The sequence below is a fragment of the Dysidea avara genome, chromosome 3 (genome assembly GCF_963678975.1).
Source record: "Dysidea avara chromosome 3, odDysAvar1.4, whole genome shotgun sequence".
NCBI lineage: Eukaryota > Metazoa > Porifera > Demospongiae > Dictyoceratida > Dysideidae > Dysidea > Dysidea avara.
Window position 1 is genome coordinate 46,676,202 of NC_089274.1, and position 110,388 is coordinate 46,786,589.

The 110,388-nt window shown below is 38.4% G+C and overlaps 3 protein-coding genes, 1 long non-coding RNA gene and 1 pseudogene across 8 annotated transcripts in view; 2 read left to right on the forward strand and 3 right to left on the reverse strand.

Moving 5' to 3' along the window:
• Nucleotides 1-15,013: 15,013 nt before the first annotated feature.
• On the reverse strand, nucleotides 15,014-95,967 carry LOC136251274 (uncharacterized; annotated as a pseudogene).
• LOC136251283 (uncharacterized) lies at nucleotides 51,587-55,890 on the forward strand. 3 transcript variants are annotated; one of them, XM_066043726.1, is made up of 10 exons: nucleotides 51,587-51,659; nucleotides 51,982-52,032; nucleotides 52,080-52,142; nucleotides 52,203-52,283; nucleotides 52,347-52,409; nucleotides 52,458-52,577; nucleotides 52,626-52,730; nucleotides 52,779-52,968; nucleotides 53,020-53,510; nucleotides 53,643-53,775. In XM_066043726.1, the coding sequence occupies exons 1-10, from the start codon at nucleotides 51,626-51,628 to the stop codon at nucleotides 53,648-53,650; spliced, it is 1,206 nt and encodes a 401-aa protein (XP_065899798.1). In that variant the 5' UTR covers nucleotides 51,587-51,625; the 3' UTR covers nucleotides 53,651-53,775. The 3 variants fall into 3 exon arrangements, with proteins under 3 accessions (XP_065899798.1, XP_065899797.1, XP_065899796.1); XM_066043725.1 differs by having other exon boundaries at nucleotides 53,020-53,779; XM_066043724.1 differs by lacking the exons at nucleotides 51,587-51,659; nucleotides 51,982-52,032; nucleotides 52,080-52,142; ... (3 more) ...; nucleotides 52,626-52,730; nucleotides 52,779-52,968 and having other exon boundaries at nucleotides 53,372-53,510; nucleotides 53,643-55,890.
• Nucleotides 55,712-58,242, reverse strand: LOC136251285 (uncharacterized). The gene is made up of 3 exons (XM_066043727.1): nucleotides 58,158-58,242; nucleotides 57,786-57,836; nucleotides 55,712-57,738 (listed from the first exon to the last, which is right to left on the reverse strand). Exons 1-3 carry the CDS (start codon nucleotides 58,189-58,191, stop codon nucleotides 55,991-55,993), a joined length of 1,833 nt encoding a protein of 610 aa, XP_065899799.1. The 5' UTR covers nucleotides 58,192-58,242; the 3' UTR covers nucleotides 55,712-55,990.
• On the forward strand, nucleotides 63,300-64,155 carry LOC136251304 (uncharacterized). 2 transcript variants are annotated; one of them, XR_010698994.1, is made up of 6 exons: nucleotides 63,300-63,423; nucleotides 63,472-63,582; nucleotides 63,632-63,679; nucleotides 63,734-63,784; nucleotides 63,834-63,918; nucleotides 63,973-64,155. It is a non-coding gene; the product is annotated as an uncharacterized lncRNA (long non-coding RNA). The 2 variants fall into 2 exon arrangements; XR_010698995.1 differs by having other exon boundaries at nucleotides 63,306-63,428.
• Nucleotides 95,968-104,296: 8,329 nt separating the features above from the next.
• The window catches only part of LOC136251272 (uncharacterized), a 21,094-nt gene continuing 15,002 nt past the window's right edge, over nucleotides 104,297-110,388 (reverse strand). Inside the window, exons 7-15 of one of the 2 annotated variants that reach the window (XM_066043700.1) lie at nucleotides 109,958-110,149; nucleotides 109,098-109,174; nucleotides 107,569-107,882; nucleotides 106,748-107,029; nucleotides 105,616-105,769; nucleotides 105,464-105,556; nucleotides 105,291-105,404; nucleotides 105,153-105,238; nucleotides 104,297-104,590 (exon numbers count right to left, since the gene is read on the reverse strand). In XM_066043700.1, the coding sequence (XP_065899772.1) occupies nucleotides 104,398-104,590; nucleotides 105,153-105,238; nucleotides 105,291-105,404; nucleotides 105,464-105,556; nucleotides 105,616-105,769; nucleotides 106,748-107,029; nucleotides 107,569-107,882; nucleotides 109,098-109,174; nucleotides 109,958-110,149 (1,505 nt within the window). In that variant the 3' untranslated portion in view covers nucleotides 104,297-104,397. Of the gene's footprint in view, nucleotides 104,591-105,152; nucleotides 105,239-105,290; nucleotides 105,405-105,463; nucleotides 105,557-105,615; nucleotides 105,770-106,747; nucleotides 107,030-107,568; nucleotides 107,883-109,097; nucleotides 109,178-109,957; nucleotides 110,150-110,388 lie in introns of both variants that reach the window. The other variant, XM_066043699.1, reaches the window with a different exon arrangement.

Consider the following 110,388-nt stretch of genomic DNA (forward strand, 5'->3'; position numbering starts at 1 on the left):
CTGCATCCATACTATAGATATTATCAGCTTCATGGTGACTCTCCCACTATACTATTCTGGATACATATCTTTGTAAACATGAATAGCAGATTCCATTGTAAACAATGCATCACGATTATGTGGTGCAGCCATCACAGTAACACACTTGAAAAAAATGTGAATCTGCATCTGGTTTAAGTGCATTAGTACTGGTAGGGTTTCCAATAAAAAATCGACGTTCACCAAATAATTTCTTTACCACTGCAGGGTGTTTATCTTGCTTGAACTACTATAAAGCTGGACACATGATCATTTTACTTTAAGAAATAACCACCATAATTTTTTGCATGTTGCAGTATTTGCATTAAAAACATGGTATTGTAAACACACCTTTTTCCACAGGACAGGATAGAATGTTCTCATTAACTAAAATGTTATCTAGGGTTGCTGTGCTCAACAAAATTAATGTGTATAGTGGTGGGTAAAGGTCTGTATATGCTGCACAGAGGCTTGCTTTAATTCAGTCCATATTGCAAGTTTGAAATTAATCCAAGATTGTTTGCTATCTGGCTGGTGGCAATGAAATCAGGGCCGGCCTAAGAGATTCTGGGGCCCTAGGCAAGGTAAACTGGGTGCCCCCAGAGGAAGTGGTCTTAACCTTATTCCTACGCAAAAACGTTTAACCCATATAGGGCTATGCATATCATACATTTATATGCTTGTTGTGTAAAGAATATGGGCTGTTGTGATACTAGCTAAACTGCGCTCCACGTGTATGCATACTACTGTTTCTGGAGTGTATTCTATCTCCAACTAGCTATGCTATATGTGATTGTGTAAAATCATAACTTATGATTATACGCTATTTATTGTATATACTTTTATGATAATCTTCAATCTTGCTATTACTTAAAGTAGTTATCAAACCACAACCTGCACACGGAGTAGCCCATCTGGTGATGCCTGATCTCGTGATCACTCCATTCAGCAGCCCCCACTTCACATTATAGATATTAATGGAATCCATCCAACAGATCTCCAACTTTACATTCCTGGTTAAGTACAAAGCTCAAACAAAGTAGCCAACACTATTGCCATACACTCCACTCTAGCACAAAGTATCCATGATTATTACATGTGCCACTGTGCGCCCCAGAAAATCAGTGTGCGCATTCAACTCACATGTGTACAAAGTGACTACTAACACCCATCAGCAATTGAAAGCAAACAACCTCACCGCCACTCAAGACCCGACTTCCATTTTGCAATTTAAATCAACACAATTACGTGATTTCTTGCACTGTAGTAGCTAATGACATTTGATAAATTCCTAATGTGTATGGCTGTATCCTAGTGCACAGTGCAATATACATTACTATAGAATATCATGTGATTCATACTTATCGATGATGCGTACCTCGAGCAATGAGTTGTAAAGGTAAGAGATACCCAGTGTTATATACTGAATTTGTAGTTTGAGAACTGGGGCCCTAGTTTTAGGGGGCCCCCTTAGCCCCGGGGCCCTAGGCAGCTGCCTACCTTGCCTACCCTTAAGGCCGGCCCTGAATGAAATAGCTGTACCCACATATTTATCGTGGCACATAAATTTCATTGCCACCAGCCAGATAGCAAACAATCTCAGATTCATTTCAAACTTGCAATACAGACTGAGTGAACATCCACTTTGATCACCTGCTGTGAGGAAGATCTAGCCATTCTCTTCTCAGATGGCATGGCAGTCCAAACATAAATTATTATTTTCATTGAAGCGACAATTTCATCGCCACCAGCGGCTGAGCTAGATAACAAACAATCACTCAAACTTGAAGTACAGATTGAGTGAACAACCATTTTCATTACCATGTTGTGAGGAAGAGCTGGCTATTCTCTTGCCAGATGGCATGGGCAGCCCAAACATAAAGGGATTGCATTTTATAGACATGACAATTTCATTACCACCAGTGGCCAGCCAGATAGCAAACAACTTCAATCAGATTAATTTCAAAACTACTGTATCTACTGAGTGAACATCCACTTTCATCACCATGCTGCATAGAGTTAACTATAGCTCTTCACCTAAACTTTTGTAGCTAGTTATGTATTTCAATTACTGAATGCAATCTGAAGGCATCCAACTATACCATTGCCCCTAACTGTACTATGGATGTTTATTGAACTTTTTATCTGGCTGGTGGCAATGGAATTATCATGCCAATGAAAATCATGCTTGGGATGTCCTGCCATCTTAGCAGAGAGAAGCCAGCTCTACCTCATAGCAAGATTGGATTCTCACCAAATCCATACCACATGCAAGTTTGAAATTATTCTGGTACAGTTTGCTATATTGCTGGTGGTGATGAAATGAGCATAAGTAGCTAATCCTATTGTCTTTTGCAATTGTAAATGATATCGTGCTGTAGCTAGCTACTGCAAAGCTTCTATTACTGTTACTAAAGTTAGTGTCATACTGATAAAAATTTGAGAAAAGAATATCCAGCACTTTCTCTCAGCATGGTGATTGTGGATGTTCATTCAGTCTGTACTGCAAGTTTGAAATTAATCTGAGACTGTTTGCTATCTGGCTGGTGATGATGAAATTTTCAAATCAATAAAATACAAATTTTATGTTTGGGCTGCCATGCCATCTGAGAACAGAATAGCCACATCTTTCTCATGCATAGTGATGAAGGAGGATGTTCACTCAGCAATTTTGAAATCAATGTGAGATTGTTTGCTCTCTGGCCAGTTGCAATAAAATTGTCGTGTTGATAAAAACATGAATTTCTACAAATGGGCTGCAGAGCCATTTAAGAAGAGAGAACCCATCTCTTCATCACAGCATGGTGATGCAATTGGATGTTCACTCAGTTCCTACACCTGTACATGATGTTGTCCAAGCATCATTTTTTGACAGTGGCTTTCTGAAGTCACTGTAGTTTCACAATAATTATAACCAAATCTTTTCACATGGAGGTTATTGACATAGGTCTTCATACTAGTGCCATAGATGATCAAGTCACATTACTCTTCTAGCAAATATTATATCTGATAATTTATGTTGGTCTATAATACCTGAGCTGCTCTATGTCTAAAGGTTGGATTGTAAGGCAATTGTTAATCTGGCAAGTTGTGGAGGAATTTAAGATTGGATCTAGAAGTACTATCAGTCAAATCCCTGTAAAAAGACTTAAGTTGCACACATACATATACGTAACTTTGACTTTATACTGTTCTGAGGTGCGGTCTGCTATTCAGTCTGACTTTTATACTACACCAAAGTTTACAACTAGCCAAACGGCACTTACAACTATAGCCTTTTGGCCACAACTACCCTATCAGTTTAGCCTTAATTATAGTATTCCTCTGGCTGAATTGGTCCAACAATAACACAATGTCAGGGTCTGTAATCCAAAAACTCAACTTCTACAAATCAATCCCCCTACCATTGTGGGATGTTCATCACATTGTTAGAGCCACCATGAAACCAGCGACATGATTGTTGTACTCACAAAAATATCACTTTTAGTATACGTATATCTCATGATATGCAAAATTTTATTCATGCTTCACACAAAGGACTAAATGAAATTTTCTACTTAGCCCATTTAGTGTTGTTGAAGTTAATAAGTAAACACAGCAATAAGCAAATGATTTGTTGGATTCCTTGTACAGACAGACTAGATGATAACATAGACAGACAAGCAATAGACAGACAGATAAGTAACAAGTATAAACTTTTCATTTTTCATTACACAGGATGCTTTCAATAACTCTATAATGTCCTTTCCAGCACTTCTGATGCCACACCGGTCATCTTAATTTGTTTAGAATGATAAGAAATGATGTTCTAAAATGTTTGGCAGTGGTAACAGTCGGTGTTTCTGTGATTTGATATGATGCATTAATTAAACCAGTAACTCCCCAGGAGCTTTACCTAGTTAGCTTGATTTGAAAACGCAAGATTATGTGCTTTTTGATTTATTTTAGTGGATGTTTTGATGGTTTATAGGATGATCTAGCATACATTTGAAGCTGTCTGGAGCATGTCAAAGTGAAGTCAAATTTGGATGACGCAGTTTCCTCCAGTGGCATAGAGTTTTAAACGACGTGTGGAAACTATGGATGAAAATGATAATTGACAAACACTGGTGCCAAACATCCAGCTTCATCTTTTGCCATCATTCTAATTAATGACTACTGTAGCTGCTGAAGTACTGGAAATGACTACATAACTCCTCAATGCTGCAGAAAATTTTACTCAGATGGTGAGAACTCAGGTGAGAAGTCTCAGTAGACTAACAACCTAGATAGACTGTGCATCAAACTGTATCACAACACTATAAGGAAGTGTTGGCTTCCGGCTCAGTCAGACTGATCAACTTGATCCTATTCCCAATGGTAGGGTAGCTTGAATTTTAAAAATTGTGTTTCTTTCTTGTCTGCTTTATTTCAACAAAAAAAAAGCAGCCCAGTGCAGGAAATCCAGCAAGTTGTTTGTTTATAACTGTGTGTACTTTTTAACTACTAGTAAGCATTCCAGTATGAGATTTTTTAAATTAAAAAATCTCCATAATATATTTGCCAATAGAACCCTGGCACAAAATAACAACGCACATTTAGCTCATCATGCAAGCTCCTATGGGAATGAAAATCGATATGGTATTTGTACATACTTGGAAATCTTAGTTTTATCATGCACATTATATCTAAGTAAGTGTTTTGTGTCGTTTTGTGATCTTATAAAGCCTTGTAAAATAGGTAAAATAGTTTGAAACTTCAAACATGTATTGTCAGATGGAAGGTATTCACTAGTACTCACTTAAAGTGCGTTTAGTTAATGTGCTCAAGTTGGCACCAGATTTCAGCTACACAACAATTTTCTGATGGTTGTGGCACCAACTCAAAAGTATAAACCACTTTAAAGTCGATGTAATGAATGCCATAATTGAAACCACAACTCCACCTTAGGTATATATTGTTGCATCATTGTGACACCTCCATTTTAGTTGTTCACTTTTATAAGTTGCTAACATTTTACTTTCTAGAGATAGCCGCCTGCCTATGGATATACACCATGGTAATGTAGTAGGTGAAACACACTTGCTCACCACAAAGTAAGTTCAAAGTTCATGTATCAGAACATTCGTACCCCTGGTACAAAATGTGGTGTCTTGATATATCTCGCGTATGGTAATTTCATAAAGCTCTGTGCAGTGGAAGGGTGGTTTGTGTAGAAACGCATGCCGTAATATGCTGTGGTACTGCATGTATTTGCTCATACACTGTAGTAGCATGTTAAACCATGAAGTTAATCTCTAGTCTCGCATAGCCAGACCCTTTTCCTTCTTTTGTGTGGGGACGGGGAAAGAAAAGGGTCTGGTGAACATAGTATAGCATTGTCGTTGGGCTATCCTGAGATTGTGGGGATTCTACTGCTCAGCTTCTGGATTGTTGATTGGCATGAATGACATGATTTGCTAATATTTGTGTAATTTGCATCCTGTTACCATAGCTACTACTGAAATATCTATGGTAACAGGATGCAAATGCAACAGATCACGTCATTTGCACCAAACAACAATCTGGAAGCTGCACAGTAGAATCCCCACAATCTTGGGATAGCCCAATGACGATGCTATACTATGTTCACCAGACCCTTTTCTTTCCTACCCCCACACAAAAGAAAGAAAAGAGTCTGGCTACGCGAGACTAGTTAATCTTATTACATGTACAACTTGCAGCTACAAGCAGCTGCAGTTTCAAGACAGTCCGAGTTACTAGATGGCTTCCTAATTCAGTTGTGCCATTAAAATTTAAGGGAAGCCACAGAGAAAAAAAATAAAATTTTCAGTTTTAAAGCACTGTGCATACCTGAGCCAATTCCAATCCAACAAACTAGTCAGTATAGCTATTTCTAAGATTGGCAATCGATGGTTTATTAGGCCACTATAATTGGTAATTATGTTTCTGGTCCACCGCCCGCATCCTTTTTACAGAAAGTGAAATTTCAGAAATACATGGGGAATATGCCCACATCAGATTTTTGAAAAGGCTGGATTTCAGAAACAAATATTGGGCTGCTACAAACATGCTAAATCTAACTGCTTACGTGTCACTATATGTCTTTTATCAGTGAAACCCTGCAAGAAATGAGCATAGTGCATAGTACAGATCGATATACTCTAATAAAACAGTCAGAAAATCACAAAATACTCTAATTGAGCAGTCACATCATTGTTGCTTTGTTGCTGAATTCCGCCCGCCCGCACCTAAAACCAAACTTCAGATGACCAGAAACATAAAAACAAATTGGAGTGGCCTTAGCTGTATTGAGCATATAAAAGTATATTTTACAATTTTATTACTGGGACTACTAGATAAGGTCTGGTTAAGTAGAAAGTTTTATCCAGACCTTTGTGTGCAGCACGAATTTTTTTAAAAGAGCTCTGGCTATAGATAATTAATTTTGTGTCTGGTGAGGTACAATATTCGATATCTCTGTAGACAACAATTATTCCTCCAGTTTCACGGTGGATCTATAGCAATCAATCAATCATCAATTGGATATTACGATGAATATCTTACATTCCGGCAAAACAATGATTATATATCCACAATGTTAGGGGGGATCGATTTGAAAACTTGATTTTCGGATTGCACATATAGCTAGCTACGTTTAACTCATACCTTACTTTGCACTTCACTGACTTGACCCTCTTGCTGTTCCACTGACACGAACAGATCACGGCCGGAAAATCTGTTCAGTCTGGTCCTGATGTCACGCGTGATTCTATAATTAAGTTAGCTATTTAATAATAGTGTGTGGTACAAACAAAGACAAAAGCGTATACAGGCAGGGCAGGGTGTAGCCTATCAAGTAAACAAGACATGCAAGCACACGTGCACACAAGTTACGATGTAGCTATAAACGGTGTGATGAATATGGTATCATATTCTCAATAGTTTTATAATTTTTATTGAATACCTATATAGCTATAGGCCAAGGATGTGGGAGAATGTTCCAGTAATTGGTATAGCATCCATCAAATTTAAATTAGCTACTTAGTATCATTCATTAACAACTTTGACAGTTATCTTTTGTACTTCGTATACCATTATCTCTGTCCCTGTTCCAAGTGTATAGCTACAGTATATACTAAAATCTCTGCTCCATGCCTCCATCTACTTAGCTATACCTTTAGCTATCTGAAATTTTATAGGTAACTTATTTATTTATGACTATAGATACTGATAAATTTTTGTTGTGACTTGCAACTGATTTCAGTAGTTTCTCATGATACTGAAAAGCATTGCCGAGGAACTGTCCAATGGAATTGGCTTCCTAGAACATATTTGTTGGCCTATTTTGTACTCTGTATCACTCAGTACAGTCTTTTCTTTAATATTTCAGTCGAGTCAGATCAATAGTTAGCTAGATATTCATTTAAAAAAAAAGAATAACTTTAATCATTATATATTTTAATTGAACTGAGCACCATGAATAGCTATGTATATAATTGCAGATTGCAACAAAGCTAAGAAAGAAAACCATCATTAATAATGAAAATTTTTACAAGTAAGTAGCAAAAAAAAATAACAAGCTAGCTATACATATATTATATCAGAATTTAATTCACAGAACATACCCACCCCATCATATAATTGTATGCGTAGTTTGTCATTTGGGTGTATATGTAAATAGCAATGTTTGAATGCATTAATTTTGTTGTCGACACAACTGCTTCAGCTAGATAACATGTAGCCACTGTATAATTTTTATTCATGCCAGATATATGAAATACGTATTTGTGACTGGAATTGTGAAAAGGTGTCTTCCACTCATATCAATTTTACCAATTCGTAATGTCAGATTGGGAAAAGCTATTGATTAGAAATTTAGTCAGTAGTGAGCAGCAACATGGCTGAATGAATGGGAAAATATTTCCATTTATATACTACTTTGACACCTCAGATCAAAGGAAACTATGAGGCTATATTTCATGTATTGCCCTGACTACAGGGCGGTATCACGATATAGCTCTGACCACAACTGCCTTTGATGTTGAGGCAGTTACAAAGCACCAGTTCCCATTGATTATTTATACAGTATAGAGCTGCTTAAAGTTTGCATTGTGGGTTTGAATAAAGCTGCTTAAAGTTTTGCATTGTGGGTTTTAATAAAGCTTTGCATTGTGGATATGAGTTTAACATGTTGGTTCAGTTAGGCTAGGCATTGTTTATTATGATTAAAGTATTTGGTAAAGGCAGAGCCTGTATACCAGAAGGCCTTATAAAGGCCTGTGGGACACATGGTCCCACTAAAGATGTTTATATTAACTTCACTGAGTTTTGAAGGAAATAGAATTGAGTGAGTCAGCATTGCATAGTTCAGTTACTAGGTATCACTAAATAATCGTTTTTGCAATGTGGGAATTGTTTTTCTACACAGTACATATCAGCCCGGCCTGTGTCAATTATGCCAGCATAATAAAAAGCATAATTAATAGGCTGGAGTGTTATGACAGCATAATGCTAGCATAACACATTTTGATATAACCCATGCATTGCAGCTATGGGAGGATACCTAATAGAGGATTATTTGCAACACCTGTCATACAATGAAGTCGTACAATGCGGCCTGAAGGATTCAAACTCATTGTTTACACAAACTGGCAAATCCCTACTTGATTATGATATTCCACTACCAGAAGAGCAATTCTCTGAATGTGATGCACAACAGGAATATGACATTCATCAAGCTGTGATCTTGGGTGAAATGTTGAATGCACAACAGATCTAGAGTTGTATTGCAAATGCTGTGTTAGAATCAGTCATGTCATCTAATGGGTTTAAGTCAACACTGTTTTATTTAGATGGATCATGATAAGGGGGTAGTGGAAAGATCTTTGCGTACAATTAGTCAAGGATACAAAGTTGCTACTGCTGCATGGACTGGCATTGCAGCCACCATGTCGATTGGAGGACAGACTATATATATAGATAGTTTAATTTGTTCAAGTTGTCTGTACTAGTTCACAAAACATTTCACCAACATCGAACCATGCTGCTATGCTTAGAGGAGTGTCCTTATTCATTGTGGATGAATCATACATGGTACCAGTGCATGATTTTGATGCAATTGATCGATTATTTAGAGAGATCACCAGGACCTCCCAGAGAAATTAAGGGGCCCAGGGCAAAGAGTTAAAGTGGGGCCCCAGGGGCAAGGAGGTTTCCATTTTGAATCACAACTTCACCCAAGCTGTAAGTTGAAGACAAAAAAAAAGTCATTACATGCATCGATCTTTGAAGCAGGTATTCAAGGGGCCCTTCATGGGGCCTCCTGGGGCCCCTTTCAGGCTGGGGCCCGGGACAAAATGCTCTAGTTTCCCCCCCTGTGGGCGGCCCTGGACATCACTAGATGTGATACTACTTTTGGTGGCAAAGTTTTTTTTTTGTGGGGCAACGACTTTCATCAAGTCACATCCTTCCAGTTGTGCGTCATTGACACCCATCCGCCATTATTGAACAATGCATTAAAAGTTCCAGACATTGGTCATGTGTTACCAAGTACCAACTCACAACTAACATGAGAATAAATACCAATGAAATTGAATTTGGTAAATGGCTACTGAATCTGGATGATGTGATGATTTTGTCCAACATGCTCATGTAGACCGAGTAATATGGTGTCTAACAAATGAGGAATCACTCAAATTTAATGAGACAATATTGAATCTCCTTCCAGTTCGGCAATGCACATATTTCAGTTCAGATGATATTGTGTCAGATGATAATGAAGAACGTGCACAATATCCAATTGAATTCCTCAACAACTTGACACCATTGGGAATGCCTCCACATAGACTTAAAGTTGGTGCAGTTGTAAAGCTGCTCAGAAATCTAAATAATTATTGGTAAAGGTCTGTGCAATGGAACATGCTTACGAATATCACATTTGCATGACAACTGCATTGATTCAGAGGTGTTGACAGGGAAGTGCAGAGTATTGATACCCCTATCACCATCTAACATCAACATGCCATGCCATTTGTCCTATATATCACGGTGTCAATTCCCCTTACGACTAGCATATTCAATGACCATAAACAAAGCCCAGGGGCAAACATTTGCCAAAGTTGGTTTGTACATGGAGAGACTATGCTTTTCTCATGGACAGCTGTACGTTGCTCGTGACCAACCACCAGCCTGATTACTAAATGTACCATCATTCAATTAAACTCTAATATTTCAATAAGTTGCTTACAGCTCAATGTCTATCAAATTGTGGTCATAAAATTGATGTACCATGTGTTGTTTCTTTCTCTAAATTTGGCAAGCTGTTGAAAAGGTCAACTGAGGTGCTTTTCTAATGACAGAAAACAGAATGAGCTTGATTTTTTTTATATCACTGCATATCCAAGTCTTAGTTAGACCTTAATAATCAAACTGTATTTCCTCTAAAAACCATCATAGAAATGTTATATGCAACAAAAATCACATTTGTGACTGGATTTGTGAAAAGTCTTCCACGCACATCCAATTCCGTGAAGTTGGAGTACCATGACTCAGTGCTCAAGTATCATACGAAACTGAAATTTCTCCATCCATTAAGCTATGTTGGTGCTCACTACTCACCAGATTTCAACGCAGTAGCATCTGCTAATCTGGCACTGTGAAAAATGAGGGATATACGATGGTATTTCTAGTGGCTTATTGAATGCAAAAAAGCTTGATATAACCTGTAGTATACTAACAATCACATGTAAGGCTTTAGTTAATGCGTTAAACGTACTGAAACCATATATGTGATGGTATAGTGTGGGAATTATATTTGATATAAGCTATTTTAGGTAATGTGGTAAATAAACTGTAACCATATAATAGTATAGTATGCATTATACTAAAGTATAACATGAGTATAATACAGAGTTTATATTAAGGCTTATTTGTATTCAATAAGCCACTGGAAATACCATATTATATCCCACCTTTTTCACAGTGTGAGTTTGTGAATTTTCAAAGAACTACTAATTAAGTGTTTTGGCTATAAATGATCTCAGTCATTCAGAATGGGACAAATAACTATAACAAATGAAAACAATATCGTCTGTATGTAATTTACAAGATTTCTACTTGAGCAACAACCATCCTGGTCTGACCATATGATAATTTATAGCCAAAACACTTAGTAGTTTTGTTAAACACATAAAGAGCAGCAGCTATAACAGACAGTATAATTAACATATATACACAAAATGCAATAAAAAATTTAAGGGAATAGAATCGACCTCAAAAGATTGTTCATACTCTTAGTTCCTCCTTGCAACTACAGTGGAACCTCAGCTATCTGGACCACACTTATCCAGATTCTTAATATTTAGAAAATGACTGCTCTATTAGAGTAGTGACTGTTCTATTAGAGTAGTTGAAATACTTTTTAAAAAATTCTTTAAGGTTTTTTATACAGTTTCAGAGATATGGACATTTTCAGACTTATGGACCACCCTAAAGGGTTCGAATAACTGATCATGAGGTTCCACTGTATATAAAATGAATTTTCACTTTCATCATCAAGACACACGATAGTGTGTCGTGCGGCCCAAGAAGCAGGCGCGCCACACCGTGAGTATATTAACAGGAAGAAAGAAAACGCAATTTTCACACCTATGTAGCTCTGTGATCCCTTATCCGATTGGAACCAAATTTGCTGGAGACGTGCCGCCCAGTTAGGGGAGTCTACATACCAAATTTGAAGAAAATCGCTCCAGCCTTTTCCGAGATACGAGCGAACAAAATTTCGTTTTAATTTCTTCGTTTTTTTCTTCTTCATCTTCTTCATTTCGCACACTTCGCAAAATTCGCCATAAAACACGAATGCGTGCTCGGATTGGGCTGAAATTTGGCACACTTAAAGGGCTCATTAAGGCGGATCGCCGTACCAACTTTGGTAGGAATCCGATTAACATTCACGGAGTTATGACCGATTATTTGCGTAAAATAAGGTCGAAGGTCTGTCACGCCTACAGGGTAAACCCCTTGGAGGAAGCAGTTGAAAATTGATATGTAGATGGAGCAACCATCGTAGGAGTGCCTTTTTGTGGTTTGAAAGGAATCGGGATAAAGACCATGGAGATATGACACAAAACCCAACCTGTGTCAAAATTACGCGATCGATTTTTATGAATAAAAAAACTATTAGTTTTCGTGTCTACCAGGAAAACCACTTAGAGCAACGAGCTGAAAATCAGTATGTAGCTGGAATAATCATCATAGAAAGTTCTTGCAGTAGTACAGAAGAATCGGATTACAAATCACTGAGTTATGATTCGAAAGGCAACTACGTGCAGCAAATGCGAGATCGAGATACTCTAATAGAACAGTCACCCTAATAAAGCATTCAGCTGCATGTATAATTTACTCAGTTATATTACATTGCAAATTATTCTGTAGGGAATTCAGCTACAAACAAGTCACCCTGCAGTCAGATCAGCTAGAAGAAGGTACCTAATAGAGAGTTCAGCTACAAAGAAGCCATCATGTAGAGAGTTCAGCTCAAATAAATAACCCTGTAGAGAATTCAGCTACAAACAAATTACCCTGTAGAGAGATCAGCTAGAAGAAGTTACCTTGTAGAGAGTTCAGTTACAAAGAAACAATCACGCAAAGAGTTTAGCTGCAAACAAATCACCCAGTAGAAAGTTCCACTATGAACAGATCACACTGTAGAGAGTTCAGTTAGAAACAAGTCATCCTGTAGATAGATCAGCTAGAAGAAGTCACTTTGTAGAGAGTTCAGCTACAAAGAAACCACCATGTAAGAGAGTTCAGCTGCAAACAAATCACCCTGTAGAGAGTTCAGCTAGGAACAAGTCACCCTGTACAGAGATCAGCTAGAAACAAGTCATCCTATAGAGAGTTCAGCTAGAAGAAGTTACATTGTAGAGAGTTAAGTTACAAATAAACTACCATGTAGAGAGTTCAGCTGCAAACAAATCGCCCTGTAGAGAATTCAGCTGCAAACAAATCACCCTGTAGAAAGATCAGCTAGAAGAAGTTACCTTGTAGAGAGTTCAGCTAGAAACAAATCACCCTGTAGAGAGTTCAGCTAGAAACAAGTTACCCTGTAGAGAGATCAGCTAGAAACAAGTCATCCTGTAGAGAGTTCAGCTAGAAGAAGTTACATTGTAGAGAGTTCAGCTACAAAGAAACTACCATGTACAGAGTTCAGTTGCAAACAAATTTCCCTGTAGAGAATTCAGCTAGAAACAAATCACCCTGTAGAAAGATCAGCTAGAAGAAGTTACCTTGTAGAGAGTTCAGCTAGAAACAAATCACCCTGTAGAGAGTTCAGCTAGAAACAAGTCACCCTGTAGAGAGTTCAGCTAGAAGAAGTTACATTGTAGAGAGTTCAGCTACAGAGAAACTACCATGTACAGAGTTCAGCTGCAAACAAATTGCCCTGTAGAGAATTCAGCTACAAACAAATCACCCTGTAGAAAGATCAGCTAGAAGAAGTTACCTTGTAGAGAGTTCAGCTAGAAACAAATCACCCTGTAGAGAGTTCAGCTAGAAACAAATCACCCTGTAGAGAGTTCAGCTAGAAACAAGTCACCCTGTAGAGAGTTCAGCTAGAAGAAGTTACATTGTAGAGAGTTCAGCTACAAAGAAACTACCATGTACAGAGTTCAGCTGCAAATAAATTGCCCTGTAGAGACAAACAAATCACCCTGTAGAAAGATCAGCTAGAAGAAGTTACCTTGTAGAGAGTTCAGCTATAAACAAATCACCCTGTAGAGGGTTCAACTACAAACAAGTCACCCTGTAGAGAGTTCAGCTAGAAGAAGTTACATTGTAGAGAGCTCAGCTACAAACAAATCACCCTGTAGAGAGTTCAGCTAGAAACAAGTTATACTATAGAGAGATCAGCTAGAAACAAGTCACCCTGTAGAGAATTCTGCTAGAAGAAGTCACATTGTAGAGAGTTCAGCTACAAAGAAACTACCATGTACAGAGTTCAGCTGCAATCAAATTGCCCTGTAGAGAATTCAGCTAGAAACAAATCACCCTGTAGAAAGATCAGCTAGAAGAAGTTACCTAGTAGAGAGTTCAGCTAGAAACAAATCACCCTGTAGAGAGTTCAGCTAGAAACAAGTCACCCTGTAGAGAGATCAGCTAGAAACAAGCCACCCGTAGAGAGTTCAGCTAGAAGAAGTTACATTGTAGAGAGTTCAGCAGTTTAGCTGCAAACAAATCGCCCTGTAGAGAATTCAGCTACAAACAAATCACCCTGTAGAAAGATCAGCTAGAAGAAGTTACCTTGTAGAGAGTTCAGCTACAAATAAATCACCCTGTAGAGAGTTCAGCTACAAACAAGTCATCCGGTACAGAGATCAGCTAGAAGGATCACCTTGCAGAGAGATCAGCTACAAAGAAATCACCCTGCTTCATCTTTTCTTCTTCCTTTAGTAAAGAAAAAATGACAGGTTAAAAAGCCCTAAAGCCGGCCATAGGCCGGCTTTATGGCCGACTTTGGGGTATACAAATACAAAAAGAAGTGAAATCTAATCCAAAACAGCCAAGCTGTAAAAAAAGAGTGCGGCCCTGAGAAAGGCTATGGTGAAAAAAGATGTGAAATCCAAGGTGGCGGCCAAGAAATGGCTGTGATGGTAGGTTAATGGTAAAAATTTTAATAACAACAATTCACATGAATTTGGTGCCGCTTGGTCTTGGCACAAAATTCAGCTGAATTGTTGTTATTAAAATTTTTACCATTAACCTACCATCACAGCCATTTCTTGGCTGCCACCTTGGATTTCACATCTTTTTTCACCATAGCCTTTCTCAGGGCCGCACTCTTTTTTTACAGCTTGGCTGTTTTGGATTAGATACTATTGTCTATCATGAACAGTGTTTTACTACCATTTGGGCATGAGTGAAAATTTTCTATTGCCCAGCCCTTGCAATTGTGCACACATACAAATGTTGTTTCATCAGAACAAGTTTTAACATACAAAGTACTGCACCATTAAATAGCACTTAATATGTAAATGGTTGGAACTTAACACTTACAAAGTATAAGGCAATAAGTAGTAAATAATAACTAAACACTAGCAAACGCCATTGTGTGAATAAATAATATGTAATAAATGTGCAGGTTGAGAAAGATAAGAAGTTTTGAATACACACATTCACTTGTCTATGCTACAATCAATCAACCTATTGTTGCCTGTATTCAAATTGCAAGTCGTAATACAAGCTCTTAGCACATTCTAAAGGAGAACCCAGTTTGGTAGTATCTTCACCAACAACTTGTTTATCTTCATCAGACCAACCCAAGAGGTAGTCGCCATTACCAGCTAGTAACTTTGTGATCTGTCCAAACTGTGGTCTTGATCTTGGATCAGGATGCCTACAAAAGAAATGATGCACTATTGTTATGCAAAATTCAGAGTGATGACCACTGTACTATAATAATTGTTTATAACTGTATCTAGACCTAATAATAACAACTTGAATTAGCTTCCAGCTTTTAGTACAATCCTTTACCAAGCTTTTTGTTATGTTTTAATAGCATGGATGTGACCAAAACTGTATGCATACCTCACAGTTTGTAACCAAAAAGATAGTAATTAAATTTGTAGTGACCAAATTACATAAATTGCTTCTCTGCATCACAAATCGCTTCTCCCGAGCATTAATGAGTTGAACACCTCTAAAAATAATTAACAATTTTGCTATTATGACTTCTACAATTCTTTGATAAGGTATCATGTAGAGTAGTAAGATTTAACCGTGAAACCATTTGTTAGGGTGGTTTGTATTAATTTTATGTTTAGCTGCAATTAAAATGCCTCAGAATGGACTCCACCCTTGATGGTCTTTTCTGCCTTTGAGTTGGAAATCAGTGAGCAAATTTTCTAGAAGCTCCCCTGTTTGGCACCATTCTGTGGCCATGGCTTTTCTGAAATGGTGTGTAGTGAGCTGGGAAGTGTCAAAGAATTCACCATTTGTGTGGTCTCCTTCATTTGGAAGTGATTTATGTGGAACTAGGATCTACAATTGGACCTCTGAATTCCACTCATCTTCTTGCTCCATTTTATACTCCTATATTAAGCCCACCCACTTCCCCCATCCTCTACCTCTATTACTACCACCCGCGATATTATTACCTACACAAAAAAGCTGTCCAAAACAGGTCAAATTTTGAGCATCAAAAACTTACAATGATAGCTAACAAACAGATGGATAATTGGTGCAAAGTTTGTGAAAAAGTTGTGAAATCAAAGGTGGCAGCCATGAAAGGCTGCAATGATGTTGATGATACATAAACTTTATTAATTCACAGCCATTGTTAAAATTTATTATCATCCACGTCATTGAAGCCATTTCATAGCTGCAACCTTAGCTTTCACAACTTTTTTCACCCAGTCTTTTTAGAAGGCCGCACCCTTTTCATACATCTTAGCTGTTTCATGTGGATTTAACTTCTTTTTACATTTTAAATATATATACCCAAAGCCAACCATAAACTGGCTTTGAGGTTTTTTACACAAATCATTGTTCTTCTTATCTACAAAAGTAATGAAGATGATATAAGAAACTAGTGCTGTACCAATACAGAAAAATACCTACTGATCCAATGTTAAAGCCAATATAAACTGATATAATTTTGTGCTTGCTTGTTCATGGCTATATATAAAAACTGTAATACCATACGGTACAGTAGTACTGTATTTTAGGGATCATGGAGATTTTTTCAGGCCAAAAATATCACCTAAAACCAGCTTCACAATACCATCCTGGTGTCTTGGCAGTATTGGTTAGGTATAACCAAGTCCAAAAGTGTCTTCAGTACAATCCTAAAGGATTCCAATAGATTACTACGAAATTAAAAAAAAATTATTCAGTGGAATTTTTTACTGACTAACTGCCTGCCTGCCTGACGCCTTCAGCCAACTGTAACTTGATAACAGCTAAGGCTCACTGTTTGACGTCACTTCGTCTCGAGACGTGCCTTTTGGCACACCACAGTACATACAATGCACGCATCATGGACCTACCTTTGTCCTCTTTTGTGTCCCATTTCTTGTTGCTGACAGCTCAAGGTGTCGAATTGCGGTAGCGTGATGCATGGCTTCCCAACAGTACATTTGTAAACAGGAATTGTCTGTATTTTTCCGTGGTGACTGGATTGATTGCAGAATGCATAGGTACTTCTAATACTGTTATAACGCTGTGTAACGGGCTGAACATAGCTGAAAGTGAAGCATATTGGCCACTGCACTTTTGAGGCAGTAATTGATAGTTGGGGCATGTGAATCACCGTATTTTTAGTGGTGACTGGATTGATAGCAGAGGCGCTTCTTCTACTGTTTTTTCATTTGTAGTGCTGTGCGACTGGCTGAACATAGCTGAAAGTAAAGCGTAATGGCCACTGCACTTTCGAAACAGTCATTGATAGCTGGGGCACCCATTCAGATAAAAACATTAATTCCATTCTATTGATGCAGTGTGCGTGGGTTCACCAGTCATAATAATGTTACACAAAAAGTAAACAAACAAATATAAGGAAAAAATCTAAGTTCGATTAGGAATCACAGAAAAAGTGGGAATCACAGAAAAAAGAGAGAGGTCGTCTACACCTGCAGATATACTAGTGGATATTTAATCCCCAACTCAGTCATGTGTGTAGACTGAATTAGGGATTAAATGTTCACTAGTATATCCGCAGGTGTAGGCGACCTCCATTGTTTTTCCTATGATCCCTAATTGAACTGAAAATTCCTAATTTTTCCTTTTACTTGTATATATAGTGCCTGTATTTATTTTGCAATAGTGCTTTATAACAAGTAAATTCCTTCCAAGTTAGGTATACTATTTGTCTATTAAGATTTGTAGTGCCTGTTCTATTAGAGTATCTCAAATTTTCATGCAAAACGTGATGAGTTGCAGTTTCTCAATTTTTACAAAGCAAATTCTGCACCTTTTATGCTAGAATACAATACAGTCTGTTGTCACAAGTTTTATTAGCATAGCACTTATTATGATGATTATGATGACGATTGGCGCGAGTAGGTCTTAATAATAATGTACTACCCTGCCGATCTGTAGCAAAATGGCTATAATATCAGCTTTGATTTGATGGAATGCTAAGAAAAGGTATTAGTATTGTAATACAGAGTTTATTTGATTACTTTTGTAATGCTCCAATAGAACGCACATTTTTTTTGAAGATTTTTAATAGAGCACATATAGAATTTTCTAGATTTTCCATTGGTAGATCCATGAAATTATGAACGTTTACTATTGAGTAGATGTAGCTAGAATTTTCATTTATAAAGTAGAAATAAAGTGAAATGACCAGCCATAATAGCAGCAGATCAGTGGTTAAGGATTTGGGTGTCCAGTATGGAGGTCCCTGGTTCGAATGCTGGTAGCAAATTTTTTTTGACATTTTCATGCACCTTTTTTATCCAGTGGTGACTATTAGAGTATTTCAACCCCGTGATTTACAATTGTTTGGTTTTTGCCTTGTAGCCTTATAGTTGTCAATGCAATTTCTTTTAAACCACAAAAAGTTTGAGCAATGATGGTTGACCTATATGCATACCAATTATTAAAGTTATTCCCATAAGTGGTTTATCCTGAAGTCGTGACAACAAGTCGGTCTTTTTTAATGCAAATAATCATCCATACCTCTATGACTATAGTATTAATCAGATTTGCACCACACTTGGTATGTAATTGTGCTGCAATACATTCTTAAAGTGTACCGAAGCTCAAGAAATTGGGCTATGCATTTGCATTCTATAATGGTTTTTGTAAAGTGTGTGAAAAGAATAATCTAAACCCTCTGAGCCCCCTAAACGAAGAATAAAAAATGAAGAAATGTATCCGAATTTTGAAGGCTTATATTTCACGATTGTGTTAGGCAATCTTGCTCAAATTTGGTATGTGGGGTTCTGAAGGTACAGGGAATTTGCAGTACAAAAATACTTCCAATTTGATAAGGGAGCACGGAACTACGTATGGGTGAAAATTGTGTTTTATTTCTTCCTGTAAATACATTCATGGTGTGGCACGCTAGCTTTCTTGGCCACATACACACTACCACGTGTCTTGATACCCAATTTCAACTAATTCTCAATGTATATAGTGAAGCAAATCTCAAACTGATGAAACCTATACCATTTAGTTTGTCTGCTCATGAAGAGTTTGTTTTTGTAACCCTTCATGTCATGTGCATTTGTTTAGTAAATACATACAGTGTGGCAATAAATGATATCATCATAATTTCTTTATTGAATCATCTTATAAGTACAGTGAATATAGAAAAACTAAATCTTGCAATAATTCATGATTTACTTTTGTAGCAAACACAGAAACATGATAGCACTTGCACACACTATTATGCATCATTTTGCAAACGATTGATTATTAAAAAGATGATTCTGGTGACCCTTACATACCAACACTTTATCATCATTCTGTAGAGAGATCTAGGACACCCAGGAGAAGGTGGAAGTCTATAACCGGTATCAACTTTTTGCAGTGCCTAGAATGAACATATAAAAGACATGTAATAAGGCATTAATCAACCTCAAGATTAGTTAGATCTTCAAACGGTTTATACCCCAAACTCCATATCTCATACAATACACATCCATAACTCCACACATCACTTTTAACTGAATATTTCCTGTAGTGGAGTGCCTGAAAGGATAAAGAACATCTCAACACTCAATAATACAATAGGATGGATACCTCAGGAGCTGTCCATTTTACTGGTATTTTTCCACCTTTCGTAATATAGTAATTTTCATCCAGTAAATTACGAGACATTCCAAAATCAGCAATCTGACAATTACCACAGTTACACAATGGTTTATATGATCATTTAGTTGGATGCATGTATACCTTGCATGCACATTTTTCAGACACCAGAACATTTCTTGCTGCTAAATCTCTGTGCACAAATTTTTTACCACAAAGGTACATCATTCCTGCTGCAATTTCATTGCAGAATTTAAGCAACATCAGCGGTAACTTCGTATGGGAAGTAATCTCAGTTCTGTGAAAAGATACAGTATAGTACATGATATTACTTGTACTACTGGGAAGATGAAAAAGTTATAATTCTGTAAGCAATATAGTATGTTTCTTTATTGTGATTACTCATAACAAGAGTAAATAATGGAAGAGAGAGTATCCAACTGCCATATACTGCATCAAAAATGAGCACGTCAAGTAGAGAAGCCATCCTGTAGTGCTTTCAAAGGCAGTGTTGAATGAAGTAATAAACACCTGCTAGCTCTGACTGTTTGAAGTGTCCAGGCATGATTTGAAGTCAAACAGTCTGAGCTAGGAGGTGTTTATTACTTCATTCAACACTGCCTTTGAAAGCACTACAGGATGGCTTCTCTACTTGACGTGCTCATTTTTGATGCAGTATATGGCAGTTGGATACTCTCTCTTCCATTATTTACTCTTGCTCATAATGAAAAAGCTACAGTATAGCTGACAATGCTAACAGGACTAAAAGTTTTTGAATCATTTACTTACAAAGAACGAAGTTCTATCAACAAATTTTTCAGATCTCCACGAGACATGTACTCCAACACAATCATTGCAGGATCTTATGTCACTACACCATAAAGCTTGATCACATTCTTATGATTAAACTGGCACATTATGGCAGCTTCCTGGAGGAACCGTAGCTTGTCATTTTCATTAGCACCCGTGTTTAAACTTTTCACTGCCACTTCTGTTTCTTGGTCAGCTACTGATGGTTTCCACATGGCACGTGTGACTACTCCAAACTGTCCTTCACCCAACTGTCCTAAGTTCCTGCAATTACTCATGCAATTAAAAACACACTCAATATCTGTGAAAGTGTATTGAAATCTGTACAGCATAGATTTCAGACCATTTTGTTGCATATTAGATGTATATACATCAGCCAGCTATGGTAAAATATGTAATAAATGGTTTGCAAATAACATGGGAACACACCTTTGAAATACCTACGTACATATACACAAAATTACAAATACATGCTTCGTAATTTTACATACTACACAAAACAGTCAAGTTGTGAAAGACGGTGTGGCCTTTGAGATAAGCTGTGCAATCAAAGGTGGTGGCCAAGAAATGGCTGCAATGATGTCATTGCTAATAAATTACTGTACATTATTAACATCACTGTTGCTATTTTTCACAACTTTTCCACCCAGGCTTTTGAAGGCCATGCACACTTTTTCACAGCTTGGCTGTTTCATGTGGAATTACTCTTTATACTCTAAGACCAGCTTTGGGGTTTGTTTATACCAACATTTCTTTTTATCCACAGACACACAATGATGAAAGATAGAAGTTACTAGCATATTAAAAATTATTAATTTAAAAATGAAGTAGGAATCCAAGCAATAAAAAGTAGTGAAACAAGAGATGAATGATGGTATTACAGCATAGCTTGGTAGGAAAATCCCTACATTTTCATATTATAACAATCATTTTGTTCAATGCCAAAGTAGGGATTTTCCCACCAAGCTATGCTGTAACACCATCATTTATCTCTTGTTTCACTACTTTTTATCACTTGAATATCCACTTCATTTTTAAATTAATAATTTTTATATTGTTTGGTTTTTTGTTATAGCATACAGCTATACTTGTGTGACTGTTCTATTAGGGTGACTGTTCTATTAGGGTGATATCTGCCTTAGAGTATCTCGAGTCAGCTAGGATGTGTGCCAGTATTTCATATTTTTGTTCTGCTAGCATCATGAAATACAGCTAGGCCAATAATAATGGTGTGTGTCATTGTGATAGATTGTTAAGAGATGTGGTCTCGGGTGCTCAATCGCTATTAATCAACCAAGATCGCGTTAACTAATTATTAGGCGTGGCGTTGAACCTCCTATCATGAAGTTACAGGTATCTACCGAGTGTAAGCGCTTAAATAAGTTTGCGGCATCTAAATATGCTACTCAAGGAAAGTGTTGATAGGGAAAATTAACGCTTTGATATGGTTTCATTGCAACAACAAGAAGACGATGAGCCTGATTGAAGATAAAAGGAAAGACAAGGCACACAGGGCACAAACTTGTTGGAACCCCAAAAGGCACATCCCACTGGTGAGTTTGTTATTGTAGTGTAAAATGGTGGCCGTGGGTTGCTTTGTTTGGTCTCTAGGCTTGCAACTGTGGTCAGGAAGGCAGGCTGGCAGCATTAAAAAAAAAAAATTCTATATCCAGCCGCCTATTAGTGTTGTCTTGTTTTTAATGCAGTATTTGATGTTAGATGGACTAATATTATTCCGTAAAGGTGATGCTCATTGCATAAGATGTCTTTAGGATGAGTTTTGAAGGCGGCATTTTAGGAAGTTCGCATCATTTTTGGGGAATCCATGCTTAAATGGTATTACCGTACCGTTTGATAATTGTATTGTATTGCCTGTTTCATTTGACTATTAGTTACCTGCTACTGTAATACTTCTAAAAGATTGCACACTTTTGAGGACTGCTAGTATAGAATATTCTAGAATTTCCATTGGTAGATCTCCGAAATTATAAACTTTACTACTAAGCTACTGTAGAATTTTCATCTATAAAGTAGAAACCAAGTGAGGTGTACAGCCATGATAGCAGTGACTCAGTGGTTTAAAGATGTGGGAATTAAGCGTGGAGGTCTCTAGTCCCAACCTTTCGCAACATTTTCCATGCACTATTTACCCCACAGTGACTGTTTTATTACAATACACTGTACCTCAACCCTACAATTTTTGATTTTTGTTTATAACTCTGTAACTGTTTTTCCTATGCTTTTCAACCATCAAAAATTACTGCAATGATACTGTAATTTTCCATACATGGTTTACCCTGTAGTTATTAAAAAAATTTGATCATCCTTTACATGATTAAACTTTCATAACACTGTGAATATTACATTCATATTAAACTTAGTATGTGAATTCACCTTTATGAGCTCTACATCTGCACTAAATTGTAAGGGAATTGATTATGTGTTTGAATTTTATAATAATTTTTTGCAAAGTGTGTGAAAAGAAGGAAACTCTCATAAAAAGAAAAAAATGTCAAAACTGTGGCTGCCATATCTTGTGAATGGCTATCATACAGTACAGTAGTACTGTATACTAGGGATCACGGAGATTTGGGTTTTCCTAGCCAAAAAATCTACTCAAAAACCAGCTTCACAACTCCATCCTGACACCTTGGCAGTATTGGTTAGGTATAACCAAGACCAAAAGTGCCTTCAGTATGACCCTGAAGGCTTCCAATAAATTGCTACAAAATTTAAAACAAAATTTATTCAATGGAATTTTCTACTGCCTGCCTGCCTGCCTGCCTACCTGCCTTCAGGCAAGCGTAACTCAATAACGGCTAAGGCTATGGGCTTGATTTTTTCACTGTTCAACGTTGCTTCGTCCCAAGACATGCCTTTTGGCATACCATAGTACGTACTATGCATACATCATGGACTTACCTTTGTCCTCCGCTGTGTTCCATTTCTTTTCGCTGACAACCCAAGGTGTCGATTCACAGTAGCGCGATGCGTGGCTTCCCTATAGTACGTTTGTAAATGGGAATCGTTCATATTTTCCATGGTGACTGGACTGATTGTATAGACAATTCTAACACTGTTCTTCGCTTGTAACGCTGTGTAACGGGTTGAACATAGCTGAAAGTGAAGCGTAATGGCCACTGCACTTTTGACACAGTATTTGATAGCTGGGGCACGCGTTCAGATAAAAACATTTATTCTGGCGCCATCTTTTCTTTTGATGTGGTATGCGTGGGTTCACTAGTCATAATAATGTTACAAAAAAAAGTAAACGAACAAGTTTAAGGAAAAATTAAAAAAATTAAGTTCAATTAGGGATCATAGAAAAAAGTAGGGAAACAAGGGAGGTTGCCTACACCTGCAGATATACTAGTGAACATTTAATCCCTAATTCAGTCTTGGTCTTGAGGTATAGACTGAATTAGGGATTAAATGTTCACTAGTATAGCTGCAGGTGTAGGTGACTTCCCTTGTTTCCCTATTTTTTTTCTATGATCCTTAATTGAACTTAAAATTTTAATTTTTTTAAAACTTGTATTTAGTTTAATCAAATATGCTGTGTAGCCTACCCTACCTGACAGACAGCTACAAAACATGTGCTTTGGAGAAGGAGCCATGGAGCTATCATGCATAAAAATCATGTTTTTTCAAATATATATATATATATATATATATATATATATTAAGTGTGGCATGCTGGCTTTCTTAGCTGCAGTAGTGTGTCTTGATGTTGGCTTTACAATCTGAGCACATGAAAATCAGAAGCACAAGTATTTACTGCATACAGCAAGTTACTGTCACAAGCAGTTACGGTACCGCCCAAGCACAACGTCGCACTCGCTTGCACACGCAACTTTGCTTGAGATTTAAAAAATTGCTAATTGAGGGGTGTGACAATGTGGCAGCTGTTTCGCTCATGAAAATCGCAAGCAAAACAGTTGCCATGCCCCTTAATTAGCGATTTTTAAAATCTCGAGCAAAGTTGCGTGTGCGAGCGAGTGCGAAGTTGCGCTTGGGCGGTACCGTATGTTGGTATTACAATCAATGCATTCATTTCATGTGATGCAGTGATTCATTAGAATCAGTAATGTAGTGATGAGAGATTAACTTTTTATATATCACGACTGATACAGATAACCAATCCAATTTTAAAGTTCTTTTTTATGCAATATTGCTTGTAATGCTATCCCTCAAATTTTGTCTTTAACTGGAAGGCCGTGTACTGTATAGTCTGTCTCATTTGACCCTGAACAATAGTAGCCATAGACGTTTGTTCTAAGACTTAGGTTCCAGATTTCTGCTTCATGCTTTCAAAGTAATTGTTAATTGCATGAGTGAGTGGAAATCTAATATCAAACCTGATCTCACGATGATAAAGTTTACGAAATCTTTTCCCTTCAAATTCTTCATAAATCTTTTGTAAGTTAGAGGGTGGCTCATAGTAGATAGGTCCATAACTGTCTTCATCTTCAAAAGGTGTCTCATAAATTTGTTTTTCAGCATCCAGTGAGTTGGCAATTGCATATGGTGAAATATCAGACATTTCATATGCTGACACTGGTAGTGTGTATTGTGTAGTAGCCATTTCATATATTCCCTCGATACTAGATAATGCTACCTCCAACATTTCATATGTAGTGTTTTCATAGTCTGGCTAGATAGTGAACACATTATTTAAACTGTATTGTACTTAATTATTCATAATACTTAGCCTGGTGTGCATGCTAAATGTCAAAATCAAATGAGCAAGTGCCCTCTTTGGCTGGTTGCACCAAAATATTTTGCAGTAAAATCATGTCTTGATTACATGCATGTTGGTCCTCACTCATGCGAACATAATATTAATGTTTTGTGTTAAACTTAACAGCAGCCATTGTGTGAGAAATGAAGTACTGTGCAAGATGGTTAAGAATGTTAGTTCAAAATATGGGTAAAAATGGGTTCTGAACACATTATGGTAGTCAGATCTATGAGCATTTTATCCACTGAACAAATACAGAGTACACCACCAGAAATGGTGCATGCATTCAAAGGTATGTCCCTTTTGTATACATAAACAAATATGAAGAGTCAACAGAGGCTTTGTCTAGAGAATTTTTGAAAGCACAAAGTACAGAACCACTACAAAAGAAACTACTTCTGTGTATTAATAATATGACTTAAAGCAGTTTGTTCAACCACAGGGAGTCACAATACCAAGTTATGAATTTGTCCAATACATCAAGCTGATGTGTCGTTCTGGGATGAATATCCACAGCTTCAGTACTTATCTGAATGAATAAATGGGAGGCAGTACAACTGCTGGATTGAGTTATTTCATATACCATGGGATTAAGCTCACAAAGATTATTATATCACTCAGTAATAAATGTCAACTGTTACATGTCTATATAAGTGTAAAGCAGTACAATTGCTGGAATAATTGGTAGTGATACACTGACCATGAGTTGTTTCATGGGAAACATGCTACCAATGAATAAACTGTATAGCTACCAAAAAATTAACTAACCATCAAGACAGTAATTAGAGTAAAATCATTCCTTGGGCACAGTACAGTAGCTACTAAGTGATAGCCCATAATAAAGCCTGGCTTGTCTGTTTCTTTTGCATTACAAACAATCTGCACACGCCCATGACACAAATCAGATATACCTCATTCATTTGGATTGTATCTTATTTGTAAACAAGACATCCAAGGGCCTGTGGCCCTTAGGTGTCATGTTTATAAATCAGATGCAAAAACATCATGAGTGTGTTACAACATACGTATAATGTTAGTACTTGTATATAATATAGACCATGTGCGCACTAAGGCGTGGCACTTTATTACATCATCAAAATAACGTATCCGCCATTTTTTGAGGGCAAAAAACGTACACATTCTATGCCTACAAATTTTTTCAATACTAATACGAAGGAATCGTGTTAAAAGATAGAGTAGCACTGGTATAAAGTAAGTTACTGGGTAAAAGTATATAACATATTTGCTGCATGGCAAGTTATTCCACCTAGGGAAGGTCTTTGCAATAGAACGTTTGATACTTTTGCCCTCACTTTTCTCATAAACTATCGTGAAACTTGAAGCTGTAGCACCTTTTTTCCGGTTTTTGCCAGACCACGCCTTGGCACGCACAAGGTCTATACAAACTACAACTGACTTTGCAATGATGTATACAATATTATTATTACTAACACTTTACAGTGACCAGCACTAAAGGTCTGACAGCAGGCCTACTTTATTCCATGGACTGGACTCACGGACTGGACTGGACTTACAGACTAGACTGGACTCACGGACTGGACTGGACTCACAGACTAGACTGGACTCACGGACTGGACTGGACTTGCAGATTGAGCTGGAAACTGACTTTCTAGAAGTAAAATAGCTCTTGCAATGCTGGAGAGACCCTATCTTTGAGCTACGCGTATGACTGCTGATAATCTCAGTTCTCTTGTTGATGAAACGGGGTGAAAATAACTCATGCACTAATTAATTAGACTATAGCCCAAATGCTGAACTGTATAGGTTAGTCTTGCATGCCGTATACACCCACCATAGCTAGCACAACACTGCGGACTATATCTTTCACGGAGGGCAAACGCGGGCCATATCTAGTAGCTCGTAAAGTTCAAGTTAGGTGTGAGTATTGTACCTATTTGTTCAAATAGCTACAGCAGATGCGAATCACATCAACAGGTGTGGGCCATTCTCTCTTCCCTAGTCCCAGTACTGATCCTTCCATATTGTGGTATAGCAGCTAAGGCATTCACTGCATGCTTAGATCTGTGACGGCATTCACACTCTATGTTATACAGACTACCCATGCACGTACCCATACTTGAGTGGTCTGCTTTTCCTAAAGCCCTGTAGCAGGGCCCTGTAGGCCGCCTCAATTAAAACGTGACTGTTTACATGATTCTCGTCTGCTGTATTTGAACAAATTGGTACAATGTTTGCTCCTAACTTGAGCGGTCGTATGCGTAGCTCAAAGATAGGCATCTCTCCAGCATTGAAATAGACAGTTTACTTCTAGAAAGCCAGTTTCCAACTCAATCTGCAAGTGCAGTCCAGTCCAGTCCGTGAGCCCAGTCCGCGAGTCCAGTCTGCGGAATAAAGTCGGCCCTTACAGCAACAAGTGCTGCAGCCTTAGGATTACCTAACCTAATTTCAAGGACTTAGACTTATTGACTTGACATAGTGACTGACTTAATGATTGATAAGGTGTAACACAATAGAGGCCAAAATAAGGAAAATATCACTCCAACCCCAGGATTTGAACTGCAGGTCACCCAATGTCTAGTTGAGGCCACTCTCAGTCTTCCTCCAGGAGGGATGAATTTCTTCCTTAAACCTAAAGTATTTATTATTAACAACTTTACAGTGGCCAGCACTGAAGGTATGACAGCAACATGTGCTACAGCCTTAGGATTACCTAACCTAATTTCAAGGACTTAGACTATAAATGATTGTTAAGCCAGATCAATGGAAATCATGAACTAACATAGTTGACTTTGCATGCATGGTTAATTTAATCTCTTTAAGGATAACTCCATGAACATGATGTTGAAGGTGAAACTAATAGTTCAACTACATAGTGAAGCTGATCCTCCTGTAATTGATATATCCTTGCTTGGTCTTGGGAAATTTGCTGGTTCAGTGTGATGAAAGCCTTCAAATGTTCTCAAACATTCTTCACCATGTGGCTAAAATAATTGTGGTAAGACCACAAACATAGAAGTCTGTACAGGATTCCATGCAATCACTTCCTCCATATTTAGCTCCTGTTCATTATCACTACTTTATTTGAATGTTTAAAATAATTAACAAACTTTTATTTTTTTATTGTGATTGTTATCTCAATTGTCACGAGTATTTCCACATTACCACATAAATGCAACAGTGTGAATAGCTACATACATGTACCTTAGCACTTGTTGATATTGTGGAATCATATATAGCATTTTCAGCGGTGTCAGTTCTCTTTGAGTATTTCAAGTTTTTGGTATCTACCAAGAACAGTAAAACAGAATTGTATACTGCAACATATAGCATCATATTGCCAATTATGTCTACAACACAAATATTTCTTACAAATACGGCCTTCAAAAAGCCTGGGTGAAAAAGTTGTGAAATCAAAGGTGTTTCATGGCTGCAATGATGTGGATGATAATAAAATAAATTTTAATAATGACTTTCATCCATATCATTGCAGCCATTTAACGGCTGCCACCTTTCATTTCACAACTTTTTCACCCAGAGGGCTGCACCCTTTTTATAGAACTTGGCTGCTTTTGCATGGATTACACTTCTTTTTATTTTCTAAATCTATACCTAAAGCCAACTATAAACTGGCTTTGAGGTTTGTTTTTACACAAATTATTGTTCTTATCTACGGATGCAATGAAGATGATATAAGACAAACTATTGCTCTACCAATACAGCAAAATACCTACCAAACTGATACCAAAGCTAATTGCTACTAATACAAGTACACAATTTTCAACTAGAGTAGGGACCATAACACATCGATAAAAAGTACAGATACAAGCTGCAGTAGTCAACGATATTAAATCACAGTTAAACAATAAGAAGTGCTTTATCCCTACTGTGCATTTCCATTATGGATATCTTGAGCACAGTAGGGATATAACACTTCTTATTGTTTTAGTGTGATTTAATATTGTGCACTACTCCAGCTTGTTTTTCAATGTGTTATGGTCTAGGTGGAAATTCAAAATTTTTTTGTGTGCTTGTTCGTTAACTTTTTTTGTAAATTATTATGACTGGTGAACCCACGCACACCGTATTAAGAGAAAGAAATAGCACTGCATGCCCCAGCTATCAATTATCATCAGAAAAGTGAAGTATCCATTACGCTTCATTGTCAGCCATGTTCAACCCGTTACACAGCATTACAAATCAAGAACTATTTGAAGAGTATCTCTGCAATCAAAGTAGCCACTATGAAAAATATAGCCGATTTCCATTATGAAAGGAAACCATCAAGTGTTACCATCAAGTGTTACCATCAAATCGACACTTTTTGCTGTCAGCAAAGAAGAATGTGACACAAAGGAGGACACCGGTATGTAAGTCCATGAAGAGTGCATTGTACGTACTGCGGTATGCCAAAAGGCACCTCTCGGGCCGAAGTGATGTCGAACAGTAAAAAAATGAAACCCATAGCCTTATCCGTTATCAAGTTACACCTGTTTGAAGGCATCGGTCAGTCAGTCAGTCAGGCAGTCAGTCAATTAGTAGAAAATTCTATTTAATAATTTATTTTTAAAATTCTGTAGCAACTTGTTGAAAACCTTTCGGGTTGATCTGAAGGCTTATTTGGGTTCAGTTTTACCTAACCAATACTGCCTCACCATCGTCAGGGAAAAGTGAGGCTGGTTTTGGGTGACATTTTCATTGGCCATGCCCACTCCTTTGTGGTCCCTACTTACAGTACTATCATACTGTACAATAATTTTGTGCTTGGCCATAAAAAGTTGTAATGTATATGTAATGCCTGTATTTATTTGCAATAGTGTTTTATAACAAAGTATATTCCTTCCAAGTTAGGTATACATGATGTACTATTTGTCTATCAAGATTTTTCAGTGACTATTCTATTAATTTTTCAAGATGAGCAACTCCACCACTAAATTCCTTTTATTCAGACAAGGGATCACAGAGCTATGTATGCATGAGAATTGCATTTTCTTTCTTCTTGTCATAAACACAGTGTGGCACGCCAGTTTTTGTGCTCACAACACACACTATCTTGTGCCTTGATTGCTTTTCTCATTGTATTCCATTGAATCAAAGCTGATATTATAGCCATTTTGGTATAGATCAGTGGGGTAGTACACTACTAAGACCTACTCACACCAATCGTCATCATAATATTCATAATAAGTGCTATGCTAATAAAACTTGTGACAACAGGCTGTAAATTGTATTTTAGCATAACAGGTGCAGGATTTGTTTTGTGAAAATTGAGCAACTGCAACTTATCATGTTTTGCAAATGAGGCAGTACACATACCTAATTTGAAGAAAAGTTGCCCAGTAATTCCTGAAATATAAGCAATAGTTTTTTTTCTTGATTTTCTTCCTTTCTTTCTTTGTCTAATAATTGCACACTTTACAAAAATCACTATGAACACAAAATGAGCTATCTGATCAAGTTGAAATTTGGAGCTAAAGGCAAATTAGTACCAAGTTTGGTGTGAATGCGATGAACACTTTGAGAGTTATAACCATTTATTCACATATATAAAGAAGATTGGTTTGCTGTTATGCTTAGAGGGTAACAAATACTGTAAATTGAAAATCAGTTTGTAGATACGTAGATTAACCAATGTAGGAGTGCCTTTTGGTGGTTTGAAAGGGATTGAGACAAGGACCATGGAGATTTAACACGTAGTTTAAGATGTTTAACAATTGTGCAGTTGAGTTTCGTGCATTAGTTGTCATGCCTACCAAGCAAATTGCATAAGGTAATGAGCTAAAAAACCAGTACGTTAATTTCACGGATTAATTACCATAGAAAGGATTTTTAGTAGCATATAGAAGAACTGGATTTAAAGTCACTGCAAAAATCAACTCTGTGTAGCAAATTACGATCTAAATACTCTAAAAGTACAGTCACTCTATTAGATAATTCAACAATATCAAGACACACGGTAGTGTGTCGTGCGGCCCAAGTAGCCGGCGCGCCACACCGTGAGTATATTTACAGGAAGAAAGTAAACGCGATTTTCACACCTTTGTAGCTCCGTGATTCCTTATCCTATTAAAACCAAAGTTGCTACAGAAATGCCGGCGAGGTAGGGGAGTCCACATACCAAATTTGAAGAAAATCGCTCCAGCCATTTCCGAGATACGAGCGGCCAAAGTTTGGGGTTTTTTTCTTCGTTTTTTTCTTCTTCTTTTCGCACACTTTGCAAAATCCGCAATAAAACACGAATGCGTGCTTGGATCGGGCTGAAATTTGGCACACTTAAAGGGCTCATTAAGGCGAATCTCAGTACCAAGTTTGATAGGAATCCGATGAACATTCACGGAGTTATGACCGATTATCTGCGTAAAATAAGGTCGAAGGTCTGTCACGCCCACAGGGTAAACCGCTTGAAGGAATGAGCTGAAAATTGCTATGTAGATGGAGTAACTATCGTAGGAGTGCCTTTTTGTGGTTTGAAAGGAATCCAGTTAAAGGCCATCGAGATATGACACAAAACCCAACCTATGTCACAATTACGCGATCGACTTTTATGAATAGAAAAACTATTAGTTTTCATGCCTACCAGCCAAACCGCTTAGAACAGTGAGCTGAAAATCGGTGTGTAGCTGGAATAATTATCATAGAAAGTCCTTGCAGTAGTACAGAAGAATCGGATTACAAACCACTGAGTTATGATTCCAAAGCCAACTACGTGTAGCATATGCGAGATCGAGATACTCTAATAGAACAGTCACCCTAATAAAGCATTCAGCTACGTTTATAACTTACTCCATTATAGAATTTCTTTGGCATTGCAAGTTATTCTGTAGGGAGTTCAGCTACAAACAGTTAATCTTATAGACAATTCAGCTACAAGCAAGTCATCCTGTAGAGAGTTCAGCTAACAATATGTTGCTGTAGAGATTCAGAACATTATAAGTCACACTGAAGAGAATTCAGCTATAAACAAGTCACCTTGTAGAGAATTCAGCTACAAACAAGTCACTGCGTAAAGGGTTCAGCTACAAAAAAAGCTACCTAGTAGAGAGTTCATCTAGATCAGCTACAAACAAGTTACTTTATGCAATGTTCAGCTACAAGTAAGTCACTCTGTAGAGAGTTCAGCTACAAACAAGTCACTCTGTAGTACAAACAAGTCACCGTGGAGAGAGAGTTCAGCAACCAATCAAAAAACCACCATGTAAAACAGTTCAGCTATACAAACAAGATATAACTCTATAGAGAGATCAGGTAGAAACTTAACAGATCACACTGTAGAGAGTTCAGCTAGAAACAAATCATCCAGACTGAGTAGAGAGATCAACTAGAAAACATCACCTTGTAGAGAGTTCAAATCACCCTGCAGATAGTTCAGCTACAAACAAATCACCCTATAGAGAGATCAGCTAGAAGAAGTCACCTTGTAAAGAGTTTAGCTACAAAGAAACTACCATGTAGAGAATTCAGCTATGAACAGATCATCCTGTTGAGAGTTCAGCTAGAAACAAGTCATCCTGTATAGAGATCAACTAGAAGATGTTACCTTGTAGAGAGTTCAGCTACAAAGAAACAACCATGTAGAAAGTTCAACTGCAAACAAATCAAACTGTACAGAGTTCAGCTACAAACAAATCACCCTGTAGAGAGATCAGCTAGAAACAAGTCACCCTGTAGAGAAATCAACTAGAAGAAGTTACCTTGTAGAGAGTTCAGCTGCAAACAAACCATCATGTAGAGACTTCAGCTGCAAACAAATCACCCTGTAGAGAGTTCAGCTACGAAAGGATCACCCTATAGAGAGTTCAGCTAGAAACAAGTCATCCTGTAGAGAGATCAGCTAGAAGAAGCTACCTTGTAGAGAGTTCAGCTACAAAGAAACCACCATGTAGAGAGTTCAGCTGCAAACAAATCGAATTGTAGAGAGCTTAGCTACCAACAAATCACCATGTAGAGAGTTCAGCTACAAACAAGTTATCCTGTAAAGAGATAAGCTAGAAGAGGTTACCTTGTAGAGTGTTCAGTTATGAACAAACCATCATGTAGAAAGTTCAGCTGCAAACGAATCACCCTGCAGAGAGTTCAGCTACGAGAAGATCACCCTATAGAGTTCAGCTAGAAGAAGTCACCTTGTAGAGAATTCAGCTGCAAAGAAACCACCATGTAGATAGTTCAGCTGTAAACAAATCATCCTGTAGAGAGTTCAGCTATGAACAGGTCACCCGGTAGAGTTCAACTAGAAACAAGTCATCCTGTAGAGAGACCAGCTAGAGCAAGTCACTTTGTATGTAGAAAGTTCAGCTACAAAAAAAAATCACCCTGTAGAGAGTTCAGCTACAAACAAATCTCCCTGTAGAAAGGTCAGCTAGAAGAAGTCACCTTGTAGAGAGTTCAGCTACAAAGAACCATCATGTAGAGAGTTCAGCTGCAAACAAATCACCTGTATAGAGTTCAGCTACAAACAAATCTCCCTGTAGAGAGATCAGCTAGAAGAAGTTACCATGTAGAGAGTTTAGCTACAAAGAAACCACCATGTAAAGAGTTCAGCTGCAAACAAATCACCTGTATAGAGTTCAGCTACAAACAAATCTCCCTGTAGAGAGATCAGCTAGAAGAAATTACCTTGTAGAGAGTTCAGTTACAAAGAAACCACCATGTAGAGAGTTCAGCTGCAAAGAAATCACCCTGTAGAAAATTCAGCCACAAGCAAATTGCCCTGTAGAAAGATCAGTTAGAAGAAGTTACCTTGTAGAGAGTTCAGCTACAAAGAAACCATTCTGTAAAGAGCTCAGCTGCAAACAAATCACCTGCACAGAATTCAGCTACCAACAAACCACCCTGTAGAGAGATCAACTAGAAGAAGTTACTTGTATATTGTTCAGCTACAAACAATTCACCCAATAGAGAGAGCAGCAAGAAGAAGTCACTTTGTAGAGTATTCAGTCACAAAGAAACCACCATGGAGAGTTCTGTAATAAATATATATAATTTGTACATTTACTGATAAAATCAGAAATATTTAAAGTACATCTGCTTCATCTTTTCTTCTTCCTGTGGAAAAGAAAAAAAGACAGGTTAAAAAAGTCCCAAAGCCGGCCTATGGCCGGATAGGCCGGCTTTGGGGTATACAAATACAAAAAGAAGTGAAATCTAATCCAAAACAGCCAGCTGTAAAAAGTGTGCGGCCCTCAAAAAGGCTATGGTGAAAAAAGATGTGAAATCCAAGGTGGCGGCCAAGAAATGGCTGTGATGGTAGGTTAATGGTAAAAATTTTAATAACGGCAATTTAGATGAATTTTTTTGCCAAGACCAAGCGGCACAAAAATTCACCTGAATTGTTGTTATTAAAATTTTTACCATTAACCTACCATCACAGCCATTTCTTGGCCGCCACCTTTGATTTCACATCTTTTTTCACCATAGCCTTTTTGAGGGCCGCACACTTTTTTTACAGCTGGCTGTTTTGGATTAGATTATTTAGTTTATGATGTTATCAGTCACCCTGTAGAGACATCTGCTATGCAACACATCATCTTGTAAAGATTTCAGCTACAAACAAGTTACCCTGTAAAGAACATTTTGTAGGAATTCCAGGGGCATATGCAGGAATTTTGAAAAGGGTTTCCACTACAGCTAAGTGACTGTTATATTAGAGTAGTAACTGACTGCTTTATTAGAGTATCTCGATCTTTTCGCCAAAATCATAATTCAGAACAATTGCTATAAGTGTTGCTATCATGTTAGAAACTACTATTTAGCGAATCAAGATAAAAGTTTAAAATGTGTCCTGTTCCATAATAGGTTTCAGATTTTGGAAACCCGAAGTTTCGATTTCTTGATGTTTCAAGTAGTGTGTATAATATAAAGGGGTTTCCTGAAACTCCCGGAAACCTCGGTATGACCCAGAGTTCAGCTACAAAACAGTTCACCCTGTACAGTTTGGCTATGTTGCAAGTCACCCTGTAGAGAATTATCAGTCACCCTGTAGAAAATTCAGCTATGTTACCAGTGACCTGGTAAAGAGTTCAGTTGTGTAACTAGTCACCTTATAGAGAGTTCAGCTCCCACAACAATTTGGGTGAAAAAGTTGTGAAATCAAAAGTGGCAGTCAAGAAATGGATGCAATGATTGTAATGTTAATCAATTTCAAGACACATGACAGTGTGCTGTGTCCAAGGCCAGCCAGTACAGACATGTGACAGATAAGTGTATATTTTACAGGAACCAAGAAATGCCATTTTCATGCACCTGCAGGTCGATAGTCCCTAAATAAAATTCATCATTTTTGCTGTTGAAACTCCCTCAGAATTTGGGCACCTCCTATTCCAAACTTCCATCAAATCCTTCCTGCCATGTGCCTTCAAAGTTAATTTCATGTTCTTCATATAATCTTCTTCTTAATCTTTTTGTACACTTTAAAAAAAATAGCATTAACTCTGTAGACTATTTGAAAGAAATTGGGATGATGGTCACAAAGTTATAACTAAAATGCCAACCATCTATAACAGGTATGCAGTCTAGTAGGGATGCAACAATACAGGTAAATACCATATTGCGTATTGCCTTAAAAATATTGCAATATATTGCTGTATTGCAATATTTGGATTAAGGCCTTTGGTGATGTTGAAGTGTTATACTTCTGTAAATAACTCATGGATTTAAGCTTCATAAGATACAGCAGATAGCATTAGTGTCATGTGGTGTACACCCACCAGTCAAAAGCTGCTTATGATGGCCAACAGTTATTAAATAGGTATTACAGTACAAGTAGGCAGTACTACAACCAGTACTGTTTGTTTAGGATATGTGGCTTCTAAAACATCAATAATAACATTCTGGTGGCTTTGATGCCCGCCCTCCAGGAGGGTGGCAGCTGAATAGGCTAATTATCCACAAGCCACTGCCCATTACAACCCTGCAATATTACACTATATATTGCAATACGCAATATATTGATATTTTTCATCACACATATTGTATTGTATTGTGATAGAAAATATTGCAATATATCGATATATCGATATATTGTTGCACCCCTACAATCTAGTATCATGAATAAAAAACAATTTGTTGTCATGTCTACTAGACAAACCAATGAAGGTAAAATGAGTTGAAATTGGAGTGCAAGTAGATTAATAACTGTAGAAGATAACCATCATAGCTCAAGCCTTTTGTGGTTTAAAACAAATTGCAACGACAGCTGCACAGTTACAAGGAGAAAACCAACCTGGTGTAAAATCATATGGTCAAAACACTCTAATAGAACAGTCACCAAGAATTAAGAATGTCATAAGATTGTCCAGGGTTCAAACCAGGGACCATACCCATCTCTCAAACCCTTCATCACTAAACCACTGTTGTCAGCTAGTCAGCTTACTTAATTTCTATGTTATAATGAAATTTAAATCAACTCAATGGCAAAAATTTTATCATTTCGTATATGTTAAAGCATAGCCGCGAGTGCTATATGAAAAATAAAGTACTCAGCGCTTGGCCTCAATGCTAATATAGCACTTGGCTTCACCTCATGCTTTATTAGTATCTCGGCCGCGTGCCTCGTACTTTAGTTGTCATATAGCACGAGTAAGGCAATGCTTTAAATGATTTATGGAACTTTCTAGTCGTGTAGCTTCACCATACAATAGGACTCGCAATTAACACGTGTTGCACGAATTATTAGCAGCCTGAACGCACACAAACTAGTTTAACAAAGTAAATCACACATATTTCACCATAGTTTGGCATGGTAGATGTTCATCATGTATTTTGGCAGGTTTTGCTCGCAACCCACAATCGATTCTATTGTGAGTCACATGGTGAAATATTTCCGTGATATCTCCAGGACTTGTCCATTTACATTAACAAATGTAACAGCAACGTTACCTTCTCCCACCCATCATTGAAGCATTTAGGTACGTCTATAAAAGCAATCCAGTGGTAGAACTCGTATTGGCTGGGGTGATTGATCACTCAGCGCAGCGAGGCTATCAGCCTTCACTGGCTTGGGTGATTAGTCATACTGGCGTGAGCCCCGGAGGCTATTAGCCTGCACTAGAGCACATGGGCAACTGTGTTTTATTGTCCACAAAGAGTGCTTTATTGCACTGCAAAGAGTGCTTTATTGAACAAATAAAGCACTCTTTGTGATCAATGAAACACTGTTGGCCAGCTAAGAGTGTACTTTATGAAATTTAAAGTACACTTTTCCTTTGATCTTGCCCACGTAAAGTTCTATAAATAGATCTTATTCTAGCAATGATTAATCTAGAATATTCTATGTGTGTTCTTTAGAAGTCCTCGAGAAAAATATGTGCATTCTATTAGAGTATTTTAACAGATATGATGTTATTGTTACAGTAACTTCTGTCCTGTACCAAAAACAGCCCAGCTGTAATAAAAGGTAAGGCCAAGAATGCACAAGTAGATGTTCATGGAGTAACTACAACCAAAAGACATGATATCAAAATCTGGCCAAGAAAGCATTTACAGTATAGGCACTTTTATGCATTCGTTTTCTATATGCTTCACATTATCACATCCAGCTAGCTGTACATGTGTGCTTGCAATATAAACAATACTACTGAGACGATAAAAGATGATTACACTGCATTGTTACCAAAATTAATTTAACTAAAAATTTACAATTGGTTTCTACTTGGCCATCTTTTTATTTATATCATGTCTTTTGGTTGTAGTTACTCCATGAACATGTACTTGTGCATTCTTGGCCTCGCCTTTTATTACAGCTGGGATGTTTTTGACACAGGATATCACTACTTTTTGTTGATTGGAGAACATACAGTTAATGAAGATTGGCTATTGCCAGGGCTCCATACTTTTTAGTAAAAACTTGGTAACCCTGAGACTAGACTCCTGACCTCTTGTAATTATTTGTTCATGTAATTGTCAATTATTATGACATTTATCCCTCTTACACTGAATAGGAGACACTGCATGAATGCATAATAACAGCTTCAGTATCAGATTAACTAGCTAAATCAGTAGCAAAAGCTTCAAGTTCAGTGTTTAGAAGCGCTACTAAAAGTGACTTGCTAAGAGAAAACTCGTCCCTCAAGGACTCACGTGATATTAATTTTTGTGTGATGTATCACATGAAAATAAGAACCGGGGATAGTGACAAAGTCGAGGCTACCATCTTAATGGTTCTTCCTGAAGCGGTGGGTTGGTGATATAACTAGTCTCTGTGCGTAACAAGTGGAGGCGAATCGGCTGCGAGTTGTTGCTGAATGTATGCCTCGGAATGGACATGAAGGTGCTGAATGCGTCACACTATTCTCCCAGCGAATTGCCGAGTAAGTTCATGTATAAGTCATTGTAAATGGATATATAACTACCGTCGTAATTTTAGACAGGAATCCCCCACACCATAGTAGCTTCCTGGGATTATATATCTATGCTTTTGTAGGCCAGATCCTTGCAGCTGGCTTGTTCTAGCAGCTGTGTGGGTCAGACCGCAAACAAGTTGACCTGAACCCTAGTGACAGCTAAAAATGAAAGAAGATTTTTCTCAACATTTCAACCAACCAGATGGTTGGTGATGACAGCGAAGTTGTCAAGAGCAGACAAATGCTTCCATCAACAGTTCAGGAAAGGCTATAAGGCTATATACTTTTATGGCTTCCTCTAATGTATGGTGAAATCTTTGGCTATAAATAATGTGTCAGGCATTTGAATGATTCAGTACTACAAAACTAATAAGTTAATATTTTTGAGGGCTCAGCTCAATGCGTACATACAGTATACCATAATTACTATGCATCAATCGATTGATGTGACGATAATATGTGGAGATCTGAGACAACCATGGACCCTACTATATAGTAACTGGGAAGATATATAGAGTTATGTGTATACTCTGATATAATTGTTGAGTGTTGTAGTTTGCCAATGGTGGAAGCTAAATTAACCATATTAGATAGCTTTTTGTGTGTTGAAGGTGTCAGGCAAACTCCAGTTAGGGCCAGGCAATAAAAGATTATTTTTCAAAACAGGAGAGGAACATGCTTAGGCCCGCAAGGTACAGGCTTAATCTATTTACCCCTGTAATGCATCTATCAATGTATTGCCCCACTACCCCTCCCTTCGAACATATATGGGGCTATAGTGGGCACAACCGAATGTTAAATGCCCCATGGTAGGGCAAACCTATGGTGTCAAATCCCCACCCAAATTGGTTCCAGTTGCAACGTGGGGATTTACTCAGGATTTGACATAGCGTAGGAAAAATACTTGGGTGCTTAATGAATGATTGTGCCCCATAGTGGGGCAGCAGTTTCATGTCAATTCCCCTTGTAAAACCCCACTTACATCCAAGGGGGGTGGTGGGGCAGGTGCATAATGAGTTTGCATCATAAACCTTGTGTTAAAATTTAGGCTGTCTTACTTTTGTTGTGCTTATAGCAGCTAATGTGCTTATTCTCAAACAAGGACTGGAGAAACCACAAATTGTCTTCTACCTTTATCTATCAACTAGATCACTAAAATTTCCTTTGCTGTTGTAACTTGTTTACCATTACGCTATAACCGTTAGTCCCTCCTAGTTTATATGTCTCCTAGCAACGAAAATTGTTATGTCAATAATGTAGCATAGGTGAGAACCACAAAACAAGTCAAGTAATATATTACAAAATTGGTCATCAATTGCTACCACCTTCAGTATGCTGAATAATACATCTTGGGAATGGCTATGTGGGATGCCCACTTTAATGTATATAAAATGATGCAATGCTCATGTTGTATAGGTGTTAGTCACACTGTTTTACTCCTCCCATACAAGACCTGCCTCAATCTGATCAACCAAAGGAACCTACGTAGGACCTCCTGACCATAAAGACTTTTGTAAAGTACACTGGTTGAAGTCCAACTACAACATGCGGTGAGTATTATTGGAATGTTGGTGTATGTGTGTAGTGCATATTAGTTGTGGGACAATGGCAGGGTCCTGGATTTGAAGAACTGGCCCAGACACATACTCAGCTTGAATAACAATATGTACACACATATGCTATACACACACTATACATATTGACATATTAAGTCTGACTATGTGATTACATGTTTTTAGTTAGCTGTGCCTTACCATATACCGTATCCCTTTCTGTATGTGCAGGGTGGATACTGATGTTGTGACTGTTGGTGGGTGAACTTATGGTCAATGGAAAAATCATGCAAATGGTGAAGAAAAATTAATATGTGGTACCAGTGTTGTAAGTGGGCCGGGTCATCCAGATTATCTGGGTCATTTGGGTCACATTTTGTCCAGGTCAAGTGGGTCTTATCCACTTCACTGAATATCTGGGTCTGACACGGATGAGATCACGTGTGACTAAAAGTTAACGAGCTTGATTGTATTGATGGAAATGCAGTTGTAAACACTCAAGAAACTTACGTGGAGCCACACCCACTATTCAGGAATATGCTTTGCTGTCTGTGTGGTATGTAGAGCCACGCCTACTTATGAGAATTGTACCAGCTGTGCTCCGTGGGCATGCATGCATCACCATATCCGTGTTGCTACTTGAAAATGTAGGTAACTGCATGTAAACTCACATGGTGCCACCTCCACTTGATAATACCTACGTGGAGCCACACCCACTTGATAATACGTAGCTACTCACTTCTTGCAGACAATTTTCTATAGTTTAAAAATATGTAGAGCTGACTAGTGGAACTTGTGGACTTTTAACCTAGCTCTTGGGGCACGCCTCTATTTTAATTAAGACCTGCCTCGATTTTCGATTACTATTCGGCTCAGTGGGTCAAACAGGTCAACAGTACTGACCCACTTACAATGCTGGGTACCAAGACCCCACTACTATATTATGAACTCTTGGTGGACTTCATAACCAAACACTAGTGTATCTGGCTTCTTGTGCTATTGTAGTCATTGTTTTTTTTATTTTATGGGATCATCATAATGTAAACGTTTACTATTACAGTATATTCATGCTATCATTAAAGAGTTTCTATAATTGTGGGTGGTTGCATGAGGGTCTAACAAGTGCTGAGACTGAAAGGTGATGCGCTGATGCTGGCTTTTAGTGAACACTGAAGTTTCATCGGCACTGAATGGATGGGGTGGGATTAGAGACGTGCACGGGTAATGTAGCAGTAAATTACTTCAACTGTATCACAACACTACAGCGGGTATGAAACAGCTATATGCTGGTATGGCCCTACATGGGGGAGTAACGCTATAACGAGTCAGTGGAGGCATACCGTGGCGAATTTAAAACAAATCAGTGACTGGACTCACAATTAAACCCGGAGTTGACAGCACGGTGTCCATCAAATCAGCCAGCTCGCTATGGCTAATGACCTTACCCACTTCCACGCTGTTTGGGAGTTGAGGTGGGTGCCTCACACCTCGACGTCATGGCGGAAAGTTTGAATCTTCAAAGAGCACAAAAGCGATCTCATAAACTAACAAACAACTTTTAGCGAAATTAAATGTACAGATAGATTGTGTAAAAATCCCCTGATAGCCGCAGCCATTTTACAATACGACTTCATGGTTGAAAGAAAATCGCCCCAATGGGATGCGATGCTGAAGAAAATGAAAAAAAGAACAATGCACATTTGAATAAATAATTTAATTAATGCATTGTAAATGGGTGGGCGATGGAAGAAACTAATCCAACAATTTGCCTGAATTTCGTGTGGTAGTTACTCATTATACAAAGGTTACATTCCCACTGGTTTCGAGGTGGAATCTTTTAGTAAGGCTGAGATTTCACCATGTGGATTTTAAAAGATTGCATAATCGATCTCTCATGTAAATGACTCACAGTAGTGGTCGCATGTTTATTATTGTGGACACACGTTTTGTGCTTCTTGGCCTCGCATCTCACTACCGTGAGTCTTGATTTTGAAAAATCATTATTGTGTTTGAAGATAAGAAATTGGGTAAAAACAAGCCTTAAAACCAATTTATGACTGGCTATGGGGCATTTAATACACAAAAAGAAGGTATCAGTCAAGAAATGGTTGCAGTGGTATTTAAATTTTAATACATGATTAAAATTTATTAGCACTAACATTGTTGCAGTTATTTCTTGGCAACTACCTTTGATTTCACAACTTTTTCATCCAAAACAGCTTGGCGGTTTTTGCATGGAAGTACATATTAATTTTCCCAGTCCCCCTACTCACAATAGCACCACCTTGTTTTACACTGTAGTACATACCTTCAGGTGGTGCTTGGTTGTTGGCCATAGGATAATTCTCCCTCAACTGTGATCTTCTCACACAAAATATCACTAATAGTACAATTGCAAGAATAGCTATAATGAATGTAACTGCTGCTACCACTCCACCAATGATTGCACCACCAGAAGATCTTGACCCTCCATCACCACCAATTAAAGATGCTGTTGGAGTAATAACATATTAAGCTGGTAGTGATATAGACAACTGTAATTTAATGACAATGTTAATTAACCAACATAAAAAGGTACATTTTCATATACTGAATTTCCCATCCAAAAATTATATAGTTATAGATAAAATTTTAATGTAGCTGAACAGCATATATAATATGGGGTATACACATAGCTCAATAGGTCCCACCACTTTGAACAGGTCTGTGATTGGATGCACGTAGTATGAAAATTTTCCTGCTTTTCTTATCAAGCTATTAATGTATTATGTATGCTTTGCCAGTGTAAGAGTCATCAGTTTTAAGTCATCAAGTTAGCCACCTACAGCACATTTAGTAATGGGTTGTATAGGATGGTTTTGATTTGATCGTGCACACCAACAATTGACATTTATCCAGAAAACAAGTGCTTGAAAAGAAGGTTCTATTTAGTACATGCCTCTGCACTATATTAATGGTCACATTGGCTAAAATTTAGGTCTGAACCTAGATTAATTTCTATCTGGGTTAGTCAATAGTGGGTCATCCAGGTAAGTAAAGTTGACCCCAGTTTCAAGCACTTTTGATATGCATATTGAATATTAATACTAAACCTTTTCTTGTCAAAAAAATATTAACCAGTAACCAACTGATTTACCTTTTACAAGTCATATAGTACAGATAGAGTTCATTATGAGCTAAAAACAAGTCACTCTATAGTGAGTTCTGCAGGAACTATAACTACAATTTGTTGGGGTGAAAAACAGCCTAGTTGTGAAAAAGAGTGTGGCCCCCAAAAAACCAGGGTAAAAAAGTTATGATTTCAAAGGTGGTGGCCAAGAAATAACTGTAACAATGCTAAAGCCAATCATTTTTAATGATGATAAAAATGATTGGCATTAGCATCATTGCAGGTTGCCACCTTTGATTTCATAATTTTTTCACCCTGATGGCCACACCCTTTTTTACAGCTAGCATGTTTTTGGATTCCTGTATCACACCTGTTGCAATTGAAGTGGCCATCCTTCATGTACTTCTTCATATGTAAGGCTGAACAATAGACGCTTTGCAAAACCACGCCCTCTTCGTAACAACCATGGAGACCACTTGGCCGCCATTTTGATTGGGGCCTACGAGCGAGTAATAATTATTGTGAATAATTGCGGTTATGGCTTCCGAGTTGACGGATGTTGATATTCCTGGTGCTTCCTTAGAAGGACGATCCCCAGAAGCTCTTAAGATAGCTGAGTTGAAGTTTTGGTTGCGTTGTCGCGGGGCTATGGGGCTGTCCAAGTTGAAGACAAAGAGTGATTACGTGCAACGGTTAGTGGTAGAGATAGCTTACAGCTACCGAACTGCATCATTAGCTACTGCATGTTGCCGTGTAAAGTGCAAGTTGTGGACTTGTCCTTGTACTATGTCTTGTATTGAATGTAGTTGTCGATGTACTTAGCTAGCTACGGGCTATCTAATCAATTTGCTAGCTATCACAATCTACACTGATGGAACAGTTTTTACTTATGTCTGTAGGGTCAAAGCTTTTATTGACAATGGGTGGGACAAGAAAATAGTAGATCCTGATCCTAGTAAGAAATACACTCAGGCTCATCAAGCTGCTGTCACCACTGATTCTTCACACTCTGACCTGCAGTCTGTGGCACAATCCAGTGCTGATCATTCATGCTCATGGCCAAAAGGTCCCTACACACAGCAGATACAAGGAGTACTACCTCCAATGCTCGCTGATGACATTATCCTTACACATCTACAGGCCTCAGGGAAGCAATTCAGGCCTACGAAGAAGGCAAGCAGTCAACCAGCAAATATAGATTATTCCACTTTGCAGAGAGGCCATCAGTATTTTATGGAGGGCTATATTCCTGGAAAATATGTCATGTTTTGTTTGAAAGATGAAGTTGTGTGGATAAAAGCTCGGTGTTACCATAGTCAGAAGAAACATGCTACAATGCATGATGTTAAAGTTGCTATTACAACTCAGCATCTGTGTCATGTGACTAGGGCTTTTTGTACGTGTGTGGCTGGGAAAGCTGGCATGTTATTGGCTTGTTAAAGCAAATTATTCATTATGCAATGATGAAGTGCAAGTCTGTCCCAGAAGATCTGTGCTGCACACAAATGCAGCAGACATGGCACAAGCCTCGGCCCATCCACATTGAAGCAGAGCCTGTGATGAATGTCACATTTTGTAAGGCAAAGCAAGGTGTGGCGATGGATAGCAAGCAGAATACAGCTGTTTGTAGCCTGTATGAGGCAAGGGCCTCTGCAGTGCAAGAATATAGTCATGCACAACAACTGAGACTCAAAGAAGGCTTAATCAAATACAAGCCAACCAGTGCTTTTGCTCAGATTCTTTCACAAAATTCTGCTGAGCATATGATAGCAACATTTTTTGGAGCTGCTCCAAAAGGGAGTATTCTCTCATACCAGAGTTTGGAGTATGAGACAGAAAAGAAAGACAGACAGAAACACACAGCTACACCTTCACTGCCATCTCTACCAACAGTTATGTTGGATGATGTACCATGTGTATTTGAGATTAGCGATGATCAACAAAAGCTAGTATTGGACAAACTGAGGGTCACACTGGAGGAAGCTCATAGTTTAGAGCAAAGTACCCGACAACAATCTTCGTCAACTAGGTGGCAAGCTGCTAGAAGAGGAAGAGTGACAGCATCCCGTTTTGGTGATGTTTTGCTGAGGCACTCACTTCCTACAGAATCATTTATAAAGTCGTTTTTTGAAGTTAAAGATTATGCCTCTCTGCCTACCCAGCTGAGCCATGGATGCCACAATGAAGGAAAGGCTCGTAACATTTATGCCGCACAGACAGGGTTCACTACACAAATTTGTGGATTAGTTGTTAATCCTTCACTTCCATGGCTTGGTGCTTCACCAGATGCTGTAGTAATTGATCCATCAGAATCTTCAGTTGGACTGCTGGAAATCAAGTGCCCATACACTCATCGATTATCCACAGTAGAGGAAGCCACTAGTGATCCAAAATTTTTTGCAGAGATGCATAATGGTAGAGTAACTCTGAAACATAGTCATAAGCATTTTTATCAAGTACAAGGACAAATGGCTTTGGCCAAAGTTCAGTGGTGTGATTTCATGATATACACATTTAAAAACCACACAGTGGAAAGAATACAGTTTGATTATGAATTTTGGGACACAGCCCAGACCAAGTTGACTGAAATCAGCTATATCCTACCTAAGGCATGTGATAGTGTGGATTCAACTGATACTGTGTAACTATTATATTATTAGTAGTAGTAGAAATTCACATTAGTTAATTTAAAATCAATTATTTGTAACAAATTATTAATCAACTACTGAACATCTGTACCATTTGTAGTTCTCACAGATTCAATAAACATACAAATAATTTAATACCTAACAAGATATCAAAGGGTTTTGAAAATTAGTCAGAAGGCTACACACTGTCCAAATCTGATTAGCTGAGGAGGCAACTGAGGCAGGCATTACACTAGAGAGAATATCAATCTCTTTGACTCGACGGATTGCTCTTTCAATGTGAATGCGAAGAGATGCAATTTGCTGAGTTTCGACCACCTCACCTGCTTCCATTTGGTCTCTTTCACCTAAAAATGGTGGAATATTCAACTTGACACCAAGTGGCAGCAACAAGTCTTCAATAGTGAAACCACGATCTGCCATCACTTCGTCACCTTTCTGCAGCAAACTCAGAAATCCAGATCGCTCAACTAACTGAGTATCAGAGATACATCCAGTGTAGAGTGAAGAAACAAAGATGACATGTCCAGCTGGGCTAATAGCAATGAGTGCTTTTAATGTATTAGCAGATTTGTAATTGCTGTAGGTTTGGGATTGCAATAGCAATGAGGAAGGAATGTTCACTCTAATTTCTGTTGCATCCAATATTGCTGTTGTGTGAGGATACAGCTCTTTAAATGAAGCTGGCATTGTGCTTTGAATTGTAGATCGGCCTGGCCAGCAAGGTAGTAAACCCAAACGAAGATAACAAAAATTTATCCAGGTTATAAACACTCGAGAAACTGTTGATGCTGAAATTTCAAAGCGATTTGCCAAATCTTGCTCCTTCAGATTTAATCGTAAGCGGACCAACATTAAAAATAATTCATCAACTTGGTTTAAAGCACTCGGACGCCCTATAGCTGCTGAGTCTGCATGGTCCCTCCACTTTGCTTGGCTAGGTTCCATTTCTTTCAGTTCATCATTTGTCCATTGCTGAGCAGTACCACGGTAAACAATATTTGATCGCTTTCTTCCTGGACTTAAATAATCCAACAGCTCATACAATACACTGGCTGATGGTAATCCTGTGTAAAAATGAACATCCTTGTCAGACTTCTCAATGTTTGAAAAACAAAATTTTCGCTTCTCAGCTAGCTGCTGGTATTTGGTGGATTCTGCTCTTGCTTCATTCAGGCACTGGCTCAACTTAGTTATATTATCTTGTGCTTCTTTAACATGCTTTTGTGTTTCCTCAAGTTGCTCTTTTAACTTTCTAATTTCTTCATTAGCTTCAGTAACTTCTCTCTTTAGGTACTGGACTTGTACATGCTGATTGCAATTGCACACTTCATATACATCATCCTGCTGTATGCCACTGCCTGCAGCTTCACTGCTTGTGCACTGAACTCTCATCTCTTCACTACTAGAATCAGACTCTGAGTCAGTTGCCTCTGTATCAGGATTATGGTGACCAACTTCTCCACGGGAAACTCTTGTTGTTCTTCCTTGCTTGGTTTTGACTGCCGTGACTGGCTCAAATGGGAAAATGGATGGCACAGTATCTTCCCTCAAAGTTCTGTATTGGCTCCAAAAGTTATAAAAATCTTTGGGCTCAAAATGCAGAGAACATACCTTGGTCCACTGTCCTGGCTGAAAATCCTTACCTATCCAGGACAAATAGCTATATAATAACTAGCTGGAACAAGCAACAACAATGTGCAGATTAGCTCTAAACAGACTGGACTTAGCCAGCTACCCGCTACGTATGTACTAACCAATGTCACGGCGAATAGCTACAATCCAGCGTTTTCTTAGATCAGTCTTTGTGGCGTCCGGTAAGTTGTGAAACGATACCTTTGTTTCTTTACCATCAACTATACATCTTCTGTAACCTTTCTTACGACAGAGAGGAACGCAGCAGTTATGAGGCATTGGAGTAAAGCGCAATCGCTAGCTGCGTTGCACTGTTGTCAATTAGTCCCTGTACTTTTAACTTTTGCGTAAGCCCCAATCATAATGGCGGATAAGTGGTTTCCATAGTTTTTTACGAAGAGGGCGTGGTTTTGCAAAGCGTCTATTGGCAGAACATAGATAAAATGGTACTTCATTTGGTAAAAATTAGTAACTTTAAACTAGTGTAGGGACAATGTAGTACCACAATAAAACAAGCTGGAGTGCATAGCACACAGTAGGGATATTTGCTTCTTATTGTTTTACAGTTAGCTATGCAATACTCCAATCCAGCTTGTTTTGTTGGGGTGCTACAATAGGCCCTACTCTAGTTTAAAATTCCTAACTCTCACATATACTTGTTTGTGAACTTCATTTGTAAATTCGTGACCACTATCTAATACTCTGGAATATACATCTAAATATATATGCACATTTCTAATTTTAATCATATTCATGAGTGAGGTCATGATCTGAATCTAATAATGCAGTTATATTCATAGAATCACAATGGCTGTCCACTTACACTACAGCTGCACCTACTACTGACGCAGACCAGGGTCTGGTGGCTATGCCAGATTTACCCGTACATGCAAGATTGCAATGTCCTTGTTGACAGTGGTCCACTTTGTACATACACTTTGCACATACCATTCTACAATGGAGAACAACTCACATAATAAAATTTGAGAGCATGTGTATTCCAACAATATTGTGTAACTACGTGCATGTCTGGAGATGGAAGCCATACTGTGGTTGACTGATGGCTGCTTTGGTAATTAAAAGGATAAAAGTAAGACAATAATAGCACATGTATTGTATGGCTATCAATATGCAAAAGGTTTCTTCTCAGAGCATATATATTTAAAATGCATTCAAGATGTGTGTTGTCTTGCTAACAAATGAAAAGAGTGATAATATCAGAATATATACGCATGACCCACAGTGATGTCTGATTAGACATTACAAGTTGTACGGATATGTTGAAATGTCCAAGAGAACGTCCTCATAATGTATTCTATTTGTAGCCACTAATTAACCCTGAGCACACCAGCAGGGCTGACTGCTCAGTAAACAATAATAATAATAACCCAACTAGTTTTCTAAGACACAATTTCTTACAGAAAACGGTACCAAACCTTTAAAAGATGGAAATTTTATGAACCACTTAAAGAGCTTTATACCAATGCAACATGTCTCTCAGACGTTGATAACACAGAGAACAAAGCATTCAAGTACAGTTTTATGGATATACAAACATATTGGTGAAATACTAAAGTCTGTGACTTCAGATGGCCTTAATAAGTCCATGTCTATAACAACAACAACAAAAAGAAGTGGACAACACATATACTTTCAACATCAAATACATCTACTTTGAACTGCAGCACATGTTGTTGCAGACCTTCAGTGCTGGTCACTGTAAAGCATTAATACAATACAATACAATACAACTTTGCTGAAGCTTAAAATAATTATCGTGAATAACATCAATTACAATTACTAATTTTACTGTTTTGTGGAAAAATTTAACATTTTTCTTATACATGTGTATTACTGTATTTAGGAACATTAACTGTGATCAGGACAGCATTTAAACCGGGTCAGGTCATCTGGGTCAACCGGGTCGGGTCATCTGGGTCAACCGGGTCGGGTCATCTGGGTCAACCAGGTCACATTTTCTCCAGGTCATCCGGGTCAGGTCCAGTTTACAAATTATCCAGGTCTGACCTGGATTGGATCACGTGAGAAACAACATTGTTCGTTTGACCACACGGAAACTTATAAACGCTATTTGTGTAGCTATTTCATGAGCCATGCCCATTTATTGCATTACAAACATATGCTCAGCTACACCCATTTATTAGTAAGTGGAGTCTGTAACACGAAACTGTGTCCATTGCTGTCTGAAAATTTACGTGGAGCCACTCCCACTAATCAATTACTGTACGAGTTGTATATAGTCTAGTCTTGCAGCAGGATAAGTACTTTTATGAGCCACACCCACTTTAATAAGTCGGGAAGTTGTATTATTAGGTATCCATGAAGCCACATCCAATTGCTTTCTGTAAACTCACAGTAGCTACGTGGAACCAAACTCACTGACTGATTTTAAATTATAAGCTTACCGGCTTAGTTATCACATAACTACTCGTTTACTCAACACAAATCGAACGCTCAAAACGTAGTCTCGCTTGCTCGAGACTACCCGAAACATAGCTCTTATCGCACGCCTTGGCTTTAAACCCGCATAATCCAGAAAACTGGATTTGATGAAAAACGAATTGAAAACGCACAATACTTTTGCCAATCTACATAGGCGGTTACAAACAAGCATATCTCATGAAGCGTTTATCTGATCGCTTCGAAAAACAATTTTTATTAATTGGCAAAGAGTAAGCTATCTGCCAATATATAAACTTTACATACAAACAAGGAACTCACCCACTACGATGTGCTGAATCATTTTCAGTCCTTCCACGTTCGTATTGCAACTGTGCTCGTCCTACAGTGACGTTATCACGTGATCCCTATATATAAACGGAATCGCCATCACGTAAGGAGTAAAATGAGACCAAGCAAAAGTCGATGTGACAAGGTACGGCCAAGTTATGGCCTTTTGTACATCGTTATGTGAAGAAGGAAGATGGAGGGATAGTTCTTTTACTCTTTCAAAGTGAAGCGAGTATCTCTGGGTTGGATGAACGTGACAAAGTATGGGATCATTTAAACCACAATTTAATGGTGAGTAAGATGGTGTATGTCATTTTTAGATAGCTTTAACAGGTTTTGTGTTATAGAGTTTAGTTTTACAAGGCATGCATGCGATCCAGTTTACTGGATTATGCGTTTTCAGTGCTTGCGTTTTATAAAACAGCTGCGGGTTTAAAGGTTAATTAATCCGGGTCACATCCAGGTCAAATCCAGGTCTGATCCGGATTGCTATCCGGGTCAGTGGGTCATTGGGTCAGCAGTAGTGACCTGGTTTCAACGCTGGATCAGGACATGATAGTCAACGTTGAAACCGGGTCACTACTGCTGACCCGGATGACCCACTGCGCTATCCGGGTCAGACCCGGATGTGACCCGGATTGACCCGGATGTGACCCGGATTAATTAAAGCTGAGACGTGTTTCGGCTAGTCTCGGGCGAGCGAACGAGTCTACATTTTGAGCGTTTGATTCGGGTTGAGTAAATATTGCAACTTCAGCCTAGCTGTAGGTTGAAGACCAAAAAAAAAAAAAAAAAAGGTCTTCACCTACTGACAATAGCTACCCCTCACCATAGATACCCTCAGTTTCGTGCTACATACTGCACTTACTAACAAATAGGCGTGGCTGAGCATATGTTGGTAATGCGATAAGTGGGCGTGGCTCACGAAAGAGCTACGCGATAGCGTTTATAAGTTCCACGTCGTCAAACGAACAATTTCGTTTCTCACGTGATCCAATCCGGGTCAGACCCGGATAAATTGTAAACCGGGTCAGACCCGGATGACCCGGAGAAAATGTGACCCGGATGACCCGACCCGGTTTCAACGCTGATGATAATGCGTCATGTGGCCAAGTACAGCTGGTGCAAACACGTGACAGACAAGTGTGTATTTACAGGAACTAAGAAAATGCCTCCATAGTCCTATGGACGATATCCACAATGACGTATACTTACGCGTGCATGACGTTTTATTGCGTCACCATCGTTATGGCTTCCGATATGTGAGGACTTTGTACAGGAATGAATGGCGAACGTGGCTGTTTGTGATGAATGACTCAGTAGATCTGAAGGAACTTGCTGGTGAGCGATATTAACAATATTGCGATATGAGTAATTACTTTTGCGCACCGTTAGCGAGTCCCTGTGGTCGATTTCTGGCTAGTGGGCATTAAATGTGAGACGAGCTATCTTTAGAAAACACAGCGTGCACACGTTAAATAAGTTTATCCTTGTCTTCCAAGGACCACCTAGCTGGTCAAGCCCCGGAACCTAGCTACTAAGCATGTTTTCATGTGTATGGCTGGGTCCTTGAAATGTTTTTGCCCTATAAAGGCATACACCCCAAGCAGCAGGGCATGATATGATCCAGACAGAGTTTTAATGTGTGTTACTAATATTGTAGGGTGTGAAGGCAACACTGCTGCGTCCTGCGCTGGCCAGGATACCATTCCAGGTGAGATTTTTCAGTGTACACACATGCAACCAAGTAGTCTTCTGCAGATGGTGAACACAGTAGTGCTAACAGCAGTCCAGCAGCAGAGAATGGCAGGGATAGGATCCTTGGTAAGAACAACTTTGTGCTATATATCTACCTTTTATTCATATTGTATCAACAATTTATAGGTTATGGCAACCACAGTGGCTGCTTATCGCATGATGACTTGGTAGCTTTCACAGCAGACAGTGGCATGGATGGGCTTGCTGGTATGACCATTTTAACAGACATAGATGTCAGAAAATTTTGACTATAGTGTTTGTTTTATTTAGACTGTAGTACCTATGTTTTGCATGATGGTGCATATTCTGATGCAGCGGAGACTAGTCCAGTCGGTAAGATGGTTTGTGTAATTCATATGAAGTTATCAAGCACCATCTCAGGCTCTGAAGATCTTGATAATATTATTGATGATGATCCTGATGATGATACTGACAATGATGGTATTTTATTGACGGAAGCTGATATACCTCGTGCGAAGAGTAGTAGGGATAAGGCCCTTGGTAAGACGATTTGTGTAATTCACATGAAGTTATCAAGCACCATCTCAGGCTCTGACTATCTCGATAAGATCACTGATGACGATCCTGATGATGGTATTTTATTGACAGAAGCCGATATACCTCGTGTGAAGAGCAGTGGGGATAAGGCCCTAGGTAAGATGATTTTTGTAATTCATATGAAGTTATCAATCACCATGTCAGGCTCTGAAGATCTCGATGATGATCCTGATGACGATCCTGATGATGATGCTATTTTATTGACGGAAGCTGATATACCTGGTGCATCACTAGATGGCAAGCATCCTTCAGAGCTGAATGTTACAGAGCTGAAGAGGTGGCTCAACTGTCGCGGTGGGCCTGTGAGTGGAAGAAAGCCAGAGCTGATTGATCGGTAAGAATATGCATTTTGTTATTATTGACCTTTCATGGCCATGATTTGTAGAGTATGTAATTATATCAAGTATGGCTGGGACATTTACCTTGTTGATCCTGATGGTGGTGCTAATGTACAGAATAAGCTACAAGTGGCACAGTTGAATAAGAATCCTGAAGATGTTACTTTACTGCGGACCATTCCTGACATTAAGGACAGCCTCTGGACCAAGGAGATTTACAAAGCCCCCAGTGTTACTTTCGGCACGATTTATCAGTTTTTAGTTGAACGTAAAGTTTTAATCAAGAAAGCCAACCATTTAGAGAGTGTGATTGATAGGAGAGACGGTTCTGATCTTGGGGTTCATGTTCAAGGCAATGTCAATCTGAGCCCTGGTATATCTGAATCGGTTAGCTACTCGCACGTTGGACAAAGCTTATTGCTTTTTTCAGGATGGCCATGTTCAGAAGGTTCGATACCATCCAATGCCAAGTCTCCCAGAGTATGTTTGCATCGGAGCATCAGTACTACCATCAATGAAGAAGAACAAAATGTACAATGTACGTGTAGTATTGTCTAACAACACTGCACATGTGTGCAAAGCCATCTGTGATTGCCCAGCTGGATTATCTGGCTGCTGCAATCACATTACAGCTACGCTATACTGTGTTTAAGAATAATTTCATTTAAAGATCAATGAAGAGGATGAGAAGAGTTGTACTGAAAAGCGGCAATCCTGGAATGTTCCAAAGAAGAAGAAGGTAGATGCACAACCAACTAAGTTGGTCACATTGACTAAAAAAGTTTACGGGGTAGAAAAACGACCAAAACTCTGTAGAGTTAATCAGTGGGATTGTCGACCTATGTCCAGAAGGACTGCACATCCGGAAAGAAGAACAAGTTTGGTGAACAGATTGAGTCAGATACACCAAATGAAAACGGAAGCTGCATCCCACGCTGTTTCTTCAGCTGTCAGTGATGGTGACAAGAAGAAAGCATCTAAGACACAGTCTATGTTATTTAGCTATGGAACATCTTGTTTTTTACAGCTGTTGGATGAGGAACCAGCTCCATCAGAAAACAGACTTGACCAAATTAGAAAAGAACGAATTGCCAGAGCAGAAGCCAAGAAACTTCAATTTCAGCTGAGTTTATTGTGCCTCACCAAAATAGTAAATCATGACCATGATTACTGTACAACTACTTCATTGATCCAGCGTAAAATTGATGGTGTGCCTGCTCCACACCATTTGGTCAGGAATCTTTATGAAGAGCACGTATGTATCAGTCCAACAGAGGCAGCAGATTTGGAAATCAAAACTCGAACTCAAGCTCAGTCGAGTCTTTGGCATGAAGAGCGAAAGTTCCGAATTACTACTTCAATAATGAAGACTGTGTGTCATAGAAAGCCAAAAACAGATATGATTCCTTTTATCAACAGCAAGTTAGCTCCAAAACCTATCACCACACCTGCAATTGACTATGGAAAAAGAAATGAAGATGTTGCAATTGGATGTTACATTGACCATCAGAGGAAGAAGGGAGTTATTGTGAAGGTGTGTAAATGTGGCTTGTGGATTGATTCAGCCATACCATGGTTAGCTGCAACTCCAGACTCCATACTTGAAGTGGGTGAGGACAGAGGATGCTTGGAGGTGAAGTGTCCTTATGTATGTGCCAATATGTCACTTGCTCAGGCTTCAATGAAATCATTCTCTTTTTGTTTACAAAATGGTAACAGAACTTTGCAATTAAAAAGAAACCACCAGTATTTTTATCAGATTCAAGTACAGCTTCATGTTACCCATCTGTTATGGTGTGACTTTGTAGTATGGACTCCTAATGAAATTTACATCGAGAAGATTGATTATGACCAAAGATTTATTGAAAAGGCTATTTCAAAGGCTCGGACTTTCTATTTCACTGTGTTTTTGCCAGCTATAGTTCCATATGTCCTCATTCATGATGATAACATGCCGATTGTTGATCTGCCTTCTGCTCCTGTTGTGACAAAAACTGCGAGTACTGTGTACGAAGAAATTGAACCATTAGATTTTGTGAGTCCAGCAGAAACTTTCACCATACCTGAAGCTGTAGAAAATGCTGTCTGCAAAGATGTCATGAGTGAATATGTTCCTGCAATAAGCAAGTCACAGCAATCGCCATGTGTACTTCCATCGGTTATTCATGACAAGAGCTCACAAGTTGTCAACCCTTTTACTATGACAAAAACTGTGAAGCAGAGTACTCAATCTGTTTGTGCAACAAAAACCTCTATTACAAAACCACCACTGAAAGTGGATGACAATTGTGAGGAGGTTTCAATTATGGGTGTCTCTGCCATCAGCCACTCACCTCGACAGTTATCTATTGTATTGCAGCAACTGCATTACGCACAGCATAAAGTTTATGGTGATGGCAATTGCTTATATCATGCAATAGCTCACCAAGCTGGGTTTATTGAGCAAAAGTCTTCTGGAGACGTATTTGTTGCTCAACAGCTAAGAATTCTAGCATTGCATTGTATGAATAAATACCCAGAAGTACGTAGAGAGGATGGCATTACACAGCTTCAGTGGGAGGAAAAAAAAGCCGCATTTTGCAGTTGAGTGAATGGGGAAGTGATTTGGAAGTTCGTCTACTTGCTATAACAATTGGAAGAGAAATAGTGGTTGTGACTGGATGCAGAGGAATGTTTACATCAGTACGGAAATTTCCATGTAAAACACCTCCTGTGCCAAAAATGAGAGGGGGCATTTTTATTCCTATTGAAATTGCAGAGTTGTGTGTGCAGTGGAATAACTATGAACCAATACCATTTCTTATTGTATACAATGGTGTTAATCATTACGATTCTACTGTTTGTATAAGTTAGTCTATGTATGTATACATTAACATGTTAATATTGTTTACAATGATTATTGGCATCAACACACTAATGGCGACCCAAAATTAGTCTGCATGCAACAAACGTATATTATGTCACTGATAGAATCCCACATGGAAGCAGGCAAGGTCTCTCGTAAAATACGATAGTCCTTCACACGCCAATTGCCCTTTCCACATGTACTCTTAAGCGAGCAATTTTTTTGGTTACAAATACATCATTGGCTGGCATTTGTGAATTAGACTGAAGGAATGGCGGCATATTAAGGCGGACACCATATGGGACTAACATGTCTTGTATTGTAAATCCTTTGTCAGCCATTATTTCAACATCGGGTTCTAATTTTGCTAATAATCCACTAACTTCTACCAGTTTACGATCAGATATTGAACCTTCGTATGCTTCAGAAACAAATGATATTGCCCCACTTGGTGTTACTCCAATCAAAATTTTAACTGTGTTTCGGCTTTTGTACGCTGAATATGTGCAAGCTTGAGAAAGCAAAGAAGATGGTCGCTCAACTGAAAACTCAGTAGCATCAATTATAACTCTAGTGTTAGGATAATCTTTCTTGAAAGTCTCGGGCATATATTTTTTGACTACGTGCCAAGCTGGAAATGTTTCAATTGACTTAAAACTGTGGAACATCAAGTTGATCCAAGTGTTTGTGATTCGCGACACAGATGGCTGTGAAATATCAAATCTGTAGGCGATGTCATGTTCAAGTAAGCCTAGTCGTAGCTGAACTAATGTCAAAAAAAATTGCTCTTGTAATGGAAGCTTGAAGGTACGTCCAACTTTCACATCACTGTAGTCACATTCACTTCTATGGCCACTCCATTGCCGCATCACTTTAGCATCAGATTCTAAAATCTCCTCATAAAATGCCACCAGTGTTTCATAGTCATTGAAACCAGTGTAAAATTTTACTAAAGTGTCATTGCCCTTGATGTTTTCCAACCTAAACAAAGACTTTTTAAGCATATTCTCTGAATCTGCAAGCTTTCTTTCCATATCTGCTAGCTTACATTGCATTTGCAATAGTTTACTCTGGGTATCAGTTAGATTACTCTGTACATTGGCGAACTGTCTTTCATTATCTGCAAGCTTGCTCTGCATATCGGCCAACTGCTTTTCAGTCTCTGCAAGCTTGCTCTGTGCAACTGCCAACTGTCTTTCCATCTCTACAAGCTTGCTCTGTGTAACTGCCAACTGTCTTTCAGTTTCTGCAAGCTTACTCGATGTACCAGTAGGAATGCACCCCAAATCTGCTACTTGATTTTGAAGCTTTATAGTCTCTCTTTCAAAATCTGTTATAGAATTAGGAGAATCGGTACCTTCACAATCAGTATTAAAATGTTGCAGTTCTCCATCATATGTATCCATATCAACATCAAGTGCAGAAATATCCTTCACACCACAGCTATCAACTGTTAATGGCTGCAATGCCTTCATTGAAGTTATCGACATACGTTTCTTTTTCTGATTCCATGGAAATACAGAAGGATCGGCGGAAAGTTTAAGACATCGCTTTTTACCTCCAGACTTATAATCATCAAGTACAAAATGCTCCGAACAAATTTTAGTATTCTGTGTAATAGCAAAGTGCTTTCCAGGATCACGGCAAATTAAAGCAATCCACTTTTTTCCTTTAGCTGAATTTGCAACAGGAAAAGTGTGAAATGATATTTTTGGCAGACGTAATATTTCCTGCTCTTTCCTGTGACCAGCAGAATTGTGACAATCTGGTGCGCAACAATAGTGCCCTTGCCAAGACTTTTTCTTGCTACTGACAGATTTGGCTGCACCTTCACTATGAAAGTGATCATCCTTCGATTCATCTCCAACATTCTCTGCTGCAGGTAGATCAGTTCTGCTGTTAGCACTACTGTGTTCACCATCTGCAGAAGACTACTTGGTTGCATGTGTGTACACTGAAAAATCTCACCTGGAATGGTATCCTGGCCAGCGCAGGATGCAGCAGTGTTGCCTTCACACCCTGCAATATTAGTAACACACATTAAAACTCTGTCTGGATCATATCATGCCCTGCTGCTTGGGGTGTATGCCTTTATTGGGCAAAAACATTTCAAGGACCCAGCCATACACATGAAAACATGCTTAGTAGCTAGGTTCCGGGGCTTGACCAGCTAGGTGGTCCTTGGAAGACAAGGGTAAACTTATTTAACGTTGCACGCTGTGTTTTCTAAAGATAGCTCGTCTCACATTTAATGCCCACTAGCCAGAAATCGACCACAGGGACTCGCTAACAGCGCGCAAAAGTAATTACTCATATCGCAATATTGTTAATATCGCTCACCAGCAAGTTCCTTCAGATCTACTGAGTCATTCATCACAAACAGCCACGTTCGCCATTCATTCCTGTACAAAGTCCCCACATATCGGAAGCCATAACGATGGTGATGCAATAAAACGTCACGCACGCGTAAGTATACGTCATTGCGGATATCGTCCATAGTCCCTGACCAAAATTATTGAATGCTGCTGTAGTGGATTATCCTTTGGAGTAGGGTACCTCAATTCCAAATTTGAGCTGAATCCACTCAGCTGTCACTGAGATATGTGCCTTTGAAGTTTGTTTTATTTTCTTTGTATTTTTCACCACTTCGACAAATTGCTGTAACTCACACATGTTTCAGTATTTTTTTCTTAAATTCAGAGGGCAGTAGAAGCATCATACAGCACATTTACAATTCAACTGTTATACAGATTGGAGAAAAACAACAAAGAAGTTATACCCAATCATAAAAGAAGGTTAAAGCAATATTTTATCATGGCAACCACTTCGAGAAATAGATTAAAATTGGTTTGTAGATAGATTAACCATTGTAGGAGTGCCCTTTAGTGGTCTGAAAAGAATCGAGATAAAGACCATTGAGTTATTAACAAAAATGCAAACCATGTGTATCAGACATGCAATCTAGTTTTGTGAATTAATTTATTGTGATGCTTACCACACAATGTGCTTAATAAGAAATGTAAGTAGATTAATCAGAAAGGCCTTTCAGTAGAATAAAGCAATCAGGGTTTAAAACCTGTACGTTATTATACAACAATCAACTACCTGTAACAAAAGCACAACTGAAATACTCTAATAGTGCAGTCACCCTGTTAGGGCAGTAAGCTACGGTCCACCTATTTTAATCATTTTGGTATGCAGTAAAACAAAGCTCAAATCACTAATACATATTCACTATCGGATTCGCCTATTCATGGAGAGTAAGAAAATCTTTGCTTCATGTTTGTAAAACAACTAGCACATGTGCTATGAACTGCTCAGCCAGTCACATATTAAGGTGTGACTTACTTGGTTTAGATAGAAGAATTGTTTATCTCTAGTCTTAAGTAAGGACTTAAATTGTCATAAGGCCTGGTACTGGAGTGTGAAAATTCCTAAAGATTATAAGAGTTGTTGTGAGGATTGTAAAACCATAAATAGATCAGTTGTTTGTATGTGGCTTGTGTATGTGGCTTTCTTGGCCACATGACTCACTATCATGAGTCCTAATTGTTATGATAAAATGGTTTCCATTATTGGAACTTAAAATTTTAAATTTTTGCAATATTGAACAGCCCTACAACTTAGTGATTTTGTAAATGATATGTAAAATACACAGGGATTTGCTTCCAAAATTTTTGTAGGTAAGTCGGTTCGTGTTCAACTGAGCCAACTCTCCTATCAAAGTAGTCAACATATGTTCAGTCTTATCATAGATACTAGACTTATAATAAGGATTGGCAATGCACTATAAAATTATTATTTTTGTAATCAATGTGTATTTTGTTGTTTTGCTGGTGAAGTCCCCCTTTGACTGACTGACACTCGAGCAGATGTGCCCAGCACGTATTCTTCATGCGTTAAGACTGAATATGAAGTAAATTGGATAGGTGAATTTCTTATTCGTGTGTTTTAGCATTCAATTAATTTGTTGTTTATTGTGAGCTTGACGCTATTTATTATTCTGTAGTTCTTTTTGAAGTGACACAACATTCCTAAATGGTGTTAACATTTCCCAGACTCAAATTTTGACCTTGGGAGTGCAAATGGGTCTGAATTTCTAACAATAGAGGTATTTTTTGAAGGGGAATGCTTATTTACAGGGCATTTCAGAGTGGTATATTTGTACAATTTACTGAGCTTTGTGAAGTACTGGCTGAAGGGTTTTCATGGTTCAGTACAAGTGTTAACTTTGGAGAATGTAACACCATAGCTATCAAACACTACGGTAGTACTGTTTAAGTAGGAATCCCTCCTAAATGATGTGCGCCGCCAAAAATATTGCCTTTTAAAAACCTTAGAAACTTCTTACGCAACGAAAATCACCCTCATGGAATAATATTAATCCATCTAGCATCAATGTAGCATTAAAAACAACAAAACACTTACAGGTGGCTGGATATAAAATTTTAAAAATCACCCAAAACTCCAATTTTAGTCTCACTGCCTCACTCACTGCCTGACCACAGTTGCAAGCCTAGAGCCCAAACGAAGCAACACACAGTTACCATTTTACGCCACAACAACAAACTCACCGGTGGGATGTGCCTTTTGGAGTTCCGACAAGTGTACGCCCTATGCGCCTTGTCTTTTTTATCTCCAATCAGGCTGCTTGTCTTTTTCTTCATCCAATGAAACCATATCAAGGCATTAATTTTCCGTATCAACCCTTTTTTAAGTAGCATAATCGGGCATAAAAGACACCACAAAATTATTTAAGGTGCTTAGACTATGCCACTGTACGGAGGTACTAGTACTCCACAATAGGTCACAACATCACGCCCATTCTTTATTCTACATATTATCGATGTATCGATCGATGACCACGCCCCTTTTACGCTAGCTGTATTTGTGACCACACACCTTTAAGTTGGTAGGCTGATTCAAAATACTCTAGTATAACACTATGGATCGATCGAAACCATGATGACCACACCCCTTTTGGGGCAAGCACACACCTTTGCAGGCTGACTCAAGATACTCTAATACAGCAGTCACCCTAATAGAACAGTCACATGTTTATAGCTAGCTGTATGCTTTATCAAAAAAAGCTATAAAAACTAGTATATTAAAAATTATAAATTTAAAATGAAGTAGGAATCCAAGTAGTGAACAAGAGATGAACAATGGTAGCTATTACAGTCTAGCTCAGTGGGAAATCCCTACTTTGGCATGGTATAACAATAATTTTGTGTTCAGGACCAAAGTAGGGATTTCCCACTGAGCTATACTGTTATACCATAGTTCATTTCTTGTTTTACTACTTTTTATCGCTTGGATTCCTATAAATTTATAATTTTTAATATACTAGTAGTTTATGAGTTCTTACTGTAACTTTGTGTATGAAATGAGCAACAGAAAATTTCACACATGGCTTTGGCATAAGAACTGAAAGACAAATTGCAAGAAACTCAAGGTTGGAAGACCACCTAAGAACTAGAGGAAGAATACGACACATGATGAACCAATGTGTGCTCTTTAGCAAAGGTGGTTCTTTACTCACAATGGGTTTTCAGAATCGTGTTGCTGCTATTGCTGAAAGCTTTGCTTTAATGTGTGTGCATGTGTGTGTGTGTGCGTGCATGTGTGTGGCTGCTACTATCACTGCTTTAGTGAATGTGTGTGTGTTATGCGTGTGTACATACATGTGTTTGTGACTTCGCAGTGCAAAAGTGTGCTTTTGCACATGTGCATGTACTTTTGGTATGTGCTGCATTACCAACATATTTGTGTAGTAATGAGAAAACAATGTTTCTAACTTGTGAAATTATCTGGAGGAGATTGGTTTATCAAAACCTCAAACAAATTACTCTTCATGAATATATACAGTACTATGCACATTATAATATGGCTTTTACCAGCTCCCTCAGTAAATAATCTAAACCTTGAATATGAAATTGCATATTGCACAAAGGTGACACTTGGTGTTAGTCTTACACAAGGTGCCAGATGGGACTGCAAATAAATAGCCTGGTCACTGTTCTCTATATTCCATGACCACAGCCAGAGTGTTGACAGGGCCAATCAAACCACTCTGAACTCTGTGTGGTGAACCAGTTATTCACATTCTTTGCACAGCATACGGTTAATTGTGGATTACAGCCATTTTTTGCAAAAGTTTGAAAATAATATGGGCTTAGGCTCTTGACTTCCCTAATACAGAGTATGGAATGTGGTCACTACAGATGTGTTACTTTATCACCTTTAGTGCAAAACAATACACTGATGTAATTTATTCAAAAGTGTGCAACAGTGTCTGTGAGCAGAAGTCTTTCTTGCTGCCCACGCAAAATGTCTGGCAGATGAAACTACTCTGGTGCAATGATTTATTGGCGATCTGTTTGTGCAGTAGTCTTAATTTGTTCTTTGATTGATTGTAATACTCAGTTAGTCAAGAGTTATGTTTGTTCATGATGACTCTACAGAGCAAGCTGGAAACTAACAGCAAAACAAGACATGATGGAATTATCAGAGCTGTTAACATCTCAGTAAACAGTTGCAGAACCAACTGACCTGCCAGCAAACCAGACTGAATCAGAAGTACACTGTTAAAACAGGGGAGTAACAGTAACTAGGGGAGTGAAATATTTTACTCTGAAAGGGGAGTTTGGATTACTAGGAGAGTAACAGTAACCCACTAAGGGTAAAGAGAACTCCAAGTAAGTGAAGGCACCAAACTGAAGAGTTTCCATTACCAGCTAGCTAGTAGCTAAGGTGAACTCAGTGAGCCAGTATGGCTGAGGCCACATATGAATGAGCCACTTGCAGGTTATAGCTGTCACAATGTTATTTTCTCCATTAACTAACCAGTTCAATTCTAGCCACTCAATGTAAAAAAGGAAAGTAATTATTCAGGCTTCCTTTTCAATGGCAGCCATTTACTCATGTTTTATTTTACAGGCTAACCAAGACATAGTGAAGGAAACAGAGTACGAAAACAGGAGGATGAATTGTTAATCAAGAATATTTTGAAATACGTATGTATAATTATTAAATACCATTTCTATTACAAGCGCATTATTTAGAGTGAAGAGTATTACCATAGAAACGGCTTCTTTAACAACAGAGCCGTGTTGAGTAGTTGAAAGCGGTTTGCTTCTCTGAGGAATTGTAGTGCTTAAAAGGTGATACTAAATTGTTTGCTTGTTCGTGAATAATTACTGGACGTTCACTAGAGTCTATCTCGTTCATTGTTTCTTCAGGTACGTTTGAGCTCATATCTGAGTCGTCTCGTGTGACACACCGGTTTAATAAACTGGCTCCAACAGAAGTCACCACTGCTCATGAGGGTTTAGGCGCCTTATAGTGATACGGCAGAAATAGTTCAAGACTCAGCTGCCGGGAAAGAGAATAAAATTCGGCGGACTCAGTCGTATCCGCACTGACTGGTACGTACAGTATTCACTATTCAGCCCATTCAGGCTCACCGCTAGCTAGTAGTAGTCAGTGTGTAAGAAGTTGAAGACTTGAGGGAGGAGAGGAAAGCCACCTAGCTTAAACATGGCGTACATATCATGTACGTCTGCCTTCAGTTGACGTTAGCAGCCGGACACAATGATATTGCCTGGTAAGGTCAGTAGCCTGTATCATTGTCTTTTTACATAATTACATGCAGATTCACTGGAATTAACTAGTAAGATGTATCGTCTGCAGTTAACAAGAATCTTTGATACAATGTACATTGTGTGTCTTCAACTTCATCAACTTTCCAAGTTATTCTTGACCTGTAAGGAGATAATGTTTATAGTTACGTATTTACATATTTACTTTTTTAGCATGGATGTCTCAATGTCACTGAGAACATAGAATTTTTACAACATCCAGTAAGTGTGTTAACATACAGTGACTGTGCATCAATTTGTAAACATATATTACAGGTGCCACAAGAAATCAGTGAACAAATAGACAAACAAAATGATGAACTCCAGGTAGCAAAAAAGTGCTGTTTTGCATGATAGCAACTGTTTGCCTTTTTAGTTTACACTACCAATGCTGCTGGTCTGGAAGAATTGTTTTTACAACTTTGTTGGCAACTGTGTGTGACGTACCTTCAGCCATAAAGGTAACAAGTATATGATTGTTGAATATTTCATTACTATACTGCTATTTACTACAGCTGATAACATGTCATGTGGCAGGAAGTAACTCCAGTGAAGTGGCAGTGAAGCATCGTTTGCTGATGATGAAGCCTTGCTACTGGTCTCTTTTTTTCAGAGACTTTCCAATATTATAAAGCTGGATATTGTAAATATTTTGTTACAGTTTTGCTGTATGTCCTTAACATCATTTGAAATTTTATACGGAGTTATTTGAAGAATTTCATGGAGTAAAGGAAACGCCTTGCATGCTTATGTGAACTCTCCTAGAGTAACTAGAACTCCCTACAATAGATTTTTCAAAGGGTTTCTGTTACTCCTTTGTGGGGTGTTAGTTACTCTCCACAAAAATATAGGGGTGTTAAATCCTCCCTACACTGGGAATTCCCCTAGGGGAGTAACAGTTACTCCTTATTTTAAACAGTGTATAACACAAAACAAGCTGCAATGTAGGCCCAGTAGAGCAAGAACCAACCTCCTAGTGGGATGATTATATAATTGCAATGTTTACACCACGTAGTTTCATATGACATGTAATAATAGCCTGGAAAAGTGTTGTTATTTGTAACTTTGAGTTGTGTGTCACATGAATCAAATTTGTATAATTATGGTGCATTAACTGTGCTATGTTTGATCCTTGGCAATCGTAGTACATGACAGTCAAACCACACTGCTACATGGATATGAGATATCCCTCATTGTTGAGACCATGGATGATGCCTCATTGATTTTATATTTAGTTTACAGTCTGGTGTACATAATAGCTCTTACTGCTAGTAGAGTCCAGGGCTGTGAAAGGAGGGACACAGCCAGTTTGCTATCTCATTTGAAGTGGTCTAGTGACTTCAGCAGTAGTTAGACTTTTCAGATATAGCAGTCAATAACTTTAACAAAACAGTTAATGCTTGAATGTAAATAATTTGTGGTTCTACATGGGTAAGCCACAGAGAGAGATGTGAGGATGCCCTACACCCCCTTTTTATGCTAGTTAACAGATTACAGCTTCTTGGCATAGCAACTTTTGTCTAGGTACAAGGTGGGAAGAGGGGGGAGATGAGGGGAAAAATTGTTCTGTCCCAGATCCGCCATTAGAAAGACAGCAAGAGATAGTTATTGATCTTGGCTGATAACTCTCAGCTATTTTAGTCAGTTTTCACACAGACACAAGAGATAAAGACGCGTTCACTTCCATTTTAAATTCCATCATGCATGCTAGCTATGTAAGTAGACAAGGTTTAAACACAATCCTTAATGGAGCTACATACCTTTACAGACTAAATCTTTGTGGTAGCATCCTGGATGACTTTAAAGTTTATTAACAGTACTATGGGAAAGCAAAACATGGATTATTTCCATTTACACTTCTGTTGCCAATCCCTATTATAAGTCTAGTATCTATGCTGCTATCAAGGAGGTGAACGTGTGTTTACTCCCAATGGTTTTGTACTGGAAATAATCATGTTTTCATGGGCATGTAGATTCAGTGGAATGGAATGGTGGACTGGAATGGTGGAATGGACTGGAATGGTGGAATGGAACAGTTATTAGATGATTTCACCCAGTGGTCACCTCATTATAAAGACCACCTCGTTACAAATACCACCTGTTTATAAAGACCATATTACTTTAATGTTTGAGTATATCCCCAACATATTGATCAGTTGTGTGCCACATGCCTAGAAAAGTCAGAGTGATATCTAATTTGTGATACAGCTATATCCCATTCAAAAACAGCTTGACTGTACAAAAACGACGTTTCCATGAAACTAAAAATAACTGATGACCAAAGGAGCTAATATCTGGTGAGGCCAAGAACTGAATGTTAACCGGCAAAAGTGGATAGTATATCACTCTAAAGCAACAAGATAGCAGCATTTTAAACATTAAAGTAAAATGGTCTTTATAAACAGGTGGTCTTTGTTAGGAGGTGGCCTTATAAAGAGGTGGCTACTGGGTGAAATTATCTAATTACTGTTCCATTCCACCATTCCATTCCAGTCTACCATTCCATTCCACTGAATCCACACCCTGTTTTCATGTTGTAAACATGTTTGTGCACTTGAATGGTCCATACTAAATCTATGGGATATTTTCAAAGCCTCATAATTCACCTGTTCTTGTGCGCACTTTTTTTGATAAACAGTTCTGGTGTTTAAATAACTTTACAGTGCCACTAAATGTTTGGGCAGCTGGCTTACATAACAAGAGTTATTAACAAGTAATAGGGCTCAGCTGAACATAAACTGACTATTAAGCTTTTGGTGCACTTGTCTTAATTGCTACAATGTATAATGCACTTTAGTACATCAATACATATTATATACCACTTTCACACCTCAGATCAAAGGAAAGCCAGTGCATATATATATACACATAATGCACTGACTCAAAATGTTAACGAGATTTAAACCCCAGTGCGTGGGAGTATCAAAGCGCCGCGCTGGGCTATAACTACCATACAGCTAGACAGAGTGGCGCTGCTACTGTACGATATATTAGTTATCACCCAGTGATAACTAACTTATCACCCTGTTGCGGAGCCACTCAGTCTCTTTCGTGACATCATAATAACCGCGAAATGGCATTGTTTACCAATAGAACAAAGAGCCAAATAAGGAAATATTGATACAAAACACACCAATACAGCACTTAAAACTACCTAAATCTTACAAGAAAACTGTTAATCCTTTACATAATAAGACTACAAGTTACCAATACCGTGATAGTTTAACAAATGTCAAGAATAGTCCGTGACGATTTTCGCTCCAGCAATCACTCCCAACGGTCACTATGGTGAAGAACTAACTTCTTCTAGCTTCATCGTTCTATCTTGGACTATGGTAGCCACTTGTTGGTCTTTATTTTTCTCTTGCACACCACGCGACACCACCATACCAATTTCTGACGAAGGCGAATCGTACCTGGAACCGCTGCTTCATAACACCGCCCTTCGCTACAGTTTGTAGGCAGTATGTAAGGTCTCTCTTGTAGCTACGAAGTAGAATCTCCACAAAATTCGAAATCTTGAGCACAGTGACAGGAACTCAAACCGGAACTTAATTTACTATCCGTAAACTTCTGCACACTCCGATATAAAACAGTTATATCCCATATACTCGTATGATATCATTGTTATTACACTCGTCATCGGCTCCGCCTCGGACTCGTGTAATAACAATGATATCACCCTCGTACCGGGATATAACTATAACATATGCACTGCTACCAGTGTGTATATCTCGTTACACACTGCCTTAACGAGATATACGCACTGCCACCAGTGCGTATATCTCGTTAACCTAAGACATTGCATACCTAATAGGTATGCACACTATATCCAGAAATCATCAGATTTATTTGATGTTACACTGTTATCCTCTCTCTTATATAGGGCATCAAGTAAGCTGTGATTGTGGGATTGAATTCTGCTAAACAACCTGTGATTGTGGTATTCAATTTTAATACATTAACAGTAGGTTGTTTTTACTTTTGTAAATGTAGCAATTAAAGTAACATAATTAACACTAGTCTCTTAAAATTGCTATATTAGCAATAATATAATCAAACTACCGTTTGATGTATTTAAATTGAATCCCACAATCACAGTTTGTTTGGCAAAATTCAATCCCATAATCATAGCTTACTTGGTTCCCTATATAAGAGAAGGATATAGCAACTAAAGATTTTTCCAATTAGGTGAGTCTACATGCTAAAGTAGAACATATTAGTTATACCACGGGCACTCGTGCTTTGCCTGTATATACGCACTCGCCTTTGGGCCTGCGGCCCTCGGGCTTGTGCATATATATCAGGCAAAGCACTTGTGCCCGTGGTATAACTATTACACACATATATATATATGTGTGTGTGTGTGTGTATATATATATCAAGACACACGGTAGTGTGTCATGTGGCCCAAGAAGCCAGCGCAACATCCGTGAGTATATTGACAGGAAGAACAAAAATGCAATTTTCGCACCTCCGTAGCTCTGTGCTTCCTTGATGAAACAAGATGATTTGTGCTGTGGACACTCCCTCCAACTTCAGTACTCCACATTCCATATTTGAGTGAAATCGCTTCAAGTGTTGTCGTAAAGGTCGAGGAACCAACTAAGGTAGATCCAGCCAACCCCTCCAGGGGATTACTTGTTCTGATTAAAGAGTATCGGAAGGATTATAAGATGCCACGTTGTCCCCATCAACACTTTGCACGTGATACTTATAATAATTATTTTCTCACACGCAATACAATTTATCTAACACTCCCCCACAGTTGGTCACCCAGAAAGGTGAACCAACTACACAACATACTATTACAAAAATGAGCCTAATCGTAAATACAGAAAAATCCTAATAGATGTTGTTACACAAAAGAGTTCAGTTACTTGGAAGTTGATTGAACTTCGAGTGGGTAGAGATGTTTGACACTTCTTCTCAACAAGCTAGTTTTTCCTTGTAAGCTGGACACTTTGACTACTGCAGCTCTTGCCTGATTATCGTTTCCTCGAATCACCTCTGTCACAACTGCGAGCTTCCAAAAAAGTCTCTTTGTGGCATCATCTTTGACAATCACCACATCTCCTGTCTTCACAACTGGTTGCTTGCTTCGCCTCATCCTTACAGTGTGATTCTCACGCAAATTGAGCAGGTAATCATGTTTCCACTGTTTGGTAAATTGGGATAGCAGATGCCGATGATGCTTGGCTTTCTTGGTCAAGTATTCGTAAGTACTCAAAATCTCAAAGTGGTGGTCATTCGGCATAGTAGTAATTCGCCTACCATTGATGAGATGAGATGGGGATAGAACACTACTGATGCCACCTTGATCATCTGCCACATGTGTAAGTGGACGTGAATTGATCACAGTCTCAACCTCCGTTAAATAGTACACAACTCCTCATAACTAACTTTGCTCTTCCCCATAGCCTTCTTTAAACTACGCTTCACACTTCGAACAAGCTTCTCCCAGAAGCCCCCCCCCCCATCAGGGGGCCTTCTCCACAATGAACTTCCAAGATACTCGGTGACTATTCAAGAACTTAATCACTTCAGTAGATCGGGCGATCTTCACAATGTCCTTTGAACAAGCTTTGAAAGTTTTCGCATTGTCACTAATCAAAGTCACTGGTAGCCCATGCCGACTAGCAAATCTGTGAAAAGTAAAATAAATGAGGAGGCTGACAAATCAGGGGTTAATTCTAAATGTATAGCTCGAGTGGAGCAACAGGTGAAGAGACAAACATAAGCCTTTGACATGGTTGATCCTTCAGAAGATGTTTCATGGACATAAAGAGGACCAGCATAGTCAATACCTGTGTGTGAAAATGGTGGGTCCCCGGAAAGTTGGAAGATCTGGTGAACTTACAGTTGCATATGGCATGCCTTCAACTTTATTGCAAATCACACATTTTCTAATCACCTTCTTCACTACTTGTCTTCCTCGAAGGATCCAATATTTTTCCCTCACAGTTGATAGTGTGTCCGCAGTTCCACTATGCTGCACCTTCTCATGAATATGCATTACAAGCAATTGACCCAGTGGTGGTTATTAGGAAGCAGGATGGGATTCTTGGCATTCTGTTCCAAAGTAGAATTGTTCACCCTTCCCCGACAACGAAGTATGCCATTAGGGTCTAGAAACAACCCAAACTGATGAACTTGAATTGGCGGTGACTGTCTATTACTTGCCTTAAGGAACGTAGTTTCTGCCTGGAATAACCTGGCCTGTAAGTGCAGTATCCACATCCTTTCAGCATTGTCGATCTCTTCTACAGTGAGGTGGTTGGTACTGTTGCATGTGGTGCATCGACTTCTCTGCTCCTTGCTACGTCTACGAAGTGCACTGACAAATCTGAGTGCATATGCTGTTACACTGAGTACCTTGTCCCACTTACTGTACTTGGAACAGTCTATGATGTTGTCTAGAAGTGGTGGATCTTCACAACTCTGGAATGTGACTAAAATGTGAGTACTAAGCGTAGGTTTCTTGGTGAGTTCAGCATCAGTTATGTCATTGCTAGGAATGGATTTAACATCGGGACATTGATTCTGTGGCTGGAAAAGAAAGGTGGGACCCTTCCACCATAATTCACTTTTTGACAGCTTTGCTCCATTCATTCCCCTTGAAGGGATATCTGCAGGGTTGAGGTTCCCTGGACAATGACGCCATTGCTGACAGTCAGTAAGCTGACAGATCTCAGTCACTCTGTGTTCAATGTACTGCTTCCATGGTTGGTCGTTACGAATCCAGTGAAGCGCAGCAGTTGAATCAGTCCAGAAATAGGATGGTACTTGTTCAGGCAATGATCTAGCGATGGTTGCAAGAAGTCAACTCACTATAAGAGCTCCTAACAGTTCTAGACGAGGGATGCTTTGCTTTTTCAATGGTGCCACTCTGGTTTTGGATGCAATCAGTACTGTTTGAATGCTGCTATCACTGTACGTTGTTCGTAGATAGACTACGGCAGCATATGCATGGTCACAAGCATCACAAAATCCGTGAAGCTGGGTGGATAAACTTTGATGACCCCCTCTAAAGTAACACCTAGGTACCTTGACACCATTCAAGCAACTGAACTCAGACAATATGGTTCTCCAACTAGATAACAGATCGCCTGATAACGATTCATCCCAATCCACTTGTTGAACACACAGGACTTGAAACAAGATTTTCAATTGTATTACAAACGGACTAATCAGGCCTAATGGATCGAATATTTTAGCGGATAATTTCAACACTGAACGCCTGCTTGCTGCCAAGGAGTTGGCATAATCAACCAATCCATCCACTTCAAAGGTTAACACATCAAGTACAGAGTTCCAGAGTACCCCGAGCACCTTGGTCAGTCCTCGAGATGGTGTAGAAACATTGGGACCAATTACAGTTTTCGTGTAAGTGTCATCCTCTTCTACTAATTGAAATGGAGCTGGAACACATCTCAGGTCAGTTTCCGGTGAATTGGAGTTTATTCTTTCCAACAGTTCCAGTGAATTAGAGTGCCACTTCCTCAAATTCATTCCACCCGCTGCCATTACCCTCTTACACTCTACATAGAATTCGTAAGCACTATCGACATCAGGGGTACTGGTTACAAGATCATCTACATACAGGGCATTCAGCAACTTCTCTGCTAAAGTAGGATTGGGAGTTTGATATTGACTAACGTGATGATTTATCACTGATCCCAACACTGCTGGGGAGGGACGTAGCCCAAAAACTAAGCAAGTAAAACGCAAATGAACCACTTCAGAATTCTGCTTACTGGGATCTTCAATCCACAAAAACCTTAGATACTTGGCTTGATACTCACCATCAAAAAGGCCTTCTCAATATCGGCGGTAACAGCAATCAAATTCCATCTAAATTGGACAAGGATGTTAAATAACTTTGGAATACAAGTAGGTCCAGTCAACAAGCAATCATTTAGGGAGTAGTCATCACCAACTGCCTTAGCCGACTCATTATAAACAATTCTCAGCTTAGTGGTTTCACTTTCTTGACGGACTACACCATGGTGTGGTAAATAGTGGAACTCACCTTCAAACACATTGGGCTTCTCGGACTCTTTGACATATTCCACTATCCCTTGGCTTATTTGATCTCTTATTATCTTGTCATATTCACTCAGCATTTCCAGGTTCAATCGAAGTCGCTTAAGTAAAGATTTTAAGCGAGCTTCACACAGGGTCAGGTGATTCGGAACTATACAGTCCCCTTCCAAGGTAGGCCCACCTCATATCGGCCGTTTTTGAAGGAAATTGAAGACAAAAATGGGTCTTCCTTTGACGAAGCGGCTGAGGGCTCCATCGCTCCAATTGATTCCACCTCCCAAAATCTTTGCAATGATTTCACAAGAACATCATCAGAGTGTACTGGGTTAGTCGGACTTCCTGAAATAACCAAATGGGTGTGGCTGATTGCCATTGATTCATTAGTGTCGACCGTCCCAGACAACAACCAACCTAGCTTACAGTTTACAGCAACAGGTCCATGTTCTCCTCGTAAAGCGTCTCCTGATACAATACTCCAATAATGATTTGATCCTATCAAAATATCAATTTCTCCATTAACTCCTTTACAATTGTCAGCTAACTGTAAGCCACGCAAATGAGGGTACTTCTCAACACGTACCGCTGAAGGCAGAGGAGAACAAATAACTGGAGAAGTGAGAGCAGAGATACTAATGACCTCGCCTTGTGCATGGCCCTGAAGGTATAGCTTCACAACACTGCACTCTTGTGTTTTGTAGTGGCGTGTACCGAATGTGTTTAAGTGTAGTTTTTCAATTTTGACTGGTTTAAGCCGTAATTGTCTCTTAAGCCTTTGATAGTTGGCTGCCACTGTCGAACAGAACACGGACTGTAACACTCAAACTCCCCGGATTACTAGTGGCAATAGCCTGAGCAGTTTGTAACAAAACAGTTGGTTGCTGCTTACTAGCACTGGTTGTATTGTTCGTAGTAAAGATGCCGTTGGGATGTGGTTGAGTGGACTCAACTTGAGCAGGAGCTTGGCTACTTGTAGGAGGATTGTCACTCTCTTTGGAGCTGGAACAAATAGACTGGTGGTGCTTCCTGTGGCAATGTCGACACAATTTATGTGAATCGCAATCTTGTCTCTTGTGACTTGTTTTTAGACAATTGAAGCAACTGAGCAGAATGTCCTTGCGTTCTCGGATGTTTGAAACTCGCTTGCATGAAGCAGAATAATGAGCTTCATTGCAATACACACAACGAATCGAAGAATTTGAAACAAGTGAGCTAGCTGTGTAATTTGACCCTCGATTAGTTACACCACTGGGGGGTTTCATTGCATGTACCTTAACTTGCTCACTAGCCTCTCTTGCTTCAACCTCCTGTTTGATCAAATCTAACAATTCCCTTATCTCCCAAATGTCCTTCTTGGTTTCTCTAGCAACTCTTAAGCGCAGTTCTGGTGTGATTTTAGTCATTATGATGGGAATTAATAAACTACCATACTGGGTTGAACTTATGCCCATTGCAGCCAACCCCCTCACATTAACATTTATTTTGTCAAAGACATACCTGAGAGAGGACGGTTTCTCTGTACAGGGTTAGATCTTGATCAGCTCCTCCATATGAGCACTGATAATCTGCTGTGGCTTGCCAAACCTATCCTGCCGTAACTTAACAGCTGATTCATAATTACTTTCATTCAAGGGAAGTCCTTGTATGGTACGAGCTGCTGGGCCTTCCAGAAGGGAGTTTAGATAATTGAATTTATCCATGACTGCTATACTGCCATTCTCAAGCACTGCTGATCTGTAAGAGTCCCAAAAGGTACTCCAGCAGGTTACATCACCTCTGAACTTCGCCAAGCTCAACTTGGGCAGCTTTGGCTTCATGGTGCGATCAAGAACAGTCGGCGTTACTAAAGTAGGGTGACTGATCGTCCCTCCTGCTGCTGGCGTGTTAGTGGCAGCGGCTACTCTTCGTTTCAATTCAATAACCTTGGCCGTGATAGTTTCAGACTCATCAATCTCTTTCTCTATATCATCCATCAAACAGAGGCCTAACACTTCGCTATCAAGGTTAGTGAGTAACTTTGACTTTCCCTCCAGCTGCTCAAAAATGACCTTAAGTCGTGCTGTCGCCTCGGTGTCTAACTCGGGCTTCGACAGCAGATTGTCCACTTCTCTTGTGAGCTTCGTTACGACTCCTCTATTTCCTAGTCGAATTGCTCTCAATCTCTCCAGTTTGGCTTGTCGCTCGGTTTCTTCGTCGGACATCTTCCTCATGTTCGTACTGTGGAGAGACACAAAACAAACTGAACCAATGAGTTAGATTACTCGACCTTATCTGGTACCGTTTGCGATACTAAAGAACAGTTCAATCGCGCCACGGTACCAGGCTTCTCGTGTTCGGTTAGTAGAATCGGGCCCCACGTTGGGCGCCAGCTGTTGTAAAGGTCGAGGAACCAACTAAGGTAGATCCAGCCAACCCCTCCAGGGGATTACTTGTTCTGATTAAAGAGTACCGGAAGGATTATAAGACGCCACGTTGTCCCCATCAACACTTTGCACGTGATACTTATAATAATTATTTTCTCACACGCAATACAATATATCTAACAAGTGTTCCCGAGATATGCGACTTCAAAAATTGGCTTAGTTTCTTCATTTTTTTTCTTCCTCTTTTCGCACACTTACACTTACAAAAACCGCTATAAAATGTGAACGCAATATCCGATTGCCTTGAAATTTGGCACACAGAAGGGGGTATAAAGGCGCATCTCTGTACCAAATTTGGCTGGAATACAATAAACAGGCAAAGAGTTATTAGCGATTATTCACGAAAAATAACACCAATATGTTGTCACGCCTACAGGGTAAACCGCTTATGGGAAGAAGCTGAAAATCGGTGGGTGAATAGGTTAAATATTGAACCTCAAACCTTTCTGGTTTGAAAGAAATTGAGCTAAAAACCAGGAAGACACAGCAAAAAAACCAACAGTGTGTAACAATTATGCAATCGAGATTAACTAATAAAAAATCGACTACTTTCCACGCCCACCAGAAAAACCATTTGGGATAATGCTTTGAAATTCGCTGTATAGATGGAGTAATCATCTTATAAAGAATCTTCAATGGTGTAGAAGAATCAGACTTAAAGCCACAGAGTTATAACATGAAATCAAACTTGGTGTAGCAAGTGCGAGATTGAGATACTCTAATAGAGCAGTCACCCTGAAAAGAATTCAAAAGATCAGCTAAAAACTAGTAACCTGTATAGAGATAAGCTACCAACAATTCACCCTGTAGAGATATCAGCTAGAAGAAGTTACCTTGTAGGGAGTTCAACTATGTAGTTCAGCTAGAAGAAGTCACCTTGTAGAGAGTTCAGCTACAAAGAAACCACCATGTAGAGAGTTCAGCTACAAACAAATTGTCCTGTATAGGGATCAGCTAGAAGAAATTATCCTGTACAGAGTTCAGCTACAAAGAAACCATCATGTAGAGAGTTCAGCTGCAAACAAATCACCTGTAGAGAGTTCAGCTTCAAACAAATTACCTTGTAGAAAGATCAGCTAGAAGAAGTCACCTTGTAGAGAGTTTAGCTACTAACTAGTGACCCTGTAGAGACGTCAGCTAGAAGAAGTTACCTTGTAGATAGTTCAGTTACAAACAGTTCATCCTGTAGAGAGATTAACTAGAAGGACTTACCTTGTAGAGTGTTCAGTTGTAAAGAAACCATGCACCATGTAGAGTTCTATAATAAATATATGTATTATATGTATATATATATAATTTGTACATTTATTGATAAAATCAGAAATATTTAAAGTATTCATCTGCTTCATCTTTTCTTCTTTCCTGGGAAAAGAAAAAAAAGATAAGTTTAAAAAGCCCCAAAGCTGGCCATAGGCCTGTTTTGGGGTATACAAATACAAAAAGAAGTGAAATCTAATCCAAAACAGCCAAGCTGTAAAAAAAGAGTGCGGCCCTCAAAAAGGCTATGGTGAAAAAAGATGTGAAATTCAAGGTAGTGGCCAAAAAATGACTGTGATGGTAGGTTAATGGGGCACTCATCTAATGCTGTGAGGACTTATAAGCAGGTTGGTGAGAAATTGCGGACTGTAACATCAGATGTGCTAAATGGTACTGTTACTACCACTAAGGATCAAGATTTGAAAGTATCACCAGATGAGAAGGTTAAGCAGCATGACAAGCCAGACAAGAGTGAAAATCAAGAGAACATGGCTTCAGGGATTAACCTTGTTGGTGCAACTAATTGTACCATTAGCATTAACTATCATCACTGATGTGTCATGTATGAATGGGCACGTTTGTTTACAGTGATTCTTGTACCTTTTGTAGCATTTTTTACATTTTAATTAGAACCCACAATCACATCTGACACACCATGACCTAGGTTTTAAATACAAATTGAATACCCTTGCATAGTGAGCTTTATCAATTGTCTCCAGGTTTCTTAGTGATATTAGAAACCTCATTAAATATCAAAGATCAAAGCATAATATGCATGCCATGTTCTAATGGGTTGTTAAGACCTTTCGGCATGATGGGCTGCTATTCAACTGATAGAGCTGGACAGAATCTGCGACTCCAATACCTCCATCTGTGCCCTTAGTTGAGTGCGCACATGCATAGCTATAAATAGCAACACCGCATGGTGCACATGACCCATTGTCCCCCCCTTACCTCCCGTAACGGTCAATGATGTTACCTTTTATTTACAGAGTAAACAACATATAATGAAGTGTAATGAATGGATACTTCATTTATCAGACAATAATTGATATAGTTGGGGCATGTGGCACCATTTCCGAGTGTGGCCCTCAAAAGTCTGGGCGAAAAAAGTTGTGAAATCAAAGGTGGCGGCCAAGAAATGGCTGCAATGATGTTAATGCTAATAAATTTTAACAGTGCACACAGCCATTATTAATTTTTTTTAGTATTAACATCATTGTAGCCATTTCTTGGCCACCACCTTTAATTTCACAACTTTTTTCACCCAGGCTTTTGAAGGCCACACTCTTTTTTTACAGCTTAGCTGTTTTTGAGTGGATTTCACTTCTTTTCGTATTTTCAAAAACCAAATCCTGCACCTTTTTACTGGGATATGATTTCCAGGCTGTTGTATCACAAGTTTTGCTAGCATAGCACTTATTATGATGATGATTGGCGCAAGTTGGTCATACTAGTCTGCTCGCAGACCGCCTGGAGGCGAAACTAAGTTAATACTACAAATATACCACTGATCGATACGAAAATGGCTCTGATTTGATGAAATAGCTACTAGATTGAGCCTCAAAGTGTTGCAACAATAGTATGGCACTAATGCTCTAATAGAGCGCGTGCTTTTGCTTTTGCTGAAATCATCTTATAGAACACACATAGAATGTTCTAGAACAATCTAGATTTTCTATTGGTAGATCAGTTTTACTTATTAAGCTAGAATTTTCATTTATAAGGTAGAAATTAAGTGAAGTGATCAGCTGAGATAGCAGTGGTTCAGTGGTTAAGGATGCAGGCCTTAGGTATGGAGATCCTTGGTTCAAACTCTGATCATGATCAGTTCATTTTTTCCGACATTTTTTATGCACTTTTTTTTGCCCCCAGTGACTGCTCTATTAGAGTATCTCAATCCCGAGATTTTATATTTGCTCGGTTTTTGCTTTATAACTTTGTAGCTGTAAGTCTGTTGCTGTTCTAACCATCACAAGGCACTCCTACGATGATCAGCCTACGTACTCGCCAATTTTCAAGTTATTCCTATACTTGGTTTACCCTGTAGCCATGACACAAGTTTCATCTTTCTTCACATGAATAAACACTCATAACTCCTTGGATATTTATCAGATTCATAGCAAACTTGTTACGCAAATGTACTTTTATATGCTCTTTACTTGTGCCAAATATCGATACAATGGAGTTACAAGTTTGTGTTCTATAGCAATTTTTGCAAAGTGTGCGGAAAGAAATCGAAGCCCCCGTAGCCCCCCTACGGCGAAGAAAAAAAAACGAAGAAATTAAAACAAAACTTTGGCCACTCATATCTCAGAAACAGCAAGGGAGACTTCCTTCAAATTTGGTATGTAGTGTGGCCTACCTGGCGGGAACCTCTGTAGTGAAACTAGTTCCAATCAGATAAGGGAACATGGAGCTACAAAGGTGTGAAAATCGCCTTTTCTTTCTTCCTGTAAATATACTCATGGTGTGGCGCGCCGGCTTCTTGGGCTGCACGACACACTACCGTGTGTCTTGATTTGTTATTGTATTTGTAATCACTACATTAATTTACCTCTTCTACACACATCATCACTACCACTCCAGCTCCCATTACTCTGACAGGTCCTAGTGTCACTACCAGTTAGCTCATAACCAGTGATACATGTGAAGCTACAAGTGTCTTCATAGGAAGGAACTCCATCATCTCCCAGTGAACAAGTGATCATTCCATTATTAGGATCAGTAAGGGATGGACAAAGAACTGCATGATTAAGTGCATAATTGCATATATAAAAATAAACTTTAATAGTTATATGTATGTAGCTGTACCTCTATTACAAATACTAGTAGTGCCACCCCAGCTGCCATCACTCTGGCAAATCCTAGTGTCACCACCAGTTAGCTCATAACCAGTGTTACATACAAGATGACATATATCTTCATAAGAGGTTACTCCATCACTTCCTAAATTACACCTGTATGTTCCATTGGGACTTGTCAGTGAAGGACAGTGAACTATAATATATGCAACATGTGTCATTTGCAGTGTGAACCCATGTCCTTGCTTACCTCTTCTACACATATCATCACTACCATTCCAGCTCCCATCACTCTGACAGGTCCTAGTGTCATTACCAGTTAGTTCATAACCAGTGTTACATGTGAAATTACAAATGTCTCCGTCATAACCCACTCCTACTCTACCAGAACTACATGATGTTATCTCTCCATTGGATGGTGTTGAAAGGTTATCACATTGGATGTCTGCAGGATATAATTATAAATGTGTAAAAGATATTCACAATGTATAGTGCACAACATAGGCATGAAGTCATAAATTATGATGGTTTGCTTGTAAAAGTTTATAGCAGCAAAGTAAAGATACGTACGTACTCTTACCAAATTGCAGTTCAATTAGTGGTTGTCTATTAGAGAGTACAGTATCCACATTATTTATATCAATTGTAGTACCAGGGTAGTTAGCACTGCTGTAGGAAGTGTATCCACTAGTCTGAATATTCAATATCACACGGCGAGGAAATGATGGTTGGTAATATCCTATCACATCTCCAGTCTGAACTATACCATTAACTGTCAAGTTATCAATATAATAACTACCATCAATAGAAGTTCCGAAGTCAACAGCTACCTGATATATTCTATTATACACACTTGATCCAGGTGAAGGACGCCATATCTGAATACTTGGGTGATTATTTGTTAACCAACCACCGTATGCCATACTTACTGCGATACCAGTTATTCTACCAGTACAATTAATCCTAGTATTGGGAACAATCACTTGTCTACCACTATTCCAATAATTACTTCCTTGCTGGTTAACATTAGGATTCTCTATACAACTCTGTCCACCTGTATGTATGTACATCAAAAAAAAATCATGTAATGCAAATCTATACAAAAACAGCCAAATTATTATTTTAAATATGCTGTTTTAATGTTATCTGTCCATGCTATTTCCAGATATGGCATATTGTCTTTACCATGTTATCTTTCCAGAGATCATCTATGGAAAGAAACATACTTTGATTAAATTCTCTACAGGGTAAATTGTTGTAGCTGAATTCTCTACAGGGTAATTTGTTTGTAACTGAACTCTCTACAGTGTGACTTGTTTCTAGCTGGTGTCAAGGCTTTTTGTACCTGAACTCTCCACAGGGTGATTTGCTGGTAGTTGAACTCTCTACTGAGCGACTTGTTTCATAGCTGAACTCTCTACACAATGTCCCTTCTATTAGAGTATTACAAAAATAATCAAGCAAATTCTGCAATACAATACTATTGTAACTTCTCTAGTATTCCATCGAATCTAAGCCAATATTATAGCCATTTTGGTACCAATAGGCGGGGTAATACACTACTACTAAGACCCACTTGTGCCAATCTTCATCATCACAATCATCATAATAAGTGCTATGCTAGGCTGGAAATTGTATTAGGTGCAGGATTTACTTTGTTAAAAGCTGAGCAGCTACAACTCATGAAAACTCAAGATACTCTAATAGAACAGTCACTTCAAAAATTTAAATCCTAAAGGACAAATAGTACAATCACACATACCTAACTTGGAAGGTGTTACAAAGCACTATTGATAAATACAGGCACTATAATATAGCCATAGTCATGAACAAACATGCACTAAATTATGATAGAGCAATTATACAGATTATTACATAGATCCTTTGGCTTTGGTATCAGACAGGCAGGTATTTTCTATATTGGTAGAGCACTAGTTCGTTTTATATCATCATCACTGTATCTGTAGATAAGAAGAACAATGCAAGCCTCTGAACTAGTTTATGATTGGCTTTGGGGTATTTAATTAATACAAATCGAAGTGAAATCTATGCAAAACTAGCCAAGCTATATAAAATGGGTGCAGCCTTCAAAAGCCTGGGGTGCAAAAAGTTGTGAACTCAAAGTTGGCAGCTATGAACTGAAAGGTTGTAATGATGTTAATGATAATAATGACTTTATACATTATTTAAATGTATTATCACTGACTTCATTGCATCCATTTCATGGCGGCCACATTTGATGTCACAGTTGTTTTCACCCAGGCTTTTGAAGGCTGCACCTTTTATACAGCTTAGTTGTTTTTGTATGGATTGGTATTACAATTGTAATTTAACATGCACCACAAATTGTACAATATCAAGAAAGACAAATGATAGTGCATCATGTGGCCAAGTACAGACAGTGCTGGTATGCAACAGACAAGTGTGCATTTTACAGAAGCAAAGAAAACACTGTTTTCACACACCCTTAGCTCAAAAGTGACTGAACAGAAGTAACAATTTTAACTATGGAAGTAGGGCACCTCCTATTCCAAATTTTGGCTGAATCCCCCAGTCATCACTGCCTTCAAAGTTTATCTTATTTTCTTTGTATTCTTTTCTTATTCTTCTTCACACCACGTAGAAATATTGCTATAACTTGTCAAGTTTGGAGGACTGCAAGAGCATAATACAGCACAATTGGGATAAACCACTTGAAGGAATAACTTGAAAATAATTTTGTACAAAGAGTAACCATCATAGTGCCTAACTTTTGTGGTTTGGGATAACTACCATGTAGCAATAACAAAAATGCCAACCATGTGTAAGAGGCACATGATCTAGTTTTGTGAATAAAAAAAACAATTTGTTGTCATGCCTACCAGACAAACTGTTGAAGGCAATAAGCTGAAACTTCAAATGTAAGTAGATTAATCACTGTCAAAGAGCTTTTTAGTGGTTTAGAAGAAATCGTATTAAAAACCATCAAGTTATAATATGAAAACCAACTATGTGTAACCAGTGCCTGCTCTAATACTGCAGTCATGGTATTAATGATGCAACAAGCTAATTGCCCAAGCTACATCATACATCAATAAACATTTCTAAGAACAACTAGTATATTAAAAATTATAAATTTAAAAATAAAGTAGGAATCCAAATGATAGAAAGTAGTGAAACAAGAGAAGAACAATGGTAGCTATTACAGCATAGCTCGGTGGGAAATCCCTACTTTGGCATGATATAGTCATTATTTTTGCGTTCAATGCCAAAGTAGGAATTTCCCACCGAGCTATGCTGTAATAGCTACCATTGTTCTTCTCTTGTTTCACTACTTTTTATCGTTTGGATTCCTACTTTATTTTTAAATTTATAATTTTTAATACACTAGTTTGTTTAGCTTTTTGTTAAGGCATACAACTAGCTATAAACATGTGACTGTTCTATTAGGGTGACTGCTGTGTTAGAGTATATCGAGGCAGCCTGCAAGATGTGCGCTTGCCAAAAAGGGGCGTGGTTTCGATCGATTATAGAGTATGTCGAGTCAGCCTTCCAAATTGAAGGTGTGTGGTCACTGAAATACAGCTAGTGAAAGGGGTGTGTCATCGTGCCTTCAATTGATAGATCGATGATGCGTAGAATGAAGAATGGGCGTGATCTTGTGACCTATCGTGAAATTATCTAATACCAGTACCTCTGTACAGTACCCTCTGTCATAGATTATATCAGTAAGGAATATAATCTATTCCTCCGTACAGTAGCGCAGTCTAAGCGTCTTAAATAATCTTGTGGCGTCTATTACGCTGAGTAAAGAAAGTGTTGATACGGAAAATTAATGCCTCGATATGGTTTCGTTGGATGAAGAAGAAGACAAGCAGCCTGATTAAGATAAAAGAAAAGACAAGGCGCAGAGGGCACACACTCGTCGGAACCCCAAAGGCACATCCCACTGGTGAGTTTGTTATTGTGGCGTAAAATGGTGGCCGTGTGCTGCCTCGTTTGGGCTCTAGGCTTGCAACTGTGGTCAGTGAGTGAGGCAGTGAGGCAGGCAGTGAGGCAGTGAGTCTAAAATTCGAGTTTTGGCAATTTTTAAAAAATTTATATCCGGCCACCTGTAAGCGTTTTGTTGTATTTAATGCTGTTTTCTGTACTATATAGACTAGTACTATTCCGTAAAGGTGATTTTCGTCTCGTAAGATATCTTTTTAAAGGCAGAAAATTTGGCGGCACGTGAAAATTTCACCTGGATTCCTACTTAAACGGTACGACCGTACCGTTTGATAACTGTTCCCAAAATGGCTGCCTAGTATTATATGTGATTATTAATGGCAAGTAAACAATTCATTTAAGAGTACAAAAGCTCTATAGATATACATTCAACACTATTTTGGTGAACAGTAGAGCGGCTAAGCAACAAATTTTGATGAAATTGTTCACTTTGTGATATCACAAAAGTACCAAATTTTCTGTGGAAGTTGAGTACGGTATACTAAATCATTTGAGGTACAGTGCCACATCAAAATCATTACCATAGGTCATGTTTGGGAACTTTTAAACTCGCTTACAAGTCCATTTCTAGCTGACCAGGAAACCATGAAAGTGCACTCCAAATCATTAATTGCATGAACGTATTTCAAATTTGCAGGTGCAATAAAAATTTTCAAAATGTGATAAACCAATTAAACACTTCTAATGGAGCCAATACGTATTCAATGTAAAAAACACAATCCAATAGAAGTAATATATTGTACATCTACAGCTTTGTACCCTCCATGCTTCTTAACATTGCAAGCTAATGACCTGGATAGACACCTCAGCTTTCAGATATGACCATCCATTGTTTGTCTATGCAGATTTAAAGTTTCAGTACATTCACTATTGAGCACTTTATGGCTTCTTCAATACATTTTTGTTGATTTTACTTGTCAAGTTTTTAAAAGTGTGATATGATTGTAATGGCACCATATCTAATATGAAATAGTATGAATCAAGCAAATATTGTGCCACGTTTGGTGCTTTTATCAAAGAGTAAACAATTTTTTTGCTTAGTACGGAAACAATTTCAGTTAAACAAGTTCATGACTGCAACTGGTAGTGGTGCCAGGTTTAAAAACCTAAGAAAGCATCTTTCATTACAAAACAACACTCAAGTGGTTCTTTGCAACAAGTACAGTGGGTATCAAGTTAATCGGAAATAGTTAGTATATTTTGGACACAACTTCATGTTATTTTCTTTGTATAGTATTATTTCATAGTCGTAAGTAGACAAAAGTAGAAAATCTTGCTAAATGAATTAGTATATAATTTATTTCAAATTTTTTTGCTATTTTCAACAAGCCAGCTTTTCTTGATTCAATAATGAGAAACCATACAACAAAACACTAAGAGTTCAGTTTGTTCCAGTACATTGGTTTTCATTGAAGAAACTGTTATACAAGAGTACAGTGGTCCCTCGATTATCCAGCCATTGATTATCCAAATTTTCGATTATCCAAACTATGGAGGTGACTGTTCTATTAAGAGTATTTCGTCTAAAGTGTGTGTTCTATTAGAGTATTTGTACAGGGCTCTGTACATAAATGAATGGGATTCTATTATCTCAACTTTTCAATTATCTGAACACCCTCAGGGCCCAATAAGTTCAGACAATAGAGGGCTAGGACTGCCAATTATTAGAAAATGCTATGAATAGTATGCTTTGATCTTTGGCAGATAATGAGGTCTTTTAAAACCATGAAGAAACCTGCTAGTAGGTTTCTAAAATGGTTAGAAACCTGCTAGCAGATAGACCTCAAACATTGCAAATCTCACTTTCGATCATTGATTTGCTATGCATGCTCTGCAAAGCATATACAGGCTAATAGCCCATAGATCAACAGAGCTTGACCTACTCCATTCCTTTTATAAGCACACCTACACCAATTCGATTATGGGAGCTAGACTGTATCATTGTAGTTACGTTTGCTATCATAAACGGAGAATTCCAGAAATATAATGGAGTTCTATTTAACGCCCATTAGTGTTTTAAGCCTGTTTAAAATGCTTTTACTGTACTTTAAATGGATTCCCTGTTAAAAGAACTAAACAGGTAAGCTTTCTTGTAGAATGTTTATTTGTTTCTTGTAAAAAAAAGTTATGTAGGTGTGAAATTGTGTATATACTGGCTTAGTCACAGAAGGCTAGTGTCAGACCAAGTATTATTAACCTGTTGACAACAATTTACTCACTGTTACCACTTACTTTAAACCCTTGGTAGTGCTGGCTTTAACTTTATTGTCACAGTAGCTATCACTGTTTTGATCCACTAACTAACAGAAGCGGCGATAATGTAGCTAGCTACAAGCTTTAATTTGAAAACATGTTGAATCTTCTCTACTGATCGCATGACTTGTTTTAAACACTGTGACGATTTCAAAATTACATATAACTCAATCCCACAATGGTTCCACCTACATAGCGATATATATAACGTCCGCATTTTCTAAGTCGGTTAAAAACCACACCCTTGGCTCTTTGTGTTTTGGAAACCTACCTTCAGCTTGGTTTCTAAAACCATGAAGAACCTTGGTCTAGGTTCCTAACCTATACTTGGACAGTATTTTAAACTGAAACACACACAAGCCAATTAGAAATGTCACTTGGTTACAAACATATACTACACATAACTTACCTGATACAACGATACAACTCATCATCATCATACAGAATGTAATCACTGAATTATGGTGTTTATTGTGAGCCATCAGTACGATAATGAATGGAATTAATGCAATAATTAGAGACAAAATATTTTAGCAACTGAAGCTCTGATATGCCTAACAAATTAAACAAATACCTTGTAATAAAATCTCTGAATGATGGTCAGCTTTACATAATTTTATAAACTATTCCACTCTTTCATACAAATGTTTGCATACCAAAACTAAGTTAGCCACAAACTATGTTAGCTACACTAATATTCTGTTATGTGTATGTGACATTATATAGCACGAAATGTCCAAAGGCATTACAGGAAATGTCCAAGAAATTACAGAAAATGTTTAAAGGAAATTTTCAAAGGTACAGTATATAAGTTTTAATCGAAATCCACTTTTTAATTAAAATACTAAAAGAGTTTCACCTTCACCATAGTTTCATACACTACAAAAGGTTTCCTACAAATACTGCAATATTTATAATCTAAAATGGTGCTACAGTGGAACCTCTCTATTAGGGACCCAGAAGTTTGATGTACAATGACACATGCTAGTTAACATGACTTAATACACAATTTTATGCAGTTCCATGTCATACTGTATAAAAGGAATTATGAGTATTTAAGTAATAGTAGAATATATTATTACCTATCCCACTCATTTACATATAAATAGTACTCTATAGGTCAGGGAAAGAGGGTAAGGATGAACTATGCAATCAAACCTATTTATGGTTGAACTTTCTTGGTAGAGCAAAGAATTGTGACACCTGCTGAAAGCACTAAGGTGCTTGGCACATGAAAGACTAGTATGTCATGCTGCTATGGACAATATCCGCAATGACATTTTTTAATAGTCTGTCAGTGGCGGATCTAGGATTTTTAAAAGGGGGTTTCTGAAAGTTGGTATAGCTGAATAAGGCATCTGGTAACATTTCTCCAGAATATTTTGAGATTTTAGAAACTTTGAGATTGGATTTTAGGCTACTTTTAGTAATAAACCCAATGCTTTAAACTGTAGCTAACTATAGGGCAAAGATGGTGACAATAAGCTGCAGCTTTGATTGCTCTATTAGAATAGTTACTTGACTGCTCTATTAGAGTATCTCGATTGTTATTAATGCAGTGGGGGATGAAAAGTGAAGTGTTACTGAGGATTTAATAGCTATAAATGGTGTCAGTTAAGTGCAGCTGCATGCATGCTACTGAAAATACAGTGGTATATAGTTGTCTGATATGACAAATTGTCAGTACAATAATGTTTATGTATTTAGACAGCCACTAGAAGGGGGTTTCTGTTGAAACCCCAGAAACCCATCTAGATCTGCCACTGTCTGTTGACTAGCATTGAAATTGGGTCACTACTGTTGACCCAGATGACCCACTAGCCTGACGAGCAATCCAGGTCAGACCTGGATTAATTTAAACTGAGGCATGTGTTAAGAGCTACGGTTTGGGCGCTTCAGACAGCAAAACATGTGTTTCTTACATATGTGGCATGGGTGTGACTTCATGCATACCTATAACCTTCAACACACCATAGTACCACACATTCCTGATATTAAGTGGGCATGGTTCGCAGAAGAAGCTGGCCTGCCATATGACTAGACTGTAACTTGTACAATAACAATCGATTATTGGACATGGCTTCATGACAGCAATAGACATGAATTATTGCATACCTACAGGCTGTAATGCATTGTGTGATAAATGGGCGTGGCTCCATGTAAGTTTTACAGTAACCTGATAAGTAAGCATGACTCACAAAAGAAGCTGGGCTGCAGCAGGATTAACACATTGGTGCACTAGATCATTAAACTAACTAATTAATTCACTCATGATCCAATCCAGATCAGACCCGGATAACTCAGTCAAAATGTGACCCGACCCAGTTTCAGCACTGTTGTTGATGTCATTAAACAAAGTAGCTGTGTTAGTGAGGGGACTTTGTACAGGAAAGTATTGGGAAAGGTAGCATTTTGCTATGACAGCATTAAATTTGTAAAAGGATGAAGCCTACTATATAATTCAGTGCATATTTCTGTACACATTGGAGCCTATTTTGCATTATCACAATAAATTTACTATTTCTTACCATTATTATCTTCTGGTCCGATGTGTTAAAAAGTAGGGCTGAGCGAAAATATCAATAGAGTGACATATTGTGATAGTCAATCACAAAGACAGTAGCGATAGCACATCATAGCAGTACATATCATAATAGAAGCTCTGATTCACATTTAAAAAGTACCTTTAAAAACCTCTGTATCAGTAATGCCAAGCCAGTGCTTTCTTGTTCACTGTCCAGTGTTACACTATGCAAAGCCATCTAAGTACACACAAAAGACTGCTTTATCAACTGAAGTACTTACCAAAGTCTCATCAAAGCAGCAGTTAATACTGATAACTGGAATGATGTTATAGTAAAGGACTTGTTACAACTGCTATCATTATAACCACTGAAAAGTGGTACTTTGTTACAACATCATGACATCATAGTGATGTAATGTAAGGACAAGACACACAGAACTACCAGCACATATGTCCAATTCCGCATGCCAAAGTCATGTTCCTGCATTAACACAGCCATTTTTGTCGACTATGGCATCATATTTCATGACAAACAAACATTCCCCATGTATGCCTACAAATACTAGCACATGTTCCTAATAAGTGGAAATGGCTTTGTGTATGTGCAGACAACAGCACACCTTACTGATAAATGATGGTGGCTCCACAGTGAAAAACATATCCTGTAATCAGGTATGGCTTCATGTATGCCTATACACCTTACTGGTAAGTGGGTATGGCCCATGGACTAGATTAAGGCACATACACACACTCCACATAGTCAAGCTTATTAATCCATTTCATATGTGCCAGATATTTTGTAAGGTAGGTCAGACCTGATTGATCCAGAAAAACTGTGACCCAAATGACTAGACCCATGACAAAAACGAGAATACGTAGCTTTACTAAACTGAATGAACAGCAATAAGGTATTGCTCAAAAAAGAAATTCTACAAAATATGCATCCTCCACCCTTTTGGCCAATCCATATAAGATTCCTAAAATCTTCAGATGTCATTAAAAAAATTTATTCTCGTATGAATGGATGCATGGGTGAGCATGAATGTGTGTGTGTGTGTGCATGCGTACGTGCGTGCATGTGTGTGTCTGTGTGGGTGCGTGTATCAAAACATATCTATGGGATTTGTCAAATCAAGCAGTTTCAGGTGGTCTAACTCTACAGCATATGCGCTCTCTATTGGAAAATTTAATTACCTTGGTAGAAAAATCAAGTTGTTACCCGCAATCACACTTGCTAAGCTTTACATCATTCTATGCAGTTAAGGCTTAATAAGACTCTGACCATACAAACTGCTTAACAGGTTAGTTTGCAGAGATACGTTATAAAACATTCTGAAAATGCATGTTTTTATGATGAGTATATTCTGAACATGTACAATTAATTCATGATACAAGGTCAGGGATTTTTCTAGGGGGGGGGGCAAAGGGGGCATTTTGCCCCTCCTGAAAATGATTTTGCCCCCCTGAACTCTGCCTCAACCAGCCTGAGTAAACAGGTGGTTTAGCCTAATTTAAGTTCTACCCCCCTCAATTTCTGAAAAACTCGGATTGCCCCCCCCCTGAATTTATTTTCTAGAAAAATCCCTGAAGGTCCCTTCTAGCTTCCCCTCATTACTATGCAAAAAAACTTACACACCAATCAAATCTTCAAGGAATCTGATGAACCAAACCTCGTGTCCATTAAGCAAAGTACTTGGATGTTATGAGGGTTTTGTTGTTATGGTACTGTAGGTGGGCAACCATTCATGTCACAAACACAATGCATCCCTAAAAGCACCTTTATAGAATGCAAAACCATGTTCTCCATGTTCTTCCACAGATAACCAAGATGAAGCACCTTTCTCACTAGGTAAAGAAGCAATATGATGCAAATTGGCTGACATAAGTTGTGTAAGTTCTGATTGCCTAGAACCAGCCTTAAAGACATAACATTACCCTTAGCTTGATGCTGGGCACTAACCACTGAGCTAGTCTGCTGTTCAATGATCTCCTGGACTATACAGTGAAGAGCAAAATCAAAATGAGTATTGGCAGAAGGATAACACAACCTGGAGCCCACCCATCTGTGCTGGAAGGGAAAGGACTATGCTAGTATGCACTAGATTAGTCTCAAACCACCCTTTTCCTTCTTTGTGTGTTTGTTTTGGTGATCAATTCACAACAGGAAAGAGCAGTAAGGCTTCCATATACACAGTGAAACCTGTGTATTAAGGACACCTTGGTACTGACTAAAATGTCCTAGGTGTCCTAATTTTCCAGGTAAGTTTACATGCTAAGGGATACTTTGGGACCATTACCAAGTGTTCAGATTACACAGGTGTCCTCATTTTCAAGTGCCCTGATTAACAGGTTTCACTGTAGAGATCTTCACATATCACAACTTTTGTCAAATAGTCCATGCAGATTTCCACATGTGTGGTCATGGAATCACTGTAGATCATGCAATGAATTGTACATCTGGTGGTTTCCCTATACTAAGTCATAATGGACTAAGGTACTTCACTGCAGTTGCATTGTCTAAAGTTTGTCATGATGTAGTGATTGAGCCAGTGTTACAACTCCTATCAGGTGAGTCTTTTCATTATGTCTTCCACTGCCTGAATGTTAGTGTGCAAGGTATCATCAGAGGGCTTTCTTTGACATAAGAGTCTTCGATTCGACTGCTCCTAGTTATTGTCATGTAACACTTACTTTTCTGTATAGAAGGTTTGAGTGTGATAAACAGCGAATGTATCAACAGTGTATGAGGGATGTTGAAATGGACTCCTTTACCCCATTGGCATTCTGGGGAATGGGCAGTGCGGCCATAACTGCTTACAAGCAGTTGGCATCTCTGCTTGCTACTCATGTGTTGTCTTGGATTAGATGCTCCACCAGCTTTTCTTTACTCAGGTCAGCTGTGACCTGCTTGTGTGGAGCAAGGTCTCATTGTGGCAGCTAGTTGTTTATTATCAAACACTACGGTAGTACTATTTAAGTAGGGTTTGCATCACAAGTGACGTACCACCAAAAATACCGCCTTTAAAAACCAGCTTAGAAACTTCTTACGTGACGAAAATCACCTTTACAGAATAATATTAGTCCATCTAACATCAAATGTAGTATTAAAAACAAGAAAACGCTTACTGGCAGCCAGATATAGAATTTTAAAAAAATTGCCAAAACTCGAAATTTCGTCTCACTCACTCACTGACTAACCACAGTTGTAAGCCTAGAGCCCAAACGAAGCAGCGCACGGTCACCATTTTATGCCACAACAACCAATTCATCGGTGGGATGTGCATTTTGGGGTTCCGACGAGTGTGCACCCTGTGCACCTTGTCTTTTCTTTTATCTTCAATCAGGCTGCTTGTCTTCTTCTTCATCCAACGAAGCCATATCAAGGCATTAATTTTCCATATCAACACTTTCTTTACGCAGCATAATAGATGCCACAAAATTATTTAAGGCGCTTAGACTACGATACTGTACGGAGGTACCGGTATTCCACGATAGGTCACAAGATCACGCCCATTCTTTATTCTACTATTATCAATCTATCAATCGAGACCACAATGACCACGCTCCTTTTACGCTGTGACCACACACCTTCAAGTTGGTAGGCTGATTCGAGATACTCTAGTCTAATAATTGATTGAAACCACAATGACCACACCCCTTTTTGGGCAAGCACGGCTAACTCGAGATACTCTAATACAGCGGTCACCCTAATAAAACAGTCACATATTTATAGCTAGCTGTATGCTTTAACAAAAAAACTAAACAAACTAGTATATTAAAAATTATTAATTTAAAAATGAAGTAGGGTTCCAAGCAATAAAAAGTAGTGAAACAAGAGATGAAGCAATGGTAGCTATTACAGCATAGCTCAGTTTTAAATCCCTACTTTGGCATGATATAATGTGTTCAATGCCAAAGTAGGGATTTCCCACTGAGCTATGCTGTAATAGCTACCATTGCTTCATCTCTTGTTTCAATACTTTTTATTGCTTGGAACCCTACTTCATTTTTAAATTTATAATTTTTAATATACTAGTTATGATTACATTAAGGTTACATTAGGCCAGGCAAACTTGATTACTTGTTTCTCATCCCTGCTTGAATCCCTTTTTACCCCAGTCTCTAATTTCATTATTGCTGTTATCAATCACGTGCACATGTATTTTGATGCTAAGAAGGCTGGCTATCGTTTTACTAGTTCTTAAAAGGCTTTAGCTAACCTTTATAGTAACAGACAGCTTGATTTGGAATATTTTTTTCTTTATAATAATGAATAATGAAAAATGACCTCCTGCCCACATGGAAATCCGACTTTATGTTAGACTATGTATGCCCAGTGAGTGACTATTGGTACACTTGACCTTGCAATAAGTGCTTCTATCTCTTTGATCCCTTTATGATCACAGTCTAGCACTTTACCATCTAGTGCTGGGCGTAGACATTACTGCTGAGGGCTAGGCCTACACCAATTATGCCAGCATAATTTGGGGCATAATAGCCAAAAGCATTGAGCATAATTCCAGCATAAAAGGCACAATTTTTGTGCATTGGTTATCAAAGAAGCTAAAACTCTGACTATTTTGCATGATGCAGAATGGCATGGTGTACAAACATGGCAAAAATTAAATTTACAGCTATGTTGTGAAGAAAAATTAGTTAAAGATCGATATACTCTAATAGAACATAGAACAGTCACCGCATGTTGAGATATCCTAATAGAACATTCACAGATGCATTAAATACTCTAATTGAGCAGTCAAGACACAGTTTTATATGAGCATATTTGGAGCATAATGGGACACAACTGGGCATAATTGGAGCATAGTAGGGGAAATTTTGGAGCATTGCTTAAAAGCATAATAGGCAATTTCAAAAGCATAATAGACTCAGACCTACTGAGGGCAAGCGCCACTTTGGTGCTGCCATTGAATCTCCAAGTTTTGTGAAACACTATGTGAGTGAGAAGGTAGATTATTGGGTGTCTTGTGTGCAGAAGTTGAGTGTGATTGCAAAAGGTTCAACCTCATGTGGCTTATTGTGCTTTCACTCATGGTCTTGTTGGTAAATGGACTTACTTTTTGTGAACTCTACCTGGCATTTCTGACTTTCTCAAAACCCTTGAATTATCCATCATTAAAGAATTTATTCCTGCTGATACTGGCAAATGTGTCAGTGACTTAGAAAGAGATCTGCTTGCCCTTCCAGCATGTATGGGTGGGCTCGGGTTGTGTAACCCTTCTGCCAATGCTAATTTTGAATTTGACTCTTCCATTCAGGTTACCTCAGCAGATTCATTTCAGGGTAACAGTGGTTAGTGCCCAGCATCAAGCTAAGGCTAATGTTATGTCTTTAAGATGTCAGTGGCTGGTTTCTAAGCAATCAGAACTTACTCCCCTTTTGCCAGCTGATTTACATTGCATTGTTTCTTTGTCTAATGAGAAAGGTACCTCTTCTTGGCTATCAGTGCTTCCCATCAAAGAACATGGATTTATACTCCATAAAGGTGTTTTTAGGGATGCATTGTGTTTGCATTATAGATGGTTGCCCAGTGGCTTACCTGCTAAGTGTGTGTGTGGTCATGGTTTCACTGTTGATCATGCAATGAACTGTACATCTGATGGTTTCCCTACTCTACGTCATAATGAACTTAGGGATTATTTCACTGCAGCTGCTTTGTCTGAAGTTTGTCATAATATGGCAATTGAGCCAGTGTTACAACACCTATCTGGTGAATCTTTTCACTATGCCACAGCTAATGAGGAGGATGAGGCACGCCTGGATGTCAGTGTGTAAGGATTTTGGAGAAACCGTCATCAAAAGGCTTTCTTTGATGTAAGAATATTTAATCCCACTGCTCCTAGTTATCAAAACACAGCCATTTCTTCTCTATATGAAAGGTTTGAGCGTGACAAACAGCATAAGCATGAGCAGCGTGTAAGGGATGTTGAAATGGGCTCTTTCACCCCTTTGGTATTCTCTACTTTTGGGGGAATGGGAGGTGTGGCCACTACTGCTTACAAGAGGTTGGCATCTCTGCTTGCTGCTAAGAGAGACCACAATTATAGTAGTGCTGTGTCCTGGATTAGATACTCCACCAGTTTTCTTTACTGAGGTCAGCTGTAACCTGCTTGCGTGGAGCCAGGTCTCATCATGGCAGCCCTGTGACTATTGGAGCATTTACTTTAACGGTCATCATATGGTTTCCTCTACTGTATTTTCAATGGCGGCTGGGAATACCATTAATATCTGTAATGTGGATTGTACTAAGTTTCTGGGTCGCACTATTGGTGTTTCTCCAACCATTTCTCAATCGGTAGCTTCTGCTAAATGAAGCAACAAATTTTACAATTTTTATAACCCATCGATAAGTGTTCTGTTCGGGGAGAATATAGGATATGGATCTTAAAAAACTTTGTGTCTTCTGTTCTACATTTTCATTTAACTGTTGAGAAGCTTACTGTGTCTTTTATTACTTCAGCACAGTCATCAATATTGAAATTCATGAAAAATTGGTTGAACCTCCCCAGAAATTGCACTCCTGGAACTGTTTTCCACCGGATGTGTTGGATCTCCCCTTTTTACCACACCTGAAGCAATCAGCTAAGCTTTCATACATTCTGACTATTGAACGGTCAGTTAATTTGCGACATTCTATTTTAGCTAACAGATCCGATATCTCTTCCACTGCTGCTAAGGCTTCAGTTGCCAACATTCACTCTGCAACTTTCAAGAACCATGCATGCCACAACTTACGTTCTGCTCACATTGAATATTGGAAATCAAAACTGGAAACATTAACTGTTCAAAATAATTTTTTAGATATTGTAACTCTGGAGCAAGCTTGCCCTCTGTGGAAGAGATTGATGTATGGCCTCCCTGAAAAACAGCTGTACTTCCTGCTACGTGCTGGTTGTGACACTCTACCAACCCCTATGAATCTGGTCAGATGGAACATTATTACTGATCCTAGATGTGCTTTTTGTCAAGCTCCTCAACCCACAACAAACCATATTTTGACTGGCTGTCCTGCTGCTCTAGATCAAGGCAGGTATATCTGGAGACATGATTCAGTTTTACAGGTCCTTGTTTATGGGCTCCAACAACATTTACTTGAAACATTCAAACTTTACGCTGACCTTCCAGGTTATCTTGCTAGCTCCAGCCCCCCTAGTACCATCCCAACCAATCTTTCCTCCACCCTCAGCAGGCCTGACTTGGTATTGGTTTCTAATGATTTCATTTGTTTGTTTGAATTGACAGTACCAACCAGCGTTGTAAGTGGGCTGGGTCATCCGGATTATCTGGGTCATTTGGGTCACATTTTGTCCGGGTCAAGTGGGTCTTATCCACTTCAGTGAATATCTGGGTCTGACCCGGATGAGATCACGTGTGACTATATAAGTTAACAAGCTCGATTGTATTGATGGAAATGCAGTTGTAAACACTCAAGAAACTTACATGGAGCCACACCCACCATTCAGGAATATGCTTTGCTGTCTGTGCAGGGTATGTAGAGCCACACCCACTTATCGGAATTGTACCAGCTGTGCTCTGTGGGCATGCATGCATCACCAGATCCGTGTTGCTACTTGAAATGTAGGTAACTAACTTCTGGAAATTCTGTAGCTGCATGTAAACTTACGTGGAGCCACCCCCACTTGATAATACATACGTGGAGCCACACCCACTTGATAATACGTGGCTACTCACTTCTTGCAGACAATTTTTTATAGTGTAAAAAAATGTAGGGCTGACCAGTGGAAGTTGTGGACTTTTAATCTAGCGCTTGGGGCACGTCTCTATTTTAATTAAACCAGGTCACATGCAGGTCAGATCCGGGTCCCATCCGGATTACTATTCGAGTCAGTGGGTCAAACGGGTCAACAGTACTGACCCACTTACAATGCTGGTACCAACTAATACCCAGCAACATCTTCTTGTTGCTAGAGCTAGAAAGGAAGATCGACATAGCTCCTTGCAATATGACCTCCGGCTTTCTGGGTTAACTGTCAACCTTGTTCTCATTGAAATTGGTTGTTTAGGCCACTTTTTGTCAGAAACAATTGCTCAAGTGGCTACATCCCAAGTAGTGGAAGCACGGGAGTTAAAGATCCTGTATGAACAGGAGATTACAACACGAGCTGCTTGCTGAAGAATACAACGAATAGTATTCTTTGGTAGATGGTATACATTGCTTAGTTTAGAGATGGTCTCTGGCATGAAATAGCCCAGACAGCCAACCTCAATTGTCACAAGATTAACTGAAAATCCAGCCTGTTGAAGGTCAGTCAGTAATGAACCATAGCGATCTTCTTTACGGTTCCTTGCAGCTAAAAGGTGATGTTCAGTATTAGTAACTACAGAGAGTTCTATTAATGCGATGAAATCTGTGGAAACTACCACAAGATCAGGTCTGCTTAAAGTAGATGTAATATTAGGTGGAATAGTACTTGGGGGACTAACACTCGCCTGGTAGCCAGGAAGATCTGCATAAATCTTATAACATGGTAATAAATCCTTCTTAAAGTTGCGAACAAGAACCTGCAGAACAGAGTCATGACGCCAAGTGTATCTGCCCTGATCAAGCGCAACGGAACGACCAGTTAAAATATGGTTAGTTGAGCAGGCTGTAGGACCAGGCGTCCTACAGACCTTCAGCACTTGTGCTGTAAAGCATTAATAAATTTTTTAAAAAAAGTTGTTGGTTGAGTACAGTGACAAAGGGTACAAACTGGACTAGTGATTATATTCCAGCGAGCCAGATCATAGGTGTTGGTAAGGTGTCACAACCGGCACGCAATAAGAAAGAAAGTTGCTTTTCAGGTAAACCATACATTAATCTCTTCCACAAGGGACAATTTTGTTCTAGCATCTCAATTAAATCTGATTAAAGCGTCAGATCACTGATCACGCCACCACGAGTCAAAACACATCCTACTAAGTCTGGCACACCGGTAGTCTGGCAAGCGTGTCCTGTGCCACAGATTTGAATGAGAGAATACACTAGGCACAATGGTTAGATATCGGATATTATACTCCTGTGTGCCGCGGCGCTACAAACCACCAACCCAGTTTTAAGCTACATATATGAAACTGTTAAATACACCACATTACTAGCATATGTACATGACACACTAACTGACTGACCAAACCGTTGTTCTTTTTGACTACCGTTCACCTGCCACTGCGATCAGCTTTCAGAGATAACAAGGAAATGAGATAGCTACCACGTGAGCTTATTAAATTATAGCTATAAAGTATAACCAAAAGATTATGACGCCGAGAGGTGTGTTCAATCTGATAGCTAGTTATTGTAACAAGTTTTGGTAAAGCAAAGGTTGCACAGAAGACAGTGCTTGAAAATGTGCTTCCCTGCTCCCCACAACATAAACTAACAACAGAAAAAAAGTATAATCAGGGCCGCCCACGGGGGGGGGGGCAACTGGGGCATTTCGTCCCGGGCCCCAGCCTGAAAGGGGCCCCTGGAGGCCCCACGAAGGGCCCCTTGAATACCTGTTTAAAAGATCGATATACTCTAATAGAGCAGTCAGATCTAAATACTCTAATAGAGCAGTCATAGTATTCTTCAGAGGTGCAGTGTAGCACGCTTATAGATAAGGAGATCTAATCCAAAACAGCCAAGCTGTAAAAAAAGAGTGCGGCCCTGAGAAAGGCTATGGTGAAAAAAGATGTGAAATCCAAGGTGGCGGCCAAGAAATGGCTATGATGGTAGGTTAATGGTAAAAATTTTAATAACGACAATTCAGGTGAATTTTGTGCCAAGACCAAGCGGCACCAAATTCACCTGAATTGTTGTTATTAAAATTTTTACCATTAACCTACCATCACAGCCATTTCTTGGCCGCCGCCTTGGATTTCACATCTTTTTTCACCATAGCCTTTCTCAGAGCCGCACTCTTTTTTTACAGCTTGGCAGTTTTGGATTAGATTTCACTTCTTTTTGTATTTGTATACCCCCAAAGCCGGCCATAGGCCGGCCTTATGGCCGGCTTTAGGGCTTTTTAACCTGTCATTTTTTCTTTACTACAGGAAGAAGAAAAGATGAAGCAGGGTGATTTCTTTGTAGCTGATCTCTCTGCAAGGTGACCCTTCTAGCTGATCTCTCTACCGGATGACTTGTTTGTAGCTGAACTGTCTACAGGGTGATTTGTTTGTAGCTGAACTCTCTACAAGGTAACTTCTTCTAGCTGATCTTTCTACAGGGTGATTTGTTTGTAGCTGAATTCTCTACAGGGCGATTTGTTTGCAGCTAAACTGCTGAACTCTCTACAATGTAACTTCTTCTAGCTGAACTCTCTACGGGTGGCTTGTTTCTAGCTGATCTCTCTACAGGGTGACTTGTTTCTAGCTGAACTCTCTACAGGGTGATTTGTTTGTAGCTGAACTCTCTACAAGGTAACTTCTTCTAGCTGATCTTCTACAGGGTGATTTGTTTGTAGCTGAATTCTCTACAGGGCAATTTGTTTGCAGCTGAACTCTCTACATGGTAGTTTCTTTGTAGCTGAACTCTCTACAATGTAACTTCTTCTAGTTGAACTCTCTACAGGGTGACTTGTTTCTAGCTGATCTTTCTACAGGGTGATTTGTTTGTAGCTGAATTCTCCACAAGGCAATTTGTTTGCAGCTGAACTCTCTACATGGTAGTTTCTTTATAGCTGAACTCTCTACAATGTGACTTCTTCTAGCTGAACTCTCTACAGGGTGACTTGTTTCTAGCTGATCTCTCTACAGTGTAACTTTTTTCTAGCTGAACTCTCTACAGGGTGATTTGTTTGTAGCTGAATTCTCTACAAGGTAGCTGATCTTTCTACAAGGTGATTTGTTTGTAGCTGAATTCTCTACAGGGCAATTTGTTTGCAGCTGAACTCTCTACATGGTAGTTTCTTTGTAGCTGAACTCTCTACAATGTAACTTCTTCTAGCTGAACTCTCTACAGGGTGACTTGTTTGTAGTTGAACCCTTTACAGGGTGATTTGTTTGTAGCTGAACTCTCTACAAGATAACTTCTTCTAGCTGATCTTTCTACAGGATGATTTGTTTGTCTCTACAGGGCAATTTGTTTGCAACTGAACTCTCTACAGGGCAATTTGTTTGCAACTGAACTCTCTACATGGTAGTTTCTTTGTAGCTGAACTCTCTACAACGTAATTTCTTCTAGCTGAACTCTCTACAGGGTGATTTGTTTGTAGCTGAATTCTCTACAAGGTAACTTCTTCTAGCTGATCTTTCTACAGGATGATTTGTTTGTCTCTACAGGGCAATTTGTTTGCAGCTGAACTCTCTACATGGTAGTTTCTTTGTAGCTGAACTCTCTACAATGTAACTTCTTCTAGCTGAACTCTCTACAGGGTGACTTGTTTCTAACTGAACTATCTACAGGGTGATTTGTTTGTAGCTGAACTCTCTACAAGGTAACTTCTTCTAGCTGATCTTTCTACAGGGTGATTTGTTTGTAGCTGAATTCTCTACAGGGCAATTTGTTTGCAGCTGAACTCTCTACATGGTAGTTTCTTTGTAGCTGAACTCTCTACAATGTAACCTCTTCTAGCTGAACTCTTTACAGGGTGACTTGTTTCTAGCTGATCTTTCTACAGGGTGACTTGTTTCTAGCTGAACTCTCTACAGGGTGACTTGTTTCTAGCTGATCTTTCTACAGGGTGACTTATTTCTAGCTGAACTCTCTACAGGGTGATTTGTTTGTAGCTGAACTCTCTACAAGGTAACTTCTTCTAGCTGATCTTTCTACAAGGTGATTTGTCTGTAGCTGAGTTCTCTACAGGGTAATTTGTTTGCTGCTGAACTCTCTACATGGTAGTTTTTTGTAGCTGAACTCTCTACAATGTAACTTCTTCTAGCTGAACTCTCTACAGGGTGACTTGTTTGTGGCTGAACCCTCTACAAGGTGATTTGTTTATAGCTGAACTCTCTACAAGGTAACTTCTTCTAGCTGATCTTTCTACATGGTGATTTGTTTGTAGCTGAATTCTCTACAGGGCAATTTGTTTGCTGCTGAACTCTCTACATAGTAGTTATTTTGTAGCTGAACTCTCTACAATGTAACTTCTTCTAGCTGAACTCTGTACGGGTGACTTGTTTCTATCTGATCTCTCTACAGGGTGACTTGTTTCTAGCTGAACTATCTACAGGGTGATTTGTTTGTAGCTGAACTCTCTACAATGTAACTTCTTCTAGCTGAACTCTCTACAGGGTGACTTGTTTGTAGTTGAACCCTCTACAGGGTGATTTGTTTGTAGCTGAACTCTCTACAAGGTAACTTCTTCTAGCTGATCTTTCTACAGGATGATTTGTTTGTCTCTACAGGGAAATTTGTTTGCAGCTGAACTCTCTACACGGTAGTTTCTTTGTAGCTGAACTCTCTACAGCGTAATTTCTTCTAGCTGAACTCTCTACAGGGTGACTTGTTTGTAGTTGAACCCTCTAAAAGGTGATTTGTTTGTAGCTGAACTCTCTACAAGGTAACTTCTTCTAGCTGATCTTTCTAGAGGGTGATTTGTTTGTAGCTGAATTCTCTACAGGGCAATTTGTTTGCAGCTGAACTCTCTACATGGTAGTTTCTTTGTAGCTGAACTCTCTACAATGTAACTTCTTCTAGCTGAACTCTCTACAGGGTGACTTGTTTCTAGCTGATCTTTCTACAGGGTGACTTGTTTCTAGCTGAACTCTCTACAGGGTGATTTGTTTGTAGCTGAACTCTCTACAAGGTAACTTCTTCTAGCTGATCTTTCTACAAAGTGATTTGTCTGTAGCTGAATTCTCTACAGGGCAATTTGTTTGCTGCTGAACTCTCTACATGGTAGTTTCTTGTAGCTGAACTCTCTACAATGTAACTTCTTCTAGCTGAACTCTCTACAGGGTGACTTGTTTGTAGCTGAACCCTCTACAGGGTGATTTGTTTCTAGCTGAACTCTCTACAAGGTAACTTCTTCTAGCTGATCTTTCTACAGGGTGATTTGTTTGTAGCTGAATTCTCTACAGGGCGATTTGTTTGCTGCTGAACTCTCTACATGGTAGTTTCTTTGTAGCTGAACTCTCTACAATGCAACTTCTTCTAGCTGAACTCTCTACGGGTGACTTGTTTCTAGCTGATCTCTCTACAGGGTGACTTGTTTCTAGCTGAACTATCTACAAGGTGATTTGTTTGTAGCTGAACTCTCTACAATGTAACTTCTTCTAGCTGAACTCTCTACAGGATGACTTGTTTCTAGCTGATCTCTGTACAGGGTGACTTGTTCCTAGCTGAACTCTCTACAGGTGATTTGTTTGCAGCTGAACTCTCTTACATGGTGGTTTCTTTGTAGCTGAATTCTCTACAAAGTGACTTCTTCTAGCTGATCTCTCTACAAGATGACTTGTTTCTAACTGAACTCTTTACAGTGTGATCTGTTCATAGCGGAACTTTTTACTGGGTGATTTGTTTGCAGCTAAACTCTTTGCATGATTGTTTCTTTGTAACTGAACTCTCTACAATGTGACTTCTTCTAGCTGATCTCTCTACAGGATGACTTGTTTCTAACTGAACTCTCTATAGTGTGATCTGTTCATAGCAGAACTTTCTGAGTACTGGGTGATTTGTTTACATCTAAACTCTTTGCATGATTGTTTCTTTGTAACTGAACTCTTTACAAGGTAACTCCTAGCTGATCTCTCTACAGGGCAATTTGTTTGTAGCTGAATTCTCTACAGGGTGATTTATTTCAGCTGAACTCTCTACATGATGGCTTCTTTGTAGCTGAACTCTCTATTAGGTACCTTCTTCCAGCTGATCAGACTACAGGGTGACTTGTTTGTAGCTGAATTCCCTACAGAATAACTTGCAATGTAATATAACTGAGTAAATTATACATGCAGCTGAATGCTTTATTAGGGTGACTGTTCTATTAGAGTATCTCGATCTCGCATTTGCTGCACATAGTTGCCTTTCGAATCATAACTCAGTGATTTGTAATCCGATTCTTCTGTACTACTGCAAGAACTTTCCATGATGATTATTCCAGCTACATACTGATTTTCAGCTCGTTGCTCTAAGCGGTTTGCCTGGTAGACACTAAAACTAATAGTTTTTTTATTCATAAAAATCGATTGCGTAATTTTGACATAGGTTGGGTTTTGTGTCATATCTCCTTGGTCTTTATCCCGATTCCTTTCAAACCACAAAAAGGCACTCCTACGATGGTTGCTCCATCTACATATCAATTTTCAACTGATTCCTCCAAGGGGTTTACCCTGTAGGCGTGACAGACCTTCGACCTTATTTTACGCACATAATCGGTCATAACTCCGTGAATGTTCATCGGATTCCTACCAAAGTTGGTACAGAGATCCGCCTTAATGAGCCCTTTAAGTGTGCCAAATTTCAGCCCGATCGGAGTACGCATTCGTGTTTTATGGCGGATTTTGCGAATGTGCGAAATGAAGAAGAAGTAAAAGAAGAAGAAAAAAACGAAGAAATTAAAACGAAATTTTGTTCGCTCGTATCTCGGAAATGGCTGGAGCGATTTTCTTCAAATTTGGTGTGTAGACTCCCCTTACTGGCCGGTACCTCTCTAGCAAATTTGGCTCCAATCGGATAAGGGATCACAGAGCTACATAGGTGTGAAAATTGCGTTTTCTTTCTTCCTGTTAATATACTCACGGGTGGCACGCCGGCTTCTTGGGCCGCACGACACACTACCGTGTGTCTTGATATGGTTGGTGAGGGGTAGCTATTGTCATTGTTAGCAGGTCATGACCTTTTTTTTTTTTTTTTTTTTTGGTCTTCAATTTACAGCTTGGGTAAAGTTGTGATTCAGAATGGAAACCTCCTTGCCTCTGGGGCCCCACTTTAACTCTTTGCCCTGGGCCCCTTAATTTCTCTGGGTGGCCCTGGCTATAATATACAACAGCAATAGTACAATAACAAGCAACAAGAAAGTGTCTGAGGGCAACACGAAAAAAAAATTAAGTTGGTTAGCTATCTGTAAGGTAGCTGTGTTCTGGAGACTGGCAAGTTAAGTAGTAACTAAGGATTGATGATAGCTACATTGTACTGAGCTACGTATCTGATGACCACTCCAATTGGTTTATATTTTATGACTTTGACCAGTGCTTGTGGACAGGATTCCATCGACTTCCACAAAACCATCTGGCATCCCTACATACAAGACCACTCTCCAGCTGTTTAATTTCACCAGATAAATGTAACAATTTCCATATCAAACTTGCTTTCAACTCTTTTCACTCTTTGGTAGACGGTTTTCTGGCGACCTGTATACCCACACCAGATGTCTGTATAGGTCTGTGAACACCAGGGACGTGGTGTAAAAGGTTCAAACACTCTGGACAGATGAGCAGGTAGCTGATTCTGAAGGTGTCTACCACCTTCAGTTATCATCTTCATCCATTTTGTAGTCTATATCTTTTGCACTGCCCCCCACCTTTATGAGAACTTGTGAAATGGCAACACTCTATCTAAATGGTAGGAAACTCTACTAGGATTGCTTCGGCTTCTTGAGACTCTTAAGGTCATGAATTGCTCCATCACTACGTCATCTGCAAACATCAAAATTGGGTACTGTGAAATAGAACAGTGGATGTCATTTGTAACAAAAACAATAGAGGACCAAATACAGATTCTTTGGGGTATTCCAGATAATAGACATGCAGCCAGTTGGAAAATGAGCCATTCATATAATGACCCTCTGAAAATATACATAGCTAGCTAGTAAGAAAATCTACCATGGCAAAGTTGTTGATTCCCAAATGCATTCAAGTTCAATTCCAATCGGGAGTGCGATATCAAAAGCTTTTGTGATAAAGAAAACATTATACAGAGTGGCACCTTTTCACACAAGCTCAAAAGCCCCAGATTCATGAGACCATCCTCTGCCTAACATGTTTTGATGTTGGAAGACAATTTCTTAATTTAGCCCACAGATGCCTCCCAAAAATGTTGGCATTTTGTCAGAAGGAAGAATCAAAAAGGATCACAAGTTTTGAACTATGATAGCTACAATCTTTGACAAAGAAACCTTTTTTTCTGCCAGAACAAGTCTATCATCAATGTACATGTTGGAGCATAGTGTACTAAGTAAAATTAGTATGGAGAAATGCAACTTGATTTGTAAAAAAGTTGCGAGCATCTCCCAAAAGTTAGGTATATTCTATACACACATAAATGCATCTACAATGGACAGGAAGTTATTCAAGTAGTTTGCCACACCACAGCTATCCACATAAGCAAATAAAGTAGTTGCAGGTCTTTTAAAGTTAACATCCTTGTCAGTTGATAAGAGGCCCCCTTCTCTTGTGCCAGTTCAACTGAGGAATGAGTGCTAGGAGAAGTTCCATCAAGCAAAGAGTTAATGGTGTTGGTGAGCAAGAGCCCTAGAGCACAACAGATACTGTGTGTATAAACAATCACTAATCTTATGCACTTGGCTTGAAATTGAAAAGTATGCAGACCTTAGTTGAAACCATGTAAGTATATAGGTTGTCACACTGTTATAGATGCATTTTGAAAATGTGCTCTTAATTGAGATGTAGCCACTGAGAAGAGAAGATCATGACATATTGTTTGTTTTCTCCTGTCATATTTGGAACAAGCATGCGATTGGTCTAAATTTAAGAAATATTGTTTTTTAAATATTGTTTCAGAATGAACAGGCACATAAGATCAACGGTAACTATTTTTACAGTAGTTCATTCTTAAGGTATGGTTTTACTGAAATGTGCCAAAAAGCTCTCCTGATGTATTCACATTTCACAACTTGCTAGTTAATTAATTTTTACATTTGACAACTTATAAACAACAGATTGAGTCTAATTACAAAAAAAATGTCGCACAATGTAGGTATTTACAGTAACGTTTAGTAGTCAAGATTCTCATTTTATCTCCCTTCTATTGCAAAAATTTCTAACTGTTTGTTCAGAACCTTCTACATACTAAGCAAGCACCACAGCTAGTGTTTCTTAATCTTTTATATAGTTTTTTAACATACTGCATTATATTCATAATCCTTCTGTATGTATGCAAGTTACCTAAATGACAAGACTTAACAGCAAATCAGTGATAGAGTATAGTATCACATGTTATAACTATAGCTATGACTATAATTACCATAATATACTTCCATAATTCCATTAAATATTTGGATCCGTCACTGCATGTTCTTCACGCATCTCTCCTTAATAGTCATTCGTAGTAGATTCTTGCACCCTTTGCAATGATTACTGAGGCAGCAATATCATATACATACATAGTCCTAGTGCTAGTAATCAAGGGGATGGCTAGCCACTGTCTGTGGAAGCAAAGTAGTGTATGGCTACGTGAGACCATATATAAATAGAGCAGCTTTAATTTGATCTTTTTATGCATTTCTCACTGATAAAAATTTACAGTATGGCATTATGCTAGCATTGTACCTGATGTTTCACAGCACCTATTATACTCAAAGTTATGCCAGTGTAACCAGCTGGTGCCTACTCGATCAGGTCCATGTACAAATTCACATACATAAATGTATCAAGTAAAACACTATTCATCATGTTGTTTTTTTTATTATCAAGCTCATGTACAAAATGTATTAGGTTAAAATTTACATTGAAAGTGGAATAAGTAAATAAAGTTATTTATATTTGTCTGTACTTATACTGTAGGTCATTGTAAAGGTCCTTAGCACATTCCAAAGGAGCTCCCAACTTTATACCATCTTCACTAGCAACTTGTTTATCCTCATCAGACCAACCCAACAGGTAGTTACCATTACCAGCTAGTAACTTTGTGATCTGTCCAAACTGTGGTCTTGATCTTGGATCAGGATGCCTACAAAGAAAACAATACATTCAAGTGTTGCTGGTAGTATTTTCAGTGTTAACTAATAAATTAATTTGTTGCTTGCATGTTTTAGAATCAGACTTATTCTACTGTAGAGAGAAGGTGGCAGGATGCAAATGAACAAGTGTACAATTTTGCATCTAAAAGTTGTTCTCCTAAGGTTCCATTAGGTGACAGGGCCTACAAAACCTGAGCATGTGCGAATATAAACTTTACCTACTTTTTCAAACTCATAATATTATGCAATGGCCAGTGTTTGAGGAACACTGGGCACAAACTACACCCTATCAAAACAATAGGTCATATCCCTATACCAGAGGATATCTGCATTCTAAATTTATGAAGCCTCCTTGTCTGGTTAAAAGAGGGAAAGTGGGAAAGACAACCAAATGCCCATATATACAGCTCTTAATACTGTCATTGAGTCATTGGGTACACAGTTGTAAGGCAGATGCAGTGAGGCACAGTGCCTAAATGCTGATCTGTTGTATGCATTCATTAGGTGGTTGCTTTCTCATAGAATATTGTATAATGTTGTACTGTCACATACCAACACTTTATCATCATTCTATAGAATGCTCTTGGACACCCAGGAGGAGGTGGTAGCCTATAGCCATTGTCAATCTTCTCTAGTATCTAAATTAAACCAAATTACTTTAGTCTATAACAAGTAGTGATCTTGACTAACTTCAATAGTAGACAAGCTTTTAAATGGTTTATACCCCAAACTCCATATTTCATATACCACACATCCATAACTCCATACATCACTTTGGATTGAGTATCTCCTGTAGTGAAGTGCCTATACAGACAAAGGGTATCCCAATCTTAACACTTAATATTATACAATGAAATGAATACCTCAGGAGCTGTCCACTTTACTGGTATCTTCCCACCTGATATTAAGTAGTAGTTTTGGTTAAGTAGATCACGAGACATTCCAAAGTCAGCAATCTGATGATTACAAGTTAGTTTTTATAATAACACTTAGTTACTCAATCATACAAACGTACCTTGCATGTGCATTTATCAGACACCAGGATATTTCTAGCTGCCAAGTCTCTGTGTACAAATCTTTTACCACTAAGGTAGGTCATTCCTGCTGCAATCTCATTACAAAATTTTAACAAAGCTACTGGCATCCTCATGTGTGTAGTGGCCTCATTTCTGCATAGTCAAAATATAAACACACATTAATATGATTGAAAATTTAGCACAAAATTTCATACTCAATTTTTAAAGCTGGTGAGCACATCAAAGAAATCATGAAATGTATTAAAAAATTTTAACTAGTTATATATTGTTTGATATCATACAGTACAGTAGTACTGTATATTAGGGATCATGGAGGTTTCACCAGCCATAGTTATGTTACAAAAAAGTTTAAAAAAACAAGTACACGGAAACTTTAGGAATTTTAATTTCAATTAGAGATCACAGAAAAATGTAGGGAAATTGGGGAGGTCGCCTACACATACTAGTGGACATTTAATCCCTAATTCAGCCATTGGTATAGACTGAAGTAGAGATTAAATGTTCACTTGTATATCTGCAAGTGTAGGCAACCTCCCTACTTTTTCTATGATTCCTAATCAAACTAAAATTCCTAACTTTTCCTTATACTTGTTTAAATTGTTTAGAGTATTTCTATATATGTTATATTAATTGCAGATAGATCAATGAAGTTGACAGCTTCATTAGGATAACTTATGATTTACAGACTTGAGTTATTGTTTATATAGCTAAATTGTTAAACAACTGATTGATTTGGTCACGTTAAAACTTTGGTTGTTGTATCAGTTAACACTTACATCCTTGGCTGCTTCCAGAGATCAACTCTATCAGTTGCTAGTTAGTTTTACTTTCATGGAATGCCCACTATGTACAACCAAGCTGTTTAGGTAAGTGACTAAGTAACTAAGTATGAGTTACATGTATTGTTTGTGTACGATATCAAGTTGAAAGCTTGCTGTACATCTATGAATTAAGGTGTTAAAATAATGTGAATTGTGGTGAGGATTGCATACTACTTGTGGATAACTCTCAAAGTAGTGGCTCGTGCTCAGTGCTTTTTACTACTTTATTGGCCACTCAACTCACTATCATGAGTCTTGAAATAATGCTACTACATGGTCATTTACTTACAAATGACGAAGGTCTATCAGCATATTTTTCAGATCTCCACGAGACATATACTCCAACACAATCATGGCAGGAGCTTCTGTCACCACACCATACAGCTTGATCACATTCTCATGATCAAACTGGCACATTATGGCAGCTTCCTGGAGGAATCGTAGTTTGTCCTTATCATTAGCATCAATGTTTAATGTTTTCACTGCAACTTCTGTTTCTTGGTCAATTGATGATTTCCACATGGCATGAGTGACCACTCCAAATTCACCTGCACCCAATTGCTCCAGGTTCCTGTAGTTTGTAAATGTGAAATATGTTTATGCACATATTTGTATGTAGAGCCAAAAGACCATTACAATTACTTTCCTTTTTTGTAATATATCACATTATACTACTGTAATCACAAAATGTGGCATACGTACATCTAAGCCACACACTAGATGTTCTCCAACTAAAACTACATAAGTAACTTTACCATAATTTACTTTTTTCATTGTAAATAATTTTGTATGCAAAACTTGTATGAAAATTTCTTACACAAAAATTTTACATAAGATTAAACTACTCTAATAGAGCAGTCATTCATGTAAATCATACGAAAGTATATATATTTACATAAAAATTTATTTTTGCATGAAAATAAAGTGAATTACAGTATATACCTCTATTTTTTGCAGTGACATAATTGCTGTCTATCTACATGTTGTATGATAACTACCATACTTAAAGCAAAATTTAATGGCCATGATATAATAATGACAGATACTAATGGAAAGCCATAGAATCAGTATTAACATAGGCACATGTAATACATCTTTGCATTTACAAACCTTATTTCATGATGATAGAGTTTACGAAATCTTTTCCCTTCAAATTCTTCATATATTTTGTTTAATTTTAAAGGTGGTTCATAGTAAATAGGTCCATAACTATCTTCATCTTCAAATGGTGTATCATAAATTAGCTGCTCAACTTCCAATGAGGTGCAGTCTACTATTGCATATGGTGAAGGACCAGACATTTCAAACACTGACACAGGCAATTCATATGGTCGGGCCATTTCATAGATTCCATCCATACTAGGAAATATCTTCTCTAAAACTTCATATTTAGGTGAATCAAGGCTCTTACACTCTGAAGCAGGCTGCAAATATAATGAGAGTATCACTGCTAAATTAGCAGAATTAGTAATTATGTTATAGACTTATAGTATTTTGTACTGTATGTATTTATGAGTGCTTGGATGTCAGTGAAACATTCATTCATGGTCACTTCATTATACTCCATACTACATTATCACAAGTAAAGCAACAAAAATTCTTCACTCTGCTAGCTTGTATGTACTTATAATACATATCCATATCAAAAAACCGAACCGTGAAAGAATGGTATGGCCTAAAAGCCTGGATGAAAAAAGTTCTGAAATCAAAGGTGGCGGCCAAGAATGGCTGCAATGATGTTAATGAATTTTAATAATGGCTGTGTGCATCATTAACATCACTGCAGCCATTTCTTGGCCACCACATTTCAGAACTCTTTTCAACTTGGCTTTTATACCATGCCATTTTTCACAACTTGGCTGTTTTGTGTGGATTTCAATTTCTGCTAATTCACTAGGTAGTAAGTAGGTTGTAGCTAGTTTGTTGTAGTTGACCCAAAAAGAATAATATATAGCAATCTCTCTCTCTCTCAAGTTAGCAAGCCAGTTTACCAATAGTGTAGTAAATGTAATATTGGTAAAAAAGCCAGGCTGCTCCAGTATTTGCTGGAAAATCACTATTTGAACTTTCTAATAGAACAGTCACAGTTACTCTAATAGTGTAGTCAATCATGACTACACTGTTATACTATACTGCACTGCTAGAGTATTAGAAGTAACATTATTTCAATTGCTTTCTCTTGATCTGGCCAGCCAAAAGCAAATAGCTTTCTCCGGCCTTGCAGAAGTATTTTGCAACCACGATATTTCTAATTATAGTCCAAGCATTTTACAAGTGGCAACATTTTACCACTAGGTGTGACTAGTGATATGATACAGTTAATGCTAGCTGGGTGTTATTCTTCAAAATAACCTGTTTTTACCTTTACAATTTCCACTACTCTACTATAAATACTATTTTGAAGCCTTCTAAATGATGCAACGCTTTATCTGAAAGTCCTTTTATAAAACAAGTGAGTTATGAGGCTATAAAAGATTCATTTAGTATTAGGTCAATTTGAGTAGTGTAAAAATAGAAAGGAGGAGCATGTATATACTGAACATGTTTCAACATGAAAACATGAATACAAAAATGATTGAATAGAACACATGTGTTGACTTCTTTGATGCTACTGAATATACACATGAAATGTACAATACCTTAGGAGGAGGTGCCAGTATCACAGTATCATACATTGCATTATCAATAGCATCAACGTTTTCTGAATCTTGAATACCTGCTGAATATAAAAATGTTAGAACAACATAGAAATGTACATAATATACTGTGCTATTTACACAAGACCTGCTACGTAGCTTGAGACTAGGGACCCGTCGATTTCGCCAGCAAAATTTTTGGCATAATGGTTGGGTAAAAGCAATGAGCAAAATGCTGGCATAATAGGTGCAATTTTTGTGAAGTGGACATAAAGATTGCACAAAAGATCGAGATACTCTAATAGAACAGTCAGACACGCTAAAATATCGACAATGCATAGCTAATTGTTACAGGAACAACAAGTGACAATCGAGGTACCCTAATAAAACAGTCACACATGTTAAACAATATTAGCTGGCTTCTTGCTTTACATGTTAGAAGTAATTTCTGATCGAGATACTCTAATAGAACAGTCACTTTAAGGCAAAACTGTAGCTTTGCAATTGGAAATATTCAATTAACAAAGATCAGTGCTGAGCAAAATTTATAATTCTTGAGCAAAATATGGAGCATAATAGGTGAAAAATAAAAGAATTGCTGGAAAGAAAAATAGGTAGAAAAAAAAGCAAAATAGACTGGTCCCTACTTGAGACATAGGTATATAGTTAGCTATGTAGGCACAAGCCAACCTGTAGTACTATGTGTTAGTACCTATGTGTGTGTGTGTATGTGTGTGTGTGTGTGTGTTTGTGTGTGCACCGTGTACCCAAATTCATGCATGTGTATGTACTAAGCATTAATAAATGTTTCTACTCAAATAAAATTCCTTTTATGTAATTGATTTACTGTATACATGATATACCTTTAGTTGAATCTTTGTTGTTGTCAGTAGGATATTTTTTCCTCAACTGTGATCTTTTCACAATAAATATCACCACAAGTACAACTATCACAACAGCTATGATGCATACAACTACTCCTACTACTCCACCAACAATAGCACCACCACCACTGGAAGAGCCTGATCCTCCACCATCATCACCAACTGGAGTGACTATTGAAATAATATAATAATACAATTAATGTTACACACTGTAGTAAGACATTAAATCACATAAGGTTCTGTAGCAGCAACTAGACAATAAGATGGTGCCACAAAACAATATTTTTAGAGGGCCACTAACAATTAATTTGTCAGTACAGGTGTATCTGTAACAGTCAAGCTGTGAAAAACGGTGCAGTCCTCCAAAAAGACTAGAGTTAAAAAGTTATGAAATCACCAAAATGCCAATC

What these genes read in the sequence shown, in the direction of transcription:
- LOC136251285 (XM_066043727.1), bottom strand. Translation starts at nt 58,191, where the DNA reads ATGAATGACTCAGTAGATCTGAAGGAACTTGCTG. An exon ending in AGATCTGAAGGAACTTGCTG is followed by an intron (nt 57,837 to 58,157) that starts GTGAGCGATATT and finishes CTAATATTGCAG; the next exon opens with GGTGTGAAGGCAACACTGCT. An exon ending in TGGCCAGGATACCATTCCAG is followed by an intron (nt 57,739 to 57,785) that starts GTGAGATTTTTC and finishes AGTCTTCTGCAG; the next exon opens with ATGGTGAACACAGTAGTGCT.
- LOC136251283 (XM_066043724.1), top strand. Translation starts at nt 53,436, where the DNA reads ATGCCAAGTCTCCCAGAGTATGTTTGCATCGGAGCATCAGTACTACCA. An exon ending in AGAAGAACAAAATGTACAAT is followed by an intron (nt 53,511 to 53,642) that starts GTACGTGTAGTA and finishes TTTCATTTAAAG; the next exon opens with ATCAATGAAGAGGATGAGAA.